The following is a 144,179-nucleotide window of genomic DNA, read 5'->3' as shown; positions in this document are numbered from 1 at the left end:
TCAGACACAACCCTCAAGTGAGCCAGTCCACATCGGATGTGCCAGGGCCATAGCCAGTTTTTGGTCAGATGCAGACTTGGAAAGGAAGAGGCTAATTTGAACTTTTAGCAGTCTCCTGAAGTGTGCTACAATTGTGGACAGTTTGGTCATTTTGCTCATGAGTGCAACAGTCCAGGAGGAAACGTCAGAGGAAATCAGGAGGAATATTATAAAAGAGTATGGTTTTTGGGAACAATATTTACTTGAGTAAACAAATTGAGTATGTCATTAGCAAGTGCACAATTTGCCTGGAAAGTAAAGTTCAGAGGGGTCCAATGTATAAATTAGATTTGGAATTTGATGATATAATAAAAAACAAATAGAAGGCAAATAGTGGTTGTTGTGGAAATTAATTTATTATTTAAGCCTGAGATTTGTCTAACTAAATAGAAGCTCAGACTGTTGCCAAAGTTTTTGTGTAGAGAAGTCATATGCGGGTGGGAACTTCCCATTCAGATAATGGGAAAGAGTTTGTGGATAAAACAGTTACATTAAAAAATTAGTAATTAAACGGTGCTTGGGTCCAGTATACCATCCGCAAAGCAAAGAGATTTGTGAACAAATGAATGGCGTTTCAAAAAATTAGATGATGTTGCTTTTTGTGTCTGATATTTTTTGCAAAAGATACTTGTTGTTGTTTCTTTATTCCAGAATGAAAGGGGGGAAGAACACAGTAAGGGTGGATGGTTGTTCGAGGTTCCGATGTACTACAGGGATCCAAAAATTCAAAAGAGCACAATAAAACTAAAGGACGTTGAAACAGAATTGTGGAAACTTGATCAGATTCAACGTCTTCAACATTAGATCCAAAGGCGATACTGCTGAAGGACTGTGGAGTGACACAATTTCATGTGTTTCTTAATATTGAATTGTTTTAATAATTGATCCTTTTTTTGGATGAGTGATACTTAAATATGTAACAACTGTTTACAATGATGATGCAATTTAATCTGTGTAAATGTATTGGAATCTCAGATGGGGTGTGTCAGGTAGGGGCAGGTCCATTGGAAGGTCAGATGGGTCAACCAGCCTGAACTTGGACATTAGTTTGATTTTATTTTCTGAGGTTTCGATATAGGGTGGCAAGGTCGCACACAGCTCCAGGGACCTGAAGGTTGTGGGTTCGATTCCCGCTCCGGGTGACTGTGAGGAGTTTGTGTGTTCTCCCTGTGTCCGTGTGGGTTTCCTCCGGGTGCCCCGGTTTCCTCCCACAGTCCAAAACACACATTGGTAGGTGGATTGGCGACTCAAAAGTGTCCGTAGGGGTGAGTGAGTGAGTGAATGTGTGTGTGTTGCCCTGTGAACGACTGGCGCCCCCTCCAAGGTGTATTCCCACCTTGTGCCCGATGATTCCAGGTAGTCTTTGGACCCACCGCGACCCTAAACTGGATAAGGGTTACAGAGAATGAATGAATGAAGGTTTTTATATACATTTACTTAAGTTCCTACACATAAAGTAATAATTTAAATTGGACATTAGTACTTTTAAGTGATCGCTTGGCAGCAGGATTGTAAGAGAATATTTCCTGTCTAGAATGTTTGAAAGATATTTCAAGAAAGATGGCTGCCTGGCAGGTTTGAAATAGAGTAATCAAAAGGAAATGAAGTAAACAAAAGCCATAGTATTCACCATATGTTGACACTGACCAACCTGTATAAGCTAAAACTGCAGTTAACATGTCAGAAGATATTGGCTAACTTCTCAGCAAGCTGTCCATTGGGGCTTGTTAAGATGCTGTTCTTTTCACTGTAATAAACTTGATTATTTTGCAACGAAAGAATGGTGTTGGCGTAGAAGTCTTTTTCAGTGTCTTCTTCGCATTACAGAAAAAACCCCAAAATCCTTCTGTATAAGAGCGTTTTCCAAATGCCATATTTAATAGTATGAGGATGCACAATTAAATATGAGACCTGATGCTCTGGGAGAGTGGAATGCAGTAGCGCCAATCTCGACGGTCTTACAAGGGGAATTGTTCCGGAGTATCTGGCAACCCTACCACAGCGCTGGGAGAGTGGGTCTAGTTTTAAGTCCACCTCGAAGGTAACGGCGAGCTAGAAATACATTACTTTATTACATTTGACGCTGAAACGTGTTCTCAATAAATGAATTGTTTTTGGTTAGATAGTTAGAAAACGGTAGGCGACTTAAAGAAAAGTGCTTTAAGCTCATTTTGACCAGCTTGCACAGCCTAAGTTCAGTAGCTAACATTAGCTCTGTACAGAAACAGACATAACAGATAAGTGTGTTTTTATAGCTAATTCTCATAACTCTGAAACGTCTTTTGATGGTGTGCTCGTATATAATGTCATACATAACAACAAGCCGTAGCTACATTTCCCTTAAGCTTTATTTGAATAATGTTTTCTAACCTTATTTGTCCACAACAGGATTTAGACCTTTGTTACTGGCCATTGTTTGTATTTACAAAAGGGCTCCGTATAGGAATTCCAACGTTAAAACGCATTATAATAAGAATTTTCGCTCTTCCGGTAGCACAGAGCGTCAGGCAGCTAGGATCAGGATGTGCCTTAGAACATTTCAGGTATTTAAATGTGTCAGTGTCAAAGGAAATACAATCTGTGTAAAATGCGAATATTTCTGAACTTGTTATTGTGTAATGGCGTCATCAACGTCCTGTTTAATGTGCTCCAGGAAACTACAAGTGTGACGTGGCACCTTACCTTACTCCTTTATAAACCGGTGGATAGTTTGGGTGCTTCCACACACTCCCTGAAAGTCCTGTGTGAAGAGCAGTAGAGCCACGTAAAAGGTAAGGTTCGTGAATTTGAATGATCAGTGATGAATACTTAATTAATCATGAATGAATAATGAATATTAGAACAAGATTAAATGAATAAATAATAATAAACACTTGCCTTTGAGCAGCAAAAATGTATCTGTTAAAATAATTGTAGGTCATTCAATGAGCATAATCAGCCACAATATTAAACATTTTTTTAAGGTGTGGGAAATATATGTACAGGGGTTGGACAATGAAACTGAAACACCTGGTTTTAGACCATAATAATTTATTAGTGTGGTGTAGGGTCTCCTTTTGCGGCCAATACAGCGTCAATTCGTCTTGGGAATGACATATACAAGTCCTGCACAGTGGTCAGAGGGATTTTAAGCCATTCTTCTTGCAGGATAGTGGCCAGGTCACTACGTGATGCTGGTGGAGGAAAACGTTTCCTGACTCGCTCCTCCAAAACACCCCAAAGTGGCTCAATAATATTTAGATCTGGTGACTGTGCAGGCCATGGGAGATGTTCAACTTAACTTTCATGTTCATCAAACCAATCTTTCACCAGTCTTGCTGTGTGTATTGGTGCATTGTCATCCTGATACACAGCATCGCCTTCAGGATACAATGTTTGAACCACTGGATGCACATGGTCCTCCAGAATGGTTCGGTAGTGAAGTGCCCATCTAGCACAAGTATTGGGCCAAGGGAATGCCATGATACGGCAGCCCAAACCATCACTGATCCACCCCATGCTTCACTCTGGGCATGCAACAGTCTGGGTGGTACGCTTCTTTGGGGCTTCTCCACACTGTAACTCAGTAAAGGACAATTCATGTTTCACATTGTCCACAGCCCAAGATTTGCGCTCCTTGCACCATTGAAACCGACATTTGGCATTGGTATAAGTGACCAAAGGTTTGGCTATTGCAGCCCAGCCGTGTATATTGACCCTGTGGAGCTCCCGGGTTAAACTCAAAATTAATCAACATTTCCATAGAATTACTACCTATTATAATATCTTCTGTGTTAAAATTGCTTTGTTAATAACAGTGCCACAGTATGTAGCAAATATCAATTAACCCTCTGCACAAAATCTTACAAAGTAATGGTTTATTGCATGCAACTCACATGCGATAACTTCTTTATAATCTCTAAAGAGCAAAAACATTACATGTGTACGTGTATGTCTAACAAAACAATTCTTCATGAGATGCACAATAAGCTCTGCTTTTGCTAATAATTAGCTTTTATTACAATATTCAAATTTAGGTAAGGTTTCAGTGAGGGGTTGAAAGCTAAGGACATTTGAAAAACACTCACAGACTAAATGCCAATTTATTTATAACACAACACTTAAAGGAGCAATCTGTAATATATTTACTGCATAATAAATATAATGACCAGTATGTGTCATCAGAAATTAAATAAACATTCTAAGGTAAACACGGGCATACCTAAGAGCAGTGCTGCAGCCAGGATATTCTTCTTTGAGGACACACATTCCGGTGTAGAGCTCTGTTTGTTTTTTAGTCTGAGATCTTGCCCTCTGTTCAATCATAGTACAGTACACAGACCCAGGATGTCAGGTAAAGCACAAACAGAGTGTTACAGACATGGAAGCGAGCAAGTGAAGAGAGGTAATGTTAGATTTTACCAGACATGAAAGACTCCCCATCCTGCTGAAAAAGCTTTGTGACCAGAGATGGTGTAAAACAAGAGGAAATAGTGGCGATGTTATTTAAGAGATGAGGCCATTTAGAACCCTAAACACAGACAAAAACATGGAACAAGTAGAAATAAAGCCAATGTTAATTACTCTTACAGAAAGTGTAGTCAAAAGGAGAGACTTTTATCTTATTTATCTTTAACTCTTTTTTTATCTTTAATTTTGCTTAAAGAGGTGGTGACTGCAGTGCTGTTCACTCCCCAAACACACCCGTCTTCTCCAAATAGAGCCCAGTTCACAGATAGAGCACAGAACCACTGGAGCGTTAATGTCATTACAACATATCAAAATAATTTTACTGGAAGTTCTGTCACTAAACACACCTGCTCTGGCATAACAAGCAGAGTGGGTGAGAAGGACTTTGTCGATGCAAGAATTATTGTGAAATATTCATTTAGGATTTTAGCAGGAGATCCAGGGCAACGAAAGTGCTTTGTGTCCTGTCAGAAATGTCATTTTAATACAATAAAAATTGATTAGTCATGACATAATGATAGTTTTGTTTTGTGTTTTGTGAAATTGGAAAATAATAAGAAAAAGAAATTGGCCATCTAGGTGGGTGTCATAAGAAATTTATAACCACTTCTGGCTTTAAATATCTGTCAGTTTTTATTTACATATTTTATTTACATATTAGCTGTATCATGGTATTAAAATGTGTTGCAGTCAAGCAACACAGAGAAACACAAAGGCTGTTCTGTATTGGTAAATTTGTTTAGATCTTTAAACAAATATGTATGTCTAAATGTATGTTTAAATGTATATCTGTTTTAGATCGCCTGTCATGTGTCTCATTTTGCATGGAGGTTTGTTTATTTTGCACATGAATATGGTAGATTCATAATCATTTATTTGTCCATATATTTAAATGTATTTATTTTATATGTAGTTACCAGTGGCGGATGATGGTCTTTCAAGGAGGGGAAGCTCAGTTGCGGCCTACATCATAAAATGTGTCGGTTTATTTATACATAAATTCTACCCTCTGTTCCTTTTCAAGAAAATGATCTGTGAACCTGTCGTACCAACAAGGCGTCTTTTCCAGGGACTTGACTAGTGTCCTCTCAATGGCCAGCAGAGCTAGGCTGCTTAAACGGCCTTGGCCCATGTGAAGTGTGTCCGCCTGTCAGTGCTTTGTGACGGTGGAGGGGCTCAGCAGCACCCGCTGGACAAGAACTGAGATAGAAGGCAGAAGCTGAGCGTCCGGGCCAGCCAAGGCCAGCCCACTGCCCCATAGACCTCCAGAGACGCTTAGCGTCCGATGGGCGGGACAAAGCCCAGCATTTATCCAATGGCTCGTCTCGTTTCGCTGCACTTCGCTGCTTCGCTATTGAACTCTGTGGACGCTCAGCGTCCACACTGTTTAAAACACTGATAAACTGCGGGAAAGCCGCGTCTTTACCAGTGATAAGAAGCTGATTCTGAACAAAAGTTGAGCGCGTTGTAGTGCATATTAGTTCAGTGACATGTACACACAACAGCATATATTTGATCACTTATTTTTTGACATTTTAGGGGAAGCTGAGCTTCCCTTGCAGTCTTAGAGCAATTGCATCTGATAGTTACGTTTCTTATACTACAACCGAATACAACAGCTAAACTGTAAAAGAATGTATATATTCAGCTAATATTTTTGATGGATAGTGCTTTGGCCACACCAATAATTTTTTTAATTTGTTGTTTAAAATTAATTCCACAATAAGAAAAATTGTACATAAAAATCTTACAGCATGCTGATATTTGCTGGATGTCCACTGCAGTTCTCATGGGAATTCAAGTGATTTTTGACCTTTATATGTTTAGGTAGTATTTTTACATTAAATGTACAGTTTTTAAATAATTTTGCTACTTTACTGAAATATAATGGGGGGAATAGGGCCTCTCCCATTGCTGCCCTGAGCTCTGCACTTCAGAAACTACACTGTGTAACTTTTGGAGGAGGGTAGGAAACCACCCCAACCCCCCACAGTTGATCTTGAATTGGGGGCAGTGCTGTAAAAGTTAATTACACTCTAGGTAAGATTTGCAACCAAATCGTACCTAGTGTTCCTTTAATTTGTTTATTGAAGATTTACTTGGGTTTACTGGTGTTTACTTGCATTTTTTGTGTTTATTCACATATTATTAAGCTTTATTATTTAAGATTATGAGAAAAAAACATTTTGGAAATACTGTCCAATGTTTCAGTATTCATATCACTATGTAACAGTACATACTGTGGCACATCAATTAGAATTCTTTTTTAATATTTCTGAATTAGATGGAAAATAAAACTGTGAAGATGCGTGTGATGGTGACCGGGGGAAGCGGTCTGGTGGGAAGAGCAATAGAGCATGTACTGAAGGAAGATGGTGGAGCAAGTGAAGGAGAAGAATGGATATTCCTTTCCTCCAAAGATGGCAATCTAATGTGAGCATCTAGCTGGTTTTTTCAAACACACCCCTCACTATTCTGAGAAGAGAGAAAACAGATGTTCCTAATCTTGGTTAAAAACATATATGGAAATCCCATTTCTGCAAAATATAAATGCATATTGTTGTAATTATAAAAACAACAAGAGAGGCAAGAAGGCAGGAAGCGTGTTACAAGGGTGTTTTTTAACTAAAAAAAATAGACATTAAAATAAATTGAAGTTGAATTAAACAGTATGCTATAGAAACCAAAATGGAATATTAACCCTTTAATCAAATCAAACCAATTTTGTGGGGTGGGATTAGGCATGGAGCACAAAAGAAATAAGGGCCAAAACATAACAGAAAAACATGTCAGTTAGACACCAAACAGACCAACAACTAGACAGAAACAGCGTGAGTGCAGGATAACTCACAAGATGGGGCAGGATTTGACTGTGATATAACCTTTTTTGCGTTCTTTGTTTAGGGATCCAGACGAGACAAAAGCTCTCTTCAAGAAACATCAACCAACACATGTCATTCATTTGGCAGCCATGGTGGGGGGCCTTTTTAAAAACATGAGGCAGAACCTGGACTTCTGGGTAAAGCGCACACACTACCACAAAAAAATATTATGACCATTAAGGTCATAATCATTAAAGAAGTAATCTGTCATTTTCTCTTGTGATTCTCTTTCACGTTATGAAACATACTGACGTTTTGTGTCTTAAACATATGAGAGATGGGTTTTGTCCTAGACCTGTTTTAATCATGACTGACACAGGGCCCATTCTTTGGAGCATAAACTGGTTGAGGGACTGCAATGCAGTTTGATTCCTCATCTGAGTTCAGCTGCATTTTAAGAAATAAAAAAAAAAAAAAATTACAATTAATATCTTGAATACATGTTGTTTGATAATTTGGTGGTAACATACTTACTGCTTCTTATCTAACACCTGCATGTATGTGTTTGTTTTATTATTTCAGAGAATCAATATGTACATAAATGACAATGTGCTGCAGGCAGCTCATGAATTTGGTGTGGAAAAAGTCGTGTCCTGTCTCTCCACCTGCATCTTCCCCGATAAAACCACCTACCCCATTGATGAGAATATGGTTTGTATAATCAAGTACATTTTAGAAATTCAACTATAAATGTATCATGGCACCAATAACTTTAATGTGATGTCGATATAGCAATCCATGTATTAGTTTCTTCAGGAAAAAAAGGGTTAGTGTATAGTTTATTACCTGTGGATGTGTTAAATAAATACCCAGCCTAGACAATTAGAATGGCATTATTTTCAGAGCTAAAGTATTTTGATGAATAACAGATTTTAGGTGTGCTGAGATTGAGAGATATCAATGTTGGAAAACAAAAAATCCACATTAATTAATCACTTTTAAACTAAATAATATGAGAAATGTTGTGGGTTACCAAATTTTACCTGTCTTCTCTCTCAGATGGAAATACTAAAACCTATCAGTGTCAATCTTTATTCTTTGGTTTCATTACTACATACTGTATTCTATTTGCAGCAGTAAAAGTGCCTTCTAACAATTAATTATTGGTATTATTTGGGTTATTAAATTTAAGTGGACTAAAAATGGCTTTTTGCCATGATCACTGTTAATTTATATTATAGCTTTTGTATGATTTATTGGTTTTGCATTTTGAAGAAACCACATTGCTACAAAGTATGTTCTTTAGAGCCGGGGCAGATTTCAGTAAATTTTAAACTCGTAGGTTATTATTATGGCATAAAAGTATTGTTGAACTGTTGAGCGTACATTACAGCATAAGCTTGGCTGTGTCACACTATTATCTAGTAAAAAAGCATATACCCTGTTGTTTTTATAGGATAGGATAGGATCTTTATTGTCACATACAAAGTTATACCAATACAACATTGCAGCGAAATTAGCTTCCGTCTGTACACTCACATAAACGGGTTAGTTGTGTGCAACAGACACGACCGCCGCAGGTTACCTGCGCCATCATACAGTTAGAAGAAACAGCTGGATTTACATCGGGAAGTGGTGGTAAAAAAAAGAAGGTCCCAGACTGTGCCTTAAGGAAGCACAGTGTGTGATCTTGAAAAAAAATAACACCTGTAGCACACAAGGTTCAGTTTTTGAGAAAGTCTGCAGAATGGACTAGTAGTCACTTGTCTTTGAGCCCGCAGTTCACAGGGGGGGTTCAGTCAGATTTCCTTAGCAACCATTCCTCCGGGGGAGTTTGCCGGGGCAGCCAAAACAGATAAGTTCAGTTTGTTGGAATCAGAGACCCGAGCCCAAGCTTCTCCTTGAGAAGATGGTGTCAATAGCGTTGGGAGACCAGTTGATCAGTTCCATTTCTAATTTTAATTCGAAGAGCGGTGCTAAGAGAGTCTCTGAGGGTAGACAAGACAAGGCCAGAAGAAGCCAAGCAGGAAAGATAAAGAGCGGAGAGGGAGAAAATGCGACCGCCTCCCACGAGAGCAAGAGAGTTTTATTTAACTGAAGATAAATATTTTCATTGTAATTTAGTTACAAGACTAGCCTTTTGTAAGAGTTGTGGGATAAATATTATGGTCTGTCAACAAAAACTGATTATCAGTCCGTAAATATTTAAATGCAATAAGTGTGTGTGAGTGAGTGAGTGATTTATTAGGCTAGAACTTCATCATATTTGTTTTGTCTATGTTTGTATATGTTTGTTTTGTCTGTCGTAGATTCACAATGGTCCTCCTCATGAATCTAACTTTGGTTATTCTTACGCCAAGCGAATGATTGATGTCCACAACAGGTCAGTAATGAGATGTTGCTCTTGTGTTTATGTGCTTGATCCAGAAAAACAAAGGCTGTGTTTTACAGTAATAAATTGTTAATTACTTACTATAAACATTGAACTGCATTTAGATTTATATATATAGGTCATGGTCACCAGTCTTAATCCTGATTTATGCAATATTAGTTCTGACCACACATTTTCACTATGTTAAAATTAATAAAGAAAAGCTATCTGATATTTTTATGTAACAGTTGCTATTTATTTGACATGGGTTGTATTTCCAAACCATGGAGATGTCCACAGATAAATCACTGTTATAAAGCTTGTACTTATTACTGTATTTTTGTTATGCTTTTTTCATAGTATAACATTATTAATGCTGGGGTTTATTGACAGGGCCTACTGTGCACAGTTTGGTCGGAAGTACACAGCTGTTATCCCCACAAACATCTTTGGTCCCCATGACAATTTCAACATCGAGGATGGTCATGTTCTTCCTGGACTTATACACAAGACCTACATAGCAATGAGTAAGAAACAAAATGCAGTTTAGTTTACTTTTTGGAATTAGGAAAAGTGGGCAAGCGTAAGGATCCGTTGACTTAGAAAAGTGCCAAATTGTTAGGGTGATTATGTTTTGGTAAGTGAATCCTTAAAACAGCAAAAGTCTTGTTGTGTGGTTCCAATATTCAGTGATTACTATTACTACTTACACAAGGAAGGAGAACCAGTGATCATTGATCAGGAGAGCAAAGGCTATCCTGTCTGGCTTTATGTGGGATCGAACTGGACGATTAGGCTTCACTCCCATGATACATCAGTAAGCTTTGTGTGCCCATAACCCTGCTGATAGTTCACCTTTGCACGCTATTGGTATTTTGACAAAAGTATTAAGACCATAACAGTTCTTGTCATAGTCACCTAGATCCAGATGCTTGTCCATGCTACTCCCAGAAATGCTCCAACTTCCACTTCCATTGTAATTTAAGGTTTATTCCTCCTCCTATAAAATTACAATACGTTCAGGGTCCAAGGTGCTATCCCTCCTGCACTATGAGTTCTGATGCAGTTACTTCCTTCACATCTTCTAGATAAAAACCTGTACTGTGTAGAAATGTTAAGGTTTACCATGGTGTAAATCTTGCAAGGGCTGTATGGGGTGTCTCAACTGAGTAGCTTTAACAACTGTAACACTAACTACTGTTTGCCTCTCGTAGAACTACAATGCACAGTAGAAGCCAAAGTAGACATTCAAATTATTAACAATCTGGTGGCCAAAACCCTGGACATGTCAGGTTTAAATATTGATTGCGACAGAACATTTTGTACACTCTATATCACTGATTATACTTCAGCAAAGATCTAATCAGTAATAATAATGAACAATAATCACAAAGTAATTGTGTAACCAAATTTTTTTGTCTGTTTACCAGAGGAGGGGACCCCTTTGCAGGTGTGGGGTTCTGGTCGTCCTCTGAGACAGTTCATCTATTCACTAGATCTGGCTCGTCTCTTTCTTTGGGTCCTGAGAGAATACAATGAGGTGGAACCTATCATATTGTCAGGTACAGTACACAGCATCTGTATTAATCAAAAACACCAGTGTTGTGTTTATTTATGACTTAACATCAGAACAATGTTATGTGAAGTAGCTCTGGTTCACATTCTCTCTGTCTGTCTGTGACTTCTCTTTCATTCATGCATCTAGTTGGTGAGGAGGATGAGGTTTCCATTAAGCAAGCTGCAGATGCTGTTGTAAAAGCTTTGGGGTTTAACGGAGAGGTGCTTGTATCCTTAAACACATTTTCACACAAATGTATGTTTGTTGTTAATACCAGAATTTCTCAGTTCTAGTCCCAGTACACCTTTGAACTACACAGTTTTAGCCAATTCTTTCACATCTAATATCTGCTAATATACAGTGTGAAGTCAATTTAATCTTATTATAGATGCTGGCAAATGTAGTGTTAGGGAGTTTTGCTGGTGAAGGATAGCGTGTTTAACTTAGCTAGGAATCAAACGCCTCTCTACTGAGAGGTGTGTCTACACCAGCTGTTTTCTCACACTTCTTTGCTGAATTATCCACATCTTAACAAAATAATTCTGCCTTCAATGTTCAAATTAGCAACGGGTAAGACTTGTTATGTAATGCACTGGAAGACAAAGTTATGTAATGAACCATAATTAACCATGTAGCACTTAGCCTTCCTTTTTAGAATGCACAAATATTTTAGATTTTTACATTTTTACCCTCCTCTCATAAACCTATATGTCCTTGACATTTTTTGTCAAGTATGACACAAGTAAATCCGATGGTCAGTTTAAGAAAACCGCCAGCAATGCCAAACTCCGGAAATACCTTCCTGACTTCACCTTCACACCATTTCACAAAGGTAAACATCACATCTGTCCAACGCACCTACTAACTAACTCAGCCAACTAACTTTCCTTTATACTTATTATTAAAATGGTAGCTTTTTATGGGGACGAAAAAAAAATGATGAGAGAAATTCACCTTAATGTTGTAACACTGCAGTTTAAATGTGGAAATGGTAAATATTGGCTCTGACTACTTATTTTGTTCATAATACATATTTGAATGTATATATATATTTAAAAAAACAACACAAAACTTGCCTTTTCCTGGAGGGGGTTTTTAACTTTTTATTATTATTATTATTATTAATTTTATTGACACAAACACAAAAAGAAACTGTGAAAAATACAGTGTTGTATTGTTTTTGTTTGTTTGTCATGGGGAGGGAAAACAAGAAAACAGGCGAATGTAGATTTAATAAACATAAAAAGAAACACTACATATACACGAAAATCCATAAACAACAAACTACTAGAGTTAACTTCACTAACCACAACAACACACGACAAAGGTCTGACAAACACAGGGCTTATATAGGGACATGTACAGTATACTGCTTGCTCAAAAAACTAAATGATCCTACTTAGAAAATATAATTTTAGTTTCACTGGAACTTTAATTTTGGTGATATAAAAAAACAAAAAAACCCAAAAACATGATTAGAAATTACCACACACATAACATTCACAAAGCAATTTGCTGTGTATTGAAATGTTTTAATTGTTTACATCTGCCACTCTTTCCTCAGCCATCAAAGAGACGTGTGAATGGTTTGTGGCTAATTACGAAGTCGCTCGCAAATGAAGGCCATGCCACATCTTTTACTGCAAGATGGTGCAGAAGTAAGAGCACAAGTGATTGCTGCATTTGAAGAAACAACTATGCTTCAGTGAAGTATTAAATAGAAAACTAGACGTTTATACTTGTGAAAAAGCCTTAAAGGCGTAGCGGGTGAGAGATTGATGTTCAGAAATCATAAATATGTTACAGTTTTTGCATGAGTCATTGGTGTCGAACAGTGTATCATTATAGATCAAGAATATAAGCTCTACTTGAACTTGAATAGACCAAAGCGGCCCCTCACTTTTGATTCATCTAAATATAGAACTCTAGTCCTTTTGAAGGAGAATGGTGTGTGTAAGGGGTTTCTAATTTAATCTGTGTCTGTCCTTTTATGAATGATTCAGACTTTTCTATATTGGGAAATGTATATATTATATTTCTTATTTTACATTTTCTTTTTAAATCTACTTTTTACATTCTCCTTAAAGTGTTTGTTTAAACTTTTGTGTTTTGTAAAATTAATTCAAGGTACTGTATGTTACACTGGGTGAATGTATGCACTATTGAAACATTCTTGTGCTTTTTATTTGTTTTGTCATCAAAGTATGGGTTGCTTTCTTGTTTTAAAAAAAAAAAAAGTAAAAAGTTGAACTTTTTTTTCTCTCTCTCTTTCAAATATCATGCAGTGTGTATCGTTTCAAATATTGACCCAAGGGAAAAATCATATATTTTATGTTGTACTGTTTATGTACTGTAGACATTAGTAAGAATCAAAATCAAAATATTGTGCAGTGTTCCTTTAAGTGCCTCTGACTAATAACATTTGATCACTGTCTAGACAAAACATTGTATATGTTTTTCACTTTTTCAAAATAATTTGAACAAATTTCTTTTATTTATTTTATTTATATTCCTCCAAACTTTTAGGACAAATGAAACAAAAGACTTTAATATAAATTTATGACATACATTACATAGAAAATGTTGTGGTTTTGTGTCTTTTTCTGTTGTGGTTAGTTTTTTTCTGATAGCAACATTAGATTTTTAATTATAGTTTTGTTTAGAATTTATAAACTTGTGTGGTACTTAGAATAAACGATTATTTCTCTGATATGAATTGCCTTTATAGTACACATGGCCTCCGAAAATGTATTAAATTCTCCATAGAAATAAATCTGAAAGTGAATAAATCTAAAGTGAATAATATTAATATACAAATGTGGCAGTAACTGACTAGTTATCTAGCTCTATATTTTCTTGGTTTCCTCCTAAAAAACTGTTACAGGGAATCTATTAAAAAAAATCTATTCCAAAAAAAAAAACATTTTTCTTGAGGTTTTTTAAGCTTTACTCTTGGAAATTACACTGTAAAACATAATGAGGTGACTAGAAACATTTCTTAAAATATATTGACAATATCAACTTTTTGTATTATTGTGTAGATACCATATTAACAATACAAACTTCCACCCATCCATTATCCACCGCTTATCCGGATCCGGGTCTCGGGGGAAGCAGTTGGAGCAAAGAAACCCAGACCTCCCTCTCCCCAGCCACCGCCTCCAGCTCCTCCGGGGGTATACTGAGGCGTTCCCAGGCCAGTCGAGACATATAGTCTCTCCAGTGTGTTCTTGGTCTGCCCCGGGGCCTCCTCCCCGTTGGACATGCCCGGAACACCTCACCAGGAAGGTGTCCAGGAGGAATCCGGACCAGATGCCCAAACCACCTCAACTGACTCCTCTCGACGTGGAGGAGCAGCGGCTCCACTCCGAGTCTCTCCCGGATGTCTGAGCTCCTAACCCTGTCTCTAAGGGAGAGTCCAGACATCCTTCGGTGAAAACTCATTTCAGCCGCTTGTACCCGCGATCTCGTTCTTTCGGTCACTACCCAAAGCCCGTGACCATAGGTGAGGGATGGGACGTAGATTGAACGGTAAATCGAGAGCTTTGCTTTTCTGCTCAGCTCTCTCTTCACCACAACGGACCGGTACAGAGCCCACATTACTGCTGACGCTGCACCGATCCGCCTGTCAATCTCCCGCTCCATCTTTCCCTCACTCGTGAACAAGACCCCGAGGTATTTAAACTCCTCCACTTGAGGCAGGATCTCACTTCCAACCTGGAGAGAGCACTCCACCCTTTTCCGACTGAGTACCATGGACTCGGACTTGGAGGTGCTGATCCTCTCCTCATCCCTACCGCTTCACACTCGGCATGCAAACTGGTCCAGCAAGAGCTGGAGGTCCCGGCTTAATGAAGCCAACAAGACCACATCATCCGCAAAAAGCAGACATGGAATCCTGAGACCACCAAACCGGACACCCTGGAGAAGAGAGTCCGACTGATAGTTGAACCTCAGCTCCAAGAGGAACAATGCGGATTCTGCCCCGGTCGTGGAACACAGGACCAGCTCATTACCCTCGCTAGGATCCTGGAGGGTGCATGGGAGTTTGCTCAACCAGTCTACATGTGTTTTGTGGATCTGGAGAAGACAATACAAACTTATATAGTCTAATTTCTTGTGTAATGGATTGGCATAGGATATTTTACATCTTGTGTATGATTATTATATATATATATATATATATATATATATATATATATATAACATATGTCAAGTATGCTTATCTGATGGTCAATTTAGGAAAACCAGCCAGCAATGCCAAATACTTTCACTTAAAATGAAACATCACCACATTCACACAAAAAGGGGGGATGAATGTGCAGGATAAACGTCCGAAGCATCTACAAATTTCTCAGCCACCAGTACGTCATATAATATTCTTTCATATATATTATTGAAATTGTTACTTACAGGAGCAACCAAAAAAAAAGAGCTTTGAATGTGGAAAAAGGAGAAATCGGTGTATTCCTATTTTTCTGATGAGAATGTATGATTGACGTACCCCAGTACATCACTACTAATGAAGCAGAAATAATAATAAAATAATATTTTATTATATAAAATAATAAAAGAATGCATCATCCAGCCGAATTGTCAACAGATCTAGTCCAATATACACTCTTAGTGAAAAAAGGCTTCTGTATATGACCAATAAAGGTTCTGTTACTTGTAACAATAGCAGAGACATTTTTGAAATTCTACTTTGAAGAACTGCAATGCTCCATTTTAGAGATTCATCTATTAACCATGAAATAACCATTTAAGCATTCAACGTTGTTTGACTTCTTGTAGTTCTAATCATTACATTTGTTACAAAACCATTGAATAATAACTTCAAGGGTGTATTAATGTGTCATAATTGAATAGTACAAAACAATGTTTTAATGATGGCATGTAAAAATAGGATAGTCAACCATTGATTAACTATGCTAAGTGTGTAGAACCCATGTAGTACTAATGTATCATTTTTGAAAGTGTTCATTGAAGACCACTTTGATTTAAACATTTGAATGACACACAAGAAGGTATGATTTCAGGTAATTCAAAGATGATGAGGAGTAATAGATTCAATAAAACATGACAATAAAACAGGAATTCATGAAGTAAATGTAAACCCAGTAAACATTTAGCCGTTGATTCAACGTTGAAATAACGTAATGACTGCCGTCTAATCAACGTTCTCTTAAGGTTGAAAATGAAAGTTGAAAAGACGTCCAAACACAGACATTGAAAAGACGACTATTAGACGTATTTTGGACGTCCATTGACGTTATGAATTGGTCCCGAAATAAATGACTTGTTTGAAACGCATTTTGGACGTCCACGGACGTTATCAATTGGTCACCATTTTTAAGATGGATTTTGGACGTCCGTTGACGTTTAAAATATGTCCTTGACGGACAGACTACTTTTAGACCTATTTTGAACGTCCAGGGACGTTCCTTGTTTACTGGGAATGGACATTTATCACATAATTAGATTTTAATAGGTTACATAGAGTAGTTTCTGCAGGGCTGAGCCCAGAGTATCAATGACAGGCTCTCTTCTCCATTTGACAGGTCAGTGAAGAATTAAAATCATTTTGAATACTCAATTGTGTTCCTTTAAGCTGCATTCTGAATTGCTTCTTATTACATAAATAGTGCACTCTAGTGTCAGCCATTTTGAAGTGTTGTTCAAAATCTCATTGCACTGTAGTCCGTTTAGAGTATCTGACTTAGTTTTATGTTTTAAACACATTTGAAACCAAAACTCTTTATAATATCACTGTATTTTGGATACTAATTACAAATCTATATATATATAAAACTAATCTTTGCTTCCAGCAGCAGGTGGCAGTCTCCCTTTGTGTGGAATAAGAGAAGAAGAGAACTGAGCTGACACTAAATCCTAAATCGTTTACTCCCTATTTAGTGCACTACAGAAGTCATCAAATATCTCCTTCTGTACCCAACTGTAACCTGGTTTGTCGAATAGAAAGCCAGAGATTTTCAGCCATAGGTTGTAAAATAATGTGGCTATTTTCCAATACGCTGTCTGAATCTAAAAGCAGTTTTCACAGTCTGTGCTGGGTACTATCACTACTTAGGGAGCTGAAAGCAATTTGGGGCGTTTCCACGAAGTCAACGTGCCTTTTTCTGACAGACCAACGGCGTTATATGTGTAAATAAACTTCACATCAAAAATAAGAAAAGCGCATTCTTAAGGCTCGCTGTTGTAAGTACACTTAAACACCAAGTGTAATCTTTTAAACGTTCCGTTGAATTTAGTTTGCATATATTGTATCTTTTGAGGACAACATGGAAGAACTGCCTCAGTTGAAGATTGGTTTCATTGGAGCGGGGAATATGGCCTTTGGGATAGCACAGGGAATCCTTAAATCAGGTAATTTTAGCTAAAATTGTATGACTTTCTTTTTACATGGACCACAGACGTTTAAAACAATACGAATCTATATGGAGCAAGTTATTTTGCCACCAAAAAGTAGCATTCAATATTTCTGAAAGCAATTGTTAATTATATTTAGATATTTAGTCTATAATGTGCAATTCAAATTAGATAAATAATGAAATTGCTTTGTGGTCTCTGAAGAATGAACCAGTATAGGTTGCAAAGACCAGGTCCCCCCACTTGGGGCAGCCTTGCTCAAAATAAGCTAATACAGATTTTAGTGACAAATTTTTTGCCGTCAGAAAACTGCTAGTTCATAAAATGAAGTAGAAGCATATTTGGCATATAGCTGTAATTACTGTTCTTGTAGTGGAATACCTAATGTGTTTGTGTACCTATCATGCCTTGTATGACTATAGGTGATGGCCTAAAATTATGTTGGTGTTGGAGGGGGGGTAGGTACATGAGCTTTGCCTGACGTAAACAAGGACTACTAACGTGCAGACTGACCAATTAAATGTCTACAGAGAAAGTTATCGACCAATAACGGTAGCTCTACAGTCAGACCGTCCAATCAGAAGAATTTAGGCTACTTCACCACGCCCCCTTCTCACTCAAGCGAACCAATCGGGGTAGGAGAGTGCGGGACTAGTTTGTGAACTAAGCGCTTCTCGAAGTTCTATGTAAGCTCTAGAAAAACAAAATCCCGGACGTTCACTTCAGTGGCAACTCGAATCTCTGACTGTCTCTCTGACATATCTACATGGATGAAGGAACATCACCTCCAATTGAATTTATCCAAAACTGAACTACTGGTCCCCCCAGCGAAGCAAGCTATTCTCCACAACATCAGCATCAAGCTAGAGTCCCTATCGGTGGCTCCCACCAAGGTTGTAAGAAACCTAGGTGTCATGGTTGATGACCAGCTGACCTTCGCAGATCACGTTACCGCTGTAGCTCGATCGTGCCGCTTCTCCCTATTCAACATAAGGAAGATTAGGCCATATCTAACTCAACATACAACACAGCTCCTTGTCCAGACGTTAGTAATCTCCCGTCTAGACTATTGCCCCTATTAGTTGAGCTGTATTGGCTACCCTTAGCTGCTCGCATCATATTTAAATCACTAATGATGGCCTTCAGAGTATTCACTGGTTCTGCCCCCATCTATCTCAATAGACTCTTAAAACCATACGTTAGCGCCCGCCCTCTCCGTTCCTCAAAGGAGCGCCAACTAACACGACCAACCCTCCGTACAGGTCAGTCGAGGCTATTCTCATCTCTGGTACCACGCTGGTGGAACAAGTTTCCAAGCACTATCAGAGCAACAGAATCAGAGTCAATGTGTGTTTTTAGGAAACACACACGGGGAGAACACACCAAACTCCTCACAGAGAGTCATCCGGAGCGGGGATCAAACCCACAACCCCAGATCTGTGTGACGGCAACACTACCTGTTGCGCCACTGTGCCACCCAAGTAATTATTTAATATTGAAAAAGCTTTTAAAGGCTTTAATTCAAATTAAGACCATTCTTAAATTTTCTGCCCCATCTATCAATACACCACTAGTCTCTAATCACTTTTTTTGCCATCTATGTGGATGAGGCATTTATGGTCTGGGCTGATAAGGGGATATGTTCATTGAAGATAACTTTGCTTTATTTGCACAACTAAAAGAGAAATATAACCATCCTCATAAAGACATTTTTCGCTACCTTCAGGTCAGACACTCTATATAAGAATATTTTTTAATTACACGTTTAAGCCAATAGAACACCCTCTATCAGACATCCTCATTGCTAATTCATATTCCTGACATTTAATATAGAAATTTCTTATTTCCCCCAAACTACTGATTTGTTTAGAGGTGCAAAGTATTCACTTATATCTCCGATGTTGTTAGTACACAAATATAGCCAGGTCCAGTAACAGCAGTATGTGAGTATTCAGAGTCTCTGGCCAATGCCTCCCAAGCCCTATAATGATGTGTGGTTGCAGACAAAAAGATTATTCTTCTTGATTGGAAGTCCTTCTCTGCCCCTGCCTTTTGCCAGTTGGCTATCTGAGATAACACACAGTTCAGATATAACAACTGAGAGCTCAGAGACATTTTAAATCGACACTGAGTACTTTTTTTTTTGGACAAACTGAGCTTGTCCAAAAATTTTGGAATCTTGGGTCATTCTGTTTACATTTTGTATTTTTCCATTTTTTCAGATCGGTTTGTACAGGTTTTTGGTGGTTTTACTGCACTGATCCCAGACTCACATTTGTACAGCGATCCTTGAAATCCTTTGAACTTTACACATAATGTTTGTAAATCCTGAAACATCAATTAAGTATACTTTTGACTTTCACTGCCTCTCTCTCCATAATCCTAATGATGTTTGTGACACTTTGTCTCCAAATAGAACTGCATTCAATATTAAAACACAGCTGCCACAGCTACTCCTGCTGAAGTAGGCGATTTGATTTAAAGAGACACTACAGAATATTTTTTACCTAAATTTTACAGCTTCAAAAATATTGTGATGCTTCACTGACCTGTTAGGGCCTCTCTTTTTTGCTAGCCTGGGCTCCACTCCTTTCACCTTTCATTGATTTCAGTACAGTGCTGTAAATATGTATTACACTAGGGGGAGCCCCCAGGAGAAAGAAACCTTACGTAGTGTAAGCTCCAATGATGAAACCCATTTGCAGGGACTTTAATTAGTTTTATCAAATCTGCTTATTCTCTTATGTTGTATTAAGTTAATCTTTATGTTAAAGAACAATGATGGAGATGCATTTTTTTCATTCTTAGGTAATGTTCCGTCGTCGAATGTGATAGTAAGCGCTCCATCCAAAAACAACTTTCCCCGCTTTCAGGTATCAGTATATCTCATTACAAACCTGCACATGCACTTTGACATTGTGATATTGCATTGAAGAATGGTAACTAATATTATTTTCAAATATATTGCAGTAAAGTCTGTCACTGCTTATTCTGTCACTTTGCCAATAGGAGATGGGAGTTGCAGTCACCCACTCAAATGAAGAAGTGGTTGATGGCTCACGTTTGGTTTTCCTTGCTGTCAAACCTCACCTCATAGCTACAGTTTTAAATGGCATTTCTGAGCAGGTGACCCCACAACACATCATTGTCTCGATGGCAGCTGGCATCCCCCTGGCAAGGCTGGAGGAGGTGTGTGAGATTGAGCTTAGCACATTGTTTTAACTGGACTGTCATCTAGTTGAAGTTTACATTGCTGCTTCTTTCTCTGTGTAGCTGTTGCCGGTTGGCTCCTGTGTGGTGCGTATGATGCCGAACCTACCCTGCATGCTGCAGGAAGGAGCCGTGCTGCTGGCTTGTGGGAAAGGGGCTGGTCAGGAGGTGGGGTTTCTACTGAAGAGCCTTCTATCTACTTGTGGGCTTGTGGAGGTGGGGCCTGAGACCTGGATCGATGTTCATACAGGCCTAAGTGGCAGTGGTGTGGCTTTTGTAAGTAGTCTACATTACTGAGAAGTAGTGTCCCATATTGTCTATTATGTATTGCAATCAAGATGGATATGATTGTTTTTTTTTTTTTTTGTCTTAATATTATTATGAATCATCTGCCACTAAGCTACATATTTGATGCTTGGTGATATATAAGGCAAACGTTCGTTTTAATCCAGAACATTTTTTGTATACATCTACGTATACATCTCACCATTTGACAGCTTGCAGTTAATTTACATATTGTAAAAAAAACTACTGTGCTTATACACAGTCTACGCTTGGTAAATGGCTTATTCTTATTCTCTGTGCATTGCTGGTTGAGCCACAGCAGAGAAACAGCATCTAGAGGTTTTTGGATTGTGGAGAGACCTCCGAATGTTGAAAAGCATGAAAAGAGATGAGGATATAATGTTGTCTAATTTTTGCTGTTACAGATTAGTTAATGTGGAACGGTCTCCAAATTAAGGGGACTGTAATAGAAGTAAATCACAAACCGAAAGTGCTACAAAACTAAGCTAAACTACAGGGGTTAGACAATGAAACTGAAACACCTGTCATTTTAGTGTGGGAGGTTTCATGGCTAAATTGGAGCAGCCTGGCGGCCAATCTTCATTAACTGCACATTGCACCAGTAAGACCATGTGCATCCAATGGTTCAAACATTGTATCCTGAAGGCGGTGCCGTGTATCAGGACGACAATGCACCAATACACACAGCAAGACTGGTGAAAGATTGGTTTGATGAACATGAAAGTGAAGTTGAACATCTCCCATGGCCTGCACAGTCACCAGATCGAAATATTATTGAGCCACTTTGGGGTGTTTTGGAGGAGCGAGTCAGGAAACGTTTTCCTCCACCAGCATCACGTAGTGACCTGGCCACTATCCTGCAAGAAGAATGGTATAAATCCCTCTGACCACTGTGCAGGACTTGTATATGTCATTCCCAAGACGAATTGATGCTGTATTGGCTGCAAAAGGAGGCCCTACACCATACTAATAAATGATTGTGGTCTAAAACCAGGTGTTTCAGTTTCATTGTCCAACCCCTGTAATTTGTTTTGCTGTAAGAATAGGATACTTCTCCAGAATCATCTATGTTGCCTTTAATATTTCAACCTTTTTACAGTTACTGATGAGCATTTTTTCCACATTTGTATTCCCTTCAATATTTAGATACTCACAATACAAATTCTATAATGAAACATAAATCAAAAGACTAATTTGTGAGTATAAAAAAAAAATCCCTAATCTCTAGTTAAAACCAGTCATGGCAATTGTTTTTTGTGATTTTAAATTCATCACTACTGTCCTGCAGGTGTACGTGTTTGCTGAGGCACTTGCTGAAGGGGCTGTTAAAATGGGGATGCCCAGCGCTCTGGCTCAGCGTATTGCAGCTCAGACCATATTAGTAAGTACATATTGTCACTGTTGGAACAAAATCTCATTCCTCTTTTTACAGATTTTGAAAACTCTGGCAGCATGTGAGAATCTCACACAAAATAGCTGATCTGAATGACATAAAAAGACTTAAAATTAATTGTTAAATAAATTACATTGAAGGTAAAGTAGGATTATTTCCCCTTTTAAAACAGTTTATTTCCATAAACACACATTTTCCCTAGTGGAGATGATATACACAATGTTTAATCAGTACCACATAAACTTCACTATGTAAGTTTTGTTGAATACTTTGCTACTATTAAAACATTGATTCATCCTGGCAGGGTTCAGGTCGGTTGTTGAGAGATGGAGGGAAGCACCCAGCTCAGCTGAGGGCAGAAGTGTGTACACCAGGAGGAACAACAATATATGGACTTCATGCTCTTGAAAAGGGAGGACTAAGGGCAGCCACAATGGGAGCAGTGGAAGCAGCCACGGAAAGAGCAAGAGAATTGGGGTGCAAGTAGAAGAGCTAGAATAAAAGTCTGTGGAAATCTTTGAAGACAAAATGAAGAAGGAAGGAAAGAAATATTAGTTGCATATAAAGTGTCACCTGTCAAAATGTGAGGTAAATAACAGGATTTGGAGGGTGTTTACATTATACATTATAACGTGAACATGCTTAAGGGATGAAAAAGGAAAGCATATTTAAAAGGCACAGTCCAGAGAAGAAAGGATTTCTGATTCTAAGAACTTGATTGTAGTTTGTAGTCTTGGCCTTTTGGGACCAAATATGCAGAAATTTCATTGTCCTGAGTGTACAGTGTGTAATAAAAAATGATTTACTTAGAATTATATTAAATAGATTAAATATTTTAATTTATTTGCCAGCACGAATAGTACAACAGTTAGAATGTTGCCAAGCAACAACAACAAAAAATATTCCCGTGCCATAGCTTGCTATTTTGTGTAAGTCTACATAACCTCAGGTGAGTTCCTCTGTGTCATGTTCATTTATCCCTATAAAAGTTTAGACCATTCAGAAGCCAAATTATGCTCCTCTGTAAACTGTTCTTGTGTAATATAAGGAATATAACTGAATATGATTAACATTTATAATACAGCATTTGGAGACATTTCATAATATATATTACATACAAAATAGCTTGCCTTCGGTAATGTAGCCCTACAAAAAAATCAAGGTATTGTGCAGGAAAATGTGTTGTTTTACCACAGTTCAAAGAATGTCTCTGGTCCAGTGAAATTTCTGGGGGGGGGTGTGTGATATGGTGAGATATTTCACCAGGGACACACTTCAAAATAAACAGTGTTTCTGTTGACGTGGTGTGTTTTACTTGTGCTTTTTTACTCACAGTTTAAAATTTAAAGGAGAAATATGCTCTTCTTCTACATAAGCGCATAAATCATTTTTTTAAAAAGGGGAAATTGAGCGTTTTTCGTCAGTGTGTGACGTCATCACTGCGCAGTCGTATGAGACCCGAAGAAGGAATATACCAACTTCGAAGCGATGTGTGGCTCTGATGATTAACTATTACAATGCCAGTTTGGTCTGAATGAACACAAATATAAATTTTCGTGGAATGCAAATGTGTTCACTTTATATTTGTTCCACTATAAAGCCACATTTTAGAGTGGAAACATATTAACACCCCTCCAGACTCTGATTAATAGTCTCGTCTCCAGGTCCGAGTCCTCTTCTCGGAGATACCTTGGCGAGGGTCGTTCAAGGCTCTGGTAAAAAGACCGAAAAGTGAGTATTTGTCATTACGTTGCAGAGCCTTATTTATTTCCAACGTTTTATGTACATATTAATAACATGCCTTTATATGTCCATCCAATGTATTGTGAAAAACGGCGGTTTATTCTGTCGAAAATGCTCACGTGGTCTAAGCGACATAATGAAATGCTTCAGCAACTAAAAAAATAAAAAATACAGCTTTATGTCATTTTCACTAGGACGATGGAGGCCGTCGATATGTGTGGTGTATTTGAATGAAAAGAGAGTCAATGTTATGTAGATAGTAGAATGATGCCTACCGAAGCAAGCTAACCCTTAGCTTACCAAATGAAGCATGGAGATTGAAAAGGAATGTGCGCACTTTTAGTGCGCGATTATGTTGTTCTGCTTTCAGTTAGTATTATATCTCTTATTTGGTACCTTTTTCATTAAATCCGAGAAATGTTATCTTACTTAAGGCGGAACATACGACCTGTGGTTGAGGAGAAGGTTCTTGTGATTTGATATACCTAAGTGCATTTGTATGTCACTAAATTGTGCCATGTATAAATGTATTTATTTACGTTTCCAGACCAATATTCACAGAAGTTTTTGGCTTTCCATAAAATAACCACCAAGAAACGTGTGCGATTCCACTTATTCCCACGTCAGATATATGACACAGGATACGTCATTCATTCTCTCTCTTTCTCTCTGAGAAATTAAAATGCTTAACTGGACCGAAACAAATTGTTAATGCCTATGGTAACGAGATTGAATATTCATAGACAATGCTGTACTTTGTCATCTGTCTTAATGTATACAGTAAAATGTCCTGTTTAAAAAAATGTTGTTTTTTTAATTTATTTATTTTTATTCCCAACCTACTTCTTGCCTAATTGTTGTTTGTTTGTTTTTTTTCTGCTGCCAACTGGGTGAAAAGAACAATCTGACCATATATTAGTACCATTTAGTTTGGCTGTTGTTTTGCTTATTACAAAAGGTGAGTTAGGATCAGATTTGTGTACCTCTTTAAAAATCATGAATGCATGAATATTCACCATTACCACCTGAAAAGGATTTGTCCAGCATCTATTCCATCATTGTCCGGTCCAACTTCTTTTCCATTCCCGCTTTCTGCTCTTGAATTTGCTGTGTCATCTGAACTTCAGTGCATTAACTTGCACAACAGACCCAGTTACTGGTAGAAATGACATTTTGTCAGTCATTGCTCTAAAGTGTTTGCATGGGTAGCAATTCACCTTGCTTGTTTGTATTAAATGAAAGGTTGTCTTTTCATTTTTATAAAATTCTTTGGTAAGGTCCAGTTTTGCCAGATGTGCACACATTTACTTCAGTTGAAACCTTAAACTCTCCAGGTGACAGTCTGTGAGGAGTTTGGTGTGTTCTTCCAGTGTCTGCATGGGTTTCCTCTGGGTGCTCCGGTTTCCTCCCAACTGTCCAAAAGCACAAGTTGGTAGGTGGATTGGCAACTCAAAAAAAGTGTCCATAGGTGTGAATGTGTGAGTGTGTGTTGCCCTGTGAGGGGCTGGTGCCCCCTCCAGGATGTTTTCCTGCCTTGTGCCCAGTGATTCCAGGTAGGCTCCAGATCCACCGCAACCCTCAACTAAATAAGCGGTTACAGACAATGAATGAATGACTTGCCTTTGGCATATACTCTCCCTACACTGATGAATATAGCATTTTCCTTTGTATTAGTGTCCGTAATGGCGCTCCATAAAGACTTGCATTATTCAAGAGCGGAAAACCATGCTAAGCCACGAAGTGCATATTTACTTAAACATGATGTTGTGTTTTGATGTGTATCTCCATTTTGCAGTGTGTGTCATTTTCCTCTTTGCTTCCTGACACGTTGAAGAACATCGCATCAACACATTGGATCTTTTGTTCACACCTGAAATCCCCAGTGTCTTAGCTTGTGTTCTTTTTTGCTTGCATCTGCATGTGTGTCTTTTGCTCTCTGGTCAATGTTACTAATACACTAGTCCCTGTCACTCTGTTTTTTTCTCTCTCTCTGTTTTCCGTGATCCTCTCCTCTTTTCGTCCATCCTGGACACAAGATAATGCCTCAGAAGAGTCAAGTAAATGCTGGTGTGGACAGGACCATGGCTGGCCGTTCAGACTGTGAGCCAACGGAGAGCACTAAGGGCCGTTTGTCCAGTACGGTCATACAGAACCTACGTTCAGAGTGTGCTGCGGTGTGGTTCGACAGTGGTGTCTATGAAAGAGCAGAGAGTCACTACTATGTCAAGCTGCAAGAAAGTCAGAATGGGACCACTTCTGCTGCTAGCTCCAAAAAAACCAAGGAAACCTGTAACCATGGTGATCAGGATGCCTGTCATCATGTGGTTCACACTGTCTGGGTCAATAAGCCCAGTTTTGACCAAGCTGAAAGCAATTTTGTAGCCCAGCATCCCAAACAGCCAAATTCAATGACCACGCCCAGTTCTCTCCAGTTGTTCTCTACTAGCCCCATCTCAAGTACCTTATGTGATGAAGGTTATTCCTCACAAACTGCAACGCCTGCAACTCCTGCCTTGAGACAAATCAATGGTCTCCCCCTTTTGCCTGCACCACTTCATGGAGTTTGGTTTCAGAAACCCCTGTATGACAGGGCAGAGGCAGCATACTATCAGAGCTTGTATCAGCAGAATGAGCCTCAGTGCAAGACCATTGGAAAAAATGAAGGCAAAAAAGCAGCCTGCAAGAACCTCAGTGCTACAGTGGACAAGGAAAGAAAATCTATTAGCCCGCAGCAGCAGAAACAACACAACCATAGCATCAAGAAAGAAGGAGACAGAGCCTGGTGTCATTTTCTGCATGTAGACAGTGAGAGGGTGTGGCTCGACCGCAGTCGCTATGTGGAGGCGGAGACTCGTTTCTACGAGAATGTTGCCGCCAAAACCTGCCAGACTGCCGTAGTCCTCACTAGCCCATCACAGAAGTATGACTCAGTACTCAAGTATATACTTTCACACTCGCACCCAAATTTACACTCCTACGTTGCTCCTATTTTGTTCATACACACCATTTCTTTTAAACTGGGATACCCGTTTGATTTTAATTTTCTTGTTGTATGCCATTACGTGTAGTATTCTCTCCTTTTCATGTGGTTATGTTTTCTTATGTTTTCCTTCTTTTAGGCCTCTTATTTTTCCTTTTCCGATTTTTAAGATAAAAAGTGTATTGAGATAAAAGTGTATTACCATTTTAATATAAGGTGTATTGATTTTTTTGTTGGCAGCAGTAATTGATACAGTGTCTTGCTTTATGTAGAATGTCTTGTGTGGACTACTTGGCTCAGGAGAGAATATGGTTTGACAAGCCACGTTATGATGAGGCTGAGCGAAAGTTCTATGAAAGGATGAATGGGCCCACACTACCTGCACAGGTATGAACCCCCCCCCACTCAGATATGTGTTCATACACTTAAAGACGGTGTCACTAATATGCAGACTGCAGTTAAGGTCCAGACCCAGATGCTGTTTTATCTGGACCTGGATCTATTAACCATAAACTATTGAGAATATGCAAAACTAAGTGTTTATATTCACTGGTGTGACTTTTCTAGACCTTACGGTACAGCTTTAGTACATATGTACGTGTTTGTACATCTTACACGTGACGCTACTCAGCCACTCAAATGGTAAACACAGCAACTCTGTTAAATGACACACACAGGACAGGGCTTCAGACTTTATTGGCTGTTTTGGGGGCCAATAAAAATAGCAGATGGGATGGAATAAAAGCTCTTTTGGATATATTTGAGACTACGTTCTATGAGAGGTAAAACCAGAGATTTGAAAAATGGAGACTGTTCTCGACACGTCTGTCGAATGGGCAGACTATCGGAACACCATAGTGAAAAGCCATTTGGAGAGGTACTTGAGATTAGTTTGTCAAGGAAGGTAAAATGTTATGCTTTGTTTTGCAAACATGCTTTTTCCAAATTAATTACCTATCAAAGCAGTTCTTAATAAATGTTTACCTCAAAAGGGGACAATTAATTTGTTCAACATTAGCAGCATTCAGTTTTGCATAATACTTTCAGTTTGAGATGGTTTTATTATGATTTATGCCCTATGTCTAGAATGTCCTGCTTACATGGCTTGATCTTATGTTGTTATTCATCATCACAAAAATTTAGGAGCAAAATGTCTCTTGTCACTCACACAAAGCCTAAGCCTATATTTTATTTCTTTTGGAATTGAAGGAGTCAGGATCCAACAGTATTCTCCAGGACATTGCCAGAGCACGTGAAAATATCCAGAAGTCTCTTGCTGGGGTAAGCTTTTCAGAAATCACAAATGAAGAGTTGTATATGACACTTTTTTTGTTTCTACATTTCTTCCCTTAGTTGCAGCTGTATGAGTGAGAGAAGGAACCAAAAATATTTTAAGGAGAGTCCATTTAATGTGCTTTTTTTCATCTCCAGAAAGCTGCCTGTCTTTTCCTATTTTCCATCTAGTTATATCCCTCACCCAAACAATTCTGCTCTATCCTTACCCATATTATTTCCCTTAGTTGAAGACGACCTTGCAGCCAACTAGAGGCTCAACCAATAAATCTCTAAGCCCCTCCCAGACCTCCACTGTAAGTGTGTGTGACCACATGACAGACTCACCTGTTGCCTGTTCGAGCACACTTTGTCTGGTGAAGCCATTTGTGTGCTGTATTCTAGAAATTTCACCCTCTCCCTTGGATGCATGTGTATGTGATAATAAGTTATTCAACCCTCATTGCCAGTTTGGGTTTGTTAACAAATTTTAAACTTTCAGCTTTTTGCAATCAAACAACAACAATTTAAATAGTTCAACATAAATATTAACACCTAATAGTGAATAGGGCACAGTTTCAGACAGCTATAGATTTGTTGCCCAATCACTACATAATCCCTATATGCTGCAGTCTATAGTACAATCTATATTTTGAAATAACTGAGTCTAGATCTTAATGGCACATTATACATTTCTAATATATTATCATATATTTTAATTAACATGTGGGAATCTGAAATTTTGTGCTTGCTTCATGTGTATATTGTAGTTGTATGACTTATATATAGACAATGAGGAGCTATTTGATTTGTAGCCTAAGACAACCTCCAGCCTCCAACTTCCATTTTCAGTGGCGTAAAATACAGTTTTCATGTGGACGGAAGGCCAAAATGCAGACGACATACTTTTAAAAATAAACTGATTTGTTTGGTATGGGCCTCAAGCACGCCTGATGTCTAATCATGGGCTTCATGAGTTGTATCATGTGTGCTTGACTGTAATGTTTAATTGTGTGTTAGGAGACATCGTGCCACAAGGAAAAGTACACAAATTTAGTTATAGCAAGTTCTATAATATGAGATATTGGCACTGGTGTACTGTATTATGAGCGTAGCATATGAGTGCCACTATCTCATGTTATGACACAAACCGTTATTTATTATTGCAGTCAAACCACAATTTGTTATGGCTGTTTATTATTAGGTTTTAAGATAAATAAGGACTAAGAAGTGTATTTTTTTTTCAGACTTCTGCAAGGTAAAATAGTTGCATTCCATCACACATTCATTTTGATCCTTTTTTAAACAACCTTTGGATATTGGACTGGTCCTTTTAGCAGTTTTGAATCTCTGTGCTCTCTAGTGGACTTGTCTAAATCAGGACAGCTTTTTCCTGTTTAGTTCCTAGCTATTTTTGTTTTCAAAAAACCATAACTCAGTTACAAAAGTAACTTTACACAAGTTGAAAGAACACTGACTAACCAACCTAGATGTGACAGAAAGCTATCACCAACTGCCACCAGATTCCTGAAGGGGCAAGTGGTCAGACTCCTTTGAAAAACTGCAAAAGACCTGCCGCAAGATTATTGGCATCAGGCACAGAGGTTTCAGTTTGCAAGAGTAAGGCACATACCAAATGCTGAAAGTCTCCATGCTCAGACTCCAACATCTACACATCTGCTGATACACAACACAAGAAAAGTCTGCTCCATATTTTAAAAAAGGATATAAATAAGCCACAGAAACTTTGGGATTGTGTTCTGGGAAGCATTGAAACAAAACTAGAACTTACAACCCTATTGATCAGCAAACAGTCTGGAGGAGGAGATTGAAGGATAAGCTAAAAAATATATCCTGTCTACAATGAAGTATGACAGCGGTTCAGTGATGCTCTGGGGCTGTTTTGCTTCCTTCAGCCTGTGGAGGGCAAGGTGGATTCAATCAGGTATCAGAAAGTCCTAGGAGGAGAACATCTTGCTGCCTGTAAGGAAGCTGAGGCTTGGGTGTCATTGGACCTGGACAATGGGCAGTGATCCCAAGCATACCTTAAAGTCCATCAAGGCTTGATTCCACGAGAGGTCCTGGAAGATTTTGGAGCGGCCGCCATAGTCGCCTGACAAGAGCATCTTTCGTGGGATATAAAGAAGACGGTTGCAACATGCAAACCCAAGAATATTAATGAACTGGAGGTGATTGCTCATGAGGAATGGGCTAAGCTTCTTCACGAAAACTGTCAAAAGCTGGTGTCTGGCTATTCATCATGTTTCAAGCAGGCCATAACAGCAAAACAATACGCAACTCAGTACTAAAGACACTTGTCATAAAGAGGTTAAATAATTCTGAGATGCCAGTAGTCATTAAACTTGGCATTTGGTACTGGATTTAGAGAAGCCCCTTGTCATTATAAGTTGAGCTATTTACATTGTTCTTTACAAACAGCTGAAAGTTTGTAAATATTGCTAATAAAACAAAATTGCAGTGGGGGTTGAATCGTTTTGTTTGCAACTGCCGTGTTGGTTTGTGAGTTTTGCTTTTTGTTACCTCACAAAAAGTAATAAAACATTTATCCGAGGCTGATTACAAAAACAGCTTACAACTTTAACTGTGTTGTGTGAGTCCAGATGATCTCTAGATACCCTAACTTTCCTTGTTTTTGTGTGGGAAGTGTAGTTCTCTAGTGGTGATTGTTTCTTTGTTCTGTTATGCTTGTTTTCATTGGTGGAGTGTGGTTGTACACATCCAAGAAACACTGCCAGTGAAGAAATACTTAAAATGCATCTTTCCTTTGTTGCTAGGCCTGTACAAATCTTGTAATCTCGTGTTTGTGTGTGTGTTCAGACATCAGGAGGCAGCAGTGCTGATCAGGGAGAACTCCTTGCACGTATGAATAACCTAGAACTGGAGAATCAAAGCCTACACAAAGGTCTGGGAAAGACTTAAATTGTTCTTTAAAATTGTATTCTTCTGTATCCATGCACGCCTCACATTATAAAGTTATTCTTTTTCCTGTGTATCCTGTGAAAATGTTTATATATATTTATATCAAATTTTCCTCCTTTTAAAAATAACTTGTAATTCTAAAAAAAAAAATCGGCCACTACCATAGTTTCTGCAAATTTTCCTCAGTCCGTTGTCATGTTTTTATTATGACAAGCAAATTGAAAAATATCTGTATTTAGTAGATTGCTTGTGGCTGTGTTTATAGTTTACACAGCACATGTAGAGCAGTTCCAGGGTGCAGTTTCACAGACCCTATTCAATTGGTTTTTCATCTCACTTCTAATGAGCATGTCTTTTATATATATTTTTTTCCCTTAATTTTTTAAAGCAACATTTTCATGCCCTGTGATGGACTGGCAATTTGCCCAGGTTTTGTCCCTGTTTTGTGCCCACTGATTCCAGTCAGGCTTAAGACATTTAGCTAAATGTACCTAATGCATTCCAAAGTTTTACCAAACTATTTAGTTCTTACCAAATAAATCCTCACAAGTTTCTGTGGCAGTTCGCCTTTTCAATAACAGTTCAACGCCTATTTAAACCCATATCTCTGATACAAAAAACTGTGTTATGCTGTATACTTAACCTCACAGTCACAAGCAGTTCTGTAAGCCTTGGGCATTTAAAAATTCACCTTTTTTAAAGTGACTAAATCCTTCTATAAATACTAAAAAACCCTTAGTTGCCAGTACCACTTTTCACTGATCTCTCTAGAGCCTTTAAAACTACTGATTCCCTACTTCTTCTACAGTATATACAGTATATAGGGTATATCATTTTGAACCATCTATCTAAGTCTATTTGAGTAGCTGTGGAATATGGAAAGGTCTTTTAATGCCTTACAAACGGCTTTTTTATAATCCTGAAAGGAAGAATAGAACATTTAACATGGGTTATATTTTAAATATCCCTGCTCTGAAAGAATAGATTTTTTTAGGCATTGGCTTAGTTGGTATATGCTAAATATACATTTAGATATCATAGATACTATATTAACAAGCTTAAAAGTAAACCTACTTGTTTTAATAAAATGAGATTCAGATTCAGAAATACTTTATTGATCCCAGAGGGTTTTCATTTGGGTTTTACAATATGTAAATCTCAGTTGGTTCGGGAGATTCGTAACTCTTCTGTCACAAACATTAACTCCCATTTCAACACTTGTTTTCTTATTTTTCAGAGATAGGGTTAAAAACAAATACTGGTTTTGTTTGTTCTTTCTTGATTTCTGATGATATATTTTGCGGTACTGTTGTGTTTTATGTTGTGTTCTATTATTATTCAGGTATTTTTCCCCATTCTGTATGTGCCTAGCTACATTACAAAAGGGTGATGTCCTCATACAATTAAGGTTAAATGGAAGGCCCCAGTGTCTCACTCATTGCGTCTTTCTTTGCTCACTGTTTCAGTGGTGGAGGAGTTGCGTACTGCTCTCTCTAAACTGGAAAGTCGTGTCAGTGTCTTGGAGAAAAGGCCTGCTGCCCCAGTTCCACTGGTTAATGGAACAGCTTCTAACGTAAATCAGTTTAAACAATAACACAATACTGTACCATATAACATTTCTTGTTAGATAGTTTAATCACTTCACTGTGCTGTTTTCCACAGAAAGCCACCCCAACTCCCCAGAAAACACTATCTGCACCGGCTAAATCGGATGATGAAGAGGAAGATGATGATATTGACCTGTTTGGCAGCGACGAAGAGGTGGATGAAGAGGCAGAGCGGCTAAAAGAGCAGCGACTGCAGGAATACGCTGCCAAAAAAGCGAAAAAGCCTGCCCTTATCGCCAAATCTTCCATCCTGTTAGATGTCAAGCCTGTATGTATAGTTTATAATTCATTTTACTGATTTTGAGATGTTTGCTGCCTTTTTAAAATGTTTTTGCTTTATGGTATTACATCTCTACCTTTGAAGTTATGTCATTAAAACATGTGTCCTGTCATGGCAGAAGGATGCAGATATATTGCTCAACATTTTAATATTTCCCCTGGTCTGATATAAAAATTTCAATCTGTGATCAATGTTATTTTTTCTGGAGCAGGAAATATATCATTCATTACTATAATATTCTAAATATTGTCCATTGTTTTTATCTTATTTTCTCAGTTCATTACTTGCTTTTTTACTGTGTGTGTTTATTTTATTTTATTTTTTTTTGCAGTGGGATGATGAGACAGACATGGCAAAACTGGAGCAGTGCGTGAGGTCAGTTCAGGTAGACGGGTTGCTGTGGGGAGCCTCCAAGCTTGTACCTGTTGGTTATGGTATTAAGAAGCTGCAGATCAACTGTGTTGTCGAGGATGACAAGGTGGGAACAGACTTGCTGGAAGAAGAGATCACTAAGTTTGAAGACTATGTAAGTAAAGATTCTCAAATGTCTACAAGGTCATTGTGCAACCGTAGATACATATTTATTGTATATTGTGTTATTTATTTATTTATTTATTTATTTATTTATTTTTTTGTTATTTACCTATATGTTAGTACTCATGATGCATTTTTGTTCTTGTGCAGGTCCAGAGTGTGGATGTAGCAGCATTCAACAAGATTTAAAGCACTCATGTACTTGCACTCTTTGACACAAGCACTACTGCTACTGATGAAATGTTCATAATAAAAAGACTTCTTACTGCATTTCTTCTGCCTTTTATTCATTTGTACATGTTACTTTAAAACACACTTCTTAGCAGTGCACACAAGGGATCACATACAGGGCTGTTAAAGAATTAAGGAAGCCAAGGAACGTCTGAGGAATTTATTGACCATGGCGTTTGTTGTTTTGTTTTGTTTTTGTTTGTTGTTTAAACAGTCTTGGGCAAATGGAATTGCTGCATTTTATTGTCTAGCTTCAAATCTTATTTAACTGGAACACCTGATATTCTGAATTAATAAACTACACCATCACCTGGCTTGCGCCTAATGCTTTACCTTTCACTATTTTCCCCCAAACCAAATTTAGGTAGTGGTTTGGTCGTGTACTATTGAGTGTTAAGATATTTGAGGTAACAGAAGTCTATTTATGTAATACTGAATCTCATGAATTTAGGATAATTACATCTGAATCATAATGACATTGACTGACCTGTTAAATACGAATCCATTTTTTTTCCAATTTTAGTTTATTACATTGTTGGAACACAGCAGCTCTTTCCACTGCGTGAAAATGTCATAAAGAACTGAAGAGAAATGTTCAGAAATTACTTGAAATAAAATGTTTTTTTTATTGACTTCCATTAAAAGTTAATAAGGTTTTTCTTTCTGTTGAGTTGCTCTTTAGGGGATGCATGTTTGTCACTGGACAGTGACAATATGACAATTACTTTACATATCCAGTTGTAAGAATTTATCTTTGATATTTTGGGATGTGATTCAGGGCCAAACTCATTGTACTCATTCATTTTCTGTAACTTCTTCATCCTGTTAAAAAGGCATTTTGTGACCTCCCAACATGTTTAATGAAATTGCTGTAAGATAACACTTCATTGTTGATCCTGAAGGAAATTATATAGAAACTGGGAAACGGTTAAAGGCTAAGCACCACTTAATGGACCTCCATGAATATTTCACATTATTTTAGTTACTGACATATATAAGTATGAATTAAATGAAAATATCAGCTTAATTTGCTTTAAAACTGAAAATTTTATTAAAGTGACGGAAAAACCCGAGCTCGCTACGGAAATTCTTGAACGCAACCGTGTGACGTCACTGGTGGACAACAGCTGAACAACGCCGCGGTAAAACACCGTTATGACTGACTGTTATGACAGTATCTAACTATCTAAATAACCAACATTATTCATGACAATAGCCTAGCAATAAGCTAAACTCAAATGTAGAGGTACCGTTATTCTTGTAAATGTGATCGAAGTCGAACTCGAATTCATCCGACACTATAAACCTCCGTAATGCAGCCGATTATAATTTGATCCATCAAGTCAACGTTAACTAACACCAGCTAAAACAGGCAAAGTAAGTGTCCTTACCCTGTTTACCTCCATGTTACAGAGGCTCTTGAACACCTTTCGTTGGTGTCCTTACATGCCCATATTGTTGGAAAAGCGCCAGTGAAATGAGCTACAGATAACGGAGTGAGCGGATGGTCCTTTCCAAAGTGCCCGTTTAAAGTTGACAAATGTAGTCCATTTCCTAGATATTTTGGGATCTTTGGGCCATTTGTGCACAGATGTCCCACTGTACATTGAATTATTGCAGTCAAAAACAACACATTTTTGTCATTTTGCATTAAATTAAGTGCAACTTCTAGAGTTGTTGTCCACCATCTACGTCACAGGCAAGACGCCATAACAAAAACCTTCATTGTTTTATTTTACATTGATTTATATTTCTTGCTGCTATATAAATTTGAGTTGGAACGATGATTGTTCAAAATATAACGAGCTGTTTCCATTGGTCTGCCAGATGTGGGTGCAGATTGTGAAAATAAGACAAATTAAGATAATTTTATAAAAGAAAACTTTTATGAGTCGTTTTATTAAATATTTATTAATTGCAATGTTCACTTTTGAAGGATTGGAGCCCCCTACAGGGTGTGTTCCTGCCTTGCGCCCAGTGTTTCCGGGGAGGCTCCGGACTCACCGCGACCCTTAACTGGACAAGCGATGACAGATAATGAATTAAGTAATGAATTAATTTTCACTTTTCACTCCAGCCCCCCTTGCAATTCTAGCGCGCACGTGGTTTAATTTGCTGACGTTCCCTTTGGTTCTCTTAATGGTTATACTTAAATATTGAAGCCGACACACTCTTTAAAGTCTTTTAAAACAAATCTGACAAGAAAATGTTGTTGTTTTTATCTTGTTTACATCCAATGACTATTTACAAATATTAACATTGTCATGCATTGTTCTCAAGTAAGTTAAGAAAGTAGGGCTAAAAAAAAGGATCAAGTATCTCCTATCACTTAGCATTTCATAAGTTTGAACTACTACACCACAGTGTGCCCAATGCATCCTTTCTCGTTTTTATGAGATCTTAAGTTAGAATTGTCCTCATTTTTATTACTTATTAGGTCTGTTGTGATGAGATTACTGACTTTCTGCTGTTATTCCATCTGCCAAATATACATTCAATCATGTTCTTGGGCGCACTGTCTTCAGTTCAATCAATAAGAGATGAAAGCAAAAGCGTTTGCTTTATCTGCGTCTTCAAATAATAAACCGGTTCACAGTAGTCCAACACCTGTATTATATGTGAAAAATACGGATAAAGAGGCGTCTCCTGAAGAGTAGTTGGCTGATTTTAAGACAGTGTTAAGATCATTTTAAATGCAGAATCGTCGTTAGTTTTTGGGAAATGCTCAGAGCGTGCTATTTAATATTAATCAACAATATTGACTTGTTCCTAAAATTCTTGAAATGGGAGCTTCTCAGCAGGATTTTTCATGATTAACGTTACAGATGTTGTAGACTTAAAAGCGAATCCTGTGGCTCGCAGTGAATGGGAAGTACACAATTAAAGCACAGGATGTAGCTAGCGTTGTAGTCCAGCCCTCGGTAAAGTCGAACGTAGGAGCGGAGACGTTTATTCAGCGCGAACTCCCCGTTATTTTCAGGTGTGTTGTCTGGCTTTGATTTTCTTTGTTGCAGAAGTGTGGTAAATTTTGGGCGGTTTGTGATGCTTTAGGAAGTTTCTTCAGTGTACTGTGTCAAAGTGTTGTGATGTACTGTATCAGCAGCATTAAATTGAGTATCAGCTCAAGTAATAGTTTTTATTTAAACAAATATATATATATATAACTGAGTTTGTCTAAGAAATAGTTTAAAGTGAATGAAAGTGCTTTGTTTATATATGGTTGCATGTACTGATGTGTAGGTTACCTGTAGAGAGTTAATAACATGCTGCTTTACCTCATGTCAAGTCTGGGCTTGTATTGAATTGGAGCATGACCTCTACCCCTCAGCAGTAGTTTACTGAAGCAGAGCTCAATGATTGTCTGTATGTTGGTTTATATATATATTTTTAAGAGCAGCAATTTCATGTATAGATGAGGTGAACTATGTTTAACATATTCCATACTGTAAAATTAAGGTCCATTTCTTTTGCATTCTCTAAATACCTTAATCTGTTACATTGCCCCTAGGATGGGAATTCCAAGTGTCCTTTTACTACTAGCAATGCTGTCTTCTAGCTATGTGACCACTGGACAGGAGGACAACGAAGTCCTCAAAGACACAAAACTCCAAGCCAAGCACCAGGTCAGCAATTGTCTAAATTAATGTCCCCACTATCACAAAGTAGTTTCAAAGGGGAAATAAGTTTCCTTATTTTTATGTAATGGCCAGGGGTCTCTATGGTTGTATTTCATATTTTCTCTGTTCATAAACAGAATCAAACTGAGCACATTGGGCTTGCCACCAGCAATTTGAGTCATACTCCACAGGACATTCCTACACCAGGTAAAACACACATACACACACTTGTGCATATACTCATGGTCAGTGTAGATCATAATGTTTTAAATACATCTATTTTTTCTATATTCTTTTATATTTTTAGACCTACACCCTCCCACCAAAAGTCCAGACTTTCGAGGAAACCAAGTGAACACTGAGGGTCAAAACAGCTCCTGTGCTGCAGGCTATGCTCAGAGGGGGGCAGCAACGTGTGAAGGTAAGGTGAATACACTCTGATCTAATCAGTAACATACAGTAGTCAGCTGCACACATTGGCACCCCTGGTAAAAATAAACAAAAGGGACAGAAATGAACATTTTAGAGATCTGACTTATTTTTTTACTCTGAAAAAAATGGGTAAAAATCCAGGCTTTACTTGAAGTAAATGTATTCTGAGATTTTAATCCTTCAGCAAGGATTATTTAAAGTGCAAGATATTATTCCAAGTTCACTTGGATAGCACTCGTTCCTAATCTTTTTAGCACGCTTCTCTGGAAATTTGATTAATATTTGACCTGACCCTCTCTTGGTGAAGTGCACATACTTTTATTATAAACCACTTGTATAATGTCTCTGCTTTCATTTAGTGACACAGGACACTCCTGCTCCTGGAGTCAACAGAATCTTCTCCTCGAATACATCTGATTTTGACCAAAACACAGATATAGATAGAGTAAATATGAAGATATAGTAAAAGTAATTTAATCACTTTCAATCTTTTGTCTCACACAGTGACCCTGACTCCTTTTGCCCCTCCAATAATTTAATTTGAATATATATTGAGTATGTATTTGTATATACAACTGGAACCACACATCCTGCGTTTTATTTATATGGAAAAATGACAGGGACAGAATCAACATGTAACATTGTGCAAGGCCATTAACAATGTAGTTTCCTCTGTGTAAGACAAATAACTGAACTGTTTGTCAAAAAGTAAAAAAAATAAATAATAAATAAATAAAATAAATAAATAAATAAATTAGTTAATTATTAATACTAGGAGTGGCACGGTGGCACAGCAGGTAGTGTTGCATAGTCACATAGCTCCAGACCTGGAGGTTGTGGGTTCGAGTCCCGCTCCGGGTGACTGTCTGTGAGGAGTTGGTGTGTTCTTCCTGTGTCCGTGTGGGTTTTCTCCAGGTGCTCTGGTTTCCTCCCACAGTCCAAAAACACACGTTGGTAGGTGGATTTGCGACTCAAAAGTGTCTGTATGTGTGTGTGTCTGTGTTGCCCTGTGAAGGACTGGCGCCCCCTCCAGGGTGTATTCCCACCTTGCACCCAATGATTCTAGGTAGGCTCTGGATCCACCGCGACCCTGAACTGGATAAGCGGTTACAGATAATGAATGAATTATTAATACTAATAATATTAATAATAATAACAACAATAATAAACTGCACTTGCTTCTTTTGTTATGGAGCAGTCTCCACTTCAAACATTAAACAGGATCAACTCAAATAACTACAGGATCAAATAATATAATCTATGTAGGACATGAAAGGGCCAGTTCATAATCTAAAATGGCTCACAAGTGCCTTTGATTTTGGATCAAAGTCGTGCTGAAATCACTGGCTCCTCCGCAGCTCTGGGGGAAGGCAAATGCTAGGAGACTCAACAAAACTATGAGAATTAAAATATTTAAAAAAGAACCTTACAAAATCTATTTTACCTCACTTGCTGTTATATATCAGCATACCATGCATGTCGTATCCTAGTTCAGAAGAAATGTGCTTTCCTGAATTACTGAATGGATATTTTGGAGTGTTTACATAATTTTGTGCTGTTGAAGTGAAAAGAGCACACAGACCTCCTAACCTCCTCTCTCTCTCTCTCTCTCTCTCTCTCTCTCTCTCTCTCTCTCTCTCTCTCTCTCTCTCTCTCTCTCTCTCTCTCTCTCTCTCACACACACTCTCTCTCTCTCACTCTTGCTCTCTCTCATGGAAGATATTAATGAGTGTGAGCAGAGTGACCCTGGACCCTGTGGTTACCACAGCAACTGCACCAACACCCTGGGCTCCTATGTGTGTAACTGTCTCCGTGGTTACATGATGACTGCTGGGGGCTGTCAAGGTAGGCACATTCATACTTAATCTGTGTGAATCCAGTTGCTTTAAAAGGGGGCATATTTTTTTTGGGTGCACTTGTTTTTTTGTTTTTTTTTTTGTTTTTTTTTTTTGTGTTTTATTTATTTTTTTTTTGTCCTTAATTTAAAGGACATAAAATGTATAAATATATACATATCCCCTAGACTGAGTGGAATTAATATTTTAATACAAATTAATAACTTATTTTTCCTCTCTGATTAACTTGTTTATCTTTGTTGTGTGTTTTTTAGACATAGATGAATGTTCCTTAGCTGCAGTGACTGGTCTGCAGGCTTGTGGCAAAGGGGCGATGTGTAAGAATAGCCTTGGGTCCTTCTCTTGCCACTGTCCAGCTGGATATGTCCTGAAAATTAATGGAAACAGCTGTATTGGTGAGTTTTTTTTTTACAAGGTATGCTTGTGTCTGTTAATTTGGAGATGATGATTATAGAAAATTAATAATCCGCAATAATGTAATATAATTCGTTATTAATCACACCGCTGGGAAGTTTGCACTGTTGCAGAAGTTAAGACAATAGAACAGAAGTATCAGGAGTACACATCAGTGTTGATATACAAAATATATAAGATAACAAATAATATAAATATATAATTCCAAAGGATCACCATTTCACAGTGATTCACAAACTACAGTAAACAGTAAACATAGGTAATCGGTGAAGTGTACTGTAAGGTATGTGGTCTACTGAGAGCAGATCACACAGTCTGACAGCAGCAGGAAAGAAGGACCTGCAGCATCTCTCCCTCACACACCACAGTGTTTGGCAACATGTCACAAAAGGAGCTGCCCTGTGCTGTCAAAGTGTGATGCCTGACCTGGGACATGTTCTTCAGTATGAATGATAACTTCATTCATCATCCTCCTATCTCCCGTCACCTCCACTGGGTCAAGAGGGCCAGAAAGAGAGCCGGACTTCTTCATCAGCTTGTGGAGTCTCTTCCTGTCAGCAGTGGAGATGATGCTGCCCCAGCAGACTTCTTCATAACAGATGGCTGATGTCACCAGTGCAGTGTGTACAAGTGTGTGTTCTGTCCTGTCCAGTTTAATGTTCCAGTAGAGACCCACATTCTCAATATCCATTCCTCCACTAGCTCTTTGGTTTTCCTTGCACTGATCTGGATGGAGATCCTCTGGCATCATTCCACAAATTCCTGGGTCCATTCTCTGTACTCCCTGTCATCTCCATCTGTAATGAGGCTGATGATTGCAGAGTCATCATAGATCTTTTGTAGGTGGCATTTGACAGAACTGCGCTTGAAGTCTGCAGTGTATAGTGTGAAAAGGAAGGGAGCAAGAACTGTTCCCTGTGGGTCTCCCATTCTGCAGAGAACCATTCACATTGAGAGTCCTTACATAATGTGGTCAGTTTGGGAGGTAATGTAGGGTCCATATTGTCAAAAACCTGATTCTCACAACAGTGCTTCCAGCATTTTCCAGGTGAGAGAGACAGATACATTACTGCCTCCTCCATGCCAATTCCTCTCCAGGGTCTTTATCCTATGTGATGCCAGGCCTTCCTTGTGTTTGAGGTGATTCATAGCTGCAATAAGTTATAGTCCGTGTCATATTTCATTTTTTTCATGCAGATGTGGATGAGTGCAGTTATGAAGAGAGTTGTAAGAGGGAATTTGGAAACGTGTGTGTGAACACAGAGGGCAGCTACAAATGCGTGTGTCAGAATGGCTTTGAAGAAGACAAGACAGCTTGCACAGGTGAGTTTGTATTTAAGTTTGTGTGTGCATGAGAAATCACTTTTTCCTTTTTTCTCTCCCTCTTCTCTGTGCACTCCAGTGCAGGACAGGAAAAAGTAAATGTAAAAAACATTACCTGAGTATGTCATCTGCCAAAAACACACAAATATGCATGACTTGCTATGGCTTTTTAATTTTACCAATGCCACGTGTTCTGCTAATATCATTGACCCAGTGCAGCCCTTGTCAGTTTGAGTCATCATCATCCTTTAATTCTTTGTGTGCTTCTCTGCACAGCTATTTAGGGGAGAGTGGGTATTTTTTCTTTTTACACTTATTTGGTCTTCAATATAAAGCACAATGAGGCAGAAATAGAATTAAATTATTTATCCAATCTAAGTTAAGGTTGTTTTTTATCTGTTTAAATGACTTTAATGCATTGATGAAAGGGTTGTAAAAATATGGCTTCTTTTAAAAACTGATCCTGTGGCCCAGGTTAGGGTTAGGGTTCAGTTCAAGTTGTTGATTAACACCCACAGTCTGGCAGAATTGATGATTGATTCCAAAATGTATGGTCAAATGACAGTAAAAGAGCACGGTTGTCAAGATTCAGGAAGAGAGGGTCAACCTACCTTCTAGTTCATCATACCCTACCCTCCTCTACCTGGTCTTCTAACATACATTTCATCCATTAACTTGTTCTTTTTTTTTTCCAAAGAAAAACATGTATCTCCAAATTAGTAGCTTTACAAGAAAAACATTCTTAACTTTCTGTGTAAAACATTTTATTCCAAGTAATTTTGGAGAACTACTATTACTCCATTCATCATGAAATATTCACAAAATGTGAAGTTGTTCTGTTAAAATGATTTAACAAATTAAAAAGCGACAAAAATTGATTGATTTCCAGTTGTCATACAGGTCTCATGGTAGATTTGTTTCTCTAGATGTGGATGAATGTGTTGAGCTACAAGGTGTGTGTACTAATCAAGGAGAATGTAAGAACACACTGGGGAGTTACAAGTGTGTATGTTCGCGTGGATACCGTGGCAATGGGACACACTGCACAGGTGAAAAACACATCCACTTTTTTCACAGTCCTGAGTACCTGTTTGAGTTTATTTTATTACTAAAATTAAAATTATGATTTTTAGTTTTCATTTTGGATACTGACAACATTTATCAACATTTTATCTATGGTGTTGTTTAGACGTGAATGAGTGTGTATCAGGGTTTCACAGCTGTGATGCAAATGCTCGCTGCGGGAATGTCATGGGCTCGTATTACTGTCAGTGCCACCAGGGCTACAGCGGAGATGGACATTCCTGCTATGGTCAGTCCCTGATATATTATAACAACACTAGTTAATAGACCTGGCCATGCTTAATTATTTTAATTAAATGTCAAGTCTGATTTTCAGGCTGGGGTATACTATATATAGCAATTTAAAGCATTAATTCAATTTGTAATTCAGAAACTTAAGAGCTTGCCTTTAATGCCCACAGACATAAGAAAAAAGTAATAACACAGTGTGTTATGTCCTTCTTTTTGGCGGTGATATTCCTGACCCTTATAACAGATGTGGATGAATGTGCACTGAACAATGGCCTTTGTGAGCACACCTGTATCAATCGGCCTGGCACATACAGCTGTGTGTGCAATGCAGGATATACACTGACAAAGGACCTACATAACTGTACAGGTAGACACATGTACATACTATATATATATCCTTTGCCATGCTGTTACCCCCTCTCTTTGTTCTTATGAAACTCACAGTGAAATACACCTTTACTAAAAGGCTAGATTTTGCTAGCTTTATGGGATTTCAAATTATATGTTGGCACCAGCAACAGTCATAAAAAGTATTCCATATTTTATATATGTTGCAGTTTTAAAGTAACTCTATAAATGTTCAGGCATAGAGCTGCTGTTATTATTTTTCATTTCTGACTGAAATAACAAACCCTGCTTAGGTTGCCACACATAATCACAGTTGGTGGCTTATCTAAGACTTACAGAAGGCCTAGATTAATGTTTATTCTCATTATAATGTCAAACATGCTCTGCGTTTCAAATCTGGATTTAATGTGCCCTCTCTCATTTCACCTCACCACTTCCCCTCAGAGGGTTCCTTGACTCTCTGGATTGTTTTATTACTGCATTAACTGAAGTGTTTTAAATGAACCCATGGAGGCGCAAGGGAACGAGTCAACACTGATTTCCATAAGCAGAACTTGCCCAGAACGCATTGTGACGTCTTGCAATTTCCATAGTAACAGCGAAAACAATGTGGAACACAGCAGTTTAAAAGTGTAAGCCAAAATAAAAAAAAAACAAACAAACTTCACAATGCTTAAAATGTTACAGAGATGTAATTCATTGTTACAAAATATGTTTTACAAATATTTCACACTATAGTTAGGTTATATACATTGATATAAATCACCAAAGAAATCAGCTCAATGGGTTTCATGTTTATGTTTGTTCCCGAGGGTGAGTGTGCTCAGATTGAAAAACCTGCTTGTGCTTTAAGTGACCACTTTTGTGATGTAGGCATTATGCACTTCCAAGTGGTCAGTGGAATTGGGTGAGGCCAATGTTGATTTGTCTGTCAGTATTTAATGTTGGTAGCCAGGGATGCCATAGTCTCGCATTGCAAGACAATCTAGGGGAGAGGGTAGAACCTTTTGTCACAGACACAAATTGACCAATCACAAGTCTGCTATTTTGGCATTCCATGTAGAAGGAGGCAGGTAGGAGGAGGTAGGAGGCAGGTATCAGAATCCAACTGGTTGAATCCTAATAGCGAGACCAACTTAACACACTGAATGTATCAGACTCTGTCAGCTAGTGGGCGGAGCGTCTGTGGCTGAGACTAGGGATGCCATAACTACATAAATACACATTAGATGTTGGGCTTTTCAAGATTTGAAGACTTTTATCTCAAAACTAAATATATCAGTGTAATAAAACTTACTTAAATAACTCCAGAGTTTGAATATAAAAATGCTATGGATTTTATTAAATAAAAATGAACTAGAAATTACAGACATGTATTTTTCAGATCCTGAACTCATTAGGGCTTCTCTGAAGGCCTAGAACTCATCAGGGTTACCCTCTGACTGACAGAATCAATTTGAATATATTTTTAGCTCTGATCTATATTTAACAATGCTCATTAAGTTCTTCCTCTGTATCAGCCTTTCTCTCTCTTTTTCTGCAGATGTAGATGAATGTGTGAGTGGTAATGTGACGTGTGAGCAGATCTGCACTAACACACCAGGCTCCTTCTTTTGCTCCTGTAAGAAGGGATATCAGCTGCACATTGACAGATACAGCTGTGTGGGTTAGTAAAAGCTAAGCCTGAAAAACATCTGCAAATGTTCCTTCTTTACTCTTTTTTGATAAACATCCAGATGTAGATCACAGCTGAATTGATATACACACCATATGCTGCTAAGGATGTTTTTAGTTAACATTGTATTTATTCAGCAACAGAGACTTGCAAGTTCTTTTGAGGATTTGGGAATTTAAATTGGATGTGAATAGTTTTCGGCTTAGGAGAACAGTGCACAAGTGGTTGCATTCACAGAATGTGGATAGCATTGAATTATTCACAGATGTGTTTCTGCAGTGTATTTTACTTTGTGTGTGTTGTGTGTGTGTGTGTGTGGTTTAGACATAGACGAGTGTAAGCTGCAGAATGGGGGCTGTTCTCATGGCTGCACAAACACACCAGGAGGACACATATGTCACTGCCCAGCTCCATTGCTATTAAACCACCTCAACACTACCTGCGTCAGTACGTTACATGTGTGTGTGTGTTTGTCTGTGTTTGTGTGTGTGTGTGTCATTGCATTTCTATTGCTGTACCTTAACAATTATAATAAACAAAGACAGTGTCCAAACACACAAACTTATAATTTACATAGTACTCAAATGAATGCAATTCTAATGGATGTTTACTATGTTTTACATACTATATAGTTGCCAAAATGTGCTTTGAGACACAGTCAGTTAGTCACCATTTTTTATTAGCTACATTAAAATGTTAGAATGATGTTGAAGCATAAAGACATTGACTAACAATTTTGCTCCGATTTACTGATAGACATCACTTCCTGTGGCTTGTGGAATGGAGGCTGTGATCATGTATGCTCTCTGGGTGCTGAGGGACAGGTTCAGTGCAGCTGCAGAGAAGGCTGGGAGCTGGCCAAGGATCAAAGAACCTGCCTTGGTATCACCACAGATCTTCACACTCACACAGCCCTAAACCCTGACCTGACTTAACACACTTTTTATAGCTATTTTTTTAAATTGACAATAGCTAAGGAGTTGGCTCAGCTATTACACAATGCAAAAATGAACTGTACTGTACTCCAGCGGTTCTGTTGTGACACAAAATTCACTTTACTGGGAAAGAACATTAAAAATTGAAAAATGTGATGAATTTTGTGTGAAAATTTTGGGCTGTGGTAACACATTTGATATAAATACCAGAATTACTGAAAATATAATCAGCCATTCAATAGGAGTTACCCGACATAAAAACAAGTTTTGAGTACAACAGGTTTGCAAGCTCAGTTTAAAGAAGCAATCTGTAATGCTGACAGCAAGTGTTTAAAATTGGTACTGCAGTCCATATTCAAAACACTCAAAAGAGCTCAAAAATTTGGATATTCATAGATAAAAGGAAATGTGCCATAATTTAATTTTTACACAGAAAAGTAAACATAATTTCACTAACATATTTACCTGTGCTATGGAAATGCGAAAAGTGACCAAGCTGCCGCCATTTTTCCTGTATTTAACAGATACGTATTTGGATTTCCATTTCAACAATAAATGCTTTACTAGGCAAGGTTGATGTTATCTTCCTTATTGATTTTTCCTTCCACATATAAATGACATGTTTGCTACTTTTTCATATATTTCCTACTCTAACCTTTAATCCAGTGGGTCCAATATTATTTAACAGTATGTCTGTTCACTTGCTCGTTTCCATGGTTGCAGCATACTGTGCTTGTCTACTATTGTGTTTCACAACTGGCAACCCTGGCTGTGGGATTGGTCAGTGGCTAGGAACACAAACAAAGCTCTGCACTAGGACACTTTTGAGAGAGGAATACTCTGGCTGTAGTACTGCTGTCAGAGAGGCCAGTGCTTCAACTTAGCATGTTTTCTTAATCTCTGACCACATATTCTAGGCATTTTATGATTTAGTACCGAAACTTTATTGCATATTCATTCATTCATTCATTCATTCATGTAACTGCTTATCCAGTTCCGGGTCGCTGTGGGTCCGTAGTCACTGGATGCAAGGCAGGAACACACCCTGGAGGGGTGCATATTGTTCTTTAAAAATTTCAAGTCATTTAAACAGTGTGGATTAGCAATAATTTATTTCAGATTACACCATGCATTTGTTTTCACTGAATGTATTGTTATTTAATTAGTTTACTGTAAATTAAACTAATCAGTCTTTCTTTCCATACAGATGTGGACGAGTGTGTAAACTTTAATGGGGGATGTGAGCAGGTGTGTGTGAATCACGCTGGCAGCTTTAACTGTACCTGTAGGTCAGGCTTTGAATCTCGAACAGATGACCCCTACAAATGCCAGCGTAAGCCCTCCCAGCCAGCTATTATCTGACTGCCTTTTTTATATTATTTAGAGCTTTTTGTGACGTGATTTAAGCTCACATTCTTTCTCTTTCGTCTTTGCTTGACTTCTCTCAGCGGTATGTGAACCCAGCTGCCAGAATTCTGGCGTGTGTATCGCACCAAACACCTGTGACTGTCCTGCTGGCTACCCTGGTCCTGGATGTTCAGGTACAGTATATAGTGAGAGAGTCTATTTGTATATCGATCCACATCCAAGTAGAAATAAGTAATTTGGCCATTTCTGAAAGCAGTGATTGAGCCAGAAATCAAACTAAGATATACAGGAATAGTCAGCCAAGAAATATTTGTCCAGAATTTACATTCATTTTGCACCATAGCTTCATGATATGTGAGGCAAACATCTAGTGCTAGCCCTGAATATCCAGTTGTTCAGATATTAGTTCATTGGGTAGGTATTTGGGTTTTAATTTTGAGATTCAGGTATTCATTTTTTGTTTTTTTTTTATAAATGTGGCTATCGATAAAAGCAATGCTCCACTCCATTTGTATTCAGGCTCTACAGCTCCCACAGCACTCTACCCCTATTCAGCACCGTCAGCATAAAGGTCCAGAATGAAACCTAAAAGAGCCTAACACCCCACAACAATCTACTTACAACAAAGTGTGGTGAAGCTACAATTCATTTTGTCAGATTTATACCTTGAATTAGACCAGACCACCTCCATGAAGCTGTGGTTAACTCGTGTACTCTGTGCCCTTAGCCACACAGTGTATGTGCAAGTTAGGGAGCGAGTTAGCAAGAGCTGCAGCACAGACTCAGGATTTTAAAACAGGCATCAGACGCAGATTTTCTGAACAACCAACACCCCCACAACACACACACTGTATATTCGAATATTCGCCGAATTATGTAACCAAAATTCTGAAGCCCTAAAAATGGTATTCGGGGCAGCCCTATAAACATCATTATAGTCTGATTACAAACTACAGAAATAAACAATACATTCGGCATTCAAGTATGTTACACACACACAAGGAATTTGTCTTGATAAGTTAACATTTATAAGATGTTGAACACTACTGTAGAACTAAACAAGTATAGATTATTTACAGTGTTTAAGAAAAAAAAAACTTGAGCTTATTGTTCGGCATTAGAATGAGCACTTTGAGGAACTAAACTTGAAAGACATGCCTCCTGCACAGGAGGTTGAGCCAGAAGTGTCGGGGTTGTCTGATTCCATTACCTTGGTGGTTAGAAAGCTCCGCAATGGCAAGGCCCCTGAGGTGGATGACATTCGCCCAGAATTACTGAAGGCCATCTATAATGTGGGGCTGTTTCGGCTGACACCCCTTTACAATATTGCACGGGTCTCAGGAACAGTGCCCTTGGATTGCCAAACCAAGGTGGTGGACTAGACAATATGTGTTAGTTATTATGGCATCACACTTCTCAGCCTCCCATGGTAAGTCTCTGCTAAGGTGCTGGAAAGGAGGATCTCTCCAATAGTCGAACCTAAGGTTTTGGAGGAACAGCGTGGATTTATTCCTGGCCTTGGAACAATGGACCAACACTTTGTGCTCGTGCAGATAATTGAGGGGGCTACTCCACTTAAATATGCTTTAATGATCTGGAGAATGCGTATGATCACGTTCAATCTCTCAGAGTTTGAGTTGTGTTTGCATTCTCAGCAGAAAGTCAGGCCTGTTCAATGTGGGCATTTGAATTTGTCAGGGCTGTGCATTGTCGCCACTCATGTTCCTGATATTCATGGACAGGGTGCAAAGCATAGTCTGGGACAGGAGGGCTTCCATCAGGGCAATCGAGAAGTGGCCTTGTGAACAGTGTTGTCCTTCTGTCTTCTTTTCACAGAGACCTCCAGCGCACACTTGAGTGGTTTGCAGCAAGTGTGAAGTGGTCAATATGTGGATCAGCACCTTTTTTTTGCAAATTTATCCACTGCATTTCTGGCATTCAGTGTGGAAATAAATATCCAATTTGAGTTCATTCAGCTACTATTCCAGTGCAAACAAAAGAAATAACATCAGTACCAAAATGTTTTGTGGAACATGTAATGCATTTTCTGAAAGAAATGAAGGGATGGATGCAAATATTTGGATTAAAGTTGACTTTAAACATATTTTGTTTTTGTGTGTGTGTGTGTGTGTGTCTTAGCTATGTGTTCACCACCCTGTGCTCATGGGGGAACCTGTATGCGTTGGAACACCTGCCTCTGCCAACCTGGCTGGACAGGAGAGGGTTGCCACACAGGTAACATATAATATACAGTAATATATACACACTCTAAATTTAAAACAAGTCAAATGGTCTGCAATGTCTCTTCTCTGTTTAAATTGTGTATATCAGAATAAAATGTGTTTCTCTTTGCCATGGTGCATAACAAAACAAGACCTCCTGTATTGTATGAGTATATGAAGTACAGATACACCACAATATGGAACACCCACACATACAGGCTTCAACATGTTATTGTTTTTCTTCTATAGCGGTATGTGAGTTGCCATGTGGAAACGGTGGTCGATGTGTAGCTCCTAACATCTGCCAATGTCCCTCTGATTATACTGGTTTACAGTGCCTCACTCGTGAGTATATGCATGTATTTGTTTAATGTAGAGATGGGGAATGAAGTTTATGAAATATAGTATGGCAAGATTTTGAGTGAAAGTCAATACAAGGAGGCTAAAAGGATTTAAACATTCTCTATTCTTTTATAGTTCCAAAGTATATTGGTTCCAAAAAGCCAATGTTATTTTCACCCATCAGATGGCGCTGAGTTGTTTGTTTTTCTGATTTGACCCAGGTCTTCTGTCTGTGGGGCATTGGTAAAAATTGTTCTTTGAATGTTGAGTGAATGTTTGTTTTTATACTTCACAATTGAATTTGCCATAATATATTGATTGAGATGAAATAAAGTAAACAGTGAGTTAAATTGCAGTTAAAATTAACACAAAATAATAAAGTAAAATGGTATATTTCACAATACAAATCACAAGCCAAGTTTTCAAAATGATGTTCAGATTGTATTGTAGCTTATTTATCATGATAATACCATATTGTATGATTTCCATCCCTGTTGTAAAGGTGTGTCCACTTTGTGTGTGCATGTTAATTTTAAAGTTTAGTATAATTCATGTAGTCAGTTACATCCATGTTTTTAAACGTGAGATGCTTGATGCTTTAGCAAAGATATCCTTCTTCTATAAGAAGGATAAAACACAGATTTTAAAACACTACCACGTGTTTATAAATTAATAAATTAAATTAGAACGTGGGCGGCACAATGGTGCAGCAGGTAGGTGTCGCAGTCACACAGCTCTAGGGGCCTGGAGGTTGTGGGTTCGATTCCCGCTCCAGGTGACTGTCTGTGGGGAGTTGTGTTCTCCCTGTGTCCGCATGGGTTTCCTTCCTCCCACAGTCCAAAAACACACGTTGGTAGGTGGGTTGGCGACTCAAAAGTGTCCGTAGGTGTGAGTGTGTGAGTGAATGTGTGTGTGTGTGTGTCTGTGTTGCCCTGTGAAGGACTGGCGCACCTCCAGGGTGTATTCCCACCTTGCACCCAATGATTCCAGGACCCACCGCGACCCTGATTTGGATAAGCGCTTACAGATAATGAATGAATGAAATTAGAATGTGCATCATCGAGTTTGGCCATCTAATTTTGACTTGAACCATAACAAATCAGGGTAGGGGCATTTTGCCACTATGCTACATTCAACTGGAATAAACTTCCACAATTTGTCAGAAATGCACAGATTTTTCAAAAGCATATTTCTCCACATGTGCCTTCCACACCTGCATTTTAATATTTATTACTGTATTTCTTTTAGACCATGGAGAATCATCATTAAACATTTTTTGTTCTGTCATTTAATTTTAATGTAATTTTTTTCTCATTGATCTCTAATATCTGTCTAGATTTTGGTCTTATCTTTAATTTTCATGACTGTACTCTTCTGCGTTTATTTGTAATATTCTTGTGATTGTAATGTGTGCAAATCCTTTGTGATTGTGATGTGTGCAATGCACATAGTTTTGTAAATGTATCTGAATATGTATATATGTTTAGCCATCTGTACTCCTCCGTGTCTGAACGGTGGGAGGTGTGTGGATGTCAACACCTGCAGCTGTGCTGGAGCTTGGCAAGGATCCCGATGCCAGATAGGTACATAACACACAAACACACAGTCACACACAGATAGAAACACACTCATACAACATTGTTCTAGATCAGTGTGTTAAAATCCTGCCTCTGTGGACACCTAATCCAGCTTATGAAGGGAATGATAATCAGATGACAGGCTCGACAAGGGGTGTTTGGGATGTAAAAACAACTAGATTCCTGCAGAGCCTTGCAAAGGTTTAAAAGCCTGTTATAAGAGACATTCTATTCTGTAAGATTTATATTTATTAAGTATTGTCTGCTAGGTGATAATGGTCTTATGGTCAGAAAGTATTAATTGATGGAGGAATTAAAGGAACTTAGTAGTTACTGGCATTAGATATTGAAATTAAAAAGGCCATATATTATGACGTTATATTAACATATTTCAAATTGTACATGCATTTGTGCTTTTTAAATATTTCATTAAAATGTACAAATAAAACATACAGGGGTTAGACAATGAAACTGAAACACCTGTCATTTTAGTGTGGGAGGTTTCATGGCTAAATTGGAGCAGCCTGGTGGCCAATTTTCATTAATTGCACATTGCACCAGTAAGACCATGTGCATCCAATGGTTCAAACATTGTATTCTGAAGGCGGTGCTGTGTATCAGGACGACAGTGCACCAATACACACAGCAAGACTGGTGAAAGATTGGTTTGATGAACATGAAAGTGAAGTTGAACATCTCCCATGGCCTGCACAGTCACCAGATCGAAATATTATTGAGCCACTTTGGGGTGTTTTGGAGGAGCGAGTCAGGAAACGTTTTCCTCCACCAGCATAACGTAGTGACCTGGCCACTATCCTGCAAGAAGAATGGCTTAAAATCCCTCTGACCACTGTGCAGGACTTGTATATGTCATTCCCAAGACGAATTGACGCTGTGTTGGCCCTACACCATACTAATAAATTATTGTGGTCTAAAATCAGGTGTTTCAGTTTCATTGTCCAACCCCTATAGAATGCACTAAAAACCAAAATGTTTTTTTAAATAATTTTTACCTTTATTTTCCTATTTTACTTGAAAGTTAAAAAAAAGATTTCCAGTATTTTCACTAACCAATATTTTGTAAATTTAATCAGTTTTTTAATTGGATGTATTCAACATAGTCAAACAAGTCAGAAAACTTACCTTTCCTGTTAATTAAACTATTTAATCCTTTTGGATCTCTCAAATGTCAGTTTCTCCCAAAAACGAGCTGAAACAAAGGCTCATCTGACTACAGCACACATTTTTACTTTTGAACCATACAAAATGTAACCTTCTATAGGTGACAAAGCCAACATCTGTTGTGCTATGGGAGTACATTAATGCCCACAACATTAGTGACTTGCATATGTGAAAGAACAGTAGATGTGGAGGCGTATATTATTACTGTACAGAGACACGTGATACTACCATTGACTGTACAGACGGTCAATGTTTTAACAAAAATAAACAGAAATGTGGACTCATCTGGTCAAGGGCATTGTAGTGGGGTGAAAATTGGGACTGAGTTACCAGGGCCCCAAGTGGGGAGAGGGTCCTTGAAGATTTTATTTTAACCCCCCCCCCAGGTAACTGCTGCGGCCCAGAACTACTCAAACTTTTGCAGCTATCTTATCTTTTTTACTCTTTGTTTACTTTTTTTCATAACTATGGGACTACAGTATAGTGGAAAAGATCTGCTAGCTGTTGCAAATAACTTGAATGTTACTGCAACATTCCTCATGTTTACAGAGCCAGAACCCTACATCTGGGTCTCTCTGATCATCTGTCCCTGTCTCTAACACCAGCATATACACGACTCATCTGTAGACAAACATCAGCTACAAAGACAGTTAGAGTGGACTGAACTGTAGAATGGACTGAAAAGCTAGTGTGGATTTAGTTATTACAATAGGGGCAGCTGTGACCTGGTAGTTAGGGAAATGGGCTTGCAACCAGAACTTTGCTGGTTCGATCCCCAGAGCCAGCAGGTCATAACCGAAGTGCCCTTGAGCAAGGAACCTAGCTCCTAACTGTGTGTCCTAGCCTACATATTATAGTGGTTAAGGCTGCCTATTGCTCCAGGCATGTGTGATCACTAGTGTGTGTGTTAATGTGTGTTTCACTGCACGGATTGGGTTAAATCCGGAGAATAAATTCCTCTATGTGCAAGCACAGTGGCCAATAAAATTATTCTGATTCTAATTCTAATTCACAATTAGAAACAATTACAAACTGATTGTTCCTAATGCAGCACCATCTGAGGGCTTGAAGGTCACACACACATTCAACAGTGGTTCTTACTTTTTATTTTTACCTACTTATAAATGTAATGTTTTAAAAGAGTGTAACATTCCATGAATTTCAATCTTATTATGGCCCATCTAAAGTTTTTTCAGTGTGTTGTAGGCATCAAATTAATATTTTATTTATATATTTACAAGGACATATAAAATATATAGATATTGGTGAGTGAAATCATTTAAAATGTATTCTTTTTATTTTAAGTAGTAAATAAGGGTTCAAGAGAATTAATGAACAGTATTGATTTTAATACGTTTTACAAAACAAAATGGATTTGTAAATGAATACATGCAATATATCTGTCCTTAGAACCTGTTCAGTGTGTGAAGTCCTGTAAGAATGGTGGCGTGTGTGTTGGACTGAACAGGTGCCGCTGCGTCAGTGGCTTTACTGGTGTTCTTTGTGAAACAGGTGTGTATCTGCATGCAAAATTATTGCCATCTTGATTTTGGCTTCAGATTGAAAGTAAACATCAATTATAATTTTTTAAGAATTTTTTTTATGATATATATATATATATATATATATATATATATATATATATATATATATATATACAATTTCATAAAACCAGCTTCAGTATGCTTTGATATATACACTTTTTATATATTTATTTACACACAGTGCACAGAGAATGGTGGAATTGTAATTAATTTTATCATGCAGTTCAGCTGTCTATATATACTTTATAAAGTTTATATATATACAATGTGAACAATCACTGGGTTAGAAATCCCTACATTGTATCTACACATATTGTCATTTTATCAGCTCCAGTGATCATACCTCTTCATATGTTTTTATCTCCATTTCAGTGCTGCTTGAGTTTTTAAACACTGTGTCCACTGACTGTCCACTCCAACCTTGTTGGTCCACCTTGTGCTGTCAGAGACAGTAGCTCATCATTAGCATCAGTTGTTGCACAGTTTATGTTGGTCCTACTCTAGTTCTTCATCAGTGAACACACGATGCTGTTGGATAAATATATAATCCAACAGTGACACTGAAGGTTTTAAAACCTCTAGCAGTCCTGCTGTGTCTGATCCACTCAAACCTATACAACACACAATAAAACATTAGCAACTCTTCTGTGTCACTGCAGCACTGCCCATGACCCACCAACCAAATCATACTTTGATCTGTGGTGGTCTGGTGGGGGTCCTGACCATTGAAGAGCAGGGTGAAATGGGGATGAGAAAGTATGCAGAGAAACATGGGGACTGTAGTCTGTAATTTAGACATACAGAGTGCTTCTGTATGGTCAGTGGTGCTGATAAAAAGGATAATGAGCGTAGATATAAGGTAGGTGCTCCTAATCCAGTAATCACTCAGTGTACTTGATTGTGTGTTTCTGTGTTCACGTAGCTATCACTACTCCCTGTGTACCACCCTGCCAGCATGGTGCCACATGCAGCCCACACAACACTTGCTCTTGTCCGGCAGGGACGAGTGGCATGCGCTGTGAGAAACTGTAAGTACAGCAAAACATTTACATTAACATTTAAGTCATTTGGTAGATGCTTTTATCCACAGCAGTTGTCCAGTTTTAAATATATTGTAGAAGAAGGTCAAATGAAGTTTTTGAGGTGTAGCAGGACAGTGGTGTTGCCCACTACCCTACATCTGCTGTAAAAAGGTGTTGTAATATTTGATCTCCAATATAAAATGCATTTTAAAAAGCTTGAAAAAAAATGCAAGACATTTTTCATATGAGATGAGGTTAGATGGTACCACTGAAATCTGTGAGAGAATAACTATATTATCTATATCCACACCTGTTGTACACCACACCAGTTGAACAGAAGTCCAGAGTGTGGTTCGGGTAGTAAATGGGCCCATTACATTTTGAATAAAGCTGACTGAGTCTATAATAGGAATGCTGTTCATAGTGTAACACATGCTTTATTAAACTGAATATTGAAGATCTGTGTGTGTTACTAAATCTGATTTAGAGTCAGTAAAATCCAGCTCAGATTAATTCCCTGGTCATCTATAAGTAGTAAAAATCATACTTTTCAGATCATTCAAAATACAAAAAGAGGAGGTCTTCAAATGATGTCTTTGTACATTTATATTATAGCCAGTAGGTGCAGCTTCCTTTAAAACTATTTATTCATTTGGTGTAATCCATGTTTCTGTGAGACACATCACATCAAATTTATAATCAGTTATAATTTCACTTACAATGTTGGCTTTAGATGTGAAAATGAAATAACCATGAGCCTGCTCAGGAAAATTGTTGCCTTGATGGCAGAATATATCTCCCTAAAAGATAATATTATACACATCAACATCAATGATACCTTCACAGCTATGCAGGTCACCCATGTCATGTGCACTGGTGCTTATACTGCGTTATTAATGCAATAATTATCACAGTAAAACACTGCCTCTTCTGTCTTGTTGCTTTTATAAAACAGCAGACAATATAAAATACACAAAAAACACCAAGGATCCATTGATAATTTATTTACAAAAAAAAAACATTCACAATAAACTACACTTCCGCAACACAACATGCACACATTGTGTACTGTTGATGGGCAAAATGACGGTGAAGGCTTAACTATTATAATGTGGCATAGCCACTCCATGAAACAAAATATGTTCTTGTGTATTCAAGGTTTTTTAGTTGAGTAGAAATGCATAGATTTTTGTCATATTTCTGAAGGGACTCTTACTTTAAAGGAGAACCTACAGGAAAGGCTCACCTGGGGCTTTGCTTTTTGCCTTAAGATCAAGAAGCTGGTTGAGCATCATTAATTTATCCAAACAATCTGTAGCATTATATCAGATATCATGCTCTATGGGACACTGACTTGGTTAGACCTGTATTAGGGGGCCTATAGCACCCCTCCCTTCTGCACTACTTCAAGCCTAGCCCCACCCTCCACTCTTAAAGCACTGGCAACATCTCTGTTTTTGGAGAGAATTGAATAAAACTGACAGGGTTTATAACAGTGGCACATTTGTAGGGAATCTTTATGCCCTATGCCAAGTATAGCCTAGAGAGATATAAAGCACCCAGCACTGGATTGTGGAGCATTGGAGCTATATTTTTTGTAGGGATGAATCATCACTCCATATATTTGACATCCAAAACTAATCACATGCAGCACCTGATCGCACTAAAACTTGTGATTGAATGCAATTCAATATTTCAGGGTCTGTTACTGCAGCAAATTGGACCAACTCTGTATTACATCTCTTGATTTTACAAGAAATTTTGTATGAGCAGTTGTCTGTAAGCTTTTGGACATACACTGCACTTTTCTTCACAGATACATATACTGACAAACATCCTCTCTGTCTGTCTTTCTTAGGACATGTCCAGTTGTAACCACAGTGGTCAGTATGGCACGAGCAGTGCGTAAAGGATTTAGAGAGAGTTATGTGGACCGATGTGGACCTCTGGGCATTCAACTCTGTACCAAGTACAGGTAACTTTAAAAACGTATGTCCATGAACATGCATAAAAAGAAAATACTTAGGTGTGGTTTGTATTGTATGTTTTTACAGGATAAACCAGGCCCGTGTGTATCTGCAGGCATATAGAGTGGGCTACAAAATCCAGTGTCCTGATATAGCAAGACCATGACCACAATCAAACTTGTGAATCCTCACTAACTTACAGACAGAAGCATCTTATGTACTGTATCACTTTCACTCAGCACATGTAGACACTAACTCTCTGACCTCACAATTCAACCGCTCAATTAGTTTCTTTACTAAATGATTCTGATCTGTAAAATGTATCTGATCTGAATTCATTTGATTGTTTTGGTATGATTCATAATTATTCACATCCACAAATGTGGAATAATTGGAAAATAAACAAAAATAATGCCTCCAACTTTTTATTTAGCATTAGGTCTTAGCAAGGGCAAAATTACCATAAATGGAGCACACATTGCATGAATAAATGAACAAGTTATTAAATGTAATTAAAATATTAATATAATCAGTATTAATACATTCAAGGATTCCAAAATCATTTCAGTTTTATTTATAATTTTCACAATTTTATGCATTTAATTTCTTCCCTCCAATCATTGATTACACATTTAATATAAGTTGTGTTACTCACATGTCTCAGACAATGGGAAAATAGTGACAAAGGCAAATATCAAAACTCAAAAAATTTTTAAATGAAGTTATGTAATAACATAATTTTGGGAGTAGGACCACGCCCAAACTCCTCTCAGCCCTATATATACCCTGCAAATTCATGTCATTTCCGTGTCGGACAAACTCGCTTCATGTAGTTCAGGAGCAAATCTCGATTTGACTGCTTCACTACGTCAGCTCAGTCCTCCGCGCTGGGTCATTCCTGCTGATCCCCATATTATGAGCTGTGTTCGGCTATTATCAAACCCACCTCCACCCCATCTCCACCCTTTTCTCATATTCAATTATCCAACTGGGGGGTCCGGCTTCATACACATTCATAAGCCATTCAAACTCCTCCCCAAAGACTTCTGAGTTCACCTCCCCATTTCAGGCTCTATGGGCGTGGTCCGTACTAGCAAAACAGGCATATTTTATATCCCAAAGGAATTTATCCCAGTCACTCCAAATCAGAGGGTGATTAAATATGGGCCTTTTTTTAGGAATTTTTAAGCAATTTGAGAGCTTTGATATATCTGCCTTGATAGCAGAAACCAAAGTCTTATAATCTTAAGCTTTAAAAAGCATAATTTACTGAGGAACTCTAAAACTAATCTCATAAGCCTGTCAGACTAAGTCCTCAAACCTTTGTGTTTCTGTGTTTTTGTTTTGTACGTATTTGGTTTGTGATTGATAATTTGTTTGGTTTATGTGTCTCATGTTGTGTAGAATAAATCAAAGGTGTGGTCTTTTTAATGAGTCACTATTGTTGTGGTTAGTCTATGCTCTGCATTTTAACTGCAGAGGTCTGAGAGTTCTGGGAAATCAGGACAATGGTCATAATTGAACCTTTGTATCCTCTACATTTCTTGAAAACATAAACATTATCTGCACAATTTGATTCGTTTTAATCTCTACTCTATACAAAGTCTGTGAAATTACACTAAGGATTATGTTTGAATCAATTAAATTGATTAGTTTTTTTTTTTTGTTAAGGATTTATTAATATGCATGTTCTCTGTGCAAAGGACCAACTATGTAGAGGTGAATATTGAGACTTTAGATTTGCCATCAAGTCTTTTTCGGAAAAATCCATGGTTATTTCAGCAAGAAAATGCCAGGCCTCTTTTTCACATGCTACAACAGCCTTCTCGATTGCCCTCCCTGTACTTAAGACCTGCCTCCTATGGTGCGCCATAAAGAACAATTCCAGCCTTTCCTTTGTAGACAACCTGTGTTAATCTGATAAACCTAGACATTTGCGACATCTGTGGCATTGTGCTGTGTGATAAAACTGCACATTTTAGAGAGGCCTTTTATTGTGGCCATTCTAAAGCACACCTGTGAAATAATCATGCTGTCTAATCAGCATCTTGATATGCCACACCTGTGAGGTGGAAGGATTATCTCAGCAAAGGAGAATTGCTCACTAACACAGATTTAGACAAATTTGTGAACAGTATTTGAGAGAAAAAGGCCTTTTGTGTACATAGAAAAAGTCTTAGATCTTTGAAGTCAGCTCATGAAAAATGGGAGCAAAAACAAAAGTGTTGTGTTTATATTCAGTGTATAAATATATATATATATATATATATATATATATATATATATATATATATATATATATATATATATGGTTTTCCTGATTGTATATTATGTTATAATGCAGAAATAATGTGCATTTGAGTAAAAAAAAAAACGTAAAAAGGTACAGGACAGTGTATATGATATTAATAAAAGAAGAACAATGTTGATTACGTACTGTGTACTGCTAAGAATATATAGCCTTGTAGAAATACAATTTTTATTAAAATATGTTTAAACCTATAAGAAAATATATCATTACTGTGAAAAAAGTGTGCTGTAAAGTTCCGCTTAAGGTACATTACATTCTCTTCTCAAGAAGAACAGGTAAATATTTGTAAGCTTTTATTATAGAACTTTTTAAAATAAAACAACAATATAAAAGTCCCGGAGATTAAATAGGTAAATGAAATCAATTCAATTTACAAATCTACAATTATTCATTTATTCATTGTCTGGGTCCAGTACCTACCTGGAATCATTGGGCGCAAGGCAGGAACACCAATCCTTCACAAGGCGACACACACTCACACATTCAGTCACATAATCACACCTATGGACACTTCTGAGTCGCCAGCCAATATGTCCACCTACCAACATGGGTTTTTGGACCGTGGGAGGAAACCAGAGCATCCGGAGGAGACCCACGCGGGCACAGGGAGAACACACCAAACTCCTCACAGACAGTCACCCGGAGCGGGATTAGAACCCACAACTTCCAGGTCCCTGCAGCTGTGTGACTGTGACACTACCTGCAATTAATAATTGTATATTGTGAAATTATGGTCCCTAATTAAAAGGTAATGAATATGTGCCCTTGATTTATGTACCATGTCACCAGGGTGACATTTATGACATTTTGTGAAAGGCTCCTTAATATTCTGTAAGCTCTATGGTTACACTAGGCAATAACTGGCTATTGCTTCAATGTGTAGAGATTTGTCAGCTGACGTCACGTCAGCTCATGAATGAAATAAGGCATGTGGGGACAGCAGTGGTCCACAATCAGGAGATTAGTAAAAGTATGCAGGATTAAATCAAGTGAATCCTTGACTGGGTGGGCTACGTCCTGCTGTGGGTGTGTTATTATAGGAGTAGCAATTTCAAGGTGATGAGAATTGATGATATTGTCCTTGAGACCAAGGCTAATTAAATATCTAAATATCTCTTGCCATTTCATTTTCATTTCATTCGGAGTGTGCGTTTATGCTATTGCAGATATTTGCCCACAGTCTAGAGTCTTCTGTGCGTTCCGTAATCCACGCTGTCGTTAAGGGGCGGGATTGGTTTCGTTTCCGTGCCTCGCATCCCTCGTGTGTCGTTTTAAGGAGGAGGAGGAGGGAGGTTTAGGGAGGGGATTCATCTTCATCTCTCCGTTTCAGTCCTGCCCGCTTTTTCTGTTCTCCTCTCTACCCCCAGCCCATCCCGTCCGTCCGTCCGTTCAGGCGCTGCACCGAGACTCAATGGCGGCGGCTCTGGAGGACGATGTGGACCGGCGGCCGATCCGGAGAGCGCGCTCCAAGAGCGACACCCCTTACATCACCGAGGCCAGACTATCATACACGCTGCACACAGGTAGGGCGAGCGTGCGTGTGCGTGTAGGCGCGTGCATGTGGGGCTGTCTTGTGTGTGTGTGTGTGTGTCTGCATCCAAAACCACCTACACGTACGACGCTAACGAATGCACTGTAAATGCTCGGTGTTACTCTCTTCCACACGGGCCTACTATTTGTGACATACTACAGTACGGTTGTAGTAGTCATGTCGGACGCATGCAGCTCGCGTGTGCGCGTTCATGACAGATGACTTTCCTCATGCTGGAAAGCCTGGAAGGCAATAAAAAAATGCTGATTCCTGATTCTTCATGGTACAGTGCGCGAGCGCAGAATTTAAGCTTCAGCTCTGTTCATTACAAAAGGAATAAAATAAATTAAAAAAAAAAATGAAAGGCGCCGCTGGCCACAGGGCAGTGCACGAGCACGCGCACCGCTGACTGACTCAGTGCGCGCGGTGTGGCTCACGAGCTGTGCGACTGACGGGTTTCATGGTGAACGTCTCGACACAGACGTGCAAAACTGCGCAAAGGGAAACTCTGTGGAAATTATCGGAGGAGGCAGCGCGAGATTAACGGCACTTAACGACACCAGTTACACGAGACCGGTTGGCGTTGGGTTCCCTGGGGTCAAAAAGTCACAGTAGTAGTAGCCAATCATCCGACTATGATTTAGGAGATTTTGATACAGACCCCTCTATGCCATAACATCTGGAATTTATGCTTTTTTTATACTGACAGTCATAAATATATTTAATTTATTTATTTTTAACTTTATCAGTGACTATATATTATATATATATATTCATGAATGATCCCTGGTACTATTAATATTTCCTGATAATTAAAAGCGCACCGTAATTAAAAGCTAGATGCTGTTAGGTGTCCCCCTGGTGGTCGAGAGGCCCCTATTTGGTCGCGCTGGCGAACTTCCCCACGATGCTGTCAAAGCCACTGCGGAATATTAGGGGGGGAAAAGCACAGCATGCTGGCAGTTGTCGTTCAGTATTTTGAGTGAATCGTAACTACAGCTAGTTCCATACACACGCGGCGAGTCTGTTAATAATCTGATTCATTATGCAGTCAACCCTGCCACGTGCACGACCTCGCTTTATTTGCAGAAAAAGGTTTCAATGGTTACACAGCTAAAAGCCTGATTGTAATCATTGTTGCTATGGAGATTACAACCCTTTCCCACCCCACCGCACCGCCACGCGGTTTGTTTGATGACGCCGTTGTCGTCGCCTCACTACGGACTGTGCTGGAATTCTGGCAGAATTTGACGGACGTGGGGACATTATTTTCGAGTGTCTGAAGATACTTACTAACATTTTGCTGTCCATGTGTCTATAAGCTTGCACTCTACGCACTTGCAGTCTCTCTCTCTCTCTCTCTCATTTCTATCAGTGCCCCACCCATTATTTTTGTTAATGCTGCTGTGTGTCCAAAATTAAATTAAAGGGACACTAGGTACGATTTTTTTTTTTGCATGTGGGAATCCTTCTACTGTTAATTTTTCATGGTTTTCATGGTACTGAAATCAACAGGAATGGTGAGTAGTCTTCTGCCCTCCTCCAAAAATTACATAGTGCAGTATCTGCAGTACTGGGCCCAGAGCAGAGAGGGCAGAGGCTCTATTCTCCCCATTAAGGCTCATTTATACTTTTCATGTGTAAAATAATGTATGTTTCTAATGTTGCCATCACTGCCTTAATACTTCTATGCATCTTTCATGTTGGTGTGGATGTTAAGTATTAAATCCAACAGAGGGAAGTTCAGAGTCAGAATTTTCTGACAGCAACAAACATGGCGATAATGGAGGAGGTGCTGATTACAAAAATGAACATTACATATTACAAAAAAGACCAAAGGGGCAGTGGTTTAAAACAGCAATGATCAGTGTGGCTATTAAATATGAAACAAGCAGATGGAGAATTAGTTTAATTTATTTTCATGTTGCACTTGAACATGGACTAAATGAATGCAGAATACAGACTGAAGGCTTTATTAGTGATATTCTTTATGATCATGGCACAACCGTACAATGAAGTTTGACCATCTGTGGCTGTGCACACAGCAACCTTCAGGCACCAAGCCCAGTCGTCTAACCATTAGGCCATAGCTGCCCCCTTATGTATCAGTATCTGTATTTGACACTGACATTATTAACATTTAACAGGTATAACTAACACAACCTGTTAATGCTACTGAGTAATGCTACTTTATTAAATACCCCCAGGATATAAACTGAGGCCTGCCACATGCCCAGATGTTTAGAAGAACCTTTCTGGTGCAATATTTCATTGCAAGGTAGCATAGCAATATTAAGGCAGGTATTAAGGCATGAGTGACATCACTGCAGATCATGTAAAGGGAAGTGTTAAAATGACATCATCTTTAAAAGAGGAGGTATGGAGAAGCAAAGAGATGTTACTCATCATGCTTCCCAAACGTTGCAAGCTGATACATACACACACACATACACACACACACACACACACACACACACACACACACACACCCTAAAGGCTGCGCTGTTCTGCCACAATGAATTTATTCCAGTCCTTTGGAAAACCTAAACTATGCCCCCACTATGGAGAGAAAAAGTTATGTCATCAGCTCATTTGGATGCGTTTAATAACTAGAAAGTGCATTTTCTGAAGAATATGTGCGTGTGTTTGCAGTTCAGATCAAGCATGGGATGCAGCTCCAAAGCAATTGTGACCCTCAAAAAATAGCTTAAAGTGATTACAGGCTGTCGTGGGTATGAAGTTGCAGTCCCTGCAAAAACTGTGAACGTGTTGAGGTGGCTGCAAAACTTTAATGCTTATGTGGCAGAAACACATTTCCGACACAGAAGCACACTATTCAGACATAAGATATGATCTACTGCCCGGCAAAAATTGGTGGCTTCAGCTTTATCACTGAAGGAGAAGAAATATTGCATCAAAGGTGTTTTTTAAGTATCTATACTATAATTGGTAAATTTGTGAGGGACTATTTAAGAATCATTTATGGCTGTTAAATTTGAATATGTCAGATGTTCAGCCGGCCATTGGCTATGGGACACCATGTCATGTTTGAACAGATGCTGTATGAAAACCAAGCTCAAGCTTGGGAAACTAATAACCTTTTTCATGTAAGGACACTTTGTCTCTCTGTGTGCTCCAAAAAATTTGTAGATTAAGCAAGAATCCTTTTTTATATAGCAGTTTAAAACACAAAAGCAGGAAAATCACATTTCATAACTTGAAAACCCTACTGTGAATGATTTTAAATGTACAAGTCTTAGAATGGGGGAATTCCTGAAAGCATAAGGAATATATTTGAAAATGTGCTGTAAAATAGGTTTCAGACACTTTCTGCTGAGAGCTAGAATGGTGATGACATCACAGACACAGTAGCATTTTCCATTTAAATAGATACAGAAAATTAAATCATTGATAGATTGAAATTAATTGTGGTGGGCTTTTCTTGTCAACTGACCAACTGTAAGCAGTGTCAAAGTTTAGGGACATGTAGGTCTGAATCATCTCTGTCTTAATATATTTTTAATCATACATTTTATGGACAGAAAGTCCTGACTATACTGACTTTAAAACCAGACAAAATCATATGGCAACTATGGCAAAAAAAAAAAAAGATATTGATATCAAGATATTATATATAATTTTTAAATGCACAGTGGCTTTGATAAGAGTCTGAATAGCTTTTGTTTCAACTACCTGTTTTATAAAATCAGAGGTGGTTCTAGTTGTTAAATAACTTGTCAAACCAACCAACAATGTCCAAATCAGCATCAGCTCCAGCAAGTTCAGCATTATTCCTAGTGTGCAAACAGTCAGAGTAAAACTCTTATCACACATACGTTATTAATACAGTCCTGTTATTAGTATCTGCCTTGTCTTTTCTTACCTTCAGATCTGTAGCCGTCTTCAAGCCTAACAAGTTTTCCATGTCATTCCGGCAGAGTGGTGATTTCCCCCAGACTACTGCTCAAACATGGCTTGTCAGGCTGAGGCTGTCATTGTGTAAATCAATGTAAATGACGATTCTGTGACTGTAGAAATATATTTTAGTGATTACAACCAAGAAAAACAACCACAGCAGCTATCTATTAATGGACTTTTGAATTGTTGCTTTACCACACAGAGAATCTTTCAGTACTTTTAATGGCCTGGCGTTTTTCCAGCTCAGATGTACACAGACAAAGAACAAAACCCTTTAAACCAAAAGCTAATATATTGATGAATGAATTACTTACATAAGAAAATTAGGTTTAGGTCTGTATCATATTATTTTCGCACTTATTCACCCAGAATCCTCATTCCCAGTGTTATTCTATGTTGTCCTCCACATCAGCTGGAGAACATTTTGTGTCAAAATGATTTGTAATCTTTGCTCAAGACCCTTCCTTTGGCTATTGTCTCATTGAATCCTAGTGTTTGACTGGTGCAACTTGAAATGTATGATGAGCTTTGAACTGGATACTTGATAGTGTGTGTGTGTGTGTGTGTGTGTGTATGTGGGTTCGGGGGGGGGATGTATAACAGACACCTATCTGTCTAAACAAACATGACTGTCACAAAGGTCAATATATGTATCATCTGGGTCATAAATCCTAACTGACATCTTGGAAATCTAAACTGTCCATCAAAGTGAAATGACAGGCACAGGGACATAAATCAGGGGCATAAAGCACACCTTTGGCAAAGATTTTCATTGAATGTGAAATACTAATCACTATTTATAACCTCTTGATATGAGAGAGAGATGAGAACATGTTTTTGGTTTACTAGGTCAATACTGAGTGCCCTGCGTGGTGCTGAGTAGAAATGTGTGAGTGTTTGTGTGTGAGAGAGATGTTGAGGCCAACAATGACAGAGATTCTCAGGCAGGAGTTTTGATACACACAGAGAGAGCCTGCAGGAAGCCTCTGCTTTTATTAAGCCCTGCATCTGTGTGTGAAGCAGACAGTGAAAATGTGTGTGTGTGTGTGTGTGTGTGTGTGTGTGCGTGTGTGAGAAAAAGAGACAGATAGTTGGGGATTAGCTAATCCTGTATGGTTTGTGTGTGTGTCTGTGTGTAGGGTCGGGTGTTACATAACAATGTTTATTAATCTGTGGGCTGCTGTCATTGTACCAAACTGGAAACAATTACTTAAATACATTAAACCACAATGCTATTGTTATTTATCTATTTATTTATTTTGTAAAATCATGCAGGGGAAACAAAAAGTACTTTGAATTTTAGTGATAATTATGCTAATTATCGTTAATCATTATAATGACACACAATATGAACATAATGAAACATATGAACATAATGAAATAAATAATTATACATTGCCAACTAAAAGTAGAGGTAGATTTTGATGATAGTTCTATAAGGACATGTTGTCTTTACTTATTTATTTATTTATTTTTATTATTTATACAGAATGAAAATTACTGTATATAATAATATCACTTTCATGTAGAAATATATGTATTATGCAGTATAAAAGGGTTATATTGAGTATAATTAGGCATAGTGTTTCAGCATTAAAAAGATGTGAGACTGCATGGTTTAAATTTATTTTTCAAAACTATTGTTTCAGCAAGTTGTTCCAATACAACAACTGAAATATTAGTGCTATAATAAGCTGCTCTTTAATGTTAAAGGCTTAAGGCCAAGGAACATTTTGTAGTATAAAGCTGTTTTTGACTGACACTAAAAGTTTCAGCAGTTTAGTACTGTTGCAAATAGTTAATATCCAATTATTATATTCTAGCTTCTAGAATTTTGTATATTCTTTGTATTGGCCATAAGCAAAATGAAACATATTTCTCATTGAATACTGAGATTTATAAAAAAAATCATCAGTGAAGACACCACATGCACATATTCAGTGAGAGTATTCTGCATATGTTAATTCACATTACTGCAGTGTTATACACAAAATTACATATTCAGCATTAATACGTATTCAAATAAACTGTGGGAGACCGCCATCTGTTGGGGCTTTGGAGTGATGAATAGAGAGAGAGAGAGAGTTAGATGAGCTTTTTTAGAGGGAAAACTTTAGATTTACACATTTATTTCTCTTGTACCTCATCATGGGTTTATTCCTTAACATAAGAGTTACAATAAGTGATGGATTAATGAATTCTGCCACTGTGTTACATACGCTTTGTTGTGTAAAATTTACAAACCCCATTTCCAGAAAAGTTGGAACTTTTGTAAAATGCAGTTAAACCAAGAATATGGTTCACTAAAGAGCTGGATTGAATTTTGTAAATATAAACAAATTTAGGATTAATCACACACTGAAAAGTTGGGACAGGTGCATGTTTACCCCTGTGTTTCAACAGCTTTAAGTTTAATTACATTGTTTAAACTTTTGGGAACTGAGGAAACAAATTGTTACAGTTTAGCAAGCGGAATTTTTGTACATTCCTGCTTTTACTTTTGTCTGGTTCTCCTCTTCGTGATGCATCATAGGAGACATATCTGAAAGGCAGGCAGGTAAGTCTCTGTCTACGAAGCCTGTAGTTCAGTGGTTAGGACCACCACAGGTCAGGTATTATTAGGGACATGGAATATTCTCCTCAGTGTAGTGACACTGATGTAGCGGTGGCATGTTCGTGTGTGCTGTGCTGGTAAGAGTGGATCAGAAATGTCACGCTGATGAGAGAGCTGAGAGGAGGAGGCCGAAGCATTCACTGAGGTGATTACGGTTTATTTACATAAATAAATAAATAAATAAATAAATAGACTGCAGACTTAAGGGAAAAGCTTCTATACATTACAAGAATCAGAAAAACAAGTAACATAATAGGGGTGTGGCACTGGGAAACACAAGGCAAATCAAAGAATACATGGCAAGTGAACACAAACTTAAGAAAGGCAAAACACAGGAACATACAGCAAGACACAGCAGTGCTGCTCCCTGGCCAACGTACTGGACAAATCTAACTTGCTGGTCCAGGGTATTGATGCAAAGTCAGAGACAGTAGCTCTTTGTCCAGCAGTGACCCTGCATTGAGTTGTTTTAAATCTATAACAGCGCTTCTGTACCTGATCCACTTGTACCTGCACAAGACACACTAACATGCCACCACCACTGAAGTGGGGTTGTTCTAACTATTGAAGAACAGGGTGAAAGGGGCTAACAATTTATGCAACAGATGGACAACACTTGGTGTAAATTATGGAACTAAATATAAAGTATTTGTAAAGTGGAGCTATTACAGTGTTGTTCCTTCATCTCCCAATATATTACACTTGATCTTAGCCATAGCGCTGAGCAATGAAAAGATACATAAATGTCCATGTTAATGCTCTGTGTACATATAACATGCATGTACCTTCTTAATTAGTTTACTGTACTTTAATTTGCTACATTATACTGTTGAGTAGAAACATTTCACTGCAGGCAACTACTGTGAACGTAATAAGCACTAATGTGGGCTAAAGCTAAGTCGCAATAGTATGGCACTAAATAATAAACCCATGACAAGTTGCTTACTACATCATAAACTGAAACTACATAGCTTCAGGGAGCAAAAAGGAGTTTAGGGAAAGTTGTTTATAGCTTAATATTTCTTGTACTGAGCAGAGCTTTTTTCAGGGAAGCTGACATTCATATGAATTACTGTATAGTTTTTCTTGGTGTAAGTTTTCCAGAGGCTGAGTAACTTGTTACAAATCATGTCATGTTACCATTCCTATATGTTTTAGAACTAAATGTTAGAGAAAATTACAGATAAAAATTGAGTATTGTTAATATAAAACATTCAGCAAAAAATAATCGTATTTCTATACCATTTGGTGTACTGGGGCACCCATAGAATTTAAAGGGCTCAGTAGTTCCTATTTAAGTGCCAGTCACATCTGTGCATCTAGTAAAAAGTGTGTTATGACGCTTTTCCACTGCATGGTACCTTCTGCTTGGATTGGCTTTTTTTTTGCTTTCCCAAAAGGCAAATCTGGTCCCTGAAAGCAGATACGTTTTTCATTGCAGCTTGCACCTGATTCCAACGAGGTAATTTTTAAAATTTAATCCAAATCACAATGGCAACTCGTAAAATTATGCTGTGGTTTTTTGAAGAGGTTCAACAGCTCCTTGGATTGGCAGCTCACAAAAACTCCAGTGAGAGACGGATGTGCAACAATGAATAAACCCTGCTGATATATTAGAACTGAGGCACCGAGCCATGTTTAGACCAAAAAACCCCAATAACAACATGCGAATACACTATGAATAATTAGACACTAAATAGATTATTCTGCTTTGGATGAGAAATTAAGAACAAATTAATACAAAAAAAGTTTTATATTAATATAATTAATATATATATATATATATATATATATATATAGCAGGTAGTGTCGCAGTCACACAGCTTCAGGGGCCTGGAGGTTGTGGGTTCGACTCCTGCTTCGGGTGACTGTCTGTGAGGAGTTGGTGTGTTCTCCCCGTGTCTGCGTGGGTTTCCTCCGGGTGCTCTGGTTTCCTCCCACAGTCCAAAAACACACGTTGCAGGTGGATTGGCGCCTCAAAAGTGTCCGTAGGTGTGAGTGAATGTGTGTCTGTGTTGCCCTGTGAAGGACTGGCGCCCCCTCCAGGGTGTATTCCTGCTTTGCGCCCAATGATTCCAGGTAGGCTCTGGACCCACCGCAACCCTGAATTGGATAAGCGGTTACAGATAATGAATGAATGTTTTCTTAACTGTTATCTTTCCTGTTGCACTGTATACTTTATTTTCACCCTGTTCCACAGTGGTCAGGACTCCAACAGGATCCCCATCTACCTGTGTTCATATTGAAGATGTAAAGTCAAAGTAGCTGATCTGTAACTGAACGGGTTGTGTTAGTGTTTCTCTAGTCCTAGATATTTTCGGTTGGGGGACTGTTCTCAGTGCAGCAGTGACACTGAGGGCCTTCAAATCTCCAGTAGCACTGCTGTGTCTGATCCACTAGTACCAGCACAACACTCACTAATGCACCACCACCACCACTTTAGTGTCACTGCAGCGCTGAGAATGATCTACCAGCCAAATCATACCTGCTTTGTGGTGGTCCTGACCATGGAAAAAAAAATGTATGCAGAGCAACAGTAAGTGCAAAGTGCTCCCGTGGACAGTGGAGCTGAGACAGAGATTGCTAGGTGTACATGGGGTACACTGAAAATGTTAGAAATCTGTGTAGCTAACTACCTTCTGCTGTTCCTATTTTAATACATTACTTTCTTTTAAATAAATGCATTGACCAAAGTCCAATACACCTTGCAAAAGAACAAAGGAAACCGGCTCTGACTGAAATAACTCAAGCTTTTCAAAAGAGCTGGGGCACTGTGGGACATGTAGTGCCTGTGGTGAATTTTTATGATGTGTCCTGAAGTTACTCAGCAATCCAGGATTGACTGGACTTTTTAACCACCATAATTTTAGTGGGGCACAGCGACATTTTACTGGGGCACGTGCCCTAGTAAATTGGGTCTAATGACACCCCTGGCACACAGCAACTGAACGGTCAATTCCTAAAGTTGATGTGTTGTAAAGCAGGAACCAGAGGCAAGTTTAAAGGTCCGAATGACTCTGACCAGGGCTTTGGCTCTTAGGCTTTTATGCATAAAGAGATACACTTTAACAAGAAAAACAACAAGTGACATTATGGCCAGATTCCTTTCCATTCAACATTTGGCCCTAAACAAATAAAGATGCCTCTGCCATGAGCAGAGAGAGTTTGAGAAAGCCTAACATACCGTGCATTGTTTTGTACAGCGTCTTGTACTGGTCCTACATGAATCGACTCCTCCTACATGTCATGCCATAATAGCAGACCTATGATTGGTCCTTTTGTGTGCCAGTTAAATTACTTTTGCTGCAGTAGTAGGTGGTTCTTGGCTACGTTAAGTGGCAAAAGGCACCAGACTCTCCCTATAAACTCTGGCAACGCAAGACTAGCAATATCCAAGAAGTGTAATACTGCAGACCTGAGACCAAGAGGGGACGGGTTCTTAGGGAGGAACCCGTCAATATTATTTTTTGCATCAGCCATAGAAAAACTTCTATTGGCAGTCATATTTTGCAATGGCCAATTGCAGATTAGAACAGGGTTTCCATCATTTTTTTGTATCAGCCAATCTGATCCGAGTTTGTTAAGTTCAGCCCCCAGTGTTTTCACAGGTTTGTTTACAGCGTAAGGTGGAAGAGATTAGTTCTTAGTTATATGAACTCATGTCCGTCAGGAGCTGCTAAGAAGCTCCGCTGTGAGCCCCAGCTCCTACCAGATCAAACTTTCCTTAAAAACGTTGGTTGATTCAAAAAATAATAGACAGGTAAAGTACCAAAGTAGCAATATCTATTTTTTTTTAGCTACCAATGTTTAATGTGCTGGGCGGCACGGTGGCGCAGCAGGTAGTGTCGCAGTCACACTGCTCCAGGGACCTGGAGGTTGTGGGTTCGATTCCCGCTCCGGGTGACTGTCTGTGAGGAGTGTGGTGTGTTCTCTCTGTGTCTGCGTGGGTTTCCACTCACAGTCCAAAAACACACGTTGGTATGTGGATTGGCGACTCAAAAGTGTCTGTAGGTGTGAGTGAATGTGTGTGTGTGTGTGTTGCCCTGTGAAGGTCTGGCGCCCCCTCCAGGGTGTATTCCCGCCTTGCGCCCAATGATTCCAGGTAGGCTCTGGACCCACCGCAAGCCTGAACTGGATAAGTGGTTACAGATAATGAATGAATGAATGAATGTTTAATATGGTAATTGGAACTATGAATGTAGGAACAATTCCTTAATGTTAAATACACTGCCACATTAACTGTATCTGTAACAATACTGTAACAACTGTAACAATATCTGATTAGCCATTATAGAGTATTTCCTATCACTCATGTGGCTGGCTGTGTGTGTGTGTGTGTGTGTTTGCGTGAAATTGAGCAAGAGAAAGCAAAAATGAGAAAGGGGGGAAATCATTTCGTTCCATGTATCATCTGCATTAATGTTCACTATTTGACATTTAGCTTAAAAATAATAGAAAAGCAGAACTCAAACGGTTTCTGAGAGAACGCAGGTGGCAGGCACATATAAGACAGTGGAAATAGGTGTTAGGGGATTTGTAGTCAAGTCTGCTACATCCCTTCTTGTATATTAAGAGTCGAACACCAAGGGCAGCTGTGGAGGAGTTATCATATGTAGCTGAAATGTCTAGTAAGTGATTGTGGATAAGGAGAGCACAGACTAGTAGGAGAAATACACTGTAAATGTGTTTTAGGGAAGTGGAGGACATTACAGTAATATACCAATTCATCAAACACTGCAAAATACAATAAACACACAGAATTTAAACAGCTCAGAGCTGAATGTGCCACTAAAAATCTCCCTCCGCCAAAAACACCCTGTGCACAAACATGCAGCATACAGAATTCATCATGTAGTCTGCATTCCTGTGGACTCCACTGGACTTTCAGGTCCCTTCACAATATCTTCTGGCGCAGGATTAAATTTCTATCATCATGTGCAGGAGCAGGCAATTAACCCATTCAACGAGTGTGTGAGCAGGCCAAAAATTACATGTAGAAAATTCCTGCAAATTAATACACTGTCTTGCATAATTAACATTAAGTAAACCACTAAATAATCAATTAAAATGCATTAAGCTAATTCTAAATATTTGTCAAGCAACCAAACATGAACAGCACATGAATCGTGTGTTATTGTGCTGCAGAAACGGTGAAGCTTGCAGCCTTCCAAAAAAAATTATTCTCAAACAGCATTCATCTTGCAAATTTTAAAATAATATTTAACAACCTGCTTAACACTAAATTTAAATTATGGCCACTTTTCTTTTGTGCAGTATGTGGGACTGGACTGGAATGTCAAAATTGTGGATGGGAGTAGGACAAATACTGCCAATTCTGGGCAAGAGTGTGACGAATATTTGTAGGAGTGGGATTAAAATGTCAGTCCAGCGCAGATTATGCACAATAAGCTATGACATATACCTTGTGCTTAGCTTCCATTTTGCCAAGCAGATATTTAAACATTTTTTAATATTCAAATTCAAATGTCTGAATGTCCTTAATAACTGCATTTGTGCTAAAACTCTTTGAAGGTTGTAATTACATTATTATGATATTATATCAGTGGCATAGAATGGTTTTAACCTGACAATAATATTGTTTATCACAATTACTTTTGGGACAATACATCGACCACCCTCCCACACACACACACACAAACACACACACACACACACACACACACACACACACACACACACACACACACACACAAAGGATACTGTGACATGCCTACCTGTGCATGTGTTTGAGAAAATTATTTTGGAGAAATAACCTGTAATTGTAAGTTCTATGGCAAAGCAGTACAAATGCTGCTGATTTTTGGCGGGAACAGGTGGGTGCAGGACAAACTCGGTCCCACTCAGACCTCTCTACCTTAGACTAACAACACTCAGCTCTTGGTAGCGGGGTGCCATCACAAATGGCCAGAAGAGAGGGTTTTGCCAATGAATCGGTCAAAGAATATTCTGCCTGAAAGTGTTATGTTGTCATTGCCTTCTTTGATGCAGAGCCATTATATATTTAATGTCCACATTTTGACTGGTTTCCATTGTAGGAATAATAAAAACCTCCCTTGGATATGAGTCTTGGTTTTTATTTGTATTTGCCTTTAGACTGAGAAAAGAGAAAATCAGTGTTACCGCAGATCCCCATCACCTTTAGCCTTTTCAAAAGATACTGCCGTAAGCACGGGCTTGCAGCGAAACCTGGAATGGATCGCGAGAGGAATGGGAAATATCGCTTAGGTGGGACCTAACAGGCACCGCCCGTAGGATCCAGTCCGGGTTTTAAGCTCGGTTGACAGCCGGACATCTCTGTGATGATTTCAAACGGACGCTAGTGATGCGACCATGAATCCACAGCTTCTTACAAACGGATATGGGTGGGTTTAAACATCAGATTCAAATCAACCTGGGAGTATGAGTGAGTGCCAATGACGAAGCGGCATTTGAGGGAATTCATAGCGAGAGACGTAGCTTCACCTCAGACGGCGTGTTTGTGTGTATAAGGGAAAAAGAGAGACATGGAGAGTACGTTACTCTGTCGTATGCAGGAGGGCCATTTTCGTGTCTAAATGCGGAGGTCGGAGCGCGAATCTCGGTGCTGGAGCTCGAGCTGCGCCTCTCCCTCGGCGCTCAGATTCTCGCGCGGTTTTAGAGCTTGGTTCTGGGCCATTGAGCGCCATTAAACGGCCTTCATGGCGTCCAGAGCTCGCGGGGAGCCATCATTGCCATCGTCTTCGTTATCCGTGGGCATGTCGGCGGAGAAGCCGCGTAAACGAAGAGCGTTCAGCAGCGTGCGCGCACGTCTCCCGCAGCCCGCGGCGCCCAGTAACAACAACAACAACACACCTTTCATCATCTCTGGACAGGTCAAACACATGTGCAGCAACTGCAGCCGTGGAGTCGGTGAGTGTCCGTAGAGTGGCCGTTGGATTTGTCCAGCGGACTGCCACTAATATCACATTTACACACATGTAACCCCGAAGGTGGAAGACATATACACACGCACTGTAACGCTGGTACAAGCGGATCAGACACAGCAGTGCTGCTGGAGTTTTTAAACAGTGTCCACTCACTGTCTACTTTGTTAGACACACCGACCTCATTGGTCCACCTTCAGAGACATTAGCTCACCTGTACACAGTTTGTGTCGGTCGTCCTCTAGTCCTTCATCAGTGGACACAGGACGCTCTTGCCTGGATAATTTTGGTTGTGGGACTACTCTCAGTTCAGCAGTGACACTGAGGACTTCAGTAGTACTGCTGTGTCTGATCCACTAGAACCATCACAACACACATTAGTACACTGCCTCCATGTCAGTGTCACTGCAGCACCGAGAATGATCCACCACACAAATCATACCTGTTTTTTGGTGGTTGGGTGCTCTGTGGGTCCTGACCATTAAATAACAGGGTTAAAGGGGGCAAATAATGTATGCAGAGCAACAGATTGATTCCAGTAGTAATTGTTGAACTACAAAGAGTTCCTGTGTCCAGCCACATACATTTTTTCCCGTACTACTGCTGAGTTTATTAATGTAAACAAACCAAAGACAACAGTTCCCCACAATCATAGACAGTGCCTTTAAGAAACAAGATCTACTATCTGTCCAATTTTGTGACTAGTTCCAGTGCACACACAGGCAACTGTGCACGTTAAGAAGCTCACTATGCAGATGACACTGTACTATGGATTCTACTGTTAAGGGATGGGAGGTATCCAACACAGCACAGCCTGACAGTGCACAGGATAAAAAACAATTTCTGAGAAACCAAATATCAGCGAGAAACAACAAGAGAAACAACAAGATTTTGAAATAAGCAAAATAAGACTCTTAGACTCGTCACACTGTTTATAAGCATAGCTGATCAGCTAACAGGCACTTGAGATTTAGCACACCACAGCAGATTTTCCAGTGACCTGAGGCTCAAAACACACATATTTAGAGGATAAAGCCTCATACCCATGAGCATAAAGTGGAGTGAAGGGTTTTCTGAAGATTTAAGGTGTTAAAATAATAAAAAAGAAATTAAGTTTTTATAAAATAAAAATTTTAATTCCTTCATTTTTCTTTTAACCCAATCTCAGCACGAAACTAACAGCTGTGGTGGGCTACTGGGCTGCTGTTTTTCCCACCTGATTTCAGACAGCACTCAGTGAGATCCCACAGCACCCCCTCACTGTGTCTCTCTTAAATACACATGACCCTTTGGCCTTGTACTTAATAACAGAGAACAGAAATTTGACACATGTCATAAATACAGCCCTCATATTGAAATACCATTCGCCTACTTTTTTAAATGAATCACTTCATTGCTAATAGTACTTTACATAAAACAAAAGTTTCAATTGCACACACATAATACATTTGTACATAATATACTCACACATTCCCTGGTAGCTGATAGATCACTTATTTTTATTTCCTGATTTTGTGCTTGTGTTTATGTATTATATTAATTATTTTACTAACTAGAACAGATGGAATGGATAACAAGAATTTCATTAGGCAAAATATCTGGTTTACTGCACATGTGACTTGATGATTATATACAATGAAAATAGTATATGTGCTGTTTGGCTTCTTAAAAAGGTGTGAGGACAGAGTCTATAGCATGAATAGTTGGGAATAACTTGTGTATTTCATAAATAGCATTTTTTTGTCTGCTTCATATAGTTTTTGCTGTTTTCATATATGGACTGGCAGTAAACGGGATAACATTACATTAGTATTAGGGCTGCACGGTGGTGCAGTAGGTAGTGTCGCAGTTACACAGCTCCAGGGACCTGGAGGTTGTGGGTTCGGTTCCTGCTCCGGGTGACTGTCTGTGAGGAGTTGGTGTGTTCTCCCTGTGTCTGTGTGGGTTTCCTCCGGGTGCTCCGGTTTCCTCCCACAATCCAAAAACACACGTTGGTAGGTTGATTGGCGACTCAAAAGTGTGAGTGAATGTGTGTGTCTGTGTTGCCCTGTGAAGGACTGGCGCCCCCTCCAGGGTGTGTTCCTGCCTTGCACCCAATGATTCCAGGTAGGCTCTGGACCCACCGCAACCTTGAACTGGATAAGGGTTACAGATAATGAATGAATAATTTAATGAATATGTTAACGTTGACATTTTGAAAATTTCAGGGTTGGTACACAGATTCATACTTGCAAAACATTGTTATCCTCCACCCCTTACCCTCTTTGTGATGTTTTATGAAATATACCGGCTTGAAGGTTGATTATCTTTTTGAATTGTTTTTGTAATGTGATATATTGTGTTATATATTTTCATCTTGAATTAATGTGACAAGTATGTGTTTATGCATTTAATTGTTTTGGGATTACATTTCTGGGAGTGTAAAAATATTCTTCTACTTTGTTTTAGATATTGTAATCACTTTGACCCTGAACTGGATAAGCAGTTACAGACAACGAATGAATGAATGAATGAATGAATGTTGTTTGACGACTGCATTGTTATTAGGAAGCTCTGCCACAACAGGATTATAATCATAATTATAGCTATCTTTTTATTTTTTAAATTTAGTTATACCAAGTCATAAACCCAGTGTTATGAATGAAATCTCATCTTGGGCTGTGTGCATTGTTGTGTGTTTTAGCCACACCTACATAAATCAGGTATTCAAATAAATAAACAGATAAAATGTAATTATAGCACTGTCAGCAGGTTAGAAAACAGACACTACAATTGTGCTCCCATTGCTAATTTGATTTAAACGATTTATTTGTTTATTTCTAATTTTACAGCAGAAGGTGCAGAGCGGCTGGCTGCAATGCGCTCTGACTCACTGGTGCCAGGTACCCACACTCCTCCTATTCGGAGACGAAGTAGGCTAGCAACCCTAGGCCGACTCTTCAAACCATGGAAATGGAGGAAGAAGAAGAGCGACAAGTTCAAACAAACATCTGCAGGTACACACACGCTCATCCAATCTTCCACAAATAGCAAATGTGGATTTTTGCTCTCTGTTGGCATCTGCCTATATGTGATATGTGTATGTTGTCATTCTTAGTCTTGGAGCGAAAGATGTCCACACGGCAGAGCAGAGAAGAGCTGATTAAGAGAGGAGTTCTAAAGGAGGTCAATGAGAAAGGTAGACACATGCCAACTACACAATACATTAATGTTATGATCCACTATAATCAGACTGCTAATATTTTACTCAACTTCAGTTATTCACTTGATCTCTCTCCTGTTCTTCCTTTCCTTAGAAGAGTTATCAGTGGACAGTGGTCATGTGTGTGTGTCTGAGATGGATAGACTGGCTGTTTTTAGTCCTGTAACTGAGAGCCAAGAGACCAGTGGAACTGGAACAGGTATTTGACTTATCAGCTATCTAATATTATTAATACTATTCACATTCAATCAGTGAAAGTGTCTTTAATGTGTATTGTCACTAGAAAATGTCTAGGTTTGTCATTGCTATGTCTCAAATTTTTATGGTTATTGGTCCAGAAACTCAGCTGCTAGGGGAAACAGGTGTGTGTCTAACGGGGCACAACCTCAAGCCAGCTCCAGGAACACCACCTGTTAAGCCCATGCCATGTGACATTGTGGACATGCCACCTACCAAACCGTCAGTGCTGAAGCAGCCACCTGCCTTACCTCCTAAACCTTACAGCAGAATACCCAACCATTTAACAGGTACACACACAAAAATACACATATAAACATATTGCTCTTATTATTATTATTATTATTATCAGGCCAGGTTTTATTCAGACATCCCTTATGGTTTTCCATAAAATTCAAAATTCAAAATAAACCAAAATTCATATGTACATTTGGATGCTATCCTCAAGAAGAGAACAAATGAATGCACCTGATTTTGCAGCACTTTGATGGAACTCAAATGCAATAATGTATAAGGTCTTCTTGCTTGTCGTTTTCAAATATTTAGGTTGTATTTTGTTGAATAAAATGACAATTGTCATTTTTAATACTATGCAATATTTACCATAAAATGATAAACAGGGAGGAGAATGTTTAAATTTTAGTTATGCATTACAGAAAAAAAACAAACGCTTTGTTTTGAATTGTATAGATTACAGACATACATATATTATACATTGCTCTCTGTATACAAAATTTGACAGTTTGATAACCGTTTTCCAGCACTAACTCATATTGTGTGTCTTAGTGTTTAAATACATGGGTTTCTGGACCTAGGTGTTCATGTCACATTTGATATAATTTGTCACCAATTATAGGCATTAGGGACCATTAGGCATCGTGGATATCAATTTCGTTTCATGTTATTTGCAGAAGCCACACAGTGTTTCAGTTATAAAAACACACTTTTATCACCCAGAAAAAATACAAATTCCCTTCAAAGATGTGAAACATACAGCACAGTATCATTGGGTTATATTGTACAAACACACATCTTTGGCAAATTGTGCTTTACATGCAAAATATTGTACATTTTAAAGAATTATTTAAAGCTTTTGAACTATGGACAAGAAATAAAAAATATATAGAGAAGGGGCACCCCTTAATGCTTGATATTTGAATGCCCTCAATTTCATACACCACTGCATAAAACTTGACCACTCTCTTTCTCCCCAGATACAATAGCGAAACTCTCTCCACCCCTCCCTCCAAAGAAAGTGATGATCTGTGAGCCAGCGTCTTGTTTCCCACTTAAATGCTCCCAACCCTTGAACACACATCCACATACACACTCTCTCACACACTCACACCCACTGCAGTATGCCACACTCCCTCTCTCTCTTCATCCCCCAAGCCGGATCATAGAGGAACTCAACAAAACACTCGCGCTCACTGTGCAGAGACTCGAGAGGTGAGTGTGTGCGTGTGCTCTCTGTGTTAATTATATATATTTGTGTGTGTGTGTGAGTGTTTATGCTTTTCTGATTCCTCTGCTGTTTGGTGTAAAGTTCTGTGTTACAGGCTGTACCCTCTGTACTCATGGAGAGTGAAGAGGAGAAGGAAAACAGAGAAGCAACATACCAACCTTTTCCTAACACACACACACTCACGGCACACTCAAACACTCTCACTCCCAGCGTACACATGTACAGCACACATATGTGTGAAGAGGAAGACGAAGATGATGAAGATGATGATGACTCTTTGTTTACAAGTATGTGTTTTCTAGTACGTTTCCATTGAATCTGAGGTAAAGACTGAAGTTGTACTAATTTTATATATTTTTAATATTTATCAAATCAAATCAAATCAAATTTATTTATATAGCGCTTTTCACAACTGATGTTGTCACAAAGCAGCTTCACAGAATTCCAGTAAGACAAAGATTTGACATGAAATTTGACATTTATAATTTACGATTATATATTATATATTTTGTGTTGGCACTGAAGTAAACATTATATTATATGCATAACATAGTGTGTTCCACATTAGTGAAGTCTAAAGGAGGAAATATTGTAATATAATATGTATCATGATAGTATATTTTAACTCCTAGAAAATATTTTAAGGTTAAAAGAAATGTATGTAATAGATAATAGTCACAAATATCAGTTAATTACTGTGCACTCTTAAAAATAAAGGTGCTACAAAGGCTTATTTGAGCGATGTAATAGAAGAACTACTTTTGGTTCCATAAAGAATCATTTTTGCTAATAACATTTAAATGGGTAAAGAACCTTAAGCTCAAGTGATGGATTTTTGTAGCACCTTTATTTTTTTAGAGTGTGACCCCATTTGTAGAACTAATCCAGATTCTAAGGTGCTTGAGCTCTAGGCTTATAAGTAGGATCCAGCTATATTGTCATTAAGACCACATATTCCGCTTAAGCAAATGTGAACCCACACAATAGTGATGTATGTACTGTGTGTGTATGTGTGTGTGTGTGCATGAGCAGACACCCTAGCTTTAAGGATCTTGAGAAAAGATTCCTTGGCAATAAAACTGAGCAACCGGCCAACTAAGAGAGAACTGGAAGACAAGAACATTCTGCCCATGATGACTGACCAGGAGAGGCTAGAATCCAGACAGCAAATTGGTACTAAACTAACGCGGTGAGTTCAACGTTAAACATACATACAAAAACACATTTGAGTTGTGTGTTCTCTGTGTGTTTCATTGGATTGGTTCACTTTGTCTGTAGGGTTTCCTGTGTGTGTGTGTGTGTGTGTGTGTGTGTGTGTGTGGATGATGTAAGGATTTCATTGTGTTAGGAGAATTCCATAAATGATTTGCTGATGAGGACTACTGCTATTCTTCAGAGGTCAAAATAACAAGTGGAGAGATCTAAATGTGCTGTTCTTTTCTGTATGAGAAAAAGAGTGGAGGAAACCCTCAAATCACAATTTACCATTAACTAAATCAGTCATTTCCATCAAAAACTACTGACTTCACTCCTTATTACACATTATTTTGAACTTTAAAAATACTGGACTGGATTTTACTAGGGATATTCAAGTATTTACAGCTAAAGCTAGACTTCAGGTATCATCAACTCAATTAACCCTTGCTTTTGCACTGAGCACACTGCAAACATCTTGATTAAACTCTGGTAAATGAGTCTAAGTCTCTAATATTGAATTTTTGTAAAGACATGTACATTGCTAGAAAAAAATTGTATTTTTAATTGAAAATAATATACAAGGTATTATCTTGTATATTACCCCCCCCCCCCCACTACAGTCTCTGTACAATCTATTAACTGTTTCGTGTAATCACATATGTTAAGGGTGTGTATTCTGAAGATGCCTTTTCTGATGTGCTATATTGTAGAAGAGGAATGTAAAACAGTATTTCTGATTGAAGTGTGTCATTATTTTGACATATCATAGGAAGAATTATCAGCGGATGTATCAGATTTTACGGTCCAACAGTAACTACAGCTACAGATGCATTTTAGTTGTGTTTATAAGTCTTGGTCATGTACACATGTACACTGTTGATTAGGGTTTGTAAATTCTTGGTTTCCCAAAGATGAGAGCAAAACAACTTGGAAATACTGTTTCATGTCTGCCATTGGAAACTGGTATGTCTGGAAGAAAAACTGCTTTTTTTTTATCCAAAATAAAGTTTTTTTTAAGGTAGATGTGAGATTAGGTTTACAAAAAATGCTCTTTGTAACAGCTGTACTTGCTGAGAGTTGGGGATTTTGAATTTATAGACATAAATAAACATATAATAACAGGATAACTTTTATGAACTACTGGGGCACAGATACTTCAAAATTATCAATTTTTTTAAAAGAAGGTTTCCTACTTTTTCTAAATTACTATCCAAATCAACAGTTTTCAAAAAAGTTCCACACAACAACGGCTTGAAAACAAAAATTGCTCAAATATGTATGCCATGGTGATGTCAGACTCTATGACTATCAAGAAATGCAGCTGTGACATTCTAAAACTTTTAAGTTTTATGCTGTTATGTGTGTTATGGTTTTTATTAGTTTGGGGGTAACTAAATGGTTAATCACATTTTGTTTTTATTAGTTTGGGGGTAACTAAATGGCTAATCACATTTTGTTTTAATGGTAAACTGTGATCAAGCATAAATCGATATTGCACAAATGTATTTGTAACATTGTTTCCTTTTTTTGTAGGAGGTTAAGCCAGAGACCAACTGCAGAAGAACTAGAGCAGCGAAATATTCTAAAACGTGAGCAGAACACACAATAATTCACAGATCAGCCATAACATTTGTCAGGATTTAGAACTTTGCTCACATCCAGCATGTATAATCACTTTACATATAGCTGGATGTTTGGTCAGGGCACTCGGATGCCACTGCAGAATATGATTAACCTTGGCTCTTAAGATTTCAAACGGATGTATTTCAATTACTTGACCTTTCCTTTTATTATATATCAGTCCCTCGTTTAGTTTTTTTAATAAAAAATGCACCGTGGTGCTTTCAAGTGCACCAATTTAGATGGGAACCAAGGATACATCAGACTGATACATGGTAAATGTGTGTACATTTTTGCTGAGTAGCCAACGTACCTTGTGTTACGCTAAACACATCCCCAGAAACACACACAAATTGAACACATTCCTGTTTTATTTCTTTCTTTATATAAAACGTTGTAAATCACCCAATTCAACTTCACTGCATGACAAAGCTTTATTTGAAGCTCTAAGCCCTCTATGGAATTTCTTAAATTCAACATGCCCATGGTCATCTTCATTATATGTGCTGGAGGACCAGCTCTTCTTTGGTTCCAGTTGGAAACGCACTTTTCTGGTTTGTGGACCAATTTATGTTTGTGGAAAGGTGCCAAAAGGTTCCAAATTAAGATCTGGGTGCCGCAGTACAACATGTAACCTAGAAACACCCCTGGCTGTAAGGCAGAGGTTATTAATGTCTACTTCAGTGGTGTGTTTTCAGTTGGGAACTAAAATTAACATCTAGACAGCAAGATACAGAATCAGTTATTTTCACCACTTTTAGCTGGCCTCAATACATACATACAATGATTAAAAAAATCTGTATAATTATACCTATTACTTTTTTAGGGAAATAAGGCAGGTTTGGAAGAATAGGAAAAACAAAAAGCATATGCCATGCTTGCCAGCCTCAGTTCATACATGATACATGTAAAAAACACCAGGTAGATAATTCAAACGTCTGGTTTTTTTTTGGTAGCATGTAATGAACAGGAGGAGTTGGAGGAGAAGAGAGAGCTGAAGAAAAGACTGTCAAGGAAGGTAAGTCAAAAAGAGGCTTTGGACGAGGACTGACTAGGCATCCGCAGGTTTCTATGGCAACCTATATTTGTTGTCCAAGTTCATAAAACAGATTAAATTAGTTTAAGGCGACATGCTGAGGACTGTGTGGCTTTATTGTATGTTGCTGAGATGCTTATGGACCATTTATTGCTTGAACAGGAATAATGTGTGTTTATTTAACCGCACCTCGCTGTCTTTCTGCAGTTAAGCCAGAGGCCTACAGTAGAGGAGTTGAGGGAGGCCAAGATCCTCATTCGATTCAGTGATTATGTGGAGGTGGCAGAAGCTCAGGACTACGACAGACGGGCTGATAAACCCTGGACACGTCTCACTGCTGCTGACAAGGTCAGCCATACATACTTCATGAGTCATGACCCTCTGAAAACACTGATGGCGTTAGGGTTTTGGGATGGGAAATCTTTTCTAGCAAAGTGTTTTCACTGCTCTTATAATATGAGCAAGGATGTTTTTAAAATAACTGTAATTAGTCATTTTGTTTATTCATTTTATTTTATTCTAAGGTTTTTTTTTTTAAACGTTTTGGATACACACAGTTCAATCCACACACTGTTCAATTCTGTGACAGAATGCATCTTTTATTACAAAAACAAACATTACAAGTTTGAATTTATTCTGTTTTATGTAAAAAAATAAATAAATAAAATAAAATCTGCAATGTGCTGTAAACCATGTTTAATGCCTAATATCAAATGTGTTTACGAAACTCCAGTGTCTGTAAATTAGTACAAAAAAACACTGTCTCGGTCGATATGCTAGGCTTTCTCTTTCACTGCTCTTTAGAGAGAAAAGGCATGTGTTGTTTTATTTAGAAAACAGAGAGAACTCCAAACATTCAAAAGCACGAACCGAGATGAGGATATTGCTCTATTCCTGCTCCATAGGTGTGTAATATTGATTAATTAGGTGGAAAATTTTCCAAACTCAGGAGATGGCTAACTGCATTACTGAAAGTGCTATAAAACTGAACAACGCGAGTTTCTGAACTTCAGTCGCATTTTTCTTCTCAAACATACCGTTCCACCTTAAAAGAGATGAGGAGATCCTGAACGCAAACAACTCAGAGAACACTGCGTTTCCTCACAATCGCAAAATGCCCCTTTAAGGATTAAGCCTGTATGATCACAAACCAAATAATACAAAATGTATTGACAAAACTAGTTAACATTTTTCTTTTAAAATACAAACGGCTTTCTGGGTTGAATGCATATAAACCACTATGATGTCTTTGAGTGCAGTGATCCCTCGTTTTTCGCGGGGGATGCGTTCCAAGACCACCCACAAATAGAGGAAAGATATTTTTTTTATGTATTTAACGAGTATTTGGACTTTTAAAACCCTCCCTGTATTGTTAACAACCCACCCTTTGCATTGAACAGTCATTCTATAATGTTTTTCAGCTGGAACTACAGAGTCATAGAGTCATTCTAAGCTAATAGAGTCATTCCTAAGCTGTGATTTAGCGTAAGTAAAGTTCACTCGGATGAGGACATGAACAATACATGTACTGTACGTAAGAAATACTTGTAAATGATATATTTTGTCACCTACAGGCCTAGTCTAATACATGTAAATAATAAAAAAGTTTATAACTGTTTAAATCACCCTACACAGGAAAGAAAATTGTGTGGCATCTTACTTCAGTGTCATGTTCAGCCTTAAATTGTTTTGGCAGATTAAGCATCAGGTTCTGTAATTTTAAGTTTTAAAACATGAATGGATATTTGTGTGTGTTTTTATAGGCTGCCATAAGGAAAGAGCTCAATGAGTTTAAAAGCACAGAGATGGAAGTGCATGAGTCAAGTCGACATCTAACCAGGTGAGTGAACAAAACTATGCATGTGCATACAATCCTCAAATAAATAAACGTGTTTAACTTTTCTCTCTTTGTCTCTTTCTCTTAGGTTTCATAGACCCTAGTTCTGACTGCTGAGCAGCAGCACAGGGCATTACCAATGACCCCAAGCTCCCCATTGAGGCTGGACTGAGCCTCGGGTCTGGGAATATGCTGGGATCTGCCCATACATGGGTTCCACAGTGGGACTAAATGCAGAGACTGCTCCCATTCTGATCTGAGATCAGGAAAGTATATGGATCTGCGTGTGAAATCCCTGGAGCACTAAAGCCCAAGACAAGTTGACTTACCTAGAGTCACCCCTCCCTGCCTTCAACGAGCAGTTCAGACTGTCTTGATGTATGTATGTATGTGTGTGTGTGAGAATGTTTGTATTCTTTTGTGCTCTGGCAGTACATGTGAGTGATTTTAATTTTGTGCCAACAAAGTGCATACCAGGTGGGTGTAAATCTGTGCACATGAACATTGGGAGTGACAAAAATGAGGGAATTTTGATATAATTCTAAGAAGAGTACTGTCAGTATCACATCTTAGAGGGTGTTATCTGCCTTTTATTTAAAATTTCTGTCACAAAATTTTACCTCTGTGATAACTGATGTCCTTTTCTATAAAATTTCTGAAGGGATCAGATGCTTTCATCCCACTCTAGCCATAACAGAGGTGTATGTTTTGAATGAGTGAAAGGACTGAGCAATAATTAGTCTGAGTAATGTTTGGTCTTGATACGTGTCTTAATTTCAAGCGTGGGTCTTAATTGTCAGGCTGCTAATAAGGGACTCTGCAGTTTGCAGCCCTTTTATTTCTGCTTTTGTCCAGGAAAGGGAGCTGGAGGCACACATGTGCTGAAGCTGGGCACTGCAATGAAGTACACTCCAGAGGGTGTGAGGTAGCATTTGGAACACACCAACTGTGTCTCATCACTGTTTACATGGTGCAGTGTTATGAAGGACAAGGTTTGCAAAAAATCTGAAGTAATTATTAATTTATTTAAACAATTTAAATTTCATTAATAAATGAGATTGAAAAGAATACTTCAAAAAAATGAAATAAATAAGGACATATAATTGAATATCTTTGGATTTCCCTAATTCGGAATGTCTGACCGGTCCAGTTGGATCGATTGCATATATTTCTCTAACATTTTACTATATTAAAGATGGTCCACTAATTGTAGTTTGCAAACAACAGATATTCAGTGATGTATCTCATAGATGACCTGGGTGAAAATGCAAATACAGAAGATTATACATTCGTTTGGAGGCTGTCGCTCATGGGGGGGGGGGGACCAGTGGAAGTCATCTCATACTGAAGAGACTTATTGTTTGTTTGCTTTTTGAATTTTATAACAACCAAAACCTATTATATACATGTGGTACAGGATCTCCATGGAATGTTCTGACACATTCGGTGTGATTTGGTTTTGTCATAGTGCTTTATTTTTATTTCAAAGTGCTCCTTTTTATGTCTTTTTTACTTTTGCTTGATGGAGTTGTCTGTGGACCATTTTTTGTTTGACTGAAAACAATGCATTTTTATTTATTAGTTTAAAATGTAGATGATTTTGTTTTCTTTAAAAAGAAAGAAATAACTGATAAATTCACTAACTCCAAATTGAAAATAGCAGGGCTAAAGGATTGAGAAATGTGGGAACTGAAAGCGTCTGCTCCATCAACTGATTCCATCAATCTCCCTTTGGTCTAGATTGTTGAGCCTAAACCTGGGGAAAAACTGCCTTATCATAATAATGTAAAAATACAGAAACGCACTGTTTAACATTTTTAAATCAGATATTTGGAAAAAATAGAGAAATAAAAAGACATATTACACACAGATTAGCCAAAATGTTCAAATATTGTTTCTAAATTAACTGTCAATTTTATTAGCTCTACCTGCCTTATAGGTTACCAATTGTTCTGCAAATACAGACTTGAGTCCATATGTTGCTCTGCATAATTAGTAAGCCTCTTTTCACCTTGTTCTTCAACAATCAGGACCACAAAAGTGCAGGTATGTTTTATCATGTGTGGTTCATTCTCAGCACTGCACATGAAACTGGTGGTTAAGTGTTTGTTTGTATGTATTGCAATATTATGAGTGGTTCAGAGACAAATTGAGTTTTTAATTACACTAGTGTGGCTACTCACTGAGAATACTGCGGCAACCAAAAATATACAGCCAGCAACGTCCTGGGGGCAGCATGGTGTGTCCACTAGTGAAGGTCTGGAAGATTACTAACACAAGCTGTGCAGCAGCACCAAGGTGGACCAATGAGGTAGGTGTGTCTAATAGAGTGGACAGTGAGTGGACACTGTTTAAAAAAAAACTCACTCGTACCAGTAAGTATCATTGCAGCACTGAGAATATGACATCCCAAAATAGCTCTAGCTCAAAGGTGTCCTGCACGTCTGATGAACAGGGTAAAAGGGGATTAACAAAGTATGCAACAACAGATGGCTACACTCTAAGTGCATTTAAATGTTATATCTGATCTGTTAATATATACAGAATATAAACATATTGTATAAACAAAGACTTAAAAAAACACACCCATACAAAGGGGTCACACTGCGAACAACTTAAGAACCCTTGCTCTACAATGTTAATAAACAATAATTTAACATGGGTTTATTTTCTATTTCAATTCTTTATACATATCAAGGCATATGTCAACATTCCAATTCCAAACACAGAACACTAAACAGGCAGGGCATTGGCATATGAATCCATACTGATCAAAGGTAACTCAGACTAAGTAATGTTTAGAGTGGTGTGTTTTGTTTACAGTCTTGATGTAATGCTCCTCTCCTCTTCTGCTGCTATGGGGTTGAGTGAATCCATAAAAGGAGGAGGTGCATGTATTGTTCTAAATTATTGTTGCTCCCTTGATGATGTACGCAATTTTTGCGGTAAAGAGAACTTATTAAAAAAAGACAATTGGATGTTTTTGTATTTTTCTGTGCTACTACAGCAGTGGAAAAGCTAATCATTATATAATGTAAGTCTTTTGAGGGAGGGGGGGGGACGACAATAATTGCACTGAAATGTCAAATTGTTAGGACCGAGTTTTTGCTATTTCACAGACTTCTCAGAAGTGACTACAGTATATGTCCAAAGGGACTAAACGGAGTGCATTGGATTGCCGCAATATTTATGCCACAGGTCTATGGCTTTGGTCACAATAGCGTCTGTGTTCTCTTGGGGCATCTGCATAAGAAAGAAGGAAGAAAAAAAAAAGTAATCGATGTTTAAAAGCAAAGCAATATAAATGATGGTTGGAGATTTTGGCCAACAATGTGTTTTACATTAATATACTTACATACACATACAGTTCAGAAATGTAAACAAAGTATCATTGCTATGATACCAAAAATGCATAAACTAAAGGTCATTTGTCAGTTTTAACAGTGATTGAAATGGTAAAAATTCATAATAAATGTGGAAATATTGCATTTATTAAAGATCATGTTGAGAGACAGAGAATATGATGTCTCATTGAGCATTTATAAACATGTGGAATATATATCAAGAGCAAATATTTATGTACTGAGATATTGAGACCGCTATTAAGAAACGAGCACAATTTAATTAGATGAATATCTAAAACCTCTGTGATGCAGGAACAGTCTTTATCTCGAGAAGTAACATTTGTGGAAAGTGACAGTATTTTTTATTATATTTAGTTCTAACCCCCTGGACTAGGCCCTTGCTCTCTCTGCTTATTAAACCTTACTAATTTTGTGTTCGTGTGGAGGGTTCACAATACTGAGGGCTGTACAAAATCAAAGCATCTGAGAAGAGAGTTAAATCCTTCAAAAACAAGTGAACATAAATATATTTTTCAATTAATCATCGAGTTCCTTTGTTTGAGATTTTATATATAAGCTCAATGAAATGTAACAATCAATCCCCTTTTTAACACCAAGCCTCACATTCATTCAACTGGAATTTTACAGGGCAAAAATCTCTTATGTTCTAGGCTGAGGCTGGCTTTTTTTGGAAGCTATATTACCTGCTTTAGAGAAGAGGCACCCAGATGGTGTTGAGGTGAAAGGGATACACAAGTAAAGCATAGCTTGACACATTGATAGACAAAGAATGAGCTCATTTTAATGGACTTTCCATAGCATTAATTTGGGAAATTAGATCAATGCGCACAGCGCTTTATAACAAGAGAAGCTTTGATCATCGTTCTTGATTAAAACAAGTCCAGAAATTTAAAAGCTATATCATAATCTGTTAACTCTGTTACTCATTTTCAGTGTCTAGTGTCAGTTGGGAGGGAAGGGTTTGCACTACTCCACTTCTTGTTAGTGATGTGGAGATAAATTGTTGCAAACCAAATAAGCAATCCATATTTCAAGGGAGTAGACTTGAATATTTAGGGAGGGTGGGTGACAATCTTGCAACATTTCTCTGTTTAAACCTCCTGCATTTGGTCTACCATATCAAAACTGCTGCCCATGTATGCATGAAAAAAGGTTAAATATTTGTGTTAATACAGAATAAACAATAGACCAAATAATCAATAATGAAATCCTTTGCCAACTATTTTAAAAGATCATTTATCATTATCTTTTTTTTTGCCGTGCATAACTCTCTCGTGTGTGTTTTTAAGTGTACTTACATTGCTCAGGAATTTCGCTACTGCTTCTGGTCGACTGATCCCCATGAGCATAATCTTGTAACTCAGCAGAATCTCCAAAGCCACGAAAACTAGGATTTTACATGAGCCACTGATCACTTTGTCCCACACTCTGTTTAAAAAAGAGAAATCCTTCATAAGACAACACAGACAAGTACAACCAATAAGGAGTAATTTACTTCAAATTTCAGAAGCAGGACTGCTATTCAGTATTTACTATTACAGTACAGGAGGCCCTCGGGTTACGTCAGTCCCGAGTTACGATGTTTCGCGGTTATGACACATCTCCCGTTAACTGTATAAAGCCTTATTTCGACTTAAGTGGTTTTGCGTCGTAAACGTCGTAACGCGAACTTCGTGTTTGGTGTGCGCGGCGGAAGAATACACGGTTACGCGGCTCGTGACCGAGGAGGATAGGTGTTAGGATAGGATAAGTGCTTACAGTATGTTATTTACGTATAGTATGTACGCATGTTCCGACTTACACCGAAAATCGGTTTACAACGTGACGTAAGAACGGATCAACATCGTAAGTCGAGGACCCCCTGTACTGCTATTTTATCTATTGTAAATAAACATTCTTAGGACTACAGTGAAGCAAATACAATGCTATTAAACAATCATAATATAAAATATTATAGTTTCAAAATAAAGTAATAAATAAAAAAAAAAAAAATAAATAAATAAAAATTTTAAAAAAGTGTTGCGGTCACACAGCTCCAGGGAGCTGAAGGTTGTGGGTTCTAGTCCCACTCCGGGTGACTGTGAGAAGTTTGGTGTGTTCTCCCCGTGTCCGCATGGGTTTCCTCCGGGTGCTACGGTATCCTACACATGCTGGTAGGTGGACTGGCGACTCAAGTGTCCGTAGGTGTGAGTGAATGTATGTATGTGTGTGTGTGTGTGTATCGCCCTGTGAAGGGGAGTGTGTGTGTGTGTGTGTCGCCCTGTGAAGGACTGGCGCCCCCTCCAGTGTGTTCCTGCCTTGTGCCCAATGATTCTGGGTAGACTCCGGACCCACCATAACCCATAACTAGATAAGCGGTTACAGATAATGAATGAATGCGTATTAAACAACATTTCTAATGATAATAGGCAATGTTAGAGCAGGTGCAATGTGTTGGTTTAGTGCTAATATCAGTCTCCACAGTAGTGCAGTCAGAAAGTGCATCAGTGGTTCACAATCCTAGTCTTGGAATAGCCCTGTCCTCCACATATTGATGTTTTCTCTGACACAAACTACAACCAAAGAGGGCTTGTTAAAGGCAGTATCCATTATTTTAATAATAATAAAAAAATTATTTGATAACATTTTGGAGATACTTCCTCACCATTTGCTAGCGCTCCTGTCAGTTTGAGTGCTCAATATCAGTTTAAATGCTGGAGGATTTTGAGGCTTTGCTTCTGTGTGTTGCTTCTCTCATTAATAAGACTATATAGAAAGAAATATACTTTCTTTATCGTCTGCAGTTTTATATGTTTCTTGCTCTTTAACCTTTTGTGTTCTACTACAAACAATACGAGCTGTTCCTCCGGCTGTCTTCCAGCTCATTTGTTTGGTCTGTAACCATGGCGACGGCACTCTGATGGTTCGGGCTGATTTTAACACATCCGTAAAACGCAGAAAATAGATTCTAATTCTGAATCTGACGCAGCGTCGCAGTCTGTTAGTTTCAGACTCAGTGTGAAAGACACCGTTAATATATGTGTGTTTGCACTTTCAAAAACTTGACATAGATATAGACCTTTTTTCTGTAGTTCCTACATAGAGCTTCTCAACATAAACAAATAAGAGAGAACAGCAGTTCCATACAATCGTAGACTTTGCCTTTAATGATCTGATTTATATGTACTATGTATGTTATTACAGGGTGAGTGTAATCATATATAGAGAGGAAACTTCAAAACCCCTTCTGGGATGCCTAAAACTGCAGATGGTACCAAATAATGTTTGATAGTATCAAATGGTAGTAACAATGGGTAGTATCTACAAAGTGAATATGCTGCACAAAGAGTTTATTCTTGTCCCAAGCAAACAACACACGATGATTTCATCATGCTACTTAGGACAGGGCATAATTTAGAACTTGTAAACGGTTTATTTATGCAAATTTGGTTTAATACTTTCCACCCAGAGTTAACCACAGTAACCGAAACAGCAGAAAGAGAGTCCACAGATAAGTTTACTGTGACCAGAGTGCAGGCTAATTATGATTCCTATATGGCTCAATAACAGAAGTAGACGTGTGGTGAAAATATTATTTCATGATATAGTGACCTCTATATGAAGTAAGGAGCCACTTCATGTTAAATTTGAGGGATTTCATGTGTGCTCACCTCTGTAGACTGGACTCTGGAAGACAGCCTGCAAAACAGCGTCTGAACCAAAGAGAATAGGGCAGCATAACCAGACTGCCTGACGTCTTGAGGTGAGTCAACAGACGACTGTCCTCCTGGGAGAGAAAATGCTCCAGACTCTTGGGCTGAATGAGGCAATGGTACACAGAATAAAATGTAGCTGTTTTATAACCACAAATCCATAATTTATTTCATAACAATATTATTCCGATTTACAGTCAGGAATGCATAAAACACAAACCAAATGAGGTATAGAGTCGCCAAACTTGTGGTTGAATTGGTTGACAAAGCACCTAATCAGCCAGTAACAGTCCACTGGTTCCTCTACAATCTCCTCCATTGCCCTGGCAATAGCCAAAAACTCTTCATCCTCTTCTCCCTCAGTAGAAAACAACACATGTTTAAGGCTCAGAAATAAATGAAAACCTACTATTAAAAGTAATGAATAAATAGAAAGGAAGACAGCAGATTGAGACAATAAGGTCCTCACTGGTTGGGTGAGCTCGGATCGGCGTGGCAGTTGCTGGTTCTCCAGCTGGTGCATGCGCAGGTAGAGATCAGTGTATGGCGTTGATGCATGCACAAAACGCATAGCAAGGAGAGCCTCTCTAAGGTCCATATACTGCTCTTGTCTGTAACGTGCAACCAAGGAGTGAGAATCACTGTGTGGAGGCAATATACCTGTGGAAATCAAAACAGAAACATATGCACAATCAACAACAGAAAATATTCACAATATTTGGGAGAGTCCTCTTGGCTGTATTGTGCAAATTGATGCCTGAACCACACTCTTTAAACATTAAAAGTTGGGACAGGGTCAAACATAGTACATTTCATACAATATTCAAGTTACTCTTTGCTTATATTTATAAAATACTATCAGTTTGGTAAGCCAAAGCATTGGAAGACTTTTATTAGGCCTTGTCTCAATCAAATAAAAGTTCAAGAGAAAACTAATAACAGATTTCCATTTTTATGGCATTGTAAATGCAAACTGTTTCAACTTTTTTGGAAATTAGGTTTTAAATGAATGTGGGCCCTCACCAAGTAGGACTTTCCAAACATGGATCCTGTACATAGAGGGCAAGGGAAACCTCTGACTGAATGTACTTAACTTCTCCATATCTAAAAGATGACAGACAAAGGAAACAAGTTATGAACATGTGATCTATTATATTCCTGATTCTTAAGTGTACATGTCATGAGCCTGCAGGAGTTATTGTTTCAGAAATACATTATCTTATAAATCTGTATCCATTTTTGGATTTGAAATTGCCTTCTGAAAAACTGAACAAAATAACAGCAGCCCCATACTAGTACAAGACATACTCTATATAAATAAATAAAACTTTTAAGCAAAGCTAGAATACTTCTAATTAATTTTTATTTAGGTTATAGTACAACATACCAGCTTTAAACAGAGTTAAATATCAAGACATGTGCTCTGAGTTATAATAGTTATGGAAACATAATTAAGAAAAAAATAAGCAACTTTCTTTTCTTTAATCTGTAGCTACTACATGGCATTTTATAATTTGTTTGCTCCACTTTTCATTTAATTAATTTTTCAGATATGTAACATGATTCAATAAACAGAGCCATAATGAAGCTTAGGGAAGAGCTGCACTTACCAAGAGGACTGTCCTTCAGAAGAATCTCAAGTGATTTCTTCTCCTCCACTCCCCTGAAGCCCACCTTTTCATAATAGGCAGACCTAAAGTTCCTCTGAGGATCTTCTGTCATGATTAAAATTTCTAAAACTAGAAAAATAAACGTTGCTCAGGCTAAAGTGGCTACAGTTTCTTATTCATCAATTCCTCTTGGGTATTTAATATAATATCAACTTTAATAACAACTGAGACCTCTAAGCCATTTCTAAAACACAATAAAATACTTTAGTCTGTGGATTATCTGGCAAAATGCTTTTTAAAATACATTTGTTTCTATAGAAAATAATAAAGTGTTTGCTCCTAGAAATAAGACGTCACATATTCAAACCTAACACAAGTAGCAGTAGTTGTGAGAAATAAATGACAATATGGAGATTCTAAAATGTCATTATCAAGTTCCTAAAGCAGTGAGTAAAAAAAAACAAACGTCTATATGATAAACGAGCTGTTGACTATTACCTTAAACCAGAATATGTTTTAGAAACCTACCGCATAAAGCGATAAATTGTGTTGTAGGCCGCAGCTACATCCGCGGATTTTCCTGATTTTGGCTCGGCAATCCTGGGCGCACTGTTCGGACACCACCCACTCTCACATACTAGGCTATAATATCAGTCGAGTTTAAACATTTCTGTCTTTAGAAGCTCTTTTCCACGCAGTGAGCTCTCTGTTAATACCTTCAATAAAACCCTCGAACTGAAACAGTGATACAGACTGATACTTGTACAGCCACTGTCGACGCTTAGGCTCTGCAGTTTTTTTTTGTTTTGTTGTAATAGCACCATTAGGCAGCAGGGGGAGACAAAATATCCCTTTACATGTTTACATCCCCATCAGCGTATTGACCTGTCCCAATCATCGGTTTGATGAGAGTGAGCGAAAGTGGCGCACATGTTCAAGGCGTCAGGGAGGTAAGAGCAGAATTAGGATACACTTCGCCGTGGCCCAAACACTACGGTATTTTGCTTGAACTGAAATGTGTAGAAAGATGTTGAAATAATAGATAATAATCCCTTATTCGTGTGTGGAGATGAAACATTATGAAATAATTGAGCGATACATAATTTAGATTTTTCCAATTGTATGCAAATTAGGGATATTTGTTCTCCTGGAAGGTTTTTAATATTTTAAATAAATGTTTAAATTAGCAATTTACAGGAAGTTTTGCCTTATACTTATACTTATAGTGTTGCCAAAAAGGGTTAACAAAAATAAATAAATAAATAAATAAATATATATATATATATATACAAACCGGATTCCAAAAATGTTGGGACACTAAACAAATTGTGAATAAAACTGAATGCAACGATGTGGAGATGGCAAAAGATCAATATTTTATTCGCAATAGAACATAAATGACAGATCAAAAGTTTAATCTGAGTAAATGTAACATTTGAAAGGAAAAATATGTTGATTCAAAATTCCACAGTGTCAATAAATCCCAAAAAAGTTGGGACAAGCAGCAATAAGTGGCTGGAAAAAGGAAATTGAGCATATAACAAACAGCTGGAAGACCAATTAACACTAATTAGGTCAATTGACAACATGATTGGGTATAAAAAGAGCTTCTCAGAGTGTCAGTGTCTCTCTGAAGCCAAGATGGTAAGAGGATCACCAATTCCACCATTGTTGCGCAGAAAGACAGTGCAGCGATACCAGAATGGTGTTACCCAGCGTAAAATAGCAAAGACTTTTAAGTTATCATCATCAACTGTGTATAACATCATCAAAAGATTCAGAGAATCTAGAACAATTGCTGTGCGTAAAGGTCAATGCTGTAAAACTCTACTGGATGCTTGTGATCTCCGGGCCCTTAAACGTCACTGCACCTCAAACAGGAAAGCCACTGTCAAGGAAATAACAGAATGGGCTCAGGAATGCTTCCAGAAAGCATTGTCAGTGAACACAATCCACTGTGCCATCCGCCGTTACCAGCTGAAACTCTACAGTGCAAAGAGGAAGCCATTTCTAAGCAAGCTCCACAAGCTCAGACGTTTGCACTGAGCCAGGGATCTTTTAAAATGGAGTGTGGCAAAATGGAAGACTGTTCTGTGGTCAGACGGGTCACGATTTGAAGTTCTTTATGGAACACTGGGACGCCATGTCATCTGGACCAGAGAGGACAAGGATAACCCAAGTTGTTGTCAACCCTCCGTTCAGAAGCCTGCATCACTGATAGTATGGGGTTGCATGAGTGCTTGTGGCATGGGCAGTTTGCATGTCTGGAAAGGCACCATTAATGCAGAGAAATATGTTCAGGTTCTAGAACAACATGCTCCCATCTAGACGTCATCTCTTTCAGGGAAGACCCTGCATTTTTCAACAAGATAATGCCAGACCACATTCTGCAGCAATAACAACATCATGGCTACATAGGAGAAGGATCCGGGTACTGAAATGGCCAGCCTGCAGTACAGATCTTTCACCTATAGAGAACATTTGGCACATCATAAAGAGGAAGGTACGACAAAGAAGGCCCAAGACGATTGAACAGTTAGAGGCCTGTATTAGACATGAATGGGAGAGCATTCCTGTTTCTAAACTTGAGAAACTGGTCGTCTGTTGAGTGTTGTAAGAAGGGGGGATGCCACACAGTGGTAAAAAATGGCCTTGTCCCAACTTTTTTGGGATTTGTTGACGCCATGAAATTTTGAAACAATATTTTTCCCTTAAAATGTTACATTTACTCAGATTAAACTTATTGATCTGTCATCTATGTTCTATTACGAATAAAATATTGACATTTGCCATCTCCACATCATTGCATTCAGTTTTTATTCACAATTTGTTTAGTGTCCCAACTTTTTTGGAATCCGGTTTGTATATAATATATATATTGGTCACCATTATACACTCACCCTTCTAAAATATTGAATTCAGTTGTTCACTTCCAGGGCCAAAAGCACCTAGGCATGCAGTTTCTACAAGCATTTGTGAAAGAATGGGTCACTCTCAGGAGCTCACTGCGTTTCAGCATGGTGCCTTGATAGGATGCCACATGTGCAACAAGTCCAGTGGTGAAAGTTCCTCACTACAAAATATTCCACAGTTAACTGTCAGTAGTATTAACAAATTGGAAGCGATTGGGAACAACAGCAACTCGGCCACAAAGTAGTTAGGCCATGTAATGTAACTGCGGAGTCAGTGGCAGCTGAGGCATATATTTTGCAGAGATCGCCAACTTTCTACACAGTCAACCTCTACAGACCTCCAAACTTCATGTGGCCTTCAGATTAGCTCAAGAACAGTGTGTAGAGAGCTTCATGGAATGGGATCCCATGACCGAGCAGCTGCATACAAGCCTTACATCAACCATGTGCAATGCACAGCCCCAGATGCAGTGGTGTAAAGCATGCTTTCTTTGGGATCTCACTGAAGAGTTGAAGCTGTTATAGCTGCAAAGTGTGGGCTGACGTCATATTAAATTCTGTGGATTAGAAATGGGATGTCACTCAACTTCCTATGTGTGCGAAGGTAGATGAGCGAATACTTCTGGAAATGTAGTGTATATAATAACCTGGCAAAATATCTGAAACTTAACATTTCAGTGTCCTATGTTTAATAATTATATAATAATGATAATTAGAAGATAATTATAATTTTTAAATGCTAGTTATGCAGGTTCCATATTGCTTACCTTATTCCTGTTCTCTTTTATCTAGATGTATGCAGACAAAAATGGGAGAACTTTAAGGAAACATTTAAATAAAATAAAAAAAGAAATAAAAAAAAGAAAAAATCAGGAGAAAGACAGGACTGGTGCAGGGTTGAGAACCCAGTGTCCATGGATATATATGGCTATAGGGTTCCTTGCACCGCTCCTGGAGTACAGGGAGACCTCAAGCAATTTCAGCCAACATAGTACCAGCCAGTCACACAATACATGTGCCAGTCAGCCACCCACCTACCGTATCAGCCATTTTGCCTTTGGCTAACCACCCAGCATCCCTTGAGATGTTTTACCTGGACTGTCAGCTACATCTGAACAGTCAGCCCACAGATTACCTGCTTTCTGGCCCAACTTGCTAAAGATTGAGGAAGAAGCACTTGTCAAATATTGAAAAATAATTTTTTCTCTTAGTAGTAGGACTCACCCCACTTCCTCAGGCCCCTTCAGCAGACAGTGAGTTTGAACCTTTTTTTAAAAAAAATAAATATACCCACTGGCACCATGTTGACACCACATGGCATTAGGTTTCATGCTTATTGTGAAGTAAAGGGTCACAATGCAGTAAAACTACCTTAAACAAAAATAATACAGCGATTATCAGGTTTAAGGAGCAAATACTGATATTTGCTGTTTGCTTTAGGTGTGACTCTGAAAATTTTCAGTTTTAAGTGGTATACCCTACCTCCTATTCCTCTTTCCCTACAAGAATTGAGACACTCTTAACCGTAGGCAAAATGGAGGGGTAGGGTAAGGGGTGAAATGGGATTCACCCTTAAATTCTGTGATTAAGTGGTGTGCCCCAATACTTTTGCCCATATGGTGAAGTTTAAAACCAAGGTTCTCACCATGCTGTCAGATCAACCACCATTACCCAGTTTCCAGTGCCCCTGAATATTGAGAAAACTGCGTTAAAGCTAACTAATAGCAATGTCTAAATGCGTTATAAAATAGATCTCAATTACTTACAGTGGAAAGGGAATTTATTTATACATTTTCCAGTCTCTGCACTTGCTATGGTAGCCAACAAATACCTACCACAGCTCATGAACCAAATCTACCAGTGTATTAAACTTGGTTTTCTTAATACTGACTAATCTACTGAACTCTACTATAAGAGGTTCTTCAATGCTAAGTCAGCAGGTGGTGTATATTAATATGACAGATTTTCAAGAAATGATTCCCTTCTATTAAATGTGATGCCCAATACAATTTTTATAAAATTCAGAGAATGTTTTCTCACAGTTCTCTAACTCTCCTGTCTGTTTGCGTTCTTGTAAAACATCTGATGTTTTTATGCAGCAGTGGCATACAAAAAGTGCTAAGAGTACCAAAAGTGCTACAAAACTAAACAGGTGGAGCTTCAAATGAACCTCGTTGGTAATTTAAACAGTGAGTCAAAGCTTACAGGCAAGTTAGACTTTAACGAGGAACAAAGTACAGTTGGCTTCTTACTCAAACATACCGTTCCAACTTCTCAAACAGGAGGGGGTGTTTGTTTTTGTGAGAACAGTAGCTCTTCAGAACTGTCAATGTTGCCATTAACTACAAGTAATTAACTTTGAGCATAAATAAATCTAACTGTTACTGGATCGTTTCAAATAAGCAAGCACAAAATACGTTATATCGTTATGATAGATTTTTTTTATTATTATTTATTTTAAGGCATCAAATTAACAACTATGTTATACATATAGTAGACAGGGCAATGGCAAAAGCTTTTTTTAGTAGAAAATTAAAGGCACGCAAAATGAACAGTTTCCAACTAAGTTAACATTACAGCTATAAGATTATTGCTTCATTATTTCGTTGTATACCACACCATTTCAAAAATAAAAAGTCATGTTATTTTTTTTTTTTTTGTTATTTAAACAAGGACACAGTGTTATTGATCAGTTGGAGCACTTCCATATTTATATGAGAAATAGTGCCTAACATCATGAGTAAGAGTAAAAAACAGTTTCCATTAGGTGCTTTGCATCTAAGAAGAGTCTTAAAAACTAATTTTTGCTACCTATAAATCAATCTGATCAAAAGGTTTATAACAAGATCTCCCAAGCAACTACATAAAAACAATTAATAACAGATTATTTATTTTGAGCTGATGATACTACACATTATGACTTGAAAAAACAGCTAAATAAATCACAATTCTGGGAATAATCTAAAACAAAAACATTTCAGATTCAAAATCTGGACATCCAGTGTATAGCTTGACAGCTGTGCTCCCTATGATAAAGACCTGGTGCTGAAAGAAGCTGTTCTGTAGCTGAAGCTGCTGTATCTGGATGAGGATGAAGTTGAAAAAGGACGATCCACGCTGCCTCTGCGGGATCCATCCCGTGAGCCTGGAGCAGAGCTTGGTTTTGTGTTGTAGGGGCTGCTGATACCTTGTGAGGATGTGGCAGCTGCAGGAAGCATTCGCACTCCTGTTTTTTCTTCCAACATACAGGCATCCATAGCCTCCTTGTAGGAAATCCGTAGTTTAGTCTTAGGACAGGTCAGTGCCTTGGCGTGGTGTCGTGTTTCCAGAAGCTTCTGTGCAGTTCTTCCATCCAACCATCCCAAGCGTAAAGCCTCATCAAGTGTGAGTCTTCGACCATGCTCTGGATCGAACAGGCCTCCAGTCAATAACTGAAATTCAAGAAAGCGCTGCCCGGCCTCATATGGTAGCCACTTTTCTTTTACTGCTTCAGCTGCTGACATTTTTCTCTTGGTTTTAAGATCTTCAAAGCCTATGTAGGCCTTCTGAGCGGGCTTCAACCGGTTAGCCATTTCATCGTCAATTATGCCCAAACGGGTAGCTTCCTGAATGGAAATTCGGCGGCCATTTTCTGGGTTTACAATGCCTCCAGTGCAGGCCTGTGCCTCTAAAAGTCTTTGCGCTGTGATAGAATCCAGAAGACCACGCTTCAATGCTTGATGAATACTGAGCTTCTCTGACTTTTCAGTGTCAAAGATAGCCCCAACAGGACTCTGCTCATCCACAGGCACTCCAGATGACGTCAAAGTGATAGACATGCTGGCAATGCGCTTCGGGGCATTAGATGCAGTGGGAGACTGTTGCAAAAGAGCATTACTGGCAGCTGACACTGTCTCGCTTTGGACTGTTGTCTGGGAAGACGAGGAAGAGCAGGATGAGGACGTGGAGGAGGAAAGGCCACTGCTCACTGGACTGGTCTGACTACTAATGATTTCAACAAACTGTGTAAGTGTAATAACCCCTGAGCTGTACTTGTTTAAGGTGTCTTGGTCAATTACACCCTTTTCAAGGAGTTCTTTCAAGTCATAATGAAGGCCTGTTTTCCTATCAGTGATGACCAGTTTGCTTGTGCCATCTGAGGCAGTAACAGTCATCTCCTCCCATTCACTTTCTTGTTCAGTAAGTTCCAGGTAAGTTTCATAGTCAATCAGCTGTTTGTCATAGGCTTCACGTACGGTCATCTCCTTATTGGTATCTGGATCTACAATCACAACCCTGGTTTTCCTTGTAGTGTTCTTTTGTGTTTTTGCAATCTTGCTTTTATCATGGAGTGGCAGAAGCACAAGGCCAGTTTTATCATCTGTAATACAGCGTTCTTTCAGTTGAAGATATGTCAGATTGTCTTGGGTGTTTGGATCAAAGAACCCCTTTGTGTCATCTCCTTCATCTTTTAAAATCTGATTCATCTCTTCACCAAAATATCCTCTCTGAAAGGCCACATCAACATCAATTCGATGGCTTTGTTTGGGGTCAATGATGCCACCACTGGCTATCTGAGCCTCTAACAGGCGAATGCCATGGCCTTTCTCAATGAGACCCCTTTCAATTGCTTCAAAGAGTGAGATGATCTTGTCAGTACCAGGATCTTTATATCCGGTAACTGCTCTCTCAGCAGAAAGGAGTTTGTCCTTAAACTCCACACCAACCAGATGTTTTTTACAGGCTTCTTCCACTGTGTAGTATTGATTGTTAACAGGGTCTATCATGAAGCCTGAAGCTGCTTGGGCCTCTAGAAGCTCCAATGTGGTGCCGGGCCGCAGAAGTCCTTCTTTCTTGGCCTGGTAAATAGGCAGGATACGTTTATTGGCCTCATCATAAACTCCAGCAATGCAGGTAGATCCCCGTAGGTAGGCCCTAAGCCTATGCTCAATGTCTTGACTAGTTATCTTGCCTTCTCTCAGTTGATCGATGTCTGAAGCCTCCAGCAATTTGGCCTCTACTAAATCGGACATAGAAACCATCCCTCGTAGGCCCTGTACCATCATTTGATCTTTAACGAATGGAAGCAGGAGCAAGCCTGTGTTAGGGTCAATTTTACATTGCTTCTTTAGGGTAACGTAGCTAGAACTCAGACTTGTACCAGGGTCAGTGTAGCAGTTTGGTTTTGCATTCAGGGCTTCATACAGACTGCGGTCAATTATATCACGGTCCCTGGCAATATCCTTCGGGAGATAAACACTGAGAACAGGGTCAAGGATCCCTCCTGTAGCCTCCTGTGCCTGCAGCAGACGCAGAGCTGTATCTTGATTGATCAGTCCCTTCCTCATGGCTTGGCTAACTGATAGAGGTTTGGTGGTCTCTGGATCTCTAAATCCAATGCAGGCAGCCTCTGCAGTGAGCAACTGCGCCTTATCTTCTTCTTCTACAAGTCCACAGAGACAAGCTTCTTCCACTGTCATCTTCACATTAGCTCTGGGATCAATTATATGGCCTGTAGCTGCCTGAGCCTCCAACAGTTTATTGGCACTCTCTTTTGAGATCAAGTTATCTCTCTTGGCCTCTGTGAATGTTAAATTTCCTTCAGGTCCAGCTGTTAGTCCAGCAATGGCTCCAGTACCCTTGAGATTTAGCTTGATATCAACAGCCACATCCTGGACACACTTTTGTCCCTTTATCAACTGGTCTAATGTTGTTTTGTCGATTACACCACAGGCATGCAGCTCGTGGGCTGTAACAGTTTTGCGGACACCATCAAACACCAGTGTAGAGGGACTGATGGATGTCTGCAGCTCAATATGTTTTTGTGCCTGCAAATGGACACTGTATTGCTCCTCCATCTCCTTTAAGCGGGCCTGCAGCCTCTCTAACTCACTTCTCAAGGAGTTACGTTCTGCCTCTAGCACCATACACTGTGAACTATGCTGCCGCAGATTATCCTCCTGTATCTCACATTGCTTTTTCCACTGGCTGAACTCCTTCCTGAGAGTGTCATTCTCTTCTTGCAGCCGTGTTTTCAAACGCAGTTCAGACTCCAGTGATAGTTTGATGCGGTTCAGCTCTATCTCAAATTCCCTCATGCGTTTAATATCCTGTTCCAATGTATTCATCTTTTTTATGAGGGCATCTCGCTCGTTCCGTAATTCAGTGCACTGAGACTGGGAGGTCTGGATCAAGGATGAAGTCTGGAGTCATAAGAGAGTGTTTAAGAGAGAGAGAGAGAGAGAGAGAGAGAGAGAGAGAGAGAATGAGAGAGAAATGAGTTATATGATATATCATGTATAAAACAACTGTTTTATCTACATAGACATTTGTTTTAAAACAATCTACTTTCAATTATGTTTTAATTGGATTGGTGTTAAAAAATCAAAATACACTAAACCATATGAACAAGAAAGAGGAAATATATATATGAACATGAGTAAATGAACAACATGTTACCACAACACAGACTTCTTGATTAAGGGACAATGATCACAACAATGTACTGGCAGAAGCAAAAAGCACACAGAAAGGGAGCTTGAGGAAATTAACAGTTGATTGAAGTGCAAAATTTAACCATGCAAAATATGATTTTTTTGCATGTTGAAATATGATATGAAATTTGCAGCATCCTGCCAGGTGTAGAAGCAAGCAGCAAGCTAAAGCAATACCTACACAATTTCTGAGTGGAACTACAGTCTACTACAGTCCCAGACATTCTAGAGTGAATTAGTACCTCACAGGCTTGTTTTTGAATATTCTGTATCTCCTGTCGCAGCTTTTCTCTCTCTTGTGAGAGCTGTTGCACATAGCTGTCATGCTCGGCCTGGGAATGCTGGCTGTTTTGGAGCTGTTGCTGAAGTGCTTTAATCTGGATATTCATCTGTTCATCATCTTGCCGCCTGCCTTGCAGTAGCGCGTCGTGCTCCTGACGCACAGCACGCAGCTCCTGCTCTAGTTGGAGACGCTCATTGGTCAGAGTATCTGTACGCTTCTTTAGTTGTTCTGTGAGAGCTGACTTTTCATTTAGAGCTTGAGTTATCTCCTCCATGCGCCTTTGCAGGGCTTCGTAGCGTTGGCTTGATTCACGAACCCGACCCTGCTCTTGCACCAGCTGCAGCCTCAAGGCCTTCATTTCAGCTTCAAGTGTGGCAAAACGCTGGCTAGAGAAACAATGCTCCTTCATGTTACGATCAAGAGCGTCTTTCAATCTTCTGCACTCTTCCTCTGCTTGTTTACCCTTGATGCTTGTGTCCTCCAGACTCTTGCGCAGAGTAGTGATGGTGGATGTGTACTCACGCATGGCCTGGCTGGTATTCTCAAGCTGAACTTCTGTTCTCCTTCGCTTAGCAGCCTCCTCTTGTGCCATTCGCCCTTGTTGCTCAAGCTCCATCTCCAGCTGTTTCAGCTCCTCCTGAAGTTCCTGAATTCGTGCTTGAAGTCGTGCAATGTTCTGCTCTGCTCTGTTCTTTTCATTGTGTTGTGATTCCAGATCCACACGGAGGACCATTAACTCTTGCTGTGAGGAACGAAGTTGGATTAACTCTTGACTGCAGGTTGTATGTTTTGCACGGAGGTCAGCTAACTCCTTTTCCAGACGACTACTCTCAACTTCAAGAGCCCTCTTCTTCCGCAGTTCTTCCTCAAGAGAACGTTTGAGGCTTGACACTTCATTGTTTTTTTCCATTAGTGCCCTCATGGTGTTCTCCTGCATCTCCTTCCATTTGTTCTCATCTTTACCCTTCTGACTGATAAGCAGTTGAATTTGAGTCTCTAGTTCACTATTTTTCCTGGCCTCCACTGTGCTTGCCGAGGTCTGTTGCTGCAGCAGATTTTCAGTGCGCCTTCTCTGAGCCTCCTCGTCCCCGAGGGTGCGCTGCAGCCTTCTCAGCTCTTCCTGTAATTCCTTGGATTCCCTCTTTAGCCTGTCAACCTCCAGCTGCATGGACGAGCAGTCAGTCTCCCGTTGCTGCGAAAGCTTCTGCATGTTGGTCTGTGTTACCAGAATCTGGGACTCATAGACCTGTTTCACCTCGCTGATTTCAGTGCTGTGTTGCTGCCTTACCTTAGCCAATTGCACCTGTGCCTCCTTCACGTTCTGCGCCTCTTCCTCCAGCTGCTTTCTCAGACGCTCCACCTCCAGAGTCCGATCTGCCACAGCCTTCTCCAACTCAATCTTGGCCCAGCTGGCCCCTTCCAGGTCCCTTTGAAGTTTCCGCATGACTTGCTCGTGTTCTTCTTGTTGACTGGTATACCGCTCCTCCACAATCTTCTTCTTTGCCTTCTCTTTCTCCAAAAGCAGCTTGAAGTTCTGCAGCTCCTCCATGAGACCCTGTAACTGGCTCTGAGAAGAGTTTAAGCTATCCTGTGCTGCACTACACTGCATGGCTTGGCTCCTCTTAACTTCCTCCAGAGAAAGAAGGTGCTCCTGAGATTCATTCAGCTGTAATTGGTACTGTGAGAGCGCATTCTGCAGCGAAGCATTGTTAGCATCGCGGTCTTGGATGTCAGCTTTTAGAAGCCTTAGCTCCTCTTCAAGCAAATCTATCCTAGTGTTTTTCATCTGTGAATTCAAGACAGAACAAACTGTGTTAGGAGTAAGAATGTAAATGTGAGTCATATTAGGAAGCTAAGTGAGTTGTATGTACCTTGAGTTGCTCCAGGTTCTTCAGTGACTCTCCAAGGTGTTTGCAGTAATCACTTGAATGTGTTAGTAGTTCCAAGTAGCGGGCATGTAAGGTGGAAACCTGAGACATAAGTAAAAATTTATAAGCAACCTGAAAAGTTTATTTAAAAAAAAGAGTTTACTTAGTATGAGTATATATATTTGTTACCTACCTCCTTTATTACTGCAGTAGATGGGGATTGCAGCACTGTTCTCTTAATAGGAATGTTGAGTAGAGTCTCTAGCCCAGCACTATAAGATGCCAACTCCACCTCATAGCCCTGGACATACACAATTAAAAAAAAAATTATATTCTAGTGGTTTTTACTATTTTTACCTGTTTTACCTAGTAAATATTTTGTATGCTACAACGGATAACAATAAATTCAATAGATTAGCGTTAACAGAAACATATATTACTCATATCTAACACATATTAACCATGTCAGAATTTCTTTGCCATTTCTACCTTGATTGAATTCATGCACACATCACCATCCTTCTGCACATCCTCCACCATTTCTCTCTTTGCCATTATCTCAGAATTCAGTGCCTGAAAAACACATACAAAAAGCTATAATGCAAATCCTCAGATAGTTTAAAAAATGAACCATGACAACCACATAATAACAATAAAAGAACAAACCAGGTCCAGAAACCTTGGAATTGAATTGTAAAAGGCGATAATAACAAGAATGATTTTTTAAATTTTCTTGAAACTTTACTCAATTAAATTGATCCATTTTCTCTCATTCTCCAATGTCTTCAATGTGATATGTGGACAGAGAGTTCTGACATGCCTTTACATCAACACAATAGTACTATAAGTCAAGTAAAGGACAATGACTTCCTGCTATATTTTTGTGTAGACTAAACAAGACTATGTAGGTTAGAGGTTTGTTGTATCTTTAATATTCTTTGGCACCATCTGCAGTCCACCCTTAATTTTTTTTCTGGGTTATTCTTGACTTACTCAGTTTTTTTGCACCATTTTCAGCTGTTGTGTTACTAACACCATTTGGAAATTTTAATTCTTTGGTATCCATTAAGCTAATGGTTTACTTTTTTGTCTTAAGCAATTTGTTAGGTTATCCATCTAAGGTTAACATTCATTTGTCATCGTGCAACCTACAATGAAATGTGTGTTGCGCTGTTAACCCATCCGTGTCAGAGAACACACACACACAGACAAGTGCACACCTGAACCCAAATTTTTTGCCTGTTGTGCGGATGGAACTTGCAACCAGTTCCAGTCCCAAGCTCTTTATTGTCAATTATCTTGACTTACCTAATGTGGTAAGCAGCTCCATTATATACCTCTTTTTTATAATTAAGTCAATAACTAATAAATAAAAGTAAATCAATAACTAATAACAATTTCCATGTTCTTCACTTCTATCATCCACCACATAACCCATGTATTAACCTGTTACCCCAAGACATATCTGAGGCATTCATGACAAGACATAAAAATTAGTATTTATGTTTAGCCCAATGAGTAAATCAAGCAAAATTTCTGTCAGTTTGTACAACAGAAAAAGGCCTACTTTCTGTTGATTAAGAAATCTGGTGAAGACTGTAATGTCGTCAGTCTTGGAGGTCTGTTGTGCATCTATACGGCTTCTGGTCCCATCAATCCAGGCACTAAGATTAGAGCTAGAGTGCAGATACTGCAGTAACTGCTGCAGATATGAGTCCAGATCTCCCAACCTGAGACAGAAAAATATATTAGAATTTGTAGCTAAATAAAGCTAAATGAAAGACTGTATATGAAAACCACTGTCCTCTATTTTTTAATGTAGATAAAAATGTATGTTAATGTGTAATATGTGCAAATCATTGTGTTGATCTAAGATCTCTCAAATCACTCCTGTCTGCTGATGGTGGAGCAGAAGCCCACTGGCATCTCTGGGTGCCCTCAAGTCTGTGCTACCTCTCTATCTCTCCCTTTTCATTGACACTGTTCTAATAAGGTCTGCTGGAGTTTCAAAATACACTCTAATTATTATTATAGGTGTTATACAGTCACCTGAAATCAAATATCAGATCTAACTCCCTATGTTTCTCTGCCAAGTGGAACAACTGTCCACCCCGTCTGATCTATTGCCAGAAAAAGGTTTTCAGAGTGGGTTGATCCTCACTTACCAGACATTGGCCAGCTTTGATTACATGACAAGCTTCTGTCTGTATGTACCCCAGTCTCTTACCTTCATGTCACTAACTGAGCCTCTGCTTTAACTAAAACTGTTCACCCATTACCGGCTTCAGCGTGTTCTTTATTAACACAGCTCTTAACACACTTGTAACATTAGCATGTCTAAATGAACCAATCTTAATTGATTGTGATTATATAGTTGTTTCTTTGTTCTTTCTGGAGTGCCTGACCTGCCGGTTTCTACCACAGCAGGATGGGCTCCTCTTTTGGTTTTTTCCTTGTGCTCCTGTGTTTTGTTGCCACTGTTGCATCAGCTTACACTCTCTGGGGCTAGGACTTGGAATTCTTTGTGACAACACCAGGTAAGAATCGCTCTGTAAATAAAACTGAACTCCAAATCCCCTATCTGTTGCTTTTTAGAACTGTGAGGGTATTTAAAATTGCAGCATGATTTACCATAGCATCACCATGTTAAAATAAACGCAGTGTCAGAAGTAAATACTGTTCTTACGAAAAATCTGAGACATGTTTTATATGGGTTATTAGAAAAGTATGAAAATGAGTGGACAGTGGTTTTAAGACCTTACCTGCTGTTTATCTGTGCCTGAATGCGCTTCCAACGGTCAGATAACAAGCTTGCATGTTCAGAGTACTGGCAAACCTCAAAATCACATTTTTGACAATCCTGATAAATTTGTTCATTGCACCGACAGGCCTTATTTAATTCAGACTCCAGTGAACCCAGGATACTTTCCTTCTGTTCAAGCTCAGTACGCATAATCTACAAAACATGATAACATATTTGAGAACATATTTTAGGTAAATGAAACATCAATATACAATCTACAGAAATTAATTAACAGAAAAAAAATACAACTCATACATTTCCCAGGATACTGTTTCTCTACAGCAGGGATTTAGAGAAAAAAAGCCAAAAGAAATAGGTCTCAGAAAAAATATTGATAATTAAACAACTGACTTTTAACAGGGACATAAACACAAAATTAACACATACACCAACACCCCCTTTAGCTTGTCTTAGCTCATCTGCTGCTGTTATAACTTTTAATTCCAGTTCTTATTTTTAACCCAACCCATTGTTTACAGGTATCATCCTTTCAACAAAGGAGGTGTAGTGGTTAAAATCTTCCCCTACGAAACAGGACAACCCTTCAAGAGCCAGATATGTTTTCAGAACACAAATAAAACAGAGCAGCACTTCATTCAGTGTGTACTAGCAGTGCCCTTAAGGTAGCTGTGCAACAATCCTATATTATCACCCACTCTGGACTCTTCTGTGATATAAAACTGAATTCAGCTTCTTACTCCACAGCTGTTTTTTCAAAACCTCTCGTTTAAAATACAGACATTTATGAGTTTATTTCCCTAAAATAACTGAGACACCCTACCCCTAGGTAAAACAGTAAAATGGGATTCACCCTAAAACCTGAATAGTATTAATAGTGGTGTCGAGAAACAAATGTCCAGCTATATTTCGTTTTATAAATTAGTGAACTTACAGAGGAGTGTGTTGTCTGTGTCGTGATATAAATCAGTGGACAAAATGTGGGTCGCTGGAAAAAAGTTTAAAGAACCCTGCTCTATAGTACTTCAATCCCTCAGACTGAAGTAAAGCTTAAAGAATTTAACACTATTGTAAAGTTCAGTATACAATACCCTAAGGGTGCTCTGGTACGCTTGAACTTCAGCTGGGTCAAGCGATGTTGTGTCTCTTTCAGTAAGTCGAGCTTCATAAACTTTCACCACATCCTCTGCCTGCAGTAAAGACTGTAGCAGAGACTTCATCGCCTTCAACCTGGCACAAAATTGCAAAAGAGTTTCATTTTTTGCCAAACACAAACTGTTTTTTTATCTTTGAAAGAAAAAAAAGGTAAGTTTTTATTTACCTTATAAGATATGCATCAGTTTGAGACCCAAGTTTGTGCAATCTTTGATTGATGACCCCAAGTTGACTGCTTAGAAACTGAGCTTTATCTGCATCTTTCATGCCCTCTAGTTCCTCCAACACACATTCTTGTAGACTCTGAAACTCCCTTTTCATTGTCTCCACATCCTTCTGCACCGCCTACATAAATTAAAACAAATTCTTTCATTTATTCATTAATATTCATTAATATCCACTTCATCATGTTCTGGGTTGCAGTGAGTCCAGAGCCTACCTGGATTCATTGGACACAAGAAACACACCTTGGCCATGGCCCTAATCCATCACAGGGCATCACACATTTACTCAGTATGTCAGTATGGACATTTTTGTATAGCCAATCTCCCTAACAACATGTGTTTATGAACTGCAGGAGGAAACCGAAATCCCTGGAGGAAACCCATGCAGACACAAGGAGAACACAGCCCACTCATCGAAGACAGGAGGAATGGCATCCTGTGGGGGTCCAAACACATCGAACAAACTCGCTCCCACCTGTGCCCCGTCTCCAACCCTCTTCTTCTCTTGCATTCACCCACCCAACAGGGGGGCTTGGCTTTACACACATACCAAAGCTGATCTGAATTCCTGCCCAAAAACAGTATCTAAGTTCACCTCCTTCTTTTAGCCCTCACAAGCAAGGTCCCTTCTAGCAAAGTGTCATTTTCATGTTTTTTTATTTCTCTTTCTCTGTTCTGAAAGTTACATCAGCAATGTAGACAATGACAGAGAAATTGTAACATCCATCTTGCAATTTATTCCAATGAATAAAATTTCTGAGAGAACAGAGGCTCAGTGGAATACAAGAAAACTTGTAGTCATCTGAAGGAGGATGGAATGTACTCCAACATGACAATGAATCAGCCAGTAGATGACAATATGGCATGTTGCTTCAGTTAGATCTCTTTGCTACTGTCAGCTTACATCCACAGCAGAACAATCCAACCACAAGAACTTTTCCCTCCCAAGCATTCATGTTTGGACATGAACAGTTTTCTAGCTTACATGATTCCTGGTCCAACAGGGAAAAAAACGTTTATAATAATTCCCACTGAACGGAGCCTTATCCATGTTGCACATGCATGTCCTTGCCCAGTTTGCATGACATGACTTGTATGTGGGGCGTGATATGTGTAGACCTACCTGTGTGCGAGTTATGTGAACCGCACACTGTGTCGGAGCGTCCTGTCCCAGTGGGATGTGCAGGTGAGTGGTTAGGGCTGACTCTGCAGTTTTCAGCTTCAGCTGCAAAGCATCCAATTCGCTGAGCAAGTTCACGCTGTATGAAACCTTACGAGTCGTTGCTGGTGGAGCTGCTGAAACCAAAGGACTAGCATCTGCTTTAACTGCTGAAAAGTCTACCACATCCTTTTGTACTTGCTGGACAGCTGAAATAGACAAGGAATTATGCTGTAGAGTGCATGTACATTTGTATACTATATGCTAATTTATTTTGGATTAAAGTGTCAAATGTCCTCTGTAAAGGATGTGTAATTATTTTTACTTAAAACATCCATACAACATTTGAGCAATGGTGTTTTTTTTTGTCATGTTTAAGACGGACACTTTTCTGCTTGAGAAGTGGCTTAATAAGCAGAATGCAGAGGAAAGCATGTCCTCAGTTTACAATGAGAACTTCACAGCTAGCTGTTTCTGCAGTTTGCTAGCATAATGTACATGCATAATTGTGAATGCACTCACTATAGGTTGGTAACTGGACGACTAGGTCGTCATAGCGTTTTTGGGCTCCAGAGTACTGGGTCTCGATGGTTTTCTTGTCGTCTTCTCCAAATATGTCAGAGCCTGAGCTGGTCCTCTGGAATTCTTGGTAGTGAGTTTCCAAACTCTTAATGATGCTGCGGTATTCTTCTGGACGCATCTGAGCCAGCTACACACATAGAATATAAATGGTGATATAACATAAATCATTATATGTGATTCGCTATGTAGAAAATTATAAGCTATGAATGGTATCTGAATGGTTGCCTGCAGCAGAAGCATGTTATCTTTTTAAACATATCTCATGTATGACATTAAAGTAAAGCATTAAAGTAAAATTTGTCTGTTGTTGTTTTTTTGTGTGTGATTAAAGAAATATATAACACCTTTGAAATACATTCATTAAAAAGAAATCCTTATAATACTCATACTATCAATACACAGTTGTCATGGCAAAGCACATGTTTAGATGCACTCTGTTGATTTTATGATCACATAGAATATACAGTACTGTGCAAAAGTTTTAGGCAATTTATTTTTTTAAGTACAAATTCTGTTATAGATATTTATTTTATAAATTCTGCATTATTGAGTCAGTACAAAAACATTTTAGATTTACTTTACCAATAATAATTATAATAATGTTACAAAAAATAATAATTGTATGTCTGTAAAGAAAGCAACTTATTAAAAATACATTCAATTACATTCAATAAAAAAAGCATAATGAAGGCTCCTGTGTTTTTGCTTGAAAAAAGAAGTGTGACAATCCAACTTCTTAAAAGAATTGTGGCAGTGTGTGTGTGTGTGTGTGTGTGTAGTGGTTTACCATAGACATGGTGAGGGAGTTGATACGTTGGATGTCCTGAAGGCAGTACTGCCAAGAGATGAGGCTCTTTATGTTGATGTAAAGCTGGTTCCACAGTGACATAATGGCTTCATAATATTGTTCATTCCTGCAATGCAATGCAATACAAACGTTGTGTGAACTTTACAACATGCATACCTAGGACTACAAAATTTCAGTGAGAACGTTTAAATGCCATGTCTCACCAAGCAAATTTCCCCAATCAACACCAACATTCTAATAATGACAACTGTCTAAAAAATATTCCCACTAATAAGTATGTCAGTCATTTTCTCTTAGTATCCAAACATTAAAATTGAATGACAGAATGATTCTGCAGGTGCTGTAATCTGACAAAATGCACTCCTCAGTTCTATGGATCATTTAAAATCATGACAGCCGCTGTACATGTATAAATGGGAATTATTCTGTTACTAAGCAATGTAACAAGGAATGTTAGCTAAAGTTAATCCTAGCTGCTGAATCACAAGGGAAATTAAACGTATTAGATTGTTTAGAGTTTACAGCAATCATGGTCCAAAAAAAGAACTTTGTTGCCCATTTAAGTGCAGACTTTGTTACCAATTCTCATCCCCTATAATTTACAAACCATTTTTGGTCACAAAAAAAAATAACAAGTGGGAATGGGATATAATCTAGAACTATAATCTTAACAACATCAAAGCAGTCAATGAGGGGCTCCCGAGTTTTGTTGCTGTCTGTAAGTGGCAATATCATCAGGAGATTGCTGGTTAGATCCCAGGTGATGCCTCAGTCAATTCCTATACTCAGTTGGCTGAGGCATCACCTGGGCTCCTTAGTTTTGTTGGTGTCTGTAAGTGGCAATACCACAGGAGATTGCCATTAGGTCCCAGGTGATGCCAACTGTATATGAATAACTCACACAGAATTGGTCACAAAAGCAGGGAAATTCATTCTAATGTGCTAACAGTTTTCCATTTGATCCTATGATAAATATGCTAATGGGGCTAAGATCCTCTTACATCCTCTTAAGATATTTCCGTCAATTTCTGACCAAGGTCTCTGAATATTTTACTCTGACTAATCATTAGATTGACCCACTCTAAATGCATATTAAAAAGTTATCTTCCACATGCCGGGTGTACAAATCACACCAAGAAGGTCTCTAAATCCTCAAATCCCCAAAATTTAAGGACAGACTTTAACATATTCAAATGTCACCTTCAAATAAATTCGTACTGCCACTAGGAAAAGCCCCAACACAGTCAAAAACTTTAATGGACTGTGCTCTGTGTATTGGGCTAGATAAGCCTTAGAGAAAACTGGTGCCAGCTGTTCTAATCTTTTATTAATTTGCATGTTTTGCTAATTTACATGTCTTGTGAATTTGCGGTGCATTTGTAAAATGTAGCATATGTTGTCATTTCGACAGATATGCTCTGGTTCTACTCAGCTACCGCACCAGTGTTAATGTGTAAGAACATTTTAGAGCATTTCAAAACAAATATGGCTCATCAACTCAACAACTGAGTTTGATGAAATTTGTTGTAAAACACTGGGTCAGTGTACCGGCCTTAAAATGTGTGTGCATGTTTATATGTTTACATAAATGTCATACTTGCTAGCTAGGCTGGTAGACAGTGGGTTGGGTGGAGGCACTAGGAGACAGACAGAGGGCACTTGCATATCCAGGCCGCCAGGTCCAGTTACATGCCACTTACTGCGCTCTGAGTTATCTTTCAGAATCCCTTCATCACCCTTACAAATCACTTTCTGTGAGTGACCGAGAGAGAGAGAGAGAAAAAGAGAGAAAATGACACAATGTACACACTTGGGGGCTGTGTTTATATTTTCTAAGGATAAGCAATGCACCAAACTGAAACTTTCATTGCAATAATTCAGACTGATGCACTGCCAAATCAAATGTATTCCAGTAGTAATTATTAAAGCTGTGCAGGGATATTCAGCAATTAATGAAAAACATATGGGTTGTGGCGTATTTTAGTTCTTCAGAAAATCTATGTCCAATGCATGCTTTCAAAACCCAGTCTCCAGGCTGGGCTTCGGCACAACCTGTGTGCACACTTTGCTACTAAAGGTACAGTGTATGCAAGAATTAAATAGAGCTTCATGGAAGTGGTTTATTTTAGGTACAAAGCTGACAAAATGAGATGTGTTATCGCTACACTTCATTGTAAGTGGGCTGTTTTAGCGTTATGTCATCATTTCTACATTAATTTATTAATTGGGTTTGGGGGGGGGTTATTGATAGCCTATCTTTAGCAAGTAAAAAAAAAAAAAAAAAAAAAAAAAAAAAAAATTCTCAAAATTAAAAGTTCAATACCTACCCAACGAGCAAATATCTGATTCACTGAATATTCTGATCCAGCCCTAGTAATGATTTTGTGTATGAACTTGAATTTGGAGAGTGAGTGTACACACATATGTTGTACCTGATCTTGTCTGAAGTCACACAAAGCTTGTACTATAACAGGGCTGGCGCACTTTTCCTCTGGGTTTCTTGGCTTCAGTCTTACAATAGTCTTGGATTTATTCACCAGGTGCTGAACTTGTGGCTTCTGCTCAAACAGGCGGTCACGCTCTCTCTGAGACAAAAAGACACACACACACACACACACACACACACACACACACACAGTGAGTTTGTCATGATTTAAAGCCTCACTGTACGTATGTTTTATGTGGGAACGCATCACTGTCTTATTAAATTAATATTACCTCTAGGTCTTTAAGCAGTTCTTGCAAGTTCTGCAGAGGTGTTGTTTTGTCACAGGTGAATTTCTTGCGAATGGTCTCATGCTGTTTTTGCAGTTTGTTATATGTCTCATTCGCTTCAGTGAAGAACTGCATGGAGGTAAAATGGGGGTTAGGGTATGTTACAATGTGTAATAAAGAGCACATCTTCAAATTAAACCCTGTAGTGAACTCACTTTGAAGAATGTATTTGTTAATTTAGATTTTATGAATTTTGACTTTGATTGTATGACTTATATCCACATTATAGAACTATATTTTTATTGTTATATCTGTATGCAAGCCATGAGTGTTTTGAAAAAGCCACATTATGATTGTATCATTAAAATTGTCCCATTCCCTGTGTTTGTGTGTTACCTGGCTATAGGCTGCATTCTCTTTCAGGTGCACATGGATGCATTTGGTGATCTGGAGGAGCCAGAGCCACTGGGTCTGAAGGGTCTCCATGTAAGCCTGAACAAAATTAATGGAGTCAGAAACTAAGAGCATAGCCCAATGTTTTGCTATACAAAAGCCATTAAGTTTTTACCTCAATCTTATCTGAAGCCGGATGGTTGTTCATAAGCAGGCTATCCACTTTCAGTTTGAGTTTATTCAGATCTTTCTCCTTCTCTTCCAACTCACTCATCAGCCTCTGAGGAGGAAATGTATGTTTCATGTATGTTTATTGTGAATATTTATTGTGTAGTATTTACATTTTCAGAATAAAATAACTAAATAAACATGTAACCTAACATTTATCATCACAACAATGATCTGATTCTCATTCTGAAAATGAGTATTTCAAAGATAGGCAGCTTCTCTTGTGTTATAAACCCAAGGAAGCAATTCTGTCAGTTTATGGGGTGTGGCTTTTTAGCTGCTGGAGCCACAAGAGTCACAGGAATAAGCAGAAACAGATGTGAGGGAAACACTGCATATTAATAAACCCTCATGTACTAAATGAAGGTGACACTGCAGAGCTACATCTAAGTCACTTTAAAGGCATCAGGGATTTTTTTCCTTGTAAATAATATTTGCATAAAATTCTGATGTAGGGGTTAAAACAATGACTGGGATGGAGACTTTACAAACCTTTATCTGGGCAAAATAAATACCTTTTAGAAAATTAAAACATTACATGCCACTAATTATTAAAAGGTACACTAGGATGTAAATGTAACTTAAAATTCCAGTGTTGCTTCGCTAAGCTGTAATAGGGAGCTCAGAGCCTTAGGAATTGCTACTCTGGGCTCAGCACTACAGAAACTGCACTATGTAACATTTGGAGGAGGGTAGGAATTTATCTCCTTCCCACTTTATTTCAGGACAGTGCTATGAAGGAAAATTGTACTCTGCAACTGTAGGTGGAGCTCAGGAGCAAAAACACAAAATCCTACCTTGTGTTCCTTTGATTCAATACAAATAAAAATTCTCAAGAAAGCTTTCTTCTAATATTCTACTAGAATTTATTTTATCTTTAGTCAATCCAGAAATTGCAATAATATCTAAAGTTTTATTTCCTTAAATGAAGGTTTAAATAGTTGGATGAAAGCTTTGAAAAAAATTTATATAGACACAAGTTTAGTCATGGCTGTTAGCACAGTCTTACGGAGTAGCTCTCCTGCTTCTTGGGGATGTAGACATCAATGTTCTTGTTGCCCCAGTCAAACACCAGCTCAGCCTCCTCTCGATCATTCACCCACATTATCTCTCTTGAGATCTCTTCAATAATGTTTTGCAGCTCATGCAGCTGGGCGCTTCGTGCAAATGACATTTTCTGCAAATGGGAAGAGAAAACTGCATTAGACATTATGTAAACATAATACATCTCTTTCGATTCAAAGTGCAATTATGTGAAAATTCTTATGCTCATAGCACAGGGGGTTTACACTTATAGACCAATAGTAGTAAAATATGAATCAATATAAACGTGAATTATATATATATATATATATATATATATATAAACTGTTACAATTACTTGCAGTTTGTGCTAACAGGTGGTGTTTTAACTGTTTGGATGCCATTTACTACCTGTAGACTGTCCCATTCCTGTTCCAGAAAATTCAGACTGGCCTTATCTCCTCTGTCTCTCTGTTATAGAAAGAAAAAGCTCTTAGATATAGTTGTATAGAGTTTAATTACACATTTTTACACTATTAGAATAGTAGAATATTACACTAATATTCTAATATTCAAAATAAGAATACTTTCTCTGCAGGAAACACATTTATGTACATTTCTAATGGACAATTCATTTATACAACTCTAGGTATGTTGGCAAATATGTGGTCTGTGTTTTTACTTTACAGCTGACGCAATATTTTATTACTTACACCAAATGTTTGCACAGTTTTATAATTATAGCTTTACTCTATCTCTCTCTCTCTCTCTCTCTCTCTGTGTGTGTGTGTGTTGAGAAGAAGCATGAGGATTGCATAATGGGGTTGTATGTGTGAGAGACAGACAGGATGGTGCAGATCTGTAATAAGACATTTGCCTGCACAAATCTATATGGATGTATGTGTATGCAAACTCACCAGTTCCTCACGAGCTCTTTCCATCTCCAAGCTTCTCTGGATGGAGCTGTGAAATTTGTTATGACTGATAAGCTGTTGTTCTATCATGGCGGTATCATCTCCCCACAGCGATGTCTCTATCAGGCGCTACAGAGATAAGCACAGAAAATGAGATATACCTCATGAGTTTGTAAGAACACACATCAGTCTCATTGTCTTAACAGAACCTTAGCTCCACAATGGAAGCTTTATAATTAAGAGAAGGAAAAACATTCACTTCAATGTGAGTACATTTTGAAATACATTATATTAGTACTAAACGTGTGCATTTGTAACAACAAAACACATTTATTCTAATTTCTGACATAGATTCTGGTAATATGTTTTCGCTAAACCATTAGCAACTTAAATTAATATATGATTAATCTAGGTTAAATGTGGACTTTCTAACCAATCGGAGTGCAATCCAACTTGTATCTACCTGAGCATTGCAAAGAGTTACATGTATGCAGTGTTTCAGTATTTTAAGTGTCATCATGATTAAGATAAATGAAAATCAACTAAAAATGTTAAAAAAAAAAACATTGTAAAAATGTACAGTACCAGTCAAATATTTGGACACATCTTCTCATTAGTTTTTGGTGGAATAGGGCTATTCACTGTATAGAACTATGTACCAGCCCCTACCTCTACACAACCCAAGTTATGGTCTCAAACACATTAAATAGGCAAGCATTTCTACAAATTAACTCTTGGTGAGGCCACAGCGGTTCACTGAAAACCATTCCAGGTGACGACCTCATGGAGCTGATTGAGAGAACGCCAAGAGTGTGCAAAGCTGTCATCAAAGCAACAGGTGGTTACTTTGAAGTGTAAAGTTCTGTTTTGTATTGTTTCTGTTCTGTGCTCCCCTTGTCATGTGATTGTTTCCCCCTGTTTTGTGTCTGCTTCCTGCTTGTTCACATGTAATACCCTTCCCTTGTGTTTCTAGTGTCATGTGTCTTAATTAGTACCCAGGTGTTTCTTGTTGGTGTTGTCTTTATATAGTCCTTGTCAGTGTTACCTGTTTGTGGGTCATTGTACGTATGTTTGGTTGATGTTTATGGTCCTTAGCCTTGTTTAGCTGTGTTTAGCATTTAGCCCCTTAGTTCTGTATAGTCCTTGTTTAGTGTTTAGCCCTGTTTATAGTTCAGCCCTTGTGTTTAGTGTCCCTCTCTCTAGTTTCCTTTAAGTTATTGTAATAAAGCCTCCTGCACTTACCTCCTTCCCTTGCTCCTTGACCCCCCATTATTACATGAAGAATCTAAAGTATAAAACATATTCTGGTTTGTTTAACACTTTTTATTCATTTACAATGTAATAAAAAAAAACAAAGAAATAACACTGAATGAGAAGATGTGTCCAAAATTTTGACTAGTACTGTACGTATTATTTCATATATATATATATATATATATATATATATATATATATATATATATGTGTGTACATATATATATATATGTGTGTGTGTGTGTGTGTGTTTGTTATTAAAGCAAGGACCAATAGAATTTAAAAACTTGGATCAGTTACAGGATGAATGCCAGCATGTGTTCTGAAATAACATTATGTTCTTCTAACATTTTCTCCATACCTTATTTTGCAAGAGAAATGCAGAAGGATATAAGGGTTTTTCTCTATGTCACTGTGCAATAAAGCTGATTTATTTGAGCTACTTGTGCAATAAATCTTCACTTTAATAAAATAATCTTGAACCATGTCCATTGTTCTATACATAATTAAATGTTTACATGGCATTAAACAAAGCTATATTGTGAAATTACTAAAAAAAGGATAAACCCATTTGAACTAGCTAGATACACGTTGTGTCTGAACACTAAGCACTTTTGTAAGTCACTCTGAATAAGAGCATCTGCTAAATCAAGTAAACATATAACAATATGTTTACATTGTGTTAATGAGATAGCGCCGACATTGATTTTTAAAGATTGTTTTTGCCAGTTCTGTATATATTATTAGAAACCAACATTACTTTGTCCAACATTATTTATTTATACATGTTGTTGTTAAATCCATGTCTGTCAATGAGGCAGGCTGTTATTTTATGACACTCAAAGCTACATCAGCATGTACTTTGGAGAGTGTACAGAAGTAAATCACTTTGGCAGAAGGAATTTATGGTATTCCCACAAAGAGAAGCCAGGCAGATAAAAGAGAGAGAAAAAAGCATGCCTTTCAGCCTCGTGTTCTTCTCAATGCTTTGTTCTGTGCCTCCATTGCCAGCACCCCTTTCCTTTACTTCTTTGTCCCAAAAGATTTATATTCTCTCTTTGTGAACACTAGAAATGAACTAAAAGAACATTCAGACTATGCTTTGAGGTACACTTCGGTGCTCTTTGAATAGTGAATATTTTTATCTGCTGTTTTCGGCTGTGTGATGAAAGAGTTTTCATAGGATTGTGTGAAAGCGAAAACTGGCAACATTGGTTCAGCTGGTCATTTACAAAGTTAACCTGCCACTAGAGGGAAGATAAGTGAATAGCTTTATGCTGGCTCATGATTTACTTTTACAAGGAAGTGATGGCAGTGTTCCCTGTCCGGGCTTAATTCCAGTCCCCTCTTTATAGTGTGGTTAGAGCAAGAATTTCATTTGTCCTCGGCTAACTGTTGTTTTTCAAAGCTCAGTACTCAGTACTCCTGATGGCCTTGTCTGTCTGTCTCTGTCTCTCTCTCATTTTGTTTTGGTTACATACTGCAACTCATCGGAAAAACTAGTAACTTTATTCAGGAATTAACATTTTAAAAATGTGGCTTTTTTGTAGTATCATTTATTTCAAATATATATTTACTGTGAACACAAGTGGTAATATTTATTGAATAGTTTGATTTGAACAGTAAGTTATATTTGTGTTTTATTCATAATTTGTTTTTATTCTAGACTACTCGTGGCTTATTTAAATTCTCATTGAGGTAAATGAACACCATGCCCAGCCCTACAGCTGACATATGCCTTGCATCTACCTTTTGTTGGTTGATCCAGGCAATGGCATCATTAAAGCTTCTGCTGGACTCGTCCCAGCTTGTACTGCCTCGGCTCATTCTCATCTTTCTCTGCAAAGAGCCACCTGCAGCCATGTGCACAGCTTTCAGCTGCTCAGTGCACTGTTCCACACTGTAGATAAAGGGTGGGGGGTTAGGGTTAGGGATAAATAAATAAATAAAAATAAAGATCACTCTGTGTAGATAAGTTAACAGAATCAGAATCACATTTTATATCATGTACACAACAATGTACAGGAATTTTGGTGTATTTATGAATGAAGCTGATGCAGAGTACCGATACCAACTCTATGTTACACATCTATCTTAACAGCTAGATAGGTGCCTATAAATCCAGATATTTATATTGCTATATTTACAGATTTCATTTTGTTAAAACAGTGTTCTGTATTGCTAATATGATACAATAGGCTTGAATGGACAACATTTACTTCTTATTAAATGCACATTAAAATATGTAAAGTTTCAGAGGCATAAAAAATGAATATTTCCACAATGCAGTAACAAGTACAAGTAGGAAGACATAACCTTACTAAGTCTGACTGAACAGCTTTTTACACTTTCTAAGGGCTGGTGTTGACTGTGCTTATCGTGCTTCTTTGTGGTTGCTTGAATGATGTCAGTGTTGTTTGGCATGCCTGGGTTACACTACATGTTTTTTTTTTGCCTCAAAATCGCATTTCAGACCAGTTGTAGCATATCAAACGTTTTATTTTTCTGGACGTAATCACGTAGTGTAAATTTTCCAACAACTCAAAGCTGAACGAGTCCCGTCAACTGCCAATGGGGACAGAGCATAGAAAGTAAATAGGCACGTGCAGTGGAGCTCTAAACGGGATGGATTAAAAGCTAAAACTATGGGAAACTACAAGACATTACATAGTGCTGGATGCACATGTCCCCAAATAACAAGTACTGCCTGTAGGAGAACATGGTGCGCCACAAAACACACTGTTACAGCCTTTATTCCAACTTTATTCTAATTTTCCCTTCCACCTTAAATGACCCAACACAGTGGCGTGCACTACTGCTAAACAGCAAATTCACCAGAGTTAAATCAACACTATTGATTTATGTTGATTTAACACTTGAGACTTTGCTGTGTACTGCTATTTCTGAACAACTTAAGGTGGAATGTAGCTGCAACTATGTGCTATTACACTAATCTCCAGCTCCCACTGCAGTGTAGAGACCACGCTGTCCAAGCCTCCTGCGCAAAACAATAACTGCAGCGAGTTGTACGTCCACATTTATCTGTCTCATAGGAAACGTGAGTTGCGTGTTTAGTTGGGGAGTTTGGGGTTGTGTAGTGTGTGTGAATTTTTTCCAGTCTCCGTAAAAATCAAAAACAGTCGTGTAGTGTGAAATACCCAGTCTGATCATAATCTGCCCCAAATTTAAATTCAAGCTGCATCTAGCGGTGCTCATAAGCGTCAGTATCTGCTTCATGGCGTCTCTCCCAAAAAGTGCCAAGTGTACTACATGTAGGGAATAAGGAGTAGTGGGCCATTTCCAGCACACCTATGGTATTGGTGCTCCCTGTAGTCGATACCGATACTCTGTTTAAGTGCCCGTATCGGTGCAGATACCGATACCGTATCGGTGCAACAGTACAATACACATTCACAAATAATTTACTAAACGAGTGTTACAGTGATGTTGTGGTTTATAACCGACAAGGCATTATTATAACAAGATATGACAAGGGAATTCCTTCAGGGTAAATGTACTTTACTGCTTCTAATCCTAATGCAATAATTCTGCTGTAAATGTTTCAGTCAATAGATTATACACAGGTATGTACTGGTGCCTGTATCTTCATTCTGTATGTATGTGCATGTTCACTAGTTCTAACCTCATGATCACACTGTCATTTGAATGGCCCATGTTTTGCAGCTCCATAGCAAGGCCCTTGAGCTGCTCAATGAGGTCTCTGGCTGAAACCATGTAGTGCTCCAGCTCTGCTGCAGCCCGTGTTCCATCAGCACCCTGCAACACATAATGTCACAGTCAAAAATATAAACAATATATAGCAATATACAGAAAATATGTAAATTTGAAGCCTTTAAAAAGACAGCATGAAACATACAACACAACATACAATAATAAAACATACAATAAAACGTATAATGATTAACATTTCATACAATAATTTAAAACAATAATTTTCACTTTCACTTTTATTTATATGTAGGATGCATGCATAAGCATGTTCCAAGCTCACCATCTGTAAAATATACTCAGCATTATGTAGAATCTCTTGACACTTGGACTTGAGAAAGGCTGCTCTTTGGTTGATGATAGTCTTCGGGGAAACACTACAGGTAAAAAATGGTTCAGGGTAAGTTAAGTGTGGGCAATATGAAAATATTTTACAATTACTGTGTAATGCATTGAGTCACCATGTTATTATCTTAATTTTTCATTTTTTTTTACATTTGATTTTGTTTTGGGAACATTTTTAACAGTAAGACTATTTGCTGGTGCTTCTTGCTTTAGTTTAAAAACTAACACTTTGTGACATGTCGATTAAATAGAAAATGCCCACCAGCATTGTGAGATTTTATGTTTGGCTTTTTCGAACATAGAAACCTTAAATCCTCATTGCTCTTTTGACAGTTGTGCAAACATGTGTGTTCACATGTATCCACAGGTCCTGGAGGTATTCCGAGTTGTGAGAACTTTCTTATTCATGGGCTCACCGTTACTTGACAGGCAAGAATTTGCCATTATCAAGATCAGTTTAAGTGGATGTAGATACAGTCAGTATCTCAGTAAAAAAAATAAAAGTTAAAAACAATTATGTGGCTTAGCTACAAATTAGTGTGAGCTGGTGAAAGATGGTATATTACATATATTAATGAGTGGAGACTAATCAATGAGTAGTCTTGATCTGTAATTTTGTTGCTGAGTATTGTATTTAGAATCTTGTCCCAGTCAATATTTATAATATATTTATTCATTATATAATATTTCAACATTTTGTGTGAATTATCAGAGACATTAGTCCATTAGGAACAAATTGTTTACTTTTGAATATATCTATGCAAAATGTATTTATGAATACATGTGGACTGTATTTGGTCTAAGATACTGTTGCTCATTGTTTGCTTATGATACTATAACACACATAAATGACAAATACCCATGTTAAACTGGATTGTGGTTTATGAGTTGTATAGGTGTGTCATTACCATAAGTGTATCATATTACTTCCAATTTTTAAATGAAATGTTAAAACCTATATATATTTATTATGTTGGCAAAACTGAGGTTTAAGACAAATGTATAATTTGATGTTTTTATTAAGAAAATTTCCAAGCAGTCAATTTATTAAAACAAAAACCTGTAATTAATACTAAATAATCACACAGTTTGCTGCAGTTTGTAATAATAGATATTTTAATGTAAAATTAAACAATCAGTGTAAGCAATCCAATGTCATTAAATTTGTATATTTGTCTATAAGTTAAAAAAATGTAATCACAAAAATAAGATTGAAATTCTAGTACTTTCTTGTATTTTTGTGCGATGTATGTGTATAGTGTGATGTGCATGACAAACTGGCTAAAGGAAATCGTCCTGTTTTCTTTTATTATAGTATAACAGTGTATTCATGATGATTTCTTAATTAGAATCTCTTAATTTACTGAGTAAAAGTTTCAGGGAAAGCTTTAGCATTGGACACAATCTTTTATAGAGAAAATGAATGCTACCTTGCAACCCGTGACTCAGACAATAAAACATTACAGAGAGAGAAACTGAAAGAGGGGTTAAGGGTAAGAGTGAGAGTTAGTTAAATAAAGTGTAGTCTACATTCTGCACCCAACAGTAAGGATGCAATGTTTACGCTATTTCACTAAGCTTTGTACACTGCTAGAAAAACTGTCATTGTGGTGGTACCTTTTGCTGTTACTGTAGTGGTACTCTCAAGGTTACATATTCTGTACCTTTAACAAGGGAATATAACTGTTCCTTATTCTATAATAATTGTAGATTTTAAAATTTTATATGCCCAACTTTATCTCCAGAACTTATGATGTCCTTTTATTTTACACATTTCTGCATTGAAAAATATTTACAACTCCTTCTGGAGAAGAGAATGTAATGTACCTTTGGTGACAATAATGTACCTGTATCATAACTTTTTATGATACAGTTTTTATGATAAAAACTTAATTACAGAAGGAAGATTTGGGCGAATTTGAATACAATTATAATTTTAGGTTAAACAAAACAGCGTGCATTAATTTGTTCATTTCAACAGCACTGGTATAGAAAACAAGTTTCCAATGTATCATAATTTGTGTCTCCATATCATACTGTGCTATTAACCTTTGACATTATAATATGAGTCACTGTATTGAACAGGTTCCTCTCCCTCCAAACAGCCAATGATTACTGCTGCATGATTTATAGGACTTGCTGAGCCAATGAGAACAACTGTTTCTTGGACAAGTAAAGGCAAGAATTTGCACACTCTGCAAATTTTTTTTCTTTTTGTCCACTGTCCAAATGTCTGCAACCATATTGTCCAGTTAGCATGTAGTCCATATTGTCTATATGCAAGAACGTAGAGCAATTTCCTCCATGCTTCCATGACAAACTAGTAAGAATACAGATCAAATACAAAGGCGAAATAATAAATAAAATATACTGCCAAAGCTGCCTAACCACTGTAGAAATCTGATGGACTTAATTAAGTATAAGGCTTCAATTAAGCCACTAGCAAAGCAGCAAAAAAATACACATTATTTTATGATCTTTAAGTAATTTGAATTAACTTTTTATAATATGTGTGTGAGGAGAGATTCATCATGTGTCATTCATTCCTTGACAGTACTACCATAATGAATAACTGCTGTGAATATATGGAGTAGCACACCCTTCAGGCATTTCTCATAGGATCATCAAGTTTAAGCTGCTGGCAGAGTCCTTGGTTAGTAAACACCATAAAACAGAATACAAGGGTTAGATAATATTCAGGCTTGGTGTTTCAGTTCCTGTGCTGTAAGCGGGAGTAAAGGCCCTGTTCAAATCAAGTAATAACTTTCAGTAAGAGCTTACATGCAAATGACTCATGACATGATAACATAAACAATGGTCAATTTGTAGAGTTTTTAAAGGGCTTAGTGCAATCAAATGGCTGGTTGTTTGAGGGGTATGAATGGAAGCTGTTTCGTAAGTCAAACATCTTAAAAAAGAGTCAAAACACACACGCTTTACATGTTCATCCTCCTTTAGGTTTATAACAGAGATAAATTAAGTCAGTATAAAGCTGTGTGCCGATCTCAAACCTAATTCAGTTAAGCATCCGCTTCTGACACTACATTAAAGTTTATTTTAAAGGGGACAGATGGGAGGGAAAGGAAAAAACAGCAACTATAAAATAAAACAACCCAGGCAGATTACAAAAAAGCTGCACAAGTCTAAAAACATGGGAAAAGCAAGCTGAGTGCAGGCAGTTTAGAGTTGTCTCGCCTACTCTTATGAGTATCTCCAATTACTGAGCTGGAACAGTGTTTATGTGAAACATGAGGTTAAACACAATAAGCGTGGAGAAATAAGTATACTGATGACATATGACAAAAACAAGAACAGAAAAAAAAACACAAGTTAAAATAATTATAATCCAGAGCTGCTGCTCCAAACACCTCACTTCTGGGCTCATTCTCTTTAATGGAATGTATTGAAACTGCCTGTTCTGAACAGGGCTGTTTAAAAAGGGTAAAATCTGTGCTGTTTTTTAACCATAACCTATCACAGACATTTTATTAAGACTTTATTTATTAAAACAAGAGGTATATTATTTCCCTTTTAAATTACCTCACATCAGGACACTGGTGTTCTGTTTAATACATTTATAAAAGAAGAATGAACCTGAAACACAGGTATGAGCAATCAGCAATAACCATTTTGGTTCTGCATCAAATCATCGCATGGCTGTAATAGCTATGTAATGGTATGCAATTGTTATTAACATGAGATGACATATTTGCACTCTCAGCAAACTACTGCCCTTGTTGAGCAAACAAAACACCACTGCTCAACACTGAACACAACTCAACACCAAAACTACAGGTCAATAATAACTTAAAGAGGATAGTAACATTACCACACCTTGCTACATGGTTTTACATCCATGTAAAAAAACTTTTACTGTATTTCTATTTTTAGGTATATACAATAATTTCACAAATCAGGAATAACTGACAGGACATTAAAGTAGTGTTTAAGAAAGGAACTTTTTAGGTCAAGTAGTTATTTTCACTACGTTCTGTTTACGCATCACATTCCAGATACATGTATGTCTGTGTTTATGGTATACACATGATTATTCCAGGAACTGGAATTCTGCAAAGGTGCTCTGTGACAACAGAAGTTGAAAAAAGAGCTTAATGAATATGGATAGAGCAATGAATAGATAAATCAGTAGACAGATAGATAGATAAACACTGCTAAATGTACATTAACTTCAATCCCTTAGACAGCACTGCATGGAAAACCCATGCTATTGTGACAAACATGGCCACATATGCTTGGGAGTACTTAAAAAAAATCACTGTTAATTAAAGCTGGCCTTATTGTCAAGAAATGCAATCTGAAACCCATATACCAATTCTGTCCATAAACACCACCAAGTTTTCTTGGACTAATTTCATCTTAGAAGGTCCAAAAGATATTGACATGTTTGTTATTGTCAGATAAATACAAGCTTTGTAAAATAGTTTGGGGAAAATACACACTGAATTATCTGTGCCAAAGACAGAATAGGTCATCCAAATGTTGTCAGTGAAAGGTGCAAAATCTGACATCTGTTATGGAAATGTGGTGCAACAGTGCCTTGCATATGAGTGACTTGCATATGTGTAAAAACACCACGGATATAGGTGTGTATATTGGGATTTTAGAGAGACATTAGCTGCCATCAAGGCGACATCTTTTCCTAAGAAATCCATGATCATTTTAGCAAGAAAATGCCAGGCTACACCTCATTGTTTCACTGACACTGTGTTTGTTTGCTTGAATTGTCTGCCTTCTGTCCAGATCTTTGTCCTATTGCACATCATGAAGAGAATAAGAAAAGTGACTACAAAGTGTAGCCTTGTATCAAGCAAAAATGGGCAAATATTCCACTTGCAAAAGTGCAACAATTTGTATCCTCAGTTCCAAAATGATAAAAAAATAGCTATTAAAGTTAATGTGATGTAACACTGTGGTAATTATGTATCTGACAAGTGTGTGTTGCAGATATCAATTTTTAAATTTGTTTATTAGTTGGTTTGTAAAAATTAAAAATCCAACTTTTCTGGAAGCGAGGTTTGTAGACACACCTACCTTGTTGCTTCATCTTGTAAACTAACAGACCACAACTTATCTAGGGCTGCTAGAATTTAGTGTCCTGACAATGTAAAATTGACTTTAAAAAGAAGTGAAAGTGGGCTAACAAGGTATTCCGAGCTTCAGATGTCTGTAACTGTAGAACTACAAAGTGTTCGTGGGTCTGATAACGCTACAAAGGACATTGAGATGGAAAACAAGGAGGCCATTTTATTGTTTTGGCTGACCGGTATTTAATTTCGAATACTGGCATCGTACTATAATATTCTTATCTGTGCATGCCGATATTATTCTATCAAAATCATAAAAAAACAGAAACTGAAATGATATATCTAAGCCTCCAGTGATGTCTACTGCAACGGTTTCTTTCTTCTTTTTTTTCTTTTTTTTTTTTGAATAATTGAATCATACTGAAGTTTTTATAGTAACTGTTTTTAGATAATAGTTATAGTTTCAGTATAAACACTTTATACTGGAGACTTTCATAGGGAGCTCTGCTCTAGTTTGAAAACAGGTAAACGCAAACTTACGTCTGTCCTCCGACCATACTTCCCCGGGGAAAAGCGAAACCCGGGTCCTCCACGTACTCCTGCTGCGTATATCCATTACCGCCGGGATACAGCTGATAGTTTCCACTGCTCAGGTCGCTTCGGGAGCTGGATCTCCGGCCGACGGTCTGCATTCCACGCTGAGACTCATAAACACTCATCACTGCTGCCCTTAATCCGCTGAGGGAAATCAAACTTTTAGACCAACGAGCAGAGGCGGTGAAGCGTCGAGTGCCTGAGAGACAACCCCCGCATAGCAACCGACTCTCGAGCGCCCCAACTGAAAACTGAACACAGCAGCTACAGGTCTTTCACCGCCCGTAAACCGAGAAGCACCGCCTCCAGCTCGCCCTGATTGGCTAAAATGACTACTTGTAAAGCAAGAGAAACAGCTTACTCCATAAACTCCAAAACTAGAAAGAAGGCAGGATTTACCGAAAGTGAGGGAGGCACTAAATAACGACCAGAAAAGACCCTCCATAACTAGGGCTCGACTGAAAATATGCAAGGGGTTATCACCCCCTCAGTTAAAGAGCTGACGAAAACAAAACACCGCTATATAAGACCACCATTTCCCCAATTCCATCATTTTATTCAGATTCAGTTGGTCTTTATATCCATCCAACCAAATGAAGTTAACATTAGAATACAAATTAGAATTTGTTCAATATAATCTCCAATAACAGCATAAGGTGGATATATTTAAAAATAACAATTTCTTTAGTTCACATTATAACCAGCTCTATTGTCAATACATTTGATCAATTGTTTCCCTCCATAGCCCATACTCATGCAGCATTTATAAAATACTGACCCAAGTAAATCTGTTTGTACAAACCCCATTTCGAAATTGGGACATTTTCTAAAAATGCAGTAAACCCCAAAATTTGTAATTTGTTAATTAATTTGTACATTTCCTTAACAGGCGGCACGGTGGCGCAGCAGGTAGTGTCGCAGTCACACAGCTCCAGGGGCCTGGAGGTTGGGGGTTCGATTCCCGCTCCGGGTGACTGTCTGTGAGGAGTTGGTGTGTTCTCCCCGTGTCAGCATGGGTTTCCTCCGGGTGCTCCGGTTTCCTCCCACAGTCCAAAAACACACGTTGCAGGTGGATTGGCGACTCGAAAGTGTCCGTAGGTATGAGTGTGTGAGTGAATGTGTGTGTGTCTGTGTTGCCCTGTGAAGGACTGGCGTCCCCTCCAGGGTGTATTCCCGCCTTGCGCCCAATGATTCCAGGTAGGCTCTGGACCCCCCGCGACCCTAAATTGGATAAGCGGTACAGATAATGGATGGATGGATTTCCTTAACAGGAAAAGGGAAGATTTTCAGTGTTTACATTGGGCTTAATTGAATTCTCCAGTAGTAGTAGCCACAAACCACTTTTACTTACAACTGAGTACATTTTCAGTATAAAAGATAATTAGGTCTAAAATACAAGACTAAAGCCCAGTGTGAGTAGGCATGAAGTAGGGTGACCAGACGTCCTCTTTTACCCGGACATGTCCTCTTTTTTAGACTTAAAAATTTTTCACAAATGTCCGGGATTTTGTTTTTCTAGAACGTACATAGAACCTACTCCGATTGGTTCGCTTGAGTGAGAAGGGGGCGTGGTGAAGGAGTCTAAAATCTTCTGATTGGACTGTCTGACTGTAGAGCTACCGTTATTGGTCGATAACCTTCTCTGTAAACATTTAATTGGTCAGTCTGCACGTCAGTAGTCCTTGTCTACCTCAGGCAAAGCTCATGTACCTACCCTCATCTCGAGCAGCTATACCGAAACATAAGTGTAAGTTCTCGGATGAATTAAAAAAGAAATTCCCATGTTTTGTGTAGCAAATAAAGGTGTAAAGGACCTAAAAGCACACATAGGTTCAGCTAAGCATACGTCGGTAGCGAGGGGCAAGAGCTCATCACACACACCCCGCCGAGACGTGTGTCCTCTATTTCACCATCTCAGATCTGGTCACCCTACATAAAGCCAGGGATTAAACTGGGCTTGAGTAAAAAAAATATATATAGGAGTATGAAAAAGTACTTAATAAATAAAAATTCCATTACTAGAGGACATGTAACTAAGAAGTTATATATTGATGAAGAGTAAAGAGTAATATATACTTTCTTAGCTCATGAACACAAACTACCAGCCTCTCCCAGTGTAGGAGGCAGCTAGGCAAGGCTTGTTGGTATACAAGTAGGGAGGAAAAAATCTTATGGCCATACCTACGCCCTCACCATCAAATGGGCATTGATGTTTACTTTTTAATTGGCCATACCCACCCCTCTGGCACAGGGACAGTCAATACCGCAGGCTAGTCAGGAAAAACCAGTTTCTCTGTTTATAACCCTAATCAACTTCTAGCCTATAAGGTTTCTGTAAGAGCTTCTAACTTTCTGTCCTACACACTGTTTTCTTTTCTTTATTTGTTTGTCAGTTTATTCATAATATTTTATTTTTACCAAAATGTACCCTACTTTATCTTTCAACAGTTGTTCCTCTTAGCTATGACTTCCTCAATCACACGCAACAAAACCAACCTGATGAAAGCAAGCACATTTTTGTCTCCCGGAGAAAAAAAATAGAGGGAGCTACCTTGCTTCTTTTTGAACTGCTGCTAATACAATGCTGTTGGACAGTTCAACACACCTACAAGAGAACTTTGTCCATATCTGCTAAATTGCAGAATCCAGCACAGGATGGTGGTGGTTGATCCTACACTCTCAGAAAAATTGTCACTGTTGTGGTACCATTTCCTGTCACTGGTGGTACATAGGTACATGCAGGTACCAATTTAAGGGTAAAATTACACTGTTTATACCTTTAGTGACAATAATGTACCTCTACCATACAATTCATCTGAAAGTTTACCCACCTACAGGTTTCAGAATGCTGAGGCATCACCAGGGATCCAGTTACTGATTTCGTGATGATAGCGTCTTTGCTTTAACAGCTGTGCCTCTCAGAAAAGCCTTATTTCATTTCCTAGTTATGTGATGAGATCACTATTTGTAGTCATAATTCTATAAAAGATTGGATCAACATGTTTTGCCTGCTTTTGTTGCCTGTGTGTGAACTCATCTGCAGAACTCAATGTAATGTATGATGTATTTATGACTCATATGACTGAAAGGTCAAGATGAAATTTTAACAAATTAATGAAGGACATATACTTTTCTATACTGATACAAGACTACATAACATCCAGCTAAGTGTTGGCCATATCATTGGGAGATTACTGGTTCTATCCTCAGTGATGCCTCAGAAAGAGCCAAATTGGCTTCCATGTATGTGTGGCTGGCATTGCCCCTTCTACCTCCGTCACACAGAAAGATGGCAACAAACACAGGCATCCATCACCTGATGTAACAAACCTGGGCAGTCAGTGTCTCCTTCAGTGCATGGGGCTGTTCATTAATGTTGCATTATCATGAGTTGCATGCTAATCCTTACCCTCCCAGTTTTGGTGACACTGTGTGTGATGAGGCATATAATTAATGATTGGGTGAATATGCAGGAAAATACAGGTTACAAAAAAGCCCCACAAATACACAAATGGTCAAATAACATCATTATTTACATAATGATGCAAAACGAAAAAGGGAGCTACATATATTGGATTTAATATTTATTTTAGAGTCATCAATACTACTGAAAAAGAGACTATTTGCATGTGTGAGTGTGTGTGTGTATGTTTGTGTTTGTGCGTGTGTGTGTGTGTGTGTGTGTGTGTGTGTGTGTGTGTGTGTGTGTGTGTGTCTCAGGGTGTGTGGGTGTGTTTGTAGTTCTTGTAAGTCGTCAGCTCCACACACGCCCAGTTGCAGTATTTCTCTCCCCCCTGTGTGAATGAACACATCCATCCAGACACAGGGTCACAGACTTTTCAAGAGAGTGGGAAAGGAGGGGTGTGAAAGAGGGAGAAATGAAGATTCAAGACAGTAGGACATGAGACATACTCTCTGGCACTTCGTGTTAATCGGCTTGTCTCTCCAGGCACATTTCTCAAAGGCTTCTAAGCCTGTCCAAGCCTGACACAAACATTCCATACATGCCAAGAGCTGTACTAAAAACTTATCTAACCATACACATAAGCACACACTCCTTTCAGAATGATTATCATTATCATTCTGTTGCCAGTATTTTCGCTTTCTGTATGGGAGATACATGTACAAGGGATTCTGTACAAGAGAATCATGCAGGCAAAGGCTATCAGCATGAGACCATGAATTTATCTTTGCTTCTCCCCATTCATAAAGCAAAGTGTTTAACAGAAAGTGTGGCTTGTATCTGTTAATCATAAACTCTTCAATAACAAAGCTACAAGTATATATAATGGTATATGTTCAGTACTATTCCCAGTCTTTTACTGTTTTTGTTGATCACTATGAAATTTGGTATATGTATTTATTGAAGCATCACCAAATACCAAGCTTTATACAGGAACCAGACCTGTTATCATTGATGATAAAAGTAGTAAACATTGACCAAACAACTTTCCTCTTTGTTCAAATACAAACCAGAGAAGATGGGACGGTGAGCAAACCAGAATGCAGTGATGTGCAAATAATTTAAAGCCTATATTTAATAGAAAAGAATACAAAAAATATTTTATAAACCTTGAAAGTAAAACAGTATTTATTGATTATATATAAAACTATATTATTAAAAAAACAACATGTTTAAAGAAGTTCAAAAGAGGTGAGAAACGTATAATAGGTATTTTATAAGTTTTGTTATGCTGCAAAATAAGAAAATCAATTTGATATGTAACAGGTCATGAATGGCTTTCATCTCAGAGTGGCTTTCAGAAGAAAAGATGGGGAGGGTTTCATCACTCTTTGAAAAACTGTGTGGCAAATATGGCAAAGTATTAAGAATCACATTTCTAAATTTAAAATAGTAAAGAACTTTGGAATTTCATCATCTACACTACATAACATCAATAAAAGATTTTGGGAATCCAAAGAAATCTCTAAGTACAGCCCCAAAACTAATATTGGTTGGCTATGAGCTTTGGGCCCCTCATATATCACTGCATTAGAAACAGATACAATTCTTTAGTGGAAGTCACTGCATAGGCACAGAAACACTTCCTAAAACCACTCTCTATGAACACATTCTGACACTGCATCTACAAATGCAAGTTAAAACACTGCCATGTAAAGAATAAACGATATATAAAGAGGATCTAGAAATGCCACCAGCTTGGGCCCAGAGAATAGAGCATCCATGGTTTCCAAAACGATTTTAAAATTTTGATTTGTCAGATCACGGGACACTTTTCCACTTTTTTTTTTGGAAATCAGGGATGCTGCAGTATCTGGGCTAAAGCGGAGAGGGACCATCCTTCTTTTCATAAGCCCTGGTTCAAAAACCAGCATCAGTGATGGTATATGTTTGCATTAGTGCACAGAGCATGGGTGATTTGCACATGTGTAAATGCACCGTTAATACAGAATAACATATTTACAGGATTTGGAGCAACAGGCTGTCAATTATACATCTCAGCCCATAAACATGCTGCATACATTACACAGAATGGCTCCTTAGTTAACTAGACAGTTGGTATATTAAAACAATAAATACTGTAACAGAGAGCCTGAGCCATTGAGCAGCTTAAATCCTGTAACAAAAAAGTATGGAAAAACATTTCACTTTCAGAACTACATCAATTGCTCTCCTAAATTTGCAAACATTTACAGAGTTTTGTTTAAAGTAGTGATAATGCAATGACGTGGTAAACATGCCTCTTTTTGAAACATGTTCCTGGCATCAAAATGAAAATGAGCAAATGTTAAATGGAACATATAATACCTCTTTTTAAAGTTAGAATAGGTCTATGGGCTATACAAAACATGTTAATAAAGTTCTTTGCACAAAATCACTCTCACATAAAGAGATCTCACCAGCTCTATACTTGCGAGTTCTCATACAAAAGCACGCAAAAAACCCTTTTTGTTTTTGGAAATGGGCCTGGTATATTTAGAGATGTGTCATGTAGAAAACCTGTGCAGCAACAAACAAGCTACTGTCTGACTTCACATCTAAAAGATATGCCAATGAATGGGTACAGTGTTTAAAAACTCCAGACGCACTGCTCTGTCTGATCTACTTGTACCAGCCCATTACAAACTAAAACCACTGCCGCATAAATGTCACTGCAGCACTAAGAATGATTCACAACAAAAATACCTATAAAATAATAATAAATAATATAAAAAATACCTAAACATTGAAGAATAGGGAATAAAAAGGGGTTAACAAATTATGCAGAGCAACAGCTGGACGTCAGTGTGTAATTGGCGAAGAACAATGTGCAAAATACAGTGCCTTGCGAAAGTATTTGGCCCCCTTGATCTTTTCAACCTTTTGCCACTTTTCAGGCTTCAAACATAAAGATATAAAATTTAATTTTTTTGCGAAGAATCAACAACAAGTGGGACACAATCGTGAAGTGGAATGAAATTTATTGGATGTGTCAAACTTTTTTAACAATTAAAAAACTGAAAAGTGGGGTGTGCAATATTATTCACCCCCTTTCTTTCAGTGCAGCAAACTCACTCCAGAAGTTCAGTGAGGATCTCTGAATGATCCAATGTTGTCCCAAATGACTGATGATGATAAATAGAATCCATCTGTTTGTAATTAAGTTTCCGTATAAATGCACTTGCTCTGTGATAGTCTCTGGGTTCTGTTCAAAGCGCAAAGAACATCATGAAGACCAAGGAACACAACAGACATCTACCAAGACCCGGCCGTCCCTCTAAACTCTAATCTTGAACAAGGAGAAGACTGATCAGAGATGCAGCCAAGAGGCCCATGATCGCTCTGGATGAACTGCAGAGATCTACAGCTGAGGTGGGAGAGTCTGTCCATAGGACAACAATCAGTCATACACTGCACAAATCTGGCCTTTATGGAAGAGTGGCAAGAAGAAAGCAATTTCTCAAAGATATCCATAAAAAGTCTCGTTTAAAGTTTGCCACAAGCCACCTGGGAGACACACCAAACATGTGGAAGAAGGTGCTCTTTCTCAGATGAAACCAAAATCGAACTGTTTGGCCACAATGCAAAACGATATGTTTGGCGTAAAAGCAACACAGCTCATCACCCTGAACACACCATCCCCGCTGTCAAACATGGTGGTGGCAGCATCATGGGTTGGGCCTGCTTTTCGTCAGCAGGGACAGGGAAGATGGTCAAAATTGATGGGAAGATGGATGGGGCCAAATACAGGACCATTCTGGAAGAAGACCTGTTGGAGTCTGCAAGAGACCTGAGACTGGGACGGAGATTTATCTTCCAACAAGATAATGATCCAAAACATAAAGCCAAATCTACAATGGAATGGTTCACAAATAAACGTATCCAGGTGTTGGAATGGCCAAGTCAAAGTCCAGACATGAATCCAATCGAGAATCTATGGAAAGAGCTGAAGACTGCTGTTCACAAACGCTCTCCATCCAACCTCACTAAGCTCGAGCTGTTTTGCAAGGAACAATGGGCAAGAATTTACTTTCGCAACGCACTATATATATATTAAGTTCATTACTCTTACAAAATTAACAAAGCGGGCAGAAATTTAAACATAGTCTATACACCAGAGTGCTGTATACATGTTGGTCTGCATACTTTCTTATATTACTTTCTTAGCGCAACACACGCTAACACACCACCACCATGGCAGTGTCACTATAGCACTGAGAATGATCCACCACCAAATCATACCTGCTCTGTGGTGGCCCTGTGGGGTACTGACCAGTGAAGAGCAGGGTGAAATGGAGATAAGTATACAGGAAACAAGTGGACTTTAATTGTAATTGTAGAACTACAGAAATGCTCCTGTATGCTCAGTAGAGCTGAGAGAATGGATAATGAGAGTGAAAACAAGGTAAATGTTCCTAATACAGTGATTGTCCAGTGTGTACTTTGCACTATAAAATCCTCATGGGCTACAGCTGAGTAGCATGGATCCATTGATTCTGTTGTCTGAAATTATAGATAATTAATATTACCTAATACCTACTGATCTACTGCATATTCAAAACTTCAGACTCTAGTTTAAGTAAAAGAAATTAGCTGAATTGACATTGGTTTCACTTTGTTACCAAAAACTAAATTTTTGCAGTCCATAGTGGTCAAGATATTATAATGTGACTTTTGACATTAACGCCTTTCTTCTGAGGGTGCTTAGTCTGAGAATGTTGCAGGTTACATGTGCAGAATTTTATGACTTTGTCACTGTCACTCCAGGCTCATCACTGTGCTTTACTTGGAAATCTGTGACTAAGCCCATACTGGATCTTCCTCTATCATTAGATACTACTTCATATTGGCCAAGGTTAAAGTTCAGTTTTTCTGGTGACTTTATACATATGTATAATTCCCTATCTTCTTCCTGTTCCTGTCTCTTTGGTTCTATGGCAATAAGGGTTTGGCCCTCTAGCATAATGAAGAAATCACCCAAGTAAGATTGGTTAATTTCCTCTTTTTTTCCCCATTTTTGCATTAACTCCTAAAACCAAATCAAATGTGGAACTGAGGGTGTGGTCTGTACTCATGAATGATCAATTCTCAATGACGTGATTCTTGAAATGAATGAAAATTCCCTGACCCTGTCACAGTAAATGTTGCTTCGTTTGTCATTATTCACTGCAGAATGAATCTTATGTAAAACCATCTTAAACCAAGTCAATATGTTTAATATTTCAGATTATAAAATTTTAAGATTATCCAACATGTTTCTGGACATTTCTAGATGTTGGTAAAATAGAAAAATAATAATAATAAAATGTATTTAGTAAGATGTCATTTTGCTTTTTTCTTTTGGTTGATAATTTTTCATTTGTCTTCTAAAAGGCAAAATTATTTGCATAATTTCTTGAAACACTTCAAAGTATTTGAAATAAAAATACATTCACTCAGTAATATCATGTAGAACAGGTAAATGTTCTATAAGTAAGCTATTCAACCTGGGGTGGGGGGGGGGGGTAGTCCATCAGTGGCTATAATGGTCCATAATGTTTATTAATTAGCTTTAAACACATTAAAAGTGGGCGGCATAGTGGTGCAGCAGGTAGTGTTGCAGTTGCACAGCTTTAGGGGCCTGGAGATTGTGGGTTTGATTCCTGCTTCGGGTGATTGTCTGTGAGGAGTTGGTGTGTTCTCCCTGTGTCCGCGTGGGTTTCCTCCCACAGTCCAAAAACACACGTTAGTCTAAAAATGTAGTCTTATTTTAAAGTGATACCTATTATTCTATTAGATTTATTGATTAGATTTTGAGATGTTTTTACTTAAGGAACACTAGGTAAGATTTGAGCTGTTTGCTCCTGGGGCTCCCCGCTAGATTAATTCATTTAGCACTGGCATGAAATCAAAGGAGGGGGGAGGGAGAAAACTGATACTAAGCTTTTTATGTTTCTGAAACTTAAGGGCTTAATCCACTTGTACCTGTTAAAAACTACTTAGAACCTACTCAGGCAGTCATAAAGTTTTATAAATACACAAACACACACAACATTTTTTATTTTTTATTTTTTTTGGCACAGGGCAGTGGCTGTCATTCACATATACACTACAGGTGGAACTGCTTTAGCTGCAGATCTGGAGTCTGCCTGCAGCAAAGGTGGAGTTTAATCAAAGGTTGACAGGTAGAAACACCCTCAGGCTGCCCCATAGTCACACACTTACACATGCATGCACAGATATACACAAGCCAAAAAGAAGAAAAAAAAAAAAAAAAGCCAAGTTTGACAATAAATTATAACGTTGTAGGTCACATGCAGCAGGTTCAGAAAGAGTTTAAGAGGTCCCTCAGCTTTTACTCCCATACGTCCTATGGGTGAATTTCTTCGTTTTAAGTTATAATTACTTGTGGAATAATTACCACATTTTCAGGGCTGGTTCAGCACATGAAGAGACATATTACTAATGATTTATTCCTTAGTACACATTTAACTCTCTCTATTTCTTCTGTTGTAATTGCTTGAAGTCTGAAGTTGTATATTTAACACTAATGAAGTGTCACACTAAGTGTGTTTTCAGCCAATGACTGCTAAAGCTCTTAGTGCATATTGCAACACAGACATGAAATACATTAAATGATTTCAATCAACTCAAATATTTGACAGGCCTAGTCTTTTGTTCCTGTATTCTTAGGAAAGGGGAGAATGATGCAATAGGTTTTGTTCAGATTTTAATAGGTGACATGGATACTCCTTTAGGAGAAGGGCCTGTTGTATTGCTGACCCTGTGCCGATCATGTTACCAAAACCTGACACTCCCTCTGGAATAGGGATTGGTTTTTCAAGAGTTGGTTCTTTTAAAACTTCAAGTGGAACTCTTTTATATATGCGACAGTAATCTCACTCAATTCATTTTTCTTAATACTGTAGATTTGGTTCCTGTCCATGTCTTTTTTTTACAATACAAATATACATGGAACGATCACTGGATTAGGAAAACCTACCTTAAACTATACACTCACCTTTTTAAACACCTACATTGCTGATCCACCTTGTAGATGTAACGTGAGAGAGAGCTCATCTGTTGCTGCACAGTGTGGTCATTGGACAAATGATGCTGCCCAAAGGATGCTGTTGGTTGTTTATTTTTGGTTGGTGGACTATTCTCAGTCCGATACTGACACTGAGGCCTTTAAAAACTCTAGCAGCCTTGCTGAGTCTGATCCACTCGTACCAGCACAGCACAATCTCTCGTGGTTGTGCTATGAGTAGTGCCATGTCATCTGCATATTTAGGCAAAAACAAGACAAATTCTAAAACTAGTGGTATAAGTTGAAATCAACACAGGAGATAAAACACATTCTTATGTTCCACCATTATTAACTACTCTCCATTCTGATACCATTCCACTTATGCTCACCCTTTGTGTATGATCTGACAGAAAATTTTTGATCCGCAGAATGATTCCACTTAAATCAATTACCCACCAATTATCAGACATCATATGGTGGATCTGGGATGCCAGACTTCGCTGTTGAGCCTTCTGGAGGTTTTGTGGGCTTATTTCAGCGAAACACCAATGAGAGGAGATGCCTGATGAAGAGCTAGTGATACAGTGGCTGGTTTGGGTACTCATGGGCTGGGCTCAATGAGTAACCGTAGTTGTTAATGATAGCTGGTTGCTGATTGGATCATAAACAGCCACAGCAACCTTAGTCTTGAGGTGTAGGATTCAACAGGAATTTTGGTGGCAGCAGGTAGGAAGAGTGTGGTGGGCCCTATGTGAAGCTGTAATGGATTGGCATAGGATATTTTACATCTTATATTGTGTATGATTATAATAATTATAATAATAATAATAGTATGTATCAAGCATTCAGTTACATTATGCACTGAAAAGCTTGACTGCTTAGTGCTGAGAGAGACAGAGTGTAAGAGAGAGATATGATTTAAGGATGGAAGTTTCACAAATATGTGAGAGATAAGTGATGTCTGACTCCATGCTCATGTGTCCTTGTGAAAGCACTAGTCACTCCTCTCTTTGTGGTGAACACACACTACACACATTCTGTTGGCTGAGGTCAGAGCTGGATTTGTGTCTGCCCTCCTCTTCAGTCACTCTGGCATCTGACAGTTGTTCCAAACTACATCAATAATGAATAGCCAACTGTGTTTTAATAAGGGGTATAGAAAGAACAATAGTTATATGCCACTTATACTGGACTTAAAAAGCTCTTTCTGTAATTACTGTTGTTTAGAAATATAAATGGACATTAGTTTTCATGTTTTTTTAAATGTCATGATTTTTAATACCAGAGATTTAGATTTTACAACTTACATTTTATTGACTAAAGTTATATCACCAAACCAAACCTGATTTATCAACAGAAAGTGTTATTAACGACAGAAACCCCATAAAAATCGAGGAAATGCATACTTTTCCTGTTACTATACATTGAACTCTGTTATCATACAACTTCACTGCTGTCCTGAAGAGCAAGTCTTCTGAACACACAGGTATATCGTGTGCTTTTTCTAAAAGAAAGTAGAGACTGGTAGCAACATTATTCTCAAAGTAAAGCCTCTTTATTCTCAAATATTATGACTCTGTTCTCGAAATTTTCCTTATTTTTGTAAAACGTGGTCCGGAATCGCCGTGGTATAATCCCATTCATTCCCATTGTTTTTATTTAAATACAGCAGAGAACAAGTCTGTGAGAATGCTGCCCTCTAGTGGTGGGCTTATGCACAGCATTTCAAGGGATTCTATATATTTTTGTAATTGTAGACTGCTACAGTTAGCTGTTCTACGTACACTATATGGTCCAAACTTTTGTTGATACCTGCTCATCCATCATTGCTTCTGTAATCAAGGGATTATTAGATTTGTCCTTTTTTTTTTTTTGCAATGAGAGATTCAGCTCTTCTTGGAAGTTTCACACTAGAAGAAAAGTGGCCTCTCCTTATGTACTTTCAGAAGACATATGACTCTCTGAGTCTCTGAGTCTGAGAAAAAGCTTATCCTTTCCAACTCATTTTATTTTTCTTAATACTGTAGATCTGGGGGGTGACACAGTGGTGCAGCAGGTAGTGTCACAGAGCTTCAGGGACCTGGAGGTTGTGGGTTCTAGTCCCGCTCTGGGTGACTTTCTGTGTGGTGTGTTCTCTCTGTGTCTGCGTGGGTTTCCTCCGGGTGCTGCAGTTTCCTCCCACGGTCCAAAAACACACGTTGGTAGGTGGATTGGTAACTCAAAATTGTCCATAGGTGTGAGTGAATGTGTGTTGACCTTTGTGAAGGACTGGTGCCCCCTCCAGGGTTCCTGCCTTACTCCCAGTGATTCCAGGTAGGCTCCAGACCCACCGCGACCCTGAATTGGAAAAGCAGTTTCAGGTAATGAATTAATGTAGATCTGGGGTTCCTGTGCATTGTTTTTTAAAATGCAAATTTACTGTGAAAAATCAATATCTACACTCACTATCCATTCTCTCAGCTACATAGACCATACAGGAGCAATTTTTAGTTGTACAATTACAGACTGATCCATCTGTTTCTCTACATACATTCGTATCCCCATTTCACCCTGCTCTTCTATGATCAGGACACCCACAGTACCACCACATGGTATGGGTGGTGGAGCATTCTCAGTGCTGCAGTAACACTGATGTGGTGGTGATGTGTGTGTTGTGCTGGTATGAGTGGATCAGACACAGCAGGGCTTTTTAAAGCCTTCAGTGTCACAGTGAGACTAAAAAGTCAACCAGCCAAAAATATCCAGCTAGCAGCATCCTGTGGGTGTTATCCTGTGTCCACTCAGGAAAGATTAGAGGATGACCAACACAAACTGCAGCAACAGATGAGACACTGTTTCTGATTTTAAATCTAAGGTCAGTCAACAAGGTAGGTGTGTCTAACAGAGTGAACCATAAGTGGACTCAGTGTTTAAAAACTCCAGCAGCACTGCTGTGTCTGATCCACTTGTATCAGCACAACTCACCAGTGACATGTCGGTGCCAGTGCAGCACTGAGAATGATTCACTATTCAAATTATTCTTGCCCTATGTTGTTCCTGTGGGGTCCTCACCAGTGAAGAGCAGTGTGAAATGGGGATTAGAAAGCATGCAGAGAACAGGTGGACTGCATTCTGTAATTATAGAACTATAATGTGCTCCTCTGAGGTCAGTGGAACTGATAAAATGGGTGAGTGCAGGTAGAAGGTAGGTGTTCCTAATGCAGTGATTGTTCAGTGTATAATAAAATTTCATGACCTTCAGGGTTTTCAAAGCTGTAATTTTTTCAAACGTGTTCTTGAATTTATTATACCATTTAGATAGAATAATAATAATAAGATTACACTCTGTAGTGGGAAATGCAATGTTATCATTTTAAAAAGGAAATTCTTTACTGTAAAATTTCTTGATCTTCAGGTTACTAAGTCTTGATGGGTTTTGTAAAAATTATTAATAGATTGAAGAGTAAAAAACAAATTTTCTAGCTAAGTATGTTAACAACACTGTCATATGTCATGTTCATGGAGTAATTTATAATCGACACTACAATTTCTTTAAAGGCTAAGCACCACTTAATGCACCTCCATGAATATTTCACATTTTAGTTACTGACATATATAAGTATGAATTAAAATGAAAATAGCAGCTTAATTTGCTTTAAAACTGACAAATTTATTAAATTGACGGAAAAACCCGAGCTCGCTACGGAAATTCTTGAACGCAACCGTGACGTCACTGGTGGACAACAGCTGAACAACGCCGCGGTAAAACACCGTTATGACTGACTGTTATGACAATATCTAACTATCTAAATAACCCACATTATTCATGACAATAGCCTAGCAATAAGCTAAACTCAAATGTAGAGGTACCGTTATTCTTGTAAATGTGATCGAAGTCGAACTCGAATTCATCCGACACTATAAACCTCCGTAATGCAGCTACGTAGCCGAGTATAATCTGAGACACCGAGTTTAGCGAGTCAAGCTAACGTTAACTAACACCAACTAAAACAGGCGAAGTAAGTGTCCTTACCCTGTTTACCTCCATGTTACAGAGGCTCTTGAACACCTTTCGTTGGTGTCCTTACATGCCCATAGTGTTGGAAAAGCGCCAGTGAAATGAGCTACAGATAACGGAGTGAGCGGATGGTCCTTTCCAAAGTGCCCCTTTAAAGTTGACAAATTTAGTCCGATGTCCCACTGTACATTGAATGATTGCAGCCAAAAACCACACCTTTTTGTCATTTTGCATTAAATTAAGTGCGACTTCTAGAGTTGTTGTCCACCATCTACGTCACAGGCAAGACGCCTATCAGAGTTTCCGAACACCGTCGCCTACAGTCTCGAGTCTCGATATAAACATTTTAGAATGTAATGATTTTTAATTATTTGGGCAGGAGTATTCACATACATTTATTTAGTGGCTAACATTTTCTCTCAGCAAAGGTCTATATCACTACTTAGGTCTATAGTCTGAATAGCGTCTTTGAGTCTACGCATATTTTTATTGATTTAAATCCACACTTCATATCACTTCAGAACGATTTATTGCCAGTTTTCAAAGTAGGATAAGTTAAATATACAGACTGACCTCATATGCCTTTTGAATAGGAAACAATTATATTTACCTATCGAAGTGTAATGAACTGAAGGCCTACATTAAAAATAAACAAAAATCAAGACATAATATTCAGAATAAAATAACTTAAAAAAAGCAAATAAAGTCTTAAATAATCAATTTTCTAGAATTTTTTAAAAATGCTGTACATTTACATTTCATTTTCTGCATCAACTTTGGTTATTTTTTCGCAAGCCTTGCTCATCAATCACTCACGTGTCCCTCTTGCTCCCTCTAGCGGATTGCCAATGCAAGGTTTAAAAAATATATATTAAATTATTGGGTTATTTCAGTTAAATTAAACCAGTTTTTCAAAGGTCAGCACTGAATGCATCCAGCAGAATCAAAACACTTTGCTTTTGCAGTGAGGGGGGAGCTAACATTAAAGATGCAGTCTGGTATAATTTATTTCTATAATAACAGAGATTATAAAATTTGGAAATCTAATTTCTTTTATGAGGCTGTTGGAGGCCCCGGGACTGGTTCGTAATTCTCTCGAGACACATATCACGTCCAGTACAGGTTCAATATGGGGCATGTCTTTTAGTGTCCAAATATGGGACGATCTATTATTTTATGAGGAAAAAAAACTTATTTGAGGGGCTACAGAGATTTCAGTGGTGGCCCCCCCTAACAGGTCTATTTATCACCCTCACAGGACCAGTACTCAGAGAATGAACAGTGTAAACAAGGAGGTGGTCATAATGTTATGGCAGATATGTGCACACTGTAAAGGACCACTGATGCAAAATTTTATTTAATTTTTTTCGTGATTTGGAGGCATTTTATTTACATAGGTTCATTAATTTAAGGTAGATGAACCCATCAGCTATGTTTGGGTAAAA

At 38.3% G+C, this 144,179-nt stretch overlaps 7 protein-coding genes across 15 annotated transcripts; 5 read left to right on the top strand and 2 right to left on the bottom strand.

The window, feature by feature from the left end:
- Positions 1-1,980: 1,980 nt before the first annotated feature.
- LOC136702116 (GDP-L-fucose synthase-like) lies at positions 1,981-14,120 on the top strand. The gene is made up of 11 exons (XM_066677007.1): positions 1,981-2,080; positions 2,693-2,810; positions 6,773-6,921; positions 7,393-7,507; positions 7,893-8,021; positions 9,620-9,693; positions 10,075-10,208; positions 11,112-11,243; positions 11,387-11,466; positions 11,972-12,071; positions 12,804-14,120. The coding sequence occupies exons 3-11, from the start codon at positions 6,773-6,775 to the stop codon at positions 12,857-12,859; spliced, it is 969 nt and encodes a 322-aa protein (XP_066533104.1). The 5' UTR covers positions 1,981-2,080; positions 2,693-2,810; the 3' UTR covers positions 12,860-14,120.
- Positions 14,121-17,189: 3,069 nt separating this feature from the next.
- On the top strand, positions 17,190-23,795 carry pycr3 (pyrroline-5-carboxylate reductase 3). Its single transcript, XM_066677343.1, has 7 exons — positions 17,190-17,458; positions 17,536-17,626; positions 20,438-20,502; positions 20,639-20,818; positions 20,903-21,115; positions 22,434-22,526; positions 22,843-23,795. The coding sequence occupies exons 2-7, from the start codon at positions 17,542-17,544 to the stop codon at positions 23,023-23,025; spliced, it is 819 nt and encodes a 272-aa protein (XP_066533440.1). The 5' UTR covers positions 17,190-17,458; positions 17,536-17,541; the 3' UTR covers positions 23,026-23,795.
- A 239-nt stretch (positions 23,796-24,034) lies between these two features.
- eef1db (eukaryotic translation elongation factor 1 delta b (guanine nucleotide exchange protein)) lies at positions 24,035-34,692 on the top strand. Of its 4 annotated transcripts, none has more exons than XM_066677259.1 (10): positions 24,035-24,269; positions 25,180-25,239; positions 27,534-27,648; positions 28,471-28,542; positions 28,782-28,850; positions 31,372-31,456; positions 32,940-33,046; positions 33,136-33,348; positions 33,692-33,886; positions 34,045-34,675. In XM_066677259.1, exons 3-10 carry the CDS (start codon positions 27,535-27,537, stop codon positions 34,081-34,083), a joined length of 894 nt encoding a protein of 297 aa, XP_066533356.1. In that variant the 5' UTR covers positions 24,035-24,269; positions 25,180-25,239; position 27,534; the 3' UTR covers positions 34,084-34,675. The 4 variants fall into 4 exon arrangements, with proteins under 4 accessions (XP_066533356.1, XP_066533355.1, XP_066533353.1 ...); XM_066677256.1 differs by lacking the exon at positions 24,035-24,269 and adding an exon at positions 26,318-27,201 and having other exon boundaries at positions 34,045-34,692; XM_066677258.1 differs by lacking the exon at positions 25,180-25,239 and having other exon boundaries at positions 24,038-24,269; positions 34,045-34,672.
- A 3,292-nt stretch (positions 34,693-37,984) lies between these two features.
- On the top strand, positions 37,985-57,429 carry si:ch211-221n20.8 (uncharacterized protein LOC100034409 homolog). Its single transcript, XM_066677875.1, has 20 exons — positions 37,985-37,991; positions 38,050-38,163; positions 39,894-40,019; positions 40,285-40,425; positions 41,642-41,767; positions 42,694-42,816; positions 42,957-43,079; positions 43,326-43,448; positions 44,973-45,095; positions 45,429-45,551; positions 45,861-45,986; positions 47,247-47,372; positions 47,488-47,580; positions 49,547-49,642; positions 49,879-49,974; positions 51,459-51,554; positions 54,141-54,242; positions 55,197-55,302; positions 57,155-57,271; positions 57,351-57,429. Exons 1-20 carry the CDS (start codon positions 37,985-37,987, stop codon positions 57,427-57,429), a joined length of 2,166 nt encoding a protein of 721 aa, XP_066533972.1.
- Positions 57,430-60,949: 3,520 nt separating this feature from the next.
- Positions 60,950-86,498, top strand: phactr1 (phosphatase and actin regulator 1). Of its 2 annotated transcripts, none has more exons than XM_066677297.1 (13): positions 60,950-61,097; positions 77,392-77,556; positions 77,658-77,738; positions 77,857-77,961; positions 78,101-78,289; positions 79,214-79,448; positions 79,546-79,751; positions 80,497-80,653; positions 82,195-82,250; positions 83,238-83,299; positions 83,525-83,665; positions 85,081-85,157; positions 85,243-86,498. In XM_066677297.1, exons 1-13 carry the CDS (start codon positions 60,986-60,988, stop codon positions 85,256-85,258), a joined length of 1,602 nt encoding a protein of 533 aa, XP_066533394.1. In that variant the 5' UTR covers positions 60,950-60,985; the 3' UTR covers positions 85,259-86,498. The 2 variants fall into 2 exon arrangements, with proteins under 2 accessions (XP_066533394.1, XP_066533393.1); XM_066677296.1 differs by lacking the exon at positions 60,950-61,097 and adding an exon at positions 73,984-74,546.
- Positions 86,498-94,633, bottom strand: tbc1d7 (TBC1 domain family, member 7). 2 transcript variants are annotated; one of them, XM_066677299.1, is made up of 8 exons: positions 94,320-94,633; positions 93,822-93,950; positions 93,235-93,315; positions 92,681-92,871; positions 92,432-92,569; positions 92,170-92,315; positions 89,818-89,947; positions 86,498-88,397 (listed from the first exon to the last, which is right to left on the bottom strand). In XM_066677299.1, exons 2-8 carry the CDS (start codon positions 93,931-93,933, stop codon positions 88,311-88,313), a joined length of 885 nt encoding a protein of 294 aa, XP_066533396.1. In that variant the 5' UTR covers positions 93,934-93,950; positions 94,320-94,633; the 3' UTR covers positions 86,498-88,310. The 2 variants fall into 2 exon arrangements, with proteins under 2 accessions (XP_066533396.1, XP_066533395.1); XM_066677298.1 differs by having other exon boundaries at positions 94,350-94,633.
- A 4,531-nt stretch (positions 94,634-99,164) lies between these two features.
- Positions 99,165-128,628, bottom strand: dspb (desmoplakin b). Of its 4 annotated transcripts, none has more exons than XM_066676459.1 (24): positions 128,233-128,628; positions 122,586-122,679; positions 122,217-122,350; positions 120,323-120,473; positions 117,323-117,448; positions 116,817-116,876; positions 116,392-116,559; positions 115,330-115,434; positions 115,158-115,253; positions 114,765-114,890; positions 114,479-114,631; positions 113,644-113,798; positions 112,026-112,152; positions 111,179-111,365; positions 110,621-110,865; positions 109,440-109,618; positions 109,210-109,348; positions 108,120-108,313; positions 106,925-107,087; positions 105,847-105,930; positions 105,551-105,658; positions 105,361-105,459; positions 103,449-105,275; positions 99,165-102,915 (listed from the first exon to the last, which is right to left on the bottom strand). In XM_066676459.1, exons 1-24 carry the CDS (start codon positions 128,409-128,411, stop codon positions 99,760-99,762), a joined length of 8,055 nt encoding a protein of 2,684 aa, XP_066532556.1. In that variant the 5' UTR covers positions 128,412-128,628; the 3' UTR covers positions 99,165-99,759. The 4 variants fall into 4 exon arrangements, with proteins under 4 accessions (XP_066532556.1, XP_066532560.1, XP_066532558.1 ...); XM_066676463.1 differs by having other exon boundaries at positions 104,778-105,275; positions 128,233-128,627; XM_066676461.1 differs by lacking the exons at positions 120,323-120,473; positions 122,217-122,350; positions 122,586-122,679; positions 128,233-128,628 and adding an exon at positions 118,562-118,574.
- Between the last annotated feature and the right edge of the window lie 15,551 nt (positions 128,629-144,179).

This window comes from Hoplias malabaricus, chromosome 7, assembly GCF_029633855.1.
Source record: "Hoplias malabaricus isolate fHopMal1 chromosome 7, fHopMal1.hap1, whole genome shotgun sequence".
Classification (NCBI taxonomy): Eukaryota; Metazoa; Chordata; class Actinopteri; order Characiformes; family Erythrinidae; genus Hoplias; species Hoplias malabaricus.
This window is presented reverse-complemented; position numbering and strand designations above follow the sequence as displayed.

Coding starts and splice junctions, on each gene's coding strand:
- si:ch211-221n20.8 (XM_066677875.1), top strand. Junction 40,426..41,641: donor TAATGGAAACAGCTGTATTG/GTGAGTTTTTTT, acceptor TTTTTCATGCAG/ATGTGGATGAGTGCAGTTAT. Junction 49,643..49,878: donor AGGAGAGGGTTGCCACACAG/GTAACATATAAT, acceptor TTTCTTCTATAG/CGGTATGTGAGTTGCCATGT.
- tbc1d7 (XM_066677299.1), bottom strand. CDS start 93,933: ATGACAGAAGATCCTCAGAGGAACTTTAGGTCTGCCTATTATGAAAAG. Junction 92,872..93,234: donor TGTTTGGAAAGTCCTACTTG/GTGAGGGCCCAC, acceptor TGATTTCCACAG/GTATATTGCCTCCACACAGT. Junction 88,398..89,817: donor TAGCGAAATTCCTGAGCAAT/GTAAGTACACTT, acceptor TTTCTTATGCAG/ATGCCCCAAGAGAACACAGA.
- phactr1 (XM_066677296.1), top strand. CDS start 74,336: ATGGCGTCCAGAGCTCGCGGGGAGCCATCATTGCCATCGTCTTCGTTA. Junction 82,251..83,237: donor GCAGCGAAATATTCTAAAAC/GTGAGCAGAACA, acceptor TTTTTTTGGTAG/CATGTAATGAACAGGAGGAG. Junction 83,666..85,080: donor GTCTCACTGCTGCTGACAAG/GTCAGCCATACA, acceptor GTGTTTTTATAG/GCTGCCATAAGGAAAGAGCT.
- eef1db (XM_066677256.1), top strand. CDS start 26,321: ATGCCTCAGAAGAGTCAAGTAAATGCTGGTGTGGACAGGACCATGGCT. Junction 33,047..33,135: donor TTAATGGAACAGCTTCTAAC/GTAAATCAGTTT, acceptor TGTTTTCCACAG/AAAGCCACCCCAACTCCCCA. Junction 33,887..34,044: donor TCACTAAGTTTGAAGACTAT/GTAAGTAAAGAT, acceptor GTTCTTGTGCAG/GTCCAGAGTGTGGATGTAGC.
- pycr3 (XM_066677343.1), top strand. CDS start 17,542: ATGGAAGAACTGCCTCAGTTGAAGATTGGTTTCATTGGAGCGGGGAAT. Junction 20,503..20,638: donor ACAACTTTCCCCGCTTTCAG/GTATCAGTATAT, acceptor CTTTGCCAATAG/GAGATGGGAGTTGCAGTCAC. Junction 22,527..22,842: donor TTGCAGCTCAGACCATATTA/GTAAGTACATAT, acceptor TCATCCTGGCAG/GGTTCAGGTCGGTTGTTGAG.
- LOC136702116 (XM_066677007.1), top strand. CDS start 6,773: ATGGAAAATAAAACTGTGAAGATGCGTGTGATGGTGACCGGGGGAAGC. Junction 7,508..7,892: donor GGCAGAACCTGGACTTCTGG/GTAAAGCGCACA, acceptor TTATTATTTCAG/AGAATCAATATGTACATAAA. Junction 11,467..11,971: donor GGTTTAACGGAGAGGTGCTT/GTATCCTTAAAC, acceptor TTTTTTGTCAAG/TATGACACAAGTAAATCCGA.
- dspb (XM_066676459.1), bottom strand. CDS start 128,411: ATGAGTGTTTATGAGTCTCAGCGTGGAATGCAGACCGTCGGCCGGAGA. Junction 116,560..116,816: donor AGGAATGGGACAGTCTACAG/GTAGTAAATGGC, acceptor TCCCATTTGCAG/AAAATGTCATTTGCACGAAG. Junction 115,254..115,329: donor CGGCTTCAGATAAGATTGAG/GTAAAAACTTAA, acceptor AATTTTGTTCAG/GCTTACATGGAGACCCTTCA.